This window comes from Pleurodeles waltl, chromosome 4_1 (assembly GCF_031143425.1).
Source record: "Pleurodeles waltl isolate 20211129_DDA chromosome 4_1, aPleWal1.hap1.20221129, whole genome shotgun sequence".
Lineage (NCBI taxonomy): Eukaryota > Metazoa > Chordata > Amphibia > Caudata > Salamandridae > Pleurodeles > Pleurodeles waltl.
The window spans coordinates 24,967,417-25,111,595 of NC_090442.1; positions in this window are offsets into that span (position 1 = coordinate 24,967,417).

Genomic DNA, 144,179 nt, shown 5'->3' on the forward strand with positions numbered 1-144,179 from the left:
GTCGCAGTAGTCGTCTTTGCTACTTTGTTGCAGTTTTGCAGGCTTCCAGAGCAGTCAGCGGTCGATTCCTTGGCAGAAGATGAAGAGAGAGATGCAGAGGAACTCTGATGAGCTCTTGCATTCGTTATCTGAAGAATTCGCCAAAGCAGAGACCCTAAATAGCCAGAAAAGGAGGTTTGGCTACCTAGGAGAGAGGATAGGCTAGCAACACCTGGAGGAGCCTATCAGAAGGAGTCTCTGACGTCACCTGCTGGCACTGGCCACTCAGAGCAGTCCAGTGTGCCAGCAGCACCTCTGTTTCCAAGATGGCAGAGGTCTGGAGCACACTGGAGGAGCTCTGGGCACCTCCCAGGGGAGGTGCAGGTCAGGGGAGTGGTCACTCCCCTTTCCTTTGTCCAGTTTCGCGCCAGAGCAGGGCTGGGGGATCCCTGAACAGTTGTAGACTTGCTTATGCAGAAATGGGCACCATCTGTGCCCATGAAAGCATTTCCAGAGGCTGGGGGAGGCTATTTCTCCCCAGCCCTAACACCTTTTTCCAAAGGGAGAGGGTGTAACACCCTCTCTCTGAGGAAGTCCTTTGTTCTGCCTTCCTGGGCAAAGCCTGGCTGGACCCCAGGAGGGCAGAAACCTGTCTGAGGGGTTGGCAGCAGCAGCAGCTGCAGTGAAACCCCGGGAAAGGCAGTTTGGCAGTACCCGGGTCTGTGCTAGAGACTCGGGGGATCATGGAATTGTCTCCCCAATGCCAGAATGGCATTGGGGTGATAATTCCATGATCTTAGACATGTTATATGGCCATGTTCGGAGTTACCATTGTGACGCTATACATATGTCGTGACATATGTATAGTGCACGCGTGTAATGGTGTCCCCGCACTCACAAAGTCCTGGGAATTTGCCCTGAACAATGTGAAGGCACCCTGGCTAGTGCCACACACTAAGTAACTTAGCACCCAACCTTTACCAGGTAAAGGTTAGACATATAGGTGACTTATAAGTTTCTTAAGTGCAGTGGTAAATGGCTGTGAAATAACGTGGACGTTATTTCACTCAGGCTGCAAGGGCAGGCCTGTGTAAGAATTGTCAGAGCTCCCTATGGGTGGCAAAAGAAATGCTGCAGCCCATAGGGATCTCCTGGAACCCCAATACCCTGGGTACCTCAGTACCATCTACTAGGGAATTATAAGGGTGTTCCAGTATGTCAATGTGAATTGGTGAAATTGGTCACTAGCCTGTTAGTGACAATTTGGAAAGAAATGAAAGAGCATAACCACTGAGGTTCTGGATAGCAGAGCCTCAGTGAGACAGTTAGTCATAACACAGGTAACACATACAGGGCACACTTATGAGCACTGGGGCCCTGGCTGGCATGGTCCCAGTGACACATACAACTAAAACAACATATATACAGTGAAATATGGGGATAACATGCCAGGCAAGATGGTACTTTCCTTCACCTCCTGTCTGGTGACGTTGGGTATGGGTCCTGCAGGGGTGTGAAGGCATGATTATTGCATCTGTGTGTGCCATGGTGTGCAATGGGTGGGTGACCCTGTACCCCAGTGCTTACATTCTTGTGTAGGACCTTGTGTGATAATTGTTTAGGGGTCTACGTGGGTATCTGTAGTGGACATGCATTGGTGATGGGTGTCCATGCTTTGTTGTTGCATGCAGGGCTTGGTGTTGGGATGTGTGGTTTGTGATAATGGGACATATGTGAGGAGTTGGAGTGATGGGGGGTGAGGGCGAGGGTGGGGGTATATGATAGCATGCAAGTAGGGTGGGGGATGAAGTAGTTAAAGATTTGACTTACCAAAGTCCATTCCTCCAGCTACTCCAGGATGCAGTATAGCCAAGACCTGCTCCTCCCATGTTGTTAGTTGTGGGGGAGGAGGTGGGGGTCCGCCGCCAGTCCTCTGAACCGCAATGTGGTGTCTGGAAACCACGGAACACACCTTCCCCCGTAGATCGTTCCACCACTTCCTGTTGTCATCCCTTGTTTTTCGGGGGTTGTCCCACTGCGTTGACCCTGTCCACGATTCTGCGCCATAACTCCATCTTCCTAGCTATGGAGGTGTGCTGCACCTGTGATCCGAATAGCTGTGGCTCTCCCCGGATGATTTCCTCCACCATGACCCTGAGCTCCTCCTCAGAGAACCTGGGGTGTCTTTGCAGGGCCATGGGGTGGTGTGGGTGATGTGTGAGGTGGTGTGTGTTGTGATGTGTGGGGTGATGTTTTGGGGTGTGTGGTGTTTTGTGCATGGATGTGTATGTGTGATGGTGTTGTGTGCCTCTGTATGCTGGTGTGGTCTTTGCTTTGCTGTCTCTCTGCTTCTTCCAAATTGTTTGTTGTAAGGGTTTGTGGGTAATGTGGGTGTGTGTTTTATATTGTATTGGGTGTTTCGGCGTGGTGTGTGTATGTGTATCAGGTGTGTGTATTTCGATTTGTCCAATGTGGTTGTGTTTTGTAAATGTATGTGTATTTTGAGCGAGGCGGTGTGTACCGCCAATGGAATACCATGGTTGAAAGACCGCTGCGTGGATTCGTGGGTCGTGATAGTGTGGGCGTATTCCTGTTGGCGTGACAGTGGAGGTTTTGTTATCGCCATTTTGTTACTGACCTTTGGTGTGGCGGACTTGTGTGGGTGTCTGAATTTTTGAGGATTCCGAGCTGTGGGTCGTAATAGCTGTAGCGGAATTCCGCGGCCGTGGCGGTGTGTTGGCGGTCTTCTGCACAGCGGTAAGCGGCATTTACCGCTAATGTTGTAATGAGGGCCTATGTGTCTGTAGGTGTTCCACAACTCCTTGGTGTTTTGTAAAACACCAAGGAGCTGATGACAGCCTCAATGGAAGGACTTTGAATTCAAACTGCTTGTTTAGCCATTGAACCTCAAGAAAAGGACTGATCAGGGCAAAGATTGGAATCCTCAGATAGACATCTTTTAAATCCGATTTGGCCATCCAATCCCCGGCTTGAAGGAGATCTTCCAACAAGTTTTCCAGTTTCAAATTAAAGTACCTATAGACTGTAGGACACTGGCCTGGTGTGTGGTGGACACCTATGGCGGTATCACCCTATACCAGGTCCAGGTATCCCCTATTAGTGAAGTGTAGGCAGTGCTTAGGAAGCCAGGGCTTTCTAGCAGTAGCTGTGGATGAGCAGCCAAGACATATCTAGAAGACATGCAAAGCCTATGTAATACCACGGTAGTCACACAGCACTATCACGCATGAAAGAACCACACAGTGTTACAAAATTAAAGGTGTTTTATTATAGTAACACAAATACTAGAATACTGAATAGGCTGTCCCCCAACTGGAGGTAAGTAAACACACTATTATATACACATCAGCAATCAGTAAAGAGCATAGAAAGCAATAAGCACTGGCAAAAGTAGAGTTAAACAGTAAGAGCCCTACGAGAGGGCCAAACAATATACTAAAAAAGTAGAATGTGAAAAGCAGTCCCCCCCCCAAGGAAGTGGAATCAGTAGAAGGGAGCTGGAAGAAATAGAAACCACAAGAGGTGAGTACCAGTGTGACCCCCAGCGACCAGGAGAGCAGAGGTAAGGATGTGGTTTTCCCCAAATCCAATAGGAGGACTTTCAAAAATGATTATGCAAGACCCAACCAAGACTGGAAGAAGCCAAAGGTGGATCCTGACAGAAGAGGACCTGCAAAGGAAGGAGACCGAGTCCAGTCCGTGTTGGAGTGTCCGGTGGTGGCAGGAGCCACTACCCACCCTTCTGTGGATGCAGGACCAGGTCGACGGTGGACGAAGAAGGCCAGCAGTGCAGCACCGGAGATGAAGAGGAGTCCCAGCAGTGATGCAAGTGGTGTCCCATGTCGGCGATCGAGATGCAGTCGGTTAGTGGTGCTGGAAAACCACCAGCAAGCCTTGGCAAATGCAAGAGACGCAGAAGAAGTTATGCAAGGCTGAAGAGGACTAGCAAGGCCCAGTGGACTCAACCCAAGAAGAGGAGTCTGGGGTGACTCTCAGCAGTCAGGAGAGTCACAGGAAGAGGAGGCAGCCCCCACAGGCAACCTACTGGCAGCAGGCACAGCAGTCACAGTGAGGCCCACTCAGCACACCTGCAGAGGAGTCCCACGTCGCTGGAGCAGCAGGCAGGAGACTGTGCTTTGTAAGAAGGAGTGTTGAGGAATGGGGCTACACAGAGCCTGAAGATCCCTTGGAGGAGGAACAAACAAGCCTTGGTAGCTGCAAGAGTCGCAGTGCACAGGGGTACTATCCTGCAAGGAGAATCAAGGGCTTACCGTCTCCCAAGTTGGACAGCTGGTAGATCGGACCAAGGTGACCACTCCAGACTACCCCCTGTGTTGAGCAGATCCACGCAGCAGGTCGTCGTTGCAGTTGGTGCCTGCAGATGCAGGGGAGTGACTCCTTCTCTTCAAGGGAGATTCATTTTTACTACTTGTGCAGACTCACTGCTCTCAGAGGATGCACAGCCGGGGAAATGTTGCAGGTGCTGGAAGGAGCTGGAAAAACAATGTTGCAGAGCTGAGTCGTCGCTGAAAGTTGCAGATTGTCGATTCCTGGAGGGTCCAGTTGCAGTCCCAGTGGCCAGAAGATGAAGTAAACGATGCAGAGGAGTCCTGCTGGAATCTTGCACGTCGAATCTGAGGACCCACCCAAGAGGGAGACCATAAATAGCCCAGGAAGGGGGATTGGTCACCTAGCAGGGTGACCACCTATCAGGAGGGGGCTGTGATATCATCTACCTGACCTGGCCACTCAAATGCTCCCTGGGGCCTCTGCCGACCTTGGATTCAAGATGGCAGAATCAAGTGGCCACCTGGAGGAACTCTGGCCACCAACGATAGGATGGTGATGGACAGGAGAGTGGTCACTCCCCTCTGTCCAGTTTCGCCCCAGAGCAGGGACCGTGGGTCCCTGGACTGGTGCAAACCGGTTTATGCAAGGAGGGCACCAAATGTGCCCTTCAAAGCATGCCTGTGGCTTGGGGAGGCTACCCCTCCCAAGCAATGTAACACCTATTTCCAAGCGAGAGGGTGTTACCTCCCTCTCCCACAGGAAACCCTTTGTTCTACCTTCTTTTGCCTGAGCTGCTCAAGCAGCATGAGGGCAGAAACCTGCCTTGTGGGGTGGTAGCAGCGCAGGCTGCCCAGATACCCCCAGAAGACTGGTAGTAGCAATGCTGGGAGTCCTGTAAGGATCCCCCAGAGTACATGGAATCATATAACCAATACTGGCAACGGTATTGGGGTATGGTTCCAACATGTTTGATACCAAACATGCCCAGGTTCGGAGTTACCATTATGTAGCTAGACACAGGGCAAAATGGCTTCCCCGCACTTACGAAGTCCAGTGCAGTGGAGCTGGAGTTCGTAGGGGCACCTCTGCTCATGCAGGAGTGCCCTCACATAAAGGTACCTCCACCCTGCCCTCTAGGCTAGGAGGGCCTACAATAGGAGTGCCTTACAGTGACCTGGTGCAGTGACCTGTAGTGAAAGGGTGCAGCCAATGGGGAACTACTGATGCCCCAATGCCCTGGGTATCTAAGTACTATATACTAGGGACTTATATGGGGCACCAGTATGCCAATTGTGGGGTGTGAAAAGTCCTAAGCAACCAAATTTAGAGGGAGAGAGCATAATCACTGGGGTCCTGGTTAGCAGTCAAAACAGTCAAACATACTGGCAGCAGGCAAAAAGTGGGTGTAACCATGTCAAAAACGATGTACTTTTTCTACACAACCTCCCCCTCAAACCAAGGGCAATAATACTAACCTTGCCCAGTTGAGTCTTCATTGTCTAAGTGGAAATATTTGGAGAGTCCATCTGCACTGGAGTGGGTACTCCCAGGTCTATGTTCCACTGTATACTCCAAGAGGAGGCAAGGTAACAGGACATCCCACCTCCTTCTGAGTTTCTCAGAGAGTCCCATCATCATGCCTTTGAGGGTTTTATTAAACCTCTAAACTAGTGCATTTGTTAAGGGATGTCCGAAATTTGACAGAAAAATAATCACAGACTGTAGGAAAGTACCATCTTGCCTGGCATGTTACCCCCATATTTCACTGTATATATGTTGTTTTAGTCTAGGTGTCACTGGGACCCTGCCAGGCAGGACCCCAGTGCTCATAAGTATGTGCCCTGTATGTGTTACCTGTGTGATACCTAACTGTCTCACTGAGGCTCTGCTAACCAGAACCTCAGTGGTTATGCTCTCTCTGCTTTCCAAATTTGTCACTAACAGGCTAGTGACTAAATTTAACAATTCACATTGGCATACTGGTACACCCATATAATTCCCTATTATATGGTACTGAGGTACCCAGGGAATTGGGGTTCGAGGAGATCCCTATGGGCTTCTGCATATCTTTTGCCACCCATAGGGAGCTCTGACAATTCTTACACAGGTCTGCCAGTGCAGCCTGCGTGAAATAATGTCCACGTTATTTCACAGCCATTTACCACTGCACTTAAGTAACTTATAAGTCACCTATAGGTCTAACCTTCACCTGGTGAAGGTTGGGTGCAAAGTTACTTAGGGGGTGATTCCTACCCTGGCGGTCGGTGATAAAGCGGCGGCCAACCCGCCAACAGGCAGGCGGTCCAAAAAATGGTATTCTGACCCTGGCGGGAACCGCCAACACAGCCCGCCACTTTAACACTCCGACCGCCACGGCGGGACAGACAAACAGCGCGGCGGTCACCGCCAACAGGCAGACGGCAGACAATGTACCGCCCACCCTATCACAACTCACCAATCCGCCACCTTTTCCGGGGCAGGAGCCCCGCCGATAAAAACACGGCGGAAACAGACTACGAACGGGAAAACGCTCACCTCTACACACTCCACGAGGACGGAGGACAGCATGGAACCCGAATTAAACATCCTACCAGCTATTGTCTACCTGCTCATCTACCACGAGTACGAACTCCGGCGCAGAAGACAACGGTGAGTACTGCACCTACGACACAGGGGACGGGGGAGGACAAAAGGTTACGGGCACACACATACGCCCCCCCCCCAACTGGCAACACACCAATGCAGAGCAACAACTGAGTGACTTCCCCCAAACCCCCCTGAAAAATGCAAAGACATAATAAAAATGTCAATTTAAATTTATGTATAAATTAGGTTTATTGAAGTCAAGGAAAATTATCGATATAAAAAATCAAAGCAAAAAAAATGAACAGTGCGAAAGCTATGTACATAGTCAATAAGTCCTGCTCAGTTTGTCAAAATCGACAGTCCGTGGGCCAATGTCTATCAAACACATGGGCAAAGCCCACACAGGAGACCTGAGTCCGTTGGAGAGAACACTGCTGGGGCATCAGATGACAAAACTACAGGCACCTCAGGGGGAAGGGAAGGGGGGGCACCTCAGCCACATGAGTCCACGACGCCAGAACCACGAAGGGGCCACCATGCCCACTGTGCCATCCTGGGGAGTGCAAAGCCACAGTCTCTCAAGTCTCTACAGTGGGTGGCTTGCCCACTGTGCCATCCTGGGGAGTGCAAAGCCACAGTCTCTCAAGTCTCTACAGTGGGTGGCTTGCCCACTGTGCCATCCTGGGGAGTGCAAAGCCACAGTCCATCAGGTGGATTGCAGACTCCACTGGTTCTGGAGGAGGCAGGGTGCCCAGAGTGCAGCGTGAACAGTAGCTCGACACAGAACAGGCACTGTCAATGGGCCAGCGGTGCTTGACAGGAAGGGCCCAGCGGAGCGGTGCTTGACAGGAAGGGCCCAGCGGAGCGGTGCTTGAGACGGCGGGGCCCAGCGGAGCGGTGCTTAAGATGGCGGGGCCCAGCGGAGCGGTGCTTGACAGGAAGGGCCCAGCGGAGCGGTGCTTGACAGGAAGGGCCCAGCGGAGCGGTGCTTGAGACGGCGGGGCCCGGCGGGGCCCAGCGGAGCGGTGCTTGAGACGGCGGGGCCCAGCGGAGCGGTGCTTGAGACGGCGGGGCCCAGCGGAGCGGTGCTTGACAGGAAGGGCCCAGCGGAGCGGTGCTTGAGACGGCGGGGCCCAGGGGAGCGGTGCTTGAGACTGCGGGGCCCAGCGGAGCGGTGCTTGACAGGAAGGGCCCAGCGGAGCGGTGCTTGACAGGAAGGGCCCAGCAGAGCGGTGCTTGAGACGGCGGGGCCCAGCGGAGCGGTGCTTGAGACGGCGGGGCCCAGCGGAGCGGTGCTTGACAGGAAGGGCCCAGCGGAGCGGTGCTTGACAGGAAGGGCCCAGCGGAGCGGTGCTTGAGACGGCGGGGCCCAGCGGAGCGGTGCTTGAGACGGCGGGGGCCTGTTCAGCGGTGCCTTTCTTCACGGCGGGGCCCTGTTCAGCGGTGCCTTTCTTCACGGCGGGGCCCTGTTCAGCGGTGCCTTTCTTCACAGCGGGCCCTGTTCAGCTGTGCCTTTCTTCACGGCGGGGCCCTGTTCAGCGGTGCCTTTCTTCACGGCGGGGCCCTGTTCAGCGGTGCCTTTCTGCACGGCGGGGCCCTGTTCAGCGGTGCCTTTCTGCACGGCGGGCCCTGTTCAGCGGTGCCTTTCTTGTCTATCAAGGGAGCCAGACCTGGCCAGGACTCCCCGCTTAGTCTCCCTCCGACCGTGCAGTTGCTGGACCCTCCTGTGACGGAGTCCTGGGCCCGTGGGTGTCATCGGTCACACCCGGGATGGGGCTTGTGGGGCCCTCCTGGTCCGCGCCCCTGCTGGCTGACTTCTCCGCCCTGCTGCCCTTGCCCTCCTTCGATGAGGCTCTCTGGCCCTTGCCTCCCCTTGATGTTGTGGCAGGTGACGGCCCACGACTTTGTCCCTTGGGGGCAGCCGTGTCAGCCTTCTCGCGGCGGCCCTTGGTTTTACAGGTTCTCTTTCCAGGGGGGGGTGCTGGCTGTCCCCTTGCTGCTGGCCGATGTATCTGTGCTGGGAAAGGGTGGACTCCAAAACCTGTGCACAATGGTCAGACTTGATGCAGGGCTGGTGGTGGCTGAGGTGCTCTTCGGACTCTTACCAGATGGAGGGGGAGGATCAGGTGGTGCAAAGAGGTTAACTTTGGAGAGGAAAAGTTTTTTAGGAGCAATGGGAAGGGTAGGTGCAGTGGGTATGGGAGTGGAGGAAGAGGATGTGGTTGTAGGAGGGTCAAGTGTGCTGTCTTTGGGTGCAGGTGCTTGTGACGTAGGCTGTTGTGAGGTGGTTGGCTGTTGGGTGGGTGGCTGCCTGCGTTTGTGTGGTTTGGAAGAGGGGGTGATAGACACAGTGGGAGAGGACACAGGGGACGTGTAAATGGCAGTGGGGGTGGTGACTGCACATGTGCGGACTGTACTGGAGGGTGTGCTGGTGATGGAAGTACTGGCTGATGGTGGTGTGCATGCAGGTGTGAGTGGAGACGTCACAGGGAGGGAGGAGGGAGACGGGGAGGAGGGGGACACAGAGGTGGTAGTGACTGTTGGCATGTCTGCATCTGGATGTTGCTTGGGTGAATGCTTGTGGGATCTGTGGTGCTTATGTCTGGATGAGCTGCCCTTGGGTGTTGAGGTGTGTGCAGGCTGGTCTGATGGTGTGGATGGGATAGGCTGAGGAACAGGAGACTGGGAGAGGGTGGAGACAGTTAGAAGAGGGAGGCTGGAAACAGGGACAATGGCTGCCGTCAGTGCTGAGGCCAGAGCATTGAACGATCGTTGATGGGCAGCCTGACCCGAATGAATGCCCTCCAGGTATGCATTGCTCCGATGCACCTCCCTCTCTACCCCCTGGATGGCATTCAAAAGGGTAGACTGCCCAACAATGATGGTCTGTAGGAGGTCAATGACCTCCTCACTGAGGGCAGCAGGGGTAACTGGGGCAGGGCCTGAGGTGCCTGGGGCGAAGGAGATGCCTGCCTTCTTGGGCGAGCGGGCACGGAGCGAAGGCTGAGGGGCTGGTGCGCTGGGTGGCGGCTGTACCTGTTGAGGCGGGGGGCACGGATGTTGCCGCCACCGCTAGGGAGCTCCCTTCCGAGGACGTGTCGGTGTCGCTGGTGTCACCACAGGTCCCTGTATTGGTGCTCCCCTCGCCCTCCGTATCACTGGTGGCCTCGGTGTCTGTAGCATGGCCCACCGGGGCCTTGTGAGTTGCAGCTCCCTCGTGCTCCGATGCCAATTCTCCTCCGCCTGATGATGATAATGCACACATGAAGATAGAAGAAAAAGGGTGGGGGGAGAAATAAAGACAGGTTGAGTGCATGCATTGTCAACACCGTTGTCGGAGAGGACAGACACAGTAGCCTCCAGCACTACGCCGCGCAATCGGGGGACACTACTCAGTACTTGTGACTAGGCCTACAGGTCTATGGGCAACAAAGGCACACATGGGTGATGCTGGACCATGGATTGCTGTACTTGGCACCCTACAGAGGTGGGGGGCGGGGGCACAGGGCCATGCCTAAAGGAGGGGACTACACTACAGAAAGCGCCCTGGCCTAATGTCACCGACAGCCCTCCTCCCCCACCCAGACACCTCCACTGCGCGTAGAGATAGCAGAATGTACTGGTACTCACCCCCTTGTGTCTGCTGTGCTGTCCTCACGCGCCCATCCAAATCGGGGTAGGCCACCGCCAGGATCCGGGACATCAGGGGGGTCAAGGTACGACTGGCACCCCTCCTACGTTGGGAGGCCATCCCCAGCAGTGACTCGGCGGTCTTCCTGGTCCCGCGGCGGATGTCCTCCCATCTCTTTCGGCACTGGGTGCCCCGTCTGTTGTGGACCCCCAGGGCCCGAACTTCCTTGGCGATGGCACGCCAAATGTCGACTTTCTGATGGGCGCTGACCTATTTGACATGTACAGGGTGGGAAAGGAAATATCATCATTTCTCTGCATGTTAGACGTGATTGGCCCCCCCCCCAACCTTGCCATGTGGCACATGCCCTCATCTGTCGTGCCTTGCACTCCTCATTCGCTCCCCACCCCACCATCTTACATCCACCATACACAACCCAGGCATAGCCCATTCAACGTGCACCCAGTGTACTTACCTGTTGGTCTGGAGGACCGTAGAGTAGCGCATACTGGGGCAGAACCCCATCCACAAGTTTCTCCAACTCTTCAGAAGTGAAGGCAGGGGCCCTTTCCCCAGTCGCAGCAGCTATTGTCTCTTCCAGACCGAGGTCACAGCAGCACTTGCAGTATAGGTCCTCTCCTGTGGATGATCAGGTCTCGAGTGATTAAGCAGATAGAAAATGGCGGTCACGGCCGCGGCGGTGCGTACCGCGGCGGTGCGTACCGCGACCGCCGGCGCACATCGTCATTGGCTCCTGAAACCCATAGGCTTCAATGTTAATCAATGCGGCTTCGCACCGCGGTCTTCGACCGCCTACCGCCACGGTGTGCCACGCCAGCGCGTTGACCTCACATCCCACTGTCACACTTCTCAGGTCAGGCAGCCGCCATTTCAAGGGCCCACATGGCTTAATTTCTACTGCGTCACACAGGCCTAGGCCTTGCATTGCCACTCATACAAGCCTTTCAATGCATAGCGATTCATGTACTGTGCAAGCTGTGGGAACGTACCTGTGGGTTTCTTGACTCTGTACTCCATGTTGTCCTTCCTAGGCACCGTCCGCTGGGACTTGCGAGGAGAAGGATGAATCCTCCTGTGTACCGACCGCTGGTGGACCTGTCGACAATGGAAGAACGACATATAATACTTCGATACCGACTTGACCGAGCCACTATCCATGAACTGTGTGCCCAGCTGGAGCCCGACCTGATGTCCCCCATCCGCCAACCCACAGGCATTCCCCCTCTGGTGCAGGTTCTGTCAGTACTCCATTTTTTGGCAAGTGGGTCTTTTCAGACAACAGTGGCCATGTCATCAGGGATGTCTCTGCCTATGTTTTCTAAGGTTTTGGCCAGAGTGTTGTCTGCCCTGATGAAATAAATGCGGAGCTACATAGTTTTCCCTGAGGAGGGTGAATTGGCCACTGTGAAGGGTGATTTCTATGCCCTTGGACATATCCCCAACATCATTGGTGCCATTGATGGGACCCATGTGGTTTTAGTACCCCCAAAAGACAATGAGCAGGTGTACAGAAATAGAAAAAATTACCATTCAATGAATGTCCAGGTGGTCTGTTTGGCTGACCAGTACATCTCCCATGTAAATGCCAAGTTCCCTGGGTCAGTGCATGACGCGTACATCATGCGAAATAGCAGCATCCCTTATGTGATGGAACAGCTACAGAGACACCGTGTGTGGCTAATAGGTGACTCTGGTTACCCCAACCTGCCTTGGCTATTGACCCCAGTGAGGAATCCCCGGACCAGGGCAGAGGAACGGTACAATGAGGCCCATGGACGAACTAGGAGGATTATAGAACGGACCTTCGGGCTCCTGAAGGCCAGGTTTAGGTGCCTGCATATGACAGGTGGATCCCTAATGTACTCACCAAAGAAGGTGTGCCGTATCATCGTGGCCTGCTGTATGCTTCACAATCTTGCATTGCGACGCCAGGTGCCTTTCCTGCAGGAGGATGGTCCAGATGGTGGTGTTGTGGCAGCTGTGGATCCTGTGGAGAGTGAAGAGGAGGAAGACGACGGGGACGACACAGACAACAGGGACACAGTTATACAACAGTATTTTCAGTAGCACACAGGTAAGAATCACCCACGCCATTTAACATTTACATCTGGCCTCCTGCATCTCTACTTTCAGTGTTTCCCCCCAGTTCCTTTTAACTGATTTTTGACTTTCCCTTCCCTTTTCAGAGCTGTATGACCCACTGCGTGACTTCTGCTTTGTTTGCCCATGGACTAAAGCTTATTGACATTGGTATGTTGTCATCACAATGTAAATGAACATTATTGCACCGTTATGTGTAATACATTTGTTAAGAATACAACCAGACTCCTGATTTTTGAAGTGCAATTAGTGATTTAGTCGAGTCCAGTTCTCAGTCTCACAGGTGCATTGTCCATAGGCCTGTGGAAGGATGGAGCAGGGGCAGTTTAAGGTTGGACAGGGTGGCAATGTGGGACAGTGGGATGACATCAGGGGGTATCTTGTGCTGGCGGGGGTCTTGGCATCCTACTCTGTCTTCTTGTGTGATCTCAGGTTCCGCTTGCGAGGTGGTTGTTCTTCAGCAGGAGGTGGGGTTCTGGTGGCCTGTCGTTGTGTGGGGGCCTCCTGTCCACTAGCGCCGGCGGAGGTGGTAGGCTGTTCGTGGTCCTGGCTAGTGACAGGGGCCCTTTGTGGTGCCACATGGTCCCGCAATGTGGTGACTATCTGGTTGAGGGCCAGGACGATGGTCCCCATTGCGGAAACGATGTTCCTGAGTTCGTCTCTGTACCCCATGTACCGTTCCTCCTGCTGTGCCTGGATCTCCTGGAACCTGGCCAGTACCGTCGCCATCGTCTCCTGGGAGTGGTGGTATGCTCCCATGATGGTGGTGAGGGCCTCTTGGAGAGTGGGTTCCCTGGGCCTGTCCCCCCCCTGTCGCACAGCAGCCCTCCCAGTTTCCCTGTTTCCCTGGCCCTCTGTCCCCTGGACGGTGTGCCCACTACCACTGCCCCCAGGTCCCTGTTGTTGTTGGGGTGGTGGGTCAGCCTGGGTGCCCTGTAGTGGCGGACACACCGCTGATTGACACGTCCTGGAGACAGAGGCATGGGCCCGCTGGGTGGGAGCTGTGCTGGTATTCCCAGAGGGGGTTGGGTCTACTGTGGCCTGTGTCTGTGTGTGGGGAACCGACTGTCCAGAGGTCCCCGATGGTCCGGGCTGGTCATCAGGTTCTAGGTCGACAGAGCTGCTGTCCTCACTGGGGGCCTGTTCTGGGGGTGGGATGGACAAATCTGGACCCTCCTGGCCGGTGTGTTGGTGTTCGGGCCCTGCAGGGGTAAAAGAGTATGGTTATTGCTTCTGTGTGTGCCATGGCGTGCGATTTGTGGGTGCCCTTGTCCCCCAGTGCTGGCATTCCCTTGTGGGAGGAGTTGTGAGGGTGGTTTGGGGGGGGGGATGGGTATGTGCAGTGGTCATGCTTAGGTGATGGGTGTCCATGGTTTGTGTTGGCATTCAGGGATTGGTGTTGGGTTGGGTGGGTTGTGCTGGTGAGACATTGGCAGGGAGGATGTGTGCTGGGGGGTTGGGGGTGAGGGTGGGGGTGTGGGTTGGCATGCTGGTGGTTGGGGGGGTGAAGTAGTTGAGATTAGACTTACCAGAGTCCATTCCTCCGGCTACTCCAGCGAGGCCGTCAGGATGCAGGATGTTAAAGACCTCTTGCTCCCATGCTGTGAATTCGGGTGGAGTGGGTGGGGGTCCGCCGCCAGTCTTCTGCACTGCGATGTTGTGTCTTGACACCATCGACCGCACCTTCCCCCGTAGGTCGTTCCAGCACTTTCGGATGTCTTCCCGATTTCTGGGATGCTGTCCCACAGCATTGACCCTGTCGACGATCGTTTGCCATAGCTCCGCCTTCCTGGCTATTGTGCTGTGCTGCACCTGTGTGCCGAAGAGCTGGGGCTCTACCCTAAATATTTCCTCCACCATCACCCTGAGTTCTTGGTCCGAGAACCTGGGGTGTCTTTGGGGTGCCATGGGGTGGTGTGGATGAGGTGTGGGGTGCTGTTTGTGGTGATGTGAGTGGTGGTGTGTGGTGATGTGTGCGTAGATGTGGTGTGGGTGATGTTGTAGGGTTCCTGTGTGTGTTGTGGTTTGCGTTGCCTGTGCTCTCTCTCTGTGTATTGCGCCTTCTCTCAGAATTTCTGGTTGTAGGGGTTTGTGGGTGATGTGGGTGTGTGTTTTATATGGTGATGGGTGTGTGGGAGTGTTGTGTGTATGTGTATCAGGTGTGTGTATTTTGAATTGTCCAATGTGGCTGTGTTTTGTATGGGTGTGTGTATTTTGAGCGCAGCGGTGTGTGCCGCCAATGGAATACCGCGGTTGAAAGACCGCCGCGTGGATTCGTGGGTCGTAATGGCATGGGCGTGTTTGTGTTGGCGTGACGGTGGAGGTTTGGTCATCTCCAGTTTATCGCTGACTGCTGATAAGGCGGCCTTCCGTGGATGTCGGGTTTTTGGCGGTTTGGCAGTTGTGGGTCAGAATGACCGTGGCGGTTTACCGCGGCCGCGGCAGTATAATGCCGGTCTTCTGACCGGCGGTAAGAGCCTTTTACCGCCGAGGTTGGAATGACCCCCTTAGTGTGTGGGCACCCTGGCACTAGCCAAGGTGCCCCCACATCGTTCAGGGCAAATTTCCCGGACTTTGTGAGTGCCGGGACACCATTACACGCGTGCACTGTACATAGGTCACTACCTATGTACAGTGTCACAATGGTAACTCCGAACATGGCCATGTAACATGTCTAAGATCATGGAATTGTCACCCCAATGCCATTCTGGCATTGGAGGGACAATTCCATGATCCCCTGAGACTCTAGCACAGAACCCGGGTACTGCCAAACTGCCTTTCCGAGGTCTCCACTGCAGCTGCTGCCAACCCCTCAGACAGGTTTCTGCCCTCCTGAGGTCCAGGCAGCCCTGGCCCAGGAAGGCAGAACAAAGGACTTCCTCTGAGAGAGGGTGTAACACCCTCTCCCTTTGGAAATAGGTGTGAAGGCTGGGAAGGAGTAGCCTCCCCCAGCCTCTGGAAATGCTTTGATGGACACAGATGGTGCCCATCTCTGCATAAGCCAGTCTACACAGGTTCAGGGATCCCCCAGCCCTGCTCTGGCGTGAAACTGGACAAAGGAAAGGGGAGTGACCACTCCCCTGACCTGCACCTCCCAGGGGAGGTGCCCAGAGCTCCTCCAGTGTGTCCCAGACCTCTGCCATCTTGGAAACAGAGGTGTTTGTGGCACACTGGACTGCTCTGAGTGGCCAGTGTCAGCAGGTGATGTCAGAGGCTCCTTCTGATAGGCTCTTACCTCTCTTGGTAGCCAATCCTCCCTCCTAGGTAGCCAAACCTCCTTTTCTGGCTATTTAGGGTCTCTGCTTTGGTGATCTCACCAGATAACGAATGCAAGAGCTCACCAGAGTTCCTCTGCATCTCCCTCTTCACCTTCTGCCAAAGGATCGACCGCTGACTGCTCAGGACGCCTGCAAAACCGCAACAAAGTAGCAAGACGACTACTAGCAAACTTGTATTGCTTCATCCTGCCGGCTTTCTTGACTGTTTCCAGGTGGTGCATGCTCTGGGGGTAGCCTGCCTCCTCTCAGCACCAGGAGCTCTGAAGAAATCTCCTGTGGGTCGACAGAATCTTCCACCTGCAACCGGAGGCAACAAAAGACTGCATCACCGGTCCTCTGGGTCCCCTCTCAGCATGACAAGCGTGGTCCCTGGAACTCAGCAACTCTGTCCAAGTGACTCCCACAGTCCAGTGACTCTTCAGTCCAAGTTTGGTGGAGGTAAGTCCTTGCCTCCCCATGCTAGACTGCATTGCTGGGTACGCGTGATTTGCAGCTGCTCCGGCTCCTGTGCACTGTTCCAAGGTTTCCTTTGTGCGCAGCCAAGCCTGGGTCCCCGACACTCTAACCTGCAGTGCACAACCTTCTGAGTGGTCCTCCAGCATCGTGGGACTCCCTTTTGTGACTTTGGGTGGACTCTGGTTCACTTTTCTTCTAAGTGCCTGTTCAGGTACTTCTGCGGGTGCTGTCTGCTACTGTGAGGGCTCCCTACATTGCTGCGCGCTCCCTCTGTCTCTTCACCCAAGTGGCGACATCCTGGTCCCTCCTGGGCCACAGCAGCATCCAAAAACCCTAACCACAACCCTTGCAGCTAGCAAGGCTTGTTTGTGGTCTTTCTGCGTGGGAACACTTCTGCAAGCTTCTTCACGACGTGGGACATCCATCCTGCAAAGGGGAAGTTCCTAGTCCTCTTCGTTCTTGCAGAACACCAAGCTTCTTCCAACAGGAGGCAGCTTCCTTGCACCCTCAGCTGGTATTTCTTGGGCTCCTGCCCACTCTCAACACTGTTATGACTCTTGGACTTGGTCCCCTTGTCTTACAGGTACTCAGGTCCGGAAGCCACTGTTGTTGCATTGCTGGTGTTTGTTCTTCCTGCAGAATCCCCCTATCACGCCTTCTGTGCTCTCTGGGGGTTGTAGGTGCACTTTACACCTACTTCTCAGGGTCTTGGGGTGGGCTATTTTTCTAACCCTCACTGTTTTCTTACAGTCCCAGCGACCCTCTACAAGCTCACATAGGTTTGGGGTCCATTCGTGGTTCAAATTCCACTTTTGGAGTATATGGTTTATGTTGCCCCTATACCTATGTGCTCCTATTGCAATCTACTGTAACTTTACATTGCTTGCATTACTTCCTTTTGCTATTATCTGCATAATTTTGGTTTGGGTACATATATCTTGTGTATATATCTTATCCTCATACTGAGGGTACTCACTGAGATACGTTTGGAATATTGTCATAAAAATAAAGTACCTTTATTTTTAGTATATCTGTGTATTGTATTTTCTTATGATATTGTGCATATGACACCAGTGGTATAGTAGGAGCTTTACATGTCGCCTAAGCTGCTAGAAACACCTCTTCTACACTAATAAGGGATAACTGGACCTGGCACAAGGTGTAAGTACCTCTGGTACCCACTACAAGCCAGGTCAGCCTCCTACATTGGTTGTGCAGCAGTGGGATAAGTACTTGAAACTACTTACCACTTTGTCATTGTGTACTTTTCATAAGAGAATAATATACAAAACAAGTTCAGTGTATGTACACCTAACCAAAAAGTTTTGTTTTTCTCCTCTTACACTTTCTACTAAGAGCTGAAAAGTACTCTAAAACTTCTAAACGTTTCCAAAAAGTTTGAAAAAGTTTTTTTCTTTGTTCTTTAAAAAGTTCTGAAACTTTTTCTCTCTTCTCACTGTGTCTAAACCTTCTCTTATCATGTCTGATGTAGACTCTGCTCTTAAAATGGTCAATACTACCTATGACAATTTAAATTACAAGAGCCTAAGGAGTCTCTGCTTAGATAGAGGTTTAGTGATAGGAAAGAAAACCACAAAATAATTTCTATATAACATGCTTATTGTGAATGATGAGTCCCAAGCAGGCACTTCAAATGAGAAGTTAATAGATGGCTCCCATTCTGACTCAGGGGATAACCTTGAGGGAGGTGGGGAGGGTTGTGTTCCAAATCTGCCCCTTATCAGACCACCTAGCAATGCTGGTAGTAATAGAAGCTCCCATCATAGTAGGGGTGTTTTTATTCCTGGAGGCCAGGTTGTTAGAGTCCAGTCAGTTAGGGACAGATCTCCCTCTGTTGTTTCCAATTTATCTTCTGTGTCCAAGCATTCCCAACCCACCCACCCTGAAGACAACATGTTAGAAAGGGAACTCAAAAAGTTGAGAGTGGAAGAGACCAGACTGAAGTTTAAACAGCAACATCTGGCTCTAGACAGGGAATCCCTAGACCTGGAGAAGGAGAGACAGAGATTGGGGCTAGGACCCCATGGTGGCAGCAACAGCAGTATTCCTGATAGTAATCCTGTTAGAGAGCATGATTCCAGGAATCTGCACAAGATAGTTCCCCCTTACAAGGAGGGGGATGATATCAACAAGTGGTTTGCTGCACTTGAGAGGGCCTGTATGGTACAGTGGGTCCCTCAAAGGCAGTGGGCTGCTATATTGTGGCTATCTTTCAATGGAAAGGGTAGGGATAGGCTCCTTACTGTTAGAGAAAGTGATGCTAACAATGTTGCAGTTTTGAAGGATACACTCTTGGATGGATTTGACTTAACCACTGAACAATACAGGATTAAGTTCAGAAACACCAGAAAAGAGTCCTCACAAGACTGGATAGACTTTGTTGACTGTTCAGTGAAGGCCTTGGAAGATTGGTTACATGGCAGTAAAGTTTCTGACTATGAAAGCCTGTATAATCTTATTCTGAGAGAGCATATTCTGAATAACTGTGTGTCTGACTTGTTACACCAATATCTAGTGGACTCAGATCTGACCTCTCCCCAAGAATTGGGAAAGAATGCAGAAAAATGGGTCAGAACAAGAGTGAACAGAAAAGTACATACAGGGGGTGACAAGGATGGCAAGAAGAAGGATGGTAAGTCTTCAGACAAGGGTGGGGACAAAACTAAAAATTAGTCTTCATCAGGCCCACAAATATCCTCTGGTGGGGGAGGTGGGTCCAAATCCTCTTCAAATCAAGTTAAAAAGCCTTGGTGTTATTTGTGTAAAGTCAAAGGCCGTTGGACAACTGATGCCAGTTGTCCAAAGAAAAACACCAAACCTCCCACTACCACAACCCATACTGCAAACTCTAGTGCCCCTAGTAATAGCAGTGGTGGTGGGAGAAAACCTACTAATAGCAAATCCAAGGGTGTAGCTGGGCTCACTTTTGGTAATTTAGTTGGGGTTGGTCTTGTTAGGGAGACCACAGAGGCTGTGTTAGTCTCTGAAGGTGCCATTGATTTGGCCACCTTGGTTGCTTGTCCCCTTAATATGGATAAGTACAAGCAACTTCCCCTAATAAATGGTGTTGAGGTTCAGGCCTACAGGGACACAGGTGCCAGTGTTACCATGGTAATAGAGAAACTGGTACACCCTGAACAACACCTACTTGGTCACCAGTACCAAGTGACAGACGCTCATAACAACACTCTTAGCCACCCCATGGCTGTTGTGAATCTCAACTGGGGGGGGGGGGGTACTGGTCCAAAGAAAGTTGTGGTTGCCTCAGATTTACCTGTAGACTGTCTACTAGGGAACGATTTAGAGACATCACGTTGGGCGAAGTGGAGTGGGAGGCTCATGCAGCAATGCTGGGCATATTTTTGCTTTGACAAGGGCTCAGGCCAAAAAGCAAAAAGGACAGGGTAACTTAGATCCTGGAACAATGGACCAAGTGCTCCCTAAAGCTAGGGGTAGCAAGGGTAAATCCCTACCCACTATCCCTCCCTCTACAGATGATTCTCCTTCTGAGGAAGAAGAATTTCCTCCCTGTGCAGAACCTTCACCAGATGAGCTAGCAGCAGACACTGCTGAGCTTTTGGGTGGAGGGGGGCCTGCCAGGGAAGAGCTGAGTGTGGCACAACAATCCTGTCCCACATTAGAGGGTCTCAGACAGCAAGCTGTCAAGCAGCAAAATGGGGATGTCAGTGACTCACATAGAGTTTACTGGGAGGACAACCTCTTATACACAGAGGCAAGGGACCCAAAACCTGGAGCAGCCAGGAGATTGGTCATTCCCCTGCAGTACAGAGAGTTCCTCCTCATGACATTCCTTTGGCTGGGCATTTGGGCCAAATCAAAACATGGGAAAGGCTTGTCCCCCTCTTTCACTAGCCTAGGACGTCAGAGGACATAAAAGATTTTTGTAAGTCTTGAGTGACATGCCAAGCCAGTGGCAAGACTGGTGGCGCACCAAAGGCTCCCCTTATTCCACTACCTGTGGTTGCGATCCCCTTTGAAAGGGTAGGGGTTGACATAGTTGGCCCCTTAACCCTCCTACTGCTTGAGGAAATAGGTTTATCTTGGTGGTTGTGGACCATGCCACAAGATATCCTGAAGCAATTCCTCTAAGTACCACTACAGCCCCTGCAGTGGCAAAGGCCCTCCTGGCAATCTTTTCCAGGTGGGTTTCCCAAAAGAGGTTGTATCAGACAGGGGTAGCAACTTTATGTCTGCATACTTGAAGGCTATGTGGAAGGAATGTGGTGTAACATACAAATACACCACACCTTATCATCCACAGACTAATGGACTGGTAGAGAGGTTTAATAAAACTCTCAAAGGTATGATAATGGGACTCCCTGAAAAACTCAGGAGGAGATGGGATGTCCTGTTACCTTGCCTCCTTTTTGCTTACAGGGAGGTACCCCAGAAAGGAGTGGGCATCAGCCCTTTCTTTTGAACTCCTATTTGGACACCCTGTAAGACGTCCACTAACACTTGTGAAGGAGGGTTGGGAACAACCTTTAAATGCTCCCAAACAGGACATAGTGGACTATGTACTTGGCCTAAGATCCAGAATGGCTGAGTACATGGAAAAGGCCAGTAAAAACCTTCAGGCCAGCCAAGAGCTCCAGAAGCAATGGCATGACCAGAAGGCTGTTCTGATTCAGTACCAACCAGGAGAGAAGGTGTGGGTATTGGAGTCTGTGGCACCAAGAGCACTCCAGGACAAATGGAGTGGGCCCCATCTAATTGTTGAGAAAAAGGGTGAGGTCACCTATCTGGTAGACCTGGGCACTGCCAGGAGTCCCCTTAGGGTGATTCATGTCAACCGCCTAAAACCCTACTACGACAGGGCTGATCTCACCCTGCTCATGGCAACAGATGTGGGACAGGAAGAAGAGAGTGACCCTCTCCCTGATCTCTTCTCCTCCACTGAAGAGGATGCTCTAGTGGAGGGAGTAGTTTTGGCAGACTGTCTGAGTGCAGAACAGAAAGACAACTGCATAAATCTCCTTGGACAATTTTCTGAACTCTTTTCAACTGTGCCAGGCACCACAACTTGGTGTGAACACACAATTGACATTGGAGACAGCATGCCTGTCAAAAGTAAAATCTATAGGCAGCCTGACCATGTCAGGGACTGCATAAAACAAGAAGTTCAGAAAATGCTTGATCTAGGAGTGGTTGAACCTTCTGAAAGCCCACGGGCGAGTCATGTGGTGCTTGTACCAAAGCCTCACTCAAAAGATGGAAAAAGGGAGATGAGGTTTTGTGTAGACTACAGAGGTCTAAATCAGGGAACAAAAACTGATGCACACCCTATACCCAGGGCAGATGAGCTCATAGATACACTGCCATCTGCCAAGTATCTAAGCACCTTTGATTTGACTGCAGGGTATTGGAAGATCAAATTGGCTGAGGATGCTAAACCTAAAACTGCATTTTCAACTATAGGAGGGCACTACCAATTTACAATGATGCCCTTTTGGTTGAAAAATGCACCTGCCACTTTTCAGAGGTTGGTGAACACAGTCCTGCAAGGGCTGGAGGCGTTTAGTGCAGCATATCTAGATGATATAGCTGTCTTTAGCTCCACCTGGGATGAGCACCTGGTCCACCTTGGGAACGTTTTGGAGGCCCTGCAAAAGGCAGGCCTCACTATCAAGGCCTCAAAGTGCCAGATAGGGCAGGGAAAGGTGGTTTATCTGGGACACCTGGTAGGTGGAGAACAGATTGCACCACTTCAGGGGAAAATCCAGACAATCATGGATTGGGTTCCCCCTAAAACACAGACCCATGTGAGAGCCTTCCTAGGCCTCACTGGGTATTACAGGAGATTCATTAAAAACTATGGCTCCATAGCAGCCCCACTTAATGATCTCACCAGTAAAAAGATGCCTAAAAAGGTATTTTGGACAGCTAGCTGTCAGAATGCTTTTGAGGAGCTCAAACAGACCATGTGCACTGCACCTGTCCTAAAAAGCCCATGTTACTCCAAGAAATTCATTGTTCAAACTGATGCATCTGAATTAGGGGTAGGGGCAGTCTTATCACAACTGAATTCTGAGAGCCAGGATCAACCAGTTGCTTTTATCAGCAGAAGGTTGACCCCTAGAGAAAAGCGTTGGTCTGCCATAGAGAGGGAGGCCTTTGCTGTGGCCTGGGCACTGAAGAAGTTGAGGCCATACCTGTTTGGCACTCACTTCATTGTTCAGACAGACCACAAACCTCTACTTTGGCTAAAACAAATGAAAGGTGAAAACCCTAAATTGTTGAGGTGGTCCAGATCTCTACAGGGAATGGACTATACAGTGGAACATAGACCTGGGAGTACCCACTCCAATGCAGATGGACTCTCCAGATATTTCCACTTAGACAGTGCAGACTCATCAGGTCATGGCTAGTCTTATTGTCCTTCGTTTGGGGGGGGGGGGGTTGTGTAGGAAAGTACCATCTTGCCTGGCATGTTACCCCCATATTTCACTGTATATATGTTGTCTTAGTCTATGTGTCACTGGGACCCTGCCAATCAGGGCCCCAGTGCTCATAAGTATGTGCCCTGTATGTGTTCCCTGTGTGATGCCTAACTGTCTCACTGAGGCTCTGCTAACCAGAACCTCAGTGGTTATGCTCTCTCTGCTTTCCAAATTTGTCACTAACAGGCTAGTGACAAAATTTAACAATTCACATTGGCATACTGGTACACCCATATAATTCCCTAGTATATGGTCCTGAGGTACCCAGGGTATTGGGGTTCCAGGAGATCCCTATGGGCTGCAGCATTTGTTTTGCCACCCATAGGGAGCTCTGACAATTCTTACACAGGCCTGCCAGTGCAGCCTGAGTGAAATAACGTCCACGTTATTTCACAGCCATTTACCACTGCACTTAAGTAACTTATAAGTCACCTATATGTCTAACCTTCACCTGGTGAAGGTTGGGTGCAAAGTTACTTAGTGTGAGGGCACCCTGACACTAGCCAAGGTGCCCCCACATCGTTCAGGGCAAATTCCCCGGACTTTGTGAGTGCGGGGAGACCATTACACGCGTGCACTGTACATAGGTCACTACCTATGTACAGCGTCACAATGGTAACTCCGAACATGGCCAGGTAGCATGTCTAAGATCATGGAATTGTCACCCCAATGCCATTCTGGCATTGGGGAGACAATTCCATGATCCCCCGAGTCTCTAGCTCAGAACCCGGATACTGCCAAACTGGGGTCTCCACTGCAGCTGCTGCTGCTGCCAACCCCTCAGACAGGTTTCTGCCCTCCTGGGGTCCAGGCATCCCTGGCCCAGGAAGGGAGAACAAAAGGACTTACTCTGAGAGAGGGTGTAACACCCTCTCCCTTTGGAAATAGGTGTGAAGGCTGGGGAGGAGTGGCCTCCCCCAGCCTCTGGAAATGCTTTGATGGGCACAGATGGTGCCCATCTCTGCATAAGCCAGTCTACACCGGTTCAGGGATCCCCCAGCCCTGCTCTGGCGCGAAACTGGACAAAGGAAAGGGGAGTGACCACTCCCCTGCACCTCCCAGGGGAGCTGCCCAGAGCTCCTCCAGTGTGTCCCAGACCTCTGCCATCTTGGAAACAGAGGTGTTTGGCCAGTGCCAGCAGGTGATGACAGAGGCTCCTTCTGATAGGCTTTTACCTCTCTTGGTAGCCAATCCTCTCTCCTAGGTAGCCAAACCTCCTTTTCTGGCTATTTAGGGTCTCTGCTTTGGGGATCTCACCAGATAACGAATGCAAGAGCTCATCAGAGTTCCTCTGCATCTCCCTCTTCACCTTCTGCCAAAGGATCGACCGCTGACTGCTCAGGACGCCTGCAAAACCGCAACAAAGTAGCAAGACGACTACTAGCAACCTTGTATCGCTTCATCCTGACGGCTTTCTCGACTGTTTCCAGGTGGTGCATGCTCTGGGGGTAGCCTGCCTCCTCTCTGCACCAGGAGCTCTGGAGAAATCTCCTGTGGGTTGACGGAATCTGCCCCCTGCAACCGCAGGCAACAAAAGACTGCATCACCGGTCCTCTGGGCCCCCGCTCAGCACAACGAGCGTGGTCCCTGGAACTCAGCAACTCTGTCCAAGTGACTCCCACAGTCCAGTGACTCTTCAGTCCAAGTTTGGTGGAGGTAAGTCCTTGCCTCCCCACACTAGACTACATTGCTGGATACCACGTGATTTGCAGCTGCACCGGCTCCTGTGCACTCTTCCAGGATTTCCTTCGTGCAGAGCCAAGCCTGGGTCCCCAACACTCTAACCTGCAGTGCACAACCTTCTGAGTTGTCCTCCCGCATCGTGGGACTCCCTTTTGTGACTTCAGGTGGACTCCGGTTCACTTTTCTTCTAAGTGCCTGTTCAGGTACTTCTGTGGGTGCTGTCTGCTTCTGTGAGGGCTCCCTATATTGCTGGGCGCCCCCTCTGTCTCCTCACCCAAGTGGCAACATCCTGGTCCCTCCTGGGCCACAGCAGCATCCAAAACCCCTAACCGCGACCCTTGCAGCTAGCAAGGCTTGTTTGTGGTCTTTCTGCGTGGGAACACCTTTGCAAGCTTCTTCACGACGTGGGACATCCATCCTCCAAAGGGGAAGTTGCTATTCCTCTTCGTTCTTGCAGAACACCAAGCTTCTTCCAACAGGCGGCAGCTTCCTTGCACCCTCAGCTGGCATTTCTTGGGCTCCTGCCCACTCTCGACAGTGTTGCGACTCTTGGACTTGGTCCCCTTGTCTTACAGGTACTCAGGTCTGGAAATCCACTGTTGTTGCATTGCTGGTGTTTGTTCTTCCTGCAGAATCCCCGTATCACAACTTCTGTGCTCTCTGGGGGTTGTAGGTGCACTTTACACCTACCTTTCAGGGTCTTGGGGTGGGCTATTTTTCTAACCCTCACTGTTTTCTTACAGTCCCAGCGACCCTCTACAAGCTCACATAGGTTTGGGGTCCATTCGTGGTTCAAATTCCACTTTTGGAGTATATGGTTTATGTTGCCCCTATACCTATGTGCTCCTATTGCAATCTACTGTAACTTTACATTGCTTGCATTACTTCCTTTTGCTATTATCTGCATAATTTTGGTTTGGGTACATATATCTTGTGTATATATCTTATCCTCATACTGAGGGTACTCACTGAGATACGTTTGGAATATTGTCATAAAAATAAAGTACCTTTATTTTTAGTATATCTGTGTATTGTATTTTCTTATGATATTGTGCATATGACACCAGTGGTATAGTAGGAGCTTTACATGTCGCCTAAGCTGCTAGAAACACCTCTTCTACACTAATAAGGGATAACTGGACCTGGCACAAGGTGTAAGTACCTCTGGTACCCACTACAAGCCAGGTCAGCCTCCTACATAGACCGTTTGCGAAATGGTTAATCCCAGAGACCTGACTATCACACAAAAAGACTTGGCATGGATGATGGTGACCAGATGTCTGCCAACAAAACTGGCAAAATCTTCACGATCCCCCAGGGAAGGAAGTGCAGCAGAATAATCAGTGTTACATTTCATATGGAACTGCCAAGAAGCCCAGCATATGTAGAAGACTACGGGCAAACTGATAACGAAACTGCCAGGACAAAAAACTATGACATGTGTTAATCCTGTATGGTTCAAACATGACCCAGGAAGAAAATAAGAAAATAACTTTGTTTGAGAATCATAAATTGCATAAAAGAAGCAATGTGGGTACATAGAAATATATCCATCATAGCATCAACAGCTATTTATGAAAGAATGTAAAAAAAATGCTTTTAACAACATGTATACATATATGTGTATCCACCTTCAAAGATTTGGTTCGGAATGAGCAAAACAAGCTTGGAAAACAAAAAAATTGTCTGCATGGGTTTTTTAAATTAGTGAGGTGTAAAACTCCAAGGGGGTTATTCTAACTTTGGAGGAGTGTTAATCCGTCCCAAAAGTGACGGTAAAGTGACGGATACACCACCAGCCGTATTACGAGTTCCATAGGATATAATGGACTCGTAATACGGCTTACCCGAGGTAGTGGTTCCCAAACTTCGGACAATCGGAAGGACAATCCACTCCAGACTGTAACAGGACCAGGAGAAAGCCCCAGTCGAGGGACTTCAGGAACCACCAGGACCTTCCACCAGAGTGTCCTGCTGACTTGCAAGTGACCCTCGAACCGACCTATCTCCTGCTTCCAAGGGCATCTTTACGCACAGCTCTTGGCTCACCGATTCGCTCTGCACCAGGCCATCCTGCTGTGTTATAGGGGTCCCTCACCCCTTGCGACCTCAACTCTCTTGGACTTACATTTAAACGTACCTGTGCAGTGCTCTTTCAAGTGGCACCCGCAGTGGCCTAGCACCTGCTCCAAAGACCACTTCCTGCTGCTCCCACCAAAACCGGGAGCCGCCCGAACTTCTGCAGCTGACCCTAGTGGCTATCGATGACCTCAACTTACCTGCAAAGGGAGACCTTGGTAATCGCACTGCCTGATTTCATGTGTATTTTTAATGTTTATCCACAATTGATTCCTATGGTGCGTAATTACGTACAAAAACACTAAGGGGCATATTTATACTCTGTTTGCGCCGGATTTGCGTCGTTTTGTTTTACGCAAATCCGACGCAAAACTAACTCCATATTTATACTTTGGCGTTAGACGCGTCGAGCGTCAAAGTTCATGGAGTTTGCGTCATTTTTTAGCGTGGACACCTTCCTTGCGTTAATGATATGCAAGGGAGGCGTTCCCTACTAAAAAATGACTCTGAGGCATGTGCGTCATATTTATACTCCCGGGCAAAAATGACGCCCGGGAGTGGGCGGGTCAAAAAAAATGACGTCTACCCTCGTTAGCGTCATTTTTTAACGCCTACTCAGGGCAGGCGTTAAGGGACCTGTGGGCTCGGAAGGAGCCCAGAGGTGCCCTCCCATGCCCCCAGGGACACCCCCTGCCACCCTTGCCCACCCCAGGAGGACACCCAAGGATGGAGGGACCCATTCCAGGAAACTTAAGGTAAGTTCAGGTAGGTATTTTATTTTTTTTTTTGGGTGGCATAGGGGGGCCTGATTTGTGCCCCCCTACATGCCACTATGCCCAATGACCATGCCCAGGGGACATAAGTCCCCTGGGCATGGCCATTGGGCAAGGGGGCATGACTCCTGTCTTTGCTAAGACAGGAGTCATTTCAATGGGGGTTGGGAGTGAAAAAAAATGACGGCAATCGGGTTGAGGCGAAAAATTTGCCTCAGCCTGACTTGCCCCATTTTTTCACGCCCAAACTCCATTTTCCCCTACGCCGGCGCTGCCTGGTGTGTGTAATTTTTTTTGACGCACACCACTCCGCAGCGCCGGCTAACGCAGGCTAACGTCATTGAATAAATACGGCGCCCGCATGGTGCTTCAGAATGGCGTTAGCGGCGTAAAAAATTTTGACGCACAACTGCGTTGGCGCAGTTGTGCGTCGAAAAGTATAAATATGGGCCTAGGGGGCATATTTAAGAGCCATTATAATGTCATATGAGTGTAATTTTTTATTCTAATGTGGCATTAGAAGGCCAAAAACAGCGTGTCATATTTACAAACGGGCGCAATGCATGCATTGCGCCACCTTGTAACCCATTGCCTACATTTTGCCCGTGCCAAGCATAATGTATGCAAATGGGGCGTCCCCCCGTGAAGGGGGGGGGCAAGAGTATGGTGCATAGAAAGTTAAGAGATTTCTTTGCATCATTTCTTTCGGCACGTTTAACGCCTGCTCAGGGCAGGCGTTAAAAGGAGGCTTCCATTGGTTACAATAGGCCTCTGGGTGCTTTTCAGGATTGGCATCAAAAGTTTTGACGCTAATCCTGCAAAGCGCCGGACTAGCATAAAACATTCTGATGCTAATCCCCTAACTACGGACATGGTGCGCCGTATTTTAAGTACTGGGTGCAGCGCCACTTTTCTTAAATATGCCCCTAATTTGATTAAACTTCAAAAATCCATACTTACCCGATTTTGATGATCATGGCCTTAAAATTTGCATAAAAATTTGAAGTATCTTCATAAATTGGTCTTGAGTTATTCTTTTGAGTGTGTCATGCTTTATTGATACTGTAACTACAACAAATGCTTTGCACTTCTCCAAGATTAGCCTAACTGCTCTACCAAGCTACCATAGAAAGTTGAGCATTGGGTGGTCTAGTTATTACCTATATGAAACAACGTGTGGTTGTGAGGACCCTCTACAGTGTGCCTAGCTTTGCACACTACATAGAGCGTCCTACAGGTGGTGCAAGGGGCTTGTTAATATGCCCCATTTATTACAGTAATATCCAGGCTGTACGCTTTACATTTGCAGATTACCTCCTCATGTACATTTGCATTTCATTCAGGCAGTAGCACCCTGGCAGGAAGGCTTGTTTAGCTGTCTGCCAGGCTTTGGTTTCACAGCACAGGAGACTAACTGATTGACATTAAACCTACTGGAATTAACTGTCCCGGTACGCTTGTCTTTTTACAAAAAGTAAGGGAACTGTTTTGAATGAATCAAAAAAGTATGTGCACGTTGTGCCCCTTCAATGCTGCCCACTTCAACCTCTGCTGCCACCTTCCCAAGAGTAAATATGGCAATTTCTTGTTGTTTTAAATGTCTGCAAAGGCCCAGACATTATACTAAATTGGACAAACAGAGATGGAGGACAGGCGACAGCCAGAGCCAGGGACAACAAACCAGAACCCGAGCAGGAGGAGGAGCTGGAAGAAGAAGAGGCAGAACAAGGCCCCCCACGGGCAGGCAGGAAAAGGACAAGGCAAAGGAAGGAAGATTACAAAGCCAGACGATGTAGAGGTACTTGGGGTGCCTGGAGGACCTGACCATCCAGACAGCCCTGCAGGAAATAAACCTGTAGCTGTCATGATAGCAACGACAGAAGCCCCAGAGGAAGAAGCAACGTGGACAGGTGTCCCAGAAGTCGCAACAGAGATCTTGATTGAGGATGCTGAAGAAGAAAAGAGGGATGCAAGGACCAGAATGCAGCTCAACCCAACAGTAGAGCAGCTCAGGGCCCTCACTCCCAGTAGTGGTTTTTCACCCAGACACTGACAGCTAGCACTGAGACATGGCTATATCAGTGCCCACCCTAAACGTCAGGTGTGTGAAGGATCCGGTCAGGAGGATTGGTGGCCCGGAACCGAGATATCTGCTCTCTGCAAGAATGCAGTATTCCATTTGCCCAGTCGTATAGTCAGCTGAAACTGCAGCGGACATATGGGCCATCTTTCTGATCGGGAGAAAACAACTGCAAATCATCTGGAGTCGGCATTATGATTAGGGGGAAGCATTTTAACACTGAGAGGGTTACAGAGCAGGTCAAGGGCAGAGTGCTGGTCGTGGACAGCTAGTGGCCTTGTAAGTCCCTTTGGCTCATCAATGTCTATGCCCCCCAAGAGAAGAATGACCAGCTCAAGAAGTTCAGGGTGCTCAGGATGCCGCTCATGACCTCTAAGATCACCATAGTAGAGGTGGATGGATGCACTAGGTCAGACTCCAGATGCATCCAGGCTGTTGGTGGAGATAATAGGTAAGGCATCCCTGTGGGCTGTCATCAGGAGCATTGGGCTCAACACCAGGAACTTCTCCTGGACCAGGCCAGACGGATCTGTGCATTCACTGATTGACTTCCAATTCACCTCCTCAACGGTAAATCCTGGGTGAAGCTCCACGGTCACAGAGCAGTTAGTTTCAGGGGAACTTGCAGGGAAGTTACCAACTGGGCCCAGTCGTGGAAGCAGAACTGCTCTGCTGGAAAATGAGGAGTTAGTGGCGAACCTCAGAATCGTGAGGGGAGGGACATAAGGGACCTCTTTCACTCGACTAGCGGGTGGTGGGAGTGGATGAAGGACAGGTTATGCAGTTTCTTCTAGGATGCAAACAGAGCAGCTGCACAGGAAAAGAAGAGCGAGTTCAGGAGACTGCAAAGCATACTGCAGCAACTGTGTGACCTCGACCTCAGGGGATGGGACGTGGATGACGACCTGGAGAAAACCAGAAAAGGACACGAGAAGACCAGCAACACTGTGAGACCCCGTTTAGACTCACATCTGGGAGGGTTGCGAGAACCTGTTTAGACTCACATGTGAAAAGGCTGCGAGACCCTGTTGTTTAGACTCACGTCAGGAAAGACGGCGAGACCCTGTTGTTTAGATTCACCTCCTGGGAGGATGTGAGACCCTGTTATTTAAACTTACCTCCTGGGAGGCTGCAATGCCCTGTTGTTTAGACTCACGTCTTGGAAGGCTGTGAGACTCTGTTGTTTAGAATCATCTTGGGGAAGGCTGTGAGACCCTGTTGTTTAGACTCACCTCAGGGAGGGCTGCGAGACCCTCTTGTTTAGACTCACGCCAGGAAAGACGGCGAGACCCTGTTGTTTAGATTCACCTCCTGGGAGGATGTGAGACCCTGTTATTTAAACTTACCTCCTGGGAGGCTGCAATACCATGTTGTTTAGACTCACGTCTTGGAAGGCTGTGAGACTCTGTTGTTTAGAATCATCTTGGGGAGGGCTGTGAGACCCTGTTGCTTTTACTCACCTCCCTCCGGTAGGGCTGCAAGACCCGGTTTAGACTCACCTCCCGGAAGGCTGTGAGACCCTGTTGTTTAGAGTCACCTCCAGGAAGGGGAGTCCCTGTTGTTTAGGCTTAACTCAGGGAGGGCTGTGAGCCCCTGTTGTTTAGACTCACCTCTGGGGAGGCGAGTCCCTGTTGTTTAGACTCAACCCCCTCTGGGAAGGCTGTGAGACCCTGTTGTTTAGACTCACCTCGGGGAGGGCTGCGAGACCCTGTTGTTTAGACTCACCAGGGGGAGGAGCATGGGATGAGCACAGCTCCTGCACATAGCTGTAGGTGCATGGGATGGTCACAGTGAGCACTGTTCCTGTACATGGGATGAGCACAGCTCCTGCACACAGGTATAGGTGCATGGGATGAGCATAGCTCCTGTTCAGAGCTGTTGCTGCATGGGATGACCACAGCTCCTGCACATACCTGTAGGTGCAATGGATGAGCATAGCTCCTGCACACAGCTCCTGCTGATGGGATGAGCACAGCACAGCTCCTGCTCATAGCTGTACCTGCATGGGATGAGAACAGCTCCTGCACACAGCTTTAGGTGCATGGGATGAGCACAGCTCCAGCACGTAGCTGGAGGTACATGGGATGAGCACTGGTCCTGCACACAGCTGAAGGTGCATGTGATGAGCAGAGCTCCTGCACATAGCTTTAGGTCCACGGGATGAGCACAGCTCCTGCACACAGATGTAGGTGCATAGGATGAGCACAGCTCCTGCACATAGCTGTGGGTGCATGGGATGAGCACAGCTCCTGCGCAGAGCTGTAGGCGCACGGGATGAGCACAGCTTCTGCACATAGCTGTAGCTGCATGGGATGAGCATTGCTCCTGCACACAGGTGTAGCTGTGTGGGATGAGCACAGCTCCTGCATACAGCTGTAGGTGCACGAGATGAGCACAGCTCCTGCACACAGGTGTAGCTGTGTGGGATGAGCACAGCTCCTGCATACAGCTGTAGGTGCACGAGATGAGCACAGCTCCTACGCATAGCTTTAGGTGCATGGGATTACCACAGTTCCTGCATATAGCTGTAGTTGCATAGGATGAGCACAGCTCCGGCACACAGGTGTAGATGCATGGGATGAGCACAGCTCCTGCAGATAGCTTCTGCACACAGCTGTACCAGCATAGGATGAGCATAGCTCCTGCACATAGCTGTAGGTGCATGGGATGAGCACAGCTCCTGCACATGAGATGACCATTGCTCCTGTACATGGGATGAGCACAGCTCCTGCACATAGCTGTAGGTGCATGGGATGTGCACAGCTCCTGCACATAGCTGTAGGTGCAATGGATGAGCCCAGCTCCTGCTCATAGCTGTACCTGCATGGGATGAGAAAAGCTCCTGCACACCACTTTTGGGTCATGGAATGAGCACAGCTCATGCACATAGCTGCAGGTGCATGGGATGAGCACAGCTCCTGCACATGAGATGATCATTGCTCCTGTACATGGGATGAGCACAGCTCCTGCACACAGGTGCGTGGGATGAGCACAGCTCCTGCACAGAGCTGTTGCTGCATGGGATGAGCACAGCTCCTGCACATAGCTGTAGGTGCATGTGATGAGCACAGCTCCTGCACATAGCTGTAGGTGCATGTGATGAGCACAGCTCCTGCACATAGCTGTAGGTGCAAGGGATATGAACAATTCCTGCACATAGCTGTAGATGCATGGGATGAGCACATCTCCTGCACATAGCTGTAGGTCCACAGGATGAGCACAGCTCCTGCACACAGCTATAGGTGAAAGGGATGAGCACAGCCCCTGTACACAGCTCCTGAGCATGGGGTGAGCCTAGCTCCTGCACATAGCTGTAGGTGCATGGGTTGACCACAGCTTCTCCACACAGGTGTAGATGCCTGGGATCAGCATAGCTCCTGCACACAGCTGTGGGTGCATGGGATAAATACAGCTCCTGCACACAGCTGTACCTGCATGGGATGAGGACAGCTCCTGCACACAGCCCTGGGTGCATGCGATGAGCACAGCTCCTGCTCCTGCACACAGCTCCTGCACATGGGATGGAGCACAGCTCCTGCGCATAGCAGTAGGTGCATGGGATGAGAACAGCTCCTGCACATAGCTGTAGCTGCATGGGATGAGCACAGCTCCTGCACATAGCTGTAGGTGCATGGGATGTGCACAGCTCCTGCACATAGCTGTAGGTGCATGCGATGAGCACATCTAGTGCTAATAGCTGTAGGTGCATGGGATAAATACAGCTCCTGTACACAGCTGTACCTGCATGAGATGAGGACAGCTCCTGCACACAGCCCTGGGTGCATGCGATGAGCACAGCTCCTGCTCCTGCACACAGCTCCTGCACATGGGATGGAGCCCAGCTCCGCCGCATAGCAGTACGTGCATGGGATGAGAACAGCTCCTGCACATAGCTGTAGGTGGATGGGATGAGCACAGCTCCTGCACATAGCTGTGGGTGCATGGGATGAGCACAGCTCCTGCACACAGCTGTAGGTGCATGGGATGCACATAGCTCTTGCACATAGCTGTAGCTGCATGGGATGAGCACTGCTCCTGCACACAAATGTAGGTGCACCGGATGAGCACAGGTCCTGCACACAGGTGTAGCTGTGTGGGATGAGCACAGCTCCTGGATACAGCTGTAGGTGCAAGGGATGAGCATAGCTCCTGCACACAGGTGTAGCTGTGTGGGATGAGCACAGCTCCTGCATAGAGCTGTAGGTGCACGGGATGAGCACAGCTCCTACGCACAGCTTTGGGTGCATGGGATTACCACAGTTCCTGCACATAGCTTTAGTTGCATAGGATGAGCACAGCTCCGGCACACAGGTGTAGATGCATGGGATGAGCACAGCTCCTGCAGATAGATCCTGCACACAGCTGTATCAGCATAGGATGAGCATAGCTTCTGCACATAGCTGTAGGTGCATGGGATGAGCACAGCTCCTGCACATGAGATGACCATTGCTCCTGTACATGGGATGAGCACAGCTCCTGCACACAGGTGCGTGGGTTGAGCACAGCTCCTGCACAGAGCTGTAGCTGCATGGGTTGAGCACAGCTCCTGCACATAGCTGTAGGTGCATGAGATGTGCACAGCTCCTGCACATAGCTGGAGGTGCATGCGATGAGCACAGCTCCTGCTCATAGCTGTAGGTGCATGGGATGAGCACAGCTCCTGTACACAGCTGTACCTGCATGGGATGAGGACAGCTCCTGCACACAGCCATGGGTGCATGCGATGAGCACATCTCCTTCACACAGCTCCTGCACATGGGATGTAGCACAGCTCCTGCGCATAGCAGTAGGTGCATGGGATGAGAACAGCTCCTGCACATAGCTGTAGGTGGATGGGATGAGCACAGCTCCTGCACATAGCTGTGGGTGCATGGGATGAGCACAGCTCCTGCACACAGCTGTAGGTGCACGGGATGAGCACAGCTTCTGCACACAGCTGTAGGTGCATGGGATGTGCATAGCTCTTGCACATAGCTGTAGCTGCATGGGATGAGCACTGCTCCTGCACACAAATGTAGGTGCACGGGATGAGCACAGGTCCTGCACACAGGTGTAGCGGTGTGGGATGAGCACAGCTCCTGCATACAGCTGTAGGTGCACTGGATGAGCACAGCTCCTACGCATAGCTTTAGGTGCATGGGATTACCACAGTTCCTGCACATAGCTGTAGTTGCATAGGATGAGCACAGCTCTGGCACACAAGTGTAGATGCATGGGATGAGCACAGCTCCTGCAGATAGCTCCTGCACACAGCTGTACCAGCATAGGATGAGCATTGCTTCTGCAGATAGCTGTAGGTGCATGGGATGAGCACAGCTCCTGCACATGAGATGACCATTGCTCCTGTACATGGGATGAGCACAGCTCCTGCACACAGGTGCATGGGATGAGCACAGCTCCTGCACAGAGCTGTAGCTGCATGGGATGAGGACAGCTCCTGCACACAGCCCTGGGTGCATGCGATGAGCACAGCTCCTGCACATAGCTCCTGCACATGGGATGGAGCACAGCTCCTGCGCATAGCAGTAGGTGCATGGGATGAGAACAGCTCCTGCACATAGCTGTAGCTGCATGGGATGAGCACAGCTCCTGCACATAGCTGTAGGTGCATGGGATGTGCACAGCTCCTGCACATAGCTGTAGGTGCATGCGATGAGCACATCTAGTGCTCATAGCTGTAGGTGCATGGGATAAATACAGCTCCTGTACACAGCTGTACCTGCATGAGATGAGGACAGCTCCTGCACACAGCCCTGGGTGCATGCGATGAGCACAGCTCCTGCTCCTGCACACAGCTCCTGCACATGGGATGGAGCCCAGCTCCTGCGCATAGCAGTACGTGCATGGGATGAGAACAGCTCCTGCACATAGCTGTAGGTGGATGGGATGAGCACAGCTCCTGCACATAGCTGTGGGTGCATGGGATGAGCACACCACCTGCACACAGCTGTAGGTGCATGGGATGCACATAGCTCTTGCACATAGCTGTAGCTGCATGGGATGAGCACTGCTCCTGCACACAAATGTAGGTGCACCGGATGAGCACAGGTCCTGCACACAGGTGTAGCTGTGTGGGATGAGCACAGCTCCTGGATACAGCTGTAGGTGCAAGGGATGAGCATAGCTCCTGCACACAGGTGTAGCTGTGTGGGATGAGCACAGCTCCTGCATAGAGCTGTAGGTGCACGGGATGAGCACAGCTCCTACGCACAGCTTTGGGTGCATGGGATTACCACAGTTCCTGCACATAGCTTTAGTTGCATAGGATGAGCACAGCTCCGGCACACAGGTGTAGATGCATGGGATGAGCACAGCTCCTGCAGATAGATCCTGCACACAGCTGTATCAGCATAGGATGAGCATAGCTTCTGCACATAGCTGTAGGTGCATGGGATGAGCACAGCTCCTGCACATGAGATGACCATTGCTCCTGTACATGGGATGAGCACAGCTCCTGCACACAGGTGCGTGGGTTGAGCACAGCTCCTGCACAGAGCTGTAGCTGCATGGGTTGAGCACAGCTCCTGCACATAGCTGTAGGTGCATGGGATGTGCACAGCTCCTGCACATAGCTGGAGGTGCATGCGATGAGCACAGCTCCTGCTCATAGCTGTAGGTGCATGGGATGAGCACAGCTCCTGTACACAGCTGTACCTGCATGGGATGAGGACAGCTCCTGCACACAGCCATGGGTGCATGCGATGAGCACATCTCCTTCACACAGCTCCTGCACATGGGATGTAGAACAGCTCCTGCGCATAGCAGTAGGTGCATGGGATGAGAACAGCTCCTGCACATAGCTGTAGGTGGATGGGATGAGCACAGCTCCTGCACATAGCTGTGGGTGCATGGGATGAGCACAGCTCCTGCACACAGCTGTAGGTGCACGGGATGAGCACAGCTTCTGCACACAGCTGTAGGTGCATGGGATGTGCATAGCCCTTGCACATAGCTGTAGCTGCATGGGATGAGCACTGCTCCTGCACACAAATGTAGGTGCACGGGATGAGCACAGGTCCTGCACACAGGTGTAGCTGTGTGGGATGAGCACAGCTCCTGCATACAGCTGTAGGTGCACTGGATGAGCACAGCTCCTACGCATAGCTTTAGGTGCATGGGATTACCACAGTTCCTGCACATAGCTGTAGTTGCATAGAATGAGCACAGCTCTGGCACACAAGTGTAGATGCATGGGATGAGCACAGCTCCTGCAGATAGCTCCTGCACACAGCTGTACCAGCATAGGATGAGTCTTGCTTCTGCACATAGCTGTAGGTGCATGGGATGAGCACAGCTCCTGCACATGAGATGACCATTGCTCCTGTACATGGGATGAGCACAGCTCCTGCACACAGGTGCATGGGATGAGCACAGCTCCTGCACAGAGCTGTAGCTGCATGGGATGAGGACAGCTCCTGCACACAGCCATGGGTGCATGCGATGAGCACATCTCCTTCACACAGCTCCTGCACATGGGATGTAGAACAGCTCCTGCGCATTGCAGTAGGTGCATGGGATGAGAACAGCTCCTGCACATAGCTGTAGCTGCATGGGATGAGCACAGCTCCTGCACGTAGCTGTAGGTGCATGGGATGTGCACAGCTCCTGCACATAGCTGTAGGTGCATGCAATGAGCACATCTCCTGCTCATAGCTGTAGGTGCATGGGATAAATACAGCTCCTGTACACAGCTGTACCTGCATGAGATGAGGACAGCTCCTGCACACAGCCCTGGGTGCATGCGATGAGCACAGCTCCTGCTCCTGCACACAGCTCCTGCACATGGGATGGAGCCCAGCTCCTGCGCATAGCAGTAGGTGCATGGGATGAGAACAGCTCCTGCACATAGCTGTAGGTGGATGGGATGAGCACAGCTCCTGCACATAGCTGTGGGTGCATGGGATGAGCACAGCTCCTGCTCACAGCTGTAGGTGCATGGGATGCCCATAGCTCTTGCACATAGCTGTAGCTGCATGGGATGAGCACTGCTCCTGCACACAAATGTAGGTGCACGGGATGAGCACAGGTCCTGCACACAGGTGTAGCTGTGTGGGATGAGCACAGCTCCAGCATACAGCTGTAGGTGCAAGGGATGATCATAGCTCCTGCACACAGGTGTAGCTGTGTGGGATGAGCACAGCTCCTGCATAGAGCTGTAGGTGCACGGGATGAGCACATCTCCTACGCACAGCTTTGGGTGCATGGGATTACCACAGTTCCTGCACATGGCTGTAGTTGCATAGGATGAGCACAGCTCCGGCACACAGGTGTAGATGCATGGGATGAGCACAGCTCCTGCACATGAGATGACCATTGCTCCTGTACATGGGATGAGCACAGCTCCTGCACACAGGTGTGTGGGATGAGCACAGCTCCTGCACAGAGCTGTAGGTGCATGGGTTGAGCACAGCTCCTGCACATAGCTGTAGGTGCATGGGATGTGCACAGCTCCTGCACATAGCTGTAGGTGCATGCGATGAGCACAGCTCCTGCTCATAGCTGTAGGTGCATGGGATACATACAGCTCCTGTACACAGCTGTACCTGCATGGGATGAGGACAGCTCCTGCACACAGCCCTGGGTGCATGCGATGAGCACATCTCCTTCACACAGCTCCTGCACATGGGATGTAGCACAGCTCCTGCGCATAGCAGTAGGTGCATGGGAAGAGAACAGCTCCTGCACATAGCTGTAGGTGGATGGGATGAGCACAGCTCCTGCACATAGCTGTGGATGCATGGGATGAGCACAGCTCCTGCACACAGCTGTAGGTGCACGGGATGAGCACAGCTTCTGCACACAGCTGTAGGAGCATTGGATGCGCATAGCTCTTGCACATAGCTGTAGCTGCATGGGATGAGCACTGCTCCTGCACACAAATGCAGGTGCACGGGATGAGCACAGGTCCTGCACACAGGTGTAGCTGTGTGGGATGAGCACAGCTCCTGCATACAGCTGTAGGTGCACTGGATGAGCACAGCTCCTACGCATAGCTTTAGGTGCATGGGATTACCACAGTTCCTGCACATAGCTGTAGTTGCATAGGATGAGCACAGCTCTGGCACACAAGTGTAGATGCATGGGATGAGCACAGCTCCTGCAGATAGCTCCTGCACACAGCTGTACCAGCATAGGATGAGCATAGCTTCTGCACATAGCTGTAGGTGCATGGGATGAGCACAGCTCCTGCACATGAGATGACCATTGCTCCTGTACATGGGATGAGCACAGCTCCTGCACACAGGTGCATGGGATGAGCACAGCTCCTCCACACAGCTGTAGGTGCATGAGATGAGCACACCTCCTGAACATAGCTGTAGGTGCATGGGATGAACACAGCTCCTGCACACCGCTGTAGGTGCACAGGATGAGCACAGCTCCTTCACATAGCTGTAGGTGCAAGGGATGAGTACAGCTCATGCAGCACAGCTGTGGGTGGCTGGGATTAGCAGAGTTTTATGAGTTTCTTCTGTTCAGAAGCCCTCCAAAAATTCAAAGGAGGCACACAGAGCTCTGCCAAGTGGCCACTTGATTCTGCCATCTTGAAAATAAGATGTGCAGAGTCCTCTGGGAGCATCTGACTGGTTAGGGCAGATAGATGACATCCCTGGCCCCCTCTGATAGGTAGGTCACTGCAGAGAGTGACCAACTGTAGGAGGCTGGACTGGCTTGTAGTGAGTACCAAGGGGTACTTGCACCTTGCACCAGGCCCAGTTATCCCTTATTAGTGTATAGGGTGTCTAGCAGCTTAGGCTGATAGATAATGGTAGCTTAGCAGAGCAGCTTAGGCTGAACTAGGAGACGTGTGAAGCTACTACAGTACCACTTAGTGTCATATGCACAATATCATAAGAAAACACAATACACAGTTATACTAAAAATAAAGGTACTTTATTTTTATGACAATATGCCAAAGTATCTTAGAGTGTACCCTCAGTGAGAGGATAGGAAATATACACAAGATATATATACACAATAGCAAAAATATGCACAGAAAACAGTGCAAACAATGTATAGTTACAATAGGATGCAATGGGGAAACATAGGGATAGGGGCAACACAAACCATATACTCCAAAAGTGGAATGCGAACCACGAATGGACCCCAAACCTATGTGACCTTGTAGAGGGTCGCTGGGACTATTAGAAAATAGTGAGAGTTAGAAAAATAACCCTCCCCAAGACCCTGAAAAGTGAGTGCAAAGTGCACCAAAGTTCCCCTAAGGACAAAGAAGTCGTGTTAGAGGAATAATGCAGGAAAGACACAAACCAACAATGCAACAACTGTGGATTTCCAATCTAGGGTACCTGTGGAACAAGGGGACCAAGTCCAAAAGTCACAAGCAAGTCGGAGATGGGCAAATGCCCAGGAAATGCCAGCTGCGGGTGCAAAGAAGCTTCTACTGGACAGAAGAAGCTGAGGTTTCTGCAGGAACGAAAAGGGCTAGAGACTTCCCCTTTGGTGGACGGATCCCTCTCGCCGTGGAGAGTTGTGCAGAAGTGTTTTCCCGCCGAAAGAATGCCAACAAGCCTTGCTAGCTGCAAATCGTGCGGTTAGCGTTTTTGGACGCTGCTGTGGCCCTGGAGGGACCAGGAGGTCGCAAATTGGACCAGGAGAGAGAGGGGACGTCGAGCAAGACAAGGAGCCCTCTCAGCAGCAGGTAGCTCCCGGAGAAGTGCCAGAAACAGGCACTACGAGGATGCATGAAACGGTGCTCACCCGAAGTCGCACAAAGGAGTCCCACGTCGCCGGAGACCAACTTAGAAAGTCGTGCAATGCAGGTTAGAGTGCCGTGGACCCAGGCTTGGCTGTGCACAAAGGATTTCCTCCGGAAGTGCACAGGGGCCGGAGTAGCTGCAAAAGTCGCGGTTCCCAGCAATGCAGCCCAGCGAGGTGAGGCAAGGACTTACCTCCACCAAACTTGGACTGAAGAGTCACTGGACTGTGGGGGTCACTTGGACAGAGTCGCTGGATTCGAGGGACCTCGCTCGTCGTGCTGAGAGGAGACCCAAGGGACCGGTAATGCAGCTTTTTGGTGCCTGCGGTTGCAGGGGGAAGATTCCGTCGACCCACGGGAGATTTCTTCGGAGCTTCTGGTGCAGAGAGGAGGCAGACTACCCCCACAGCATGCACAAGCAGGAAAACAGTCGAGAAGGCGGCAGGATCAGCGTTACAGAGTTGCAGTAGTCGTCTTTGCTACTATGTTGCAGGTTTGCAGGCTTCCAGCGCGGTCAGCAGTCGATTCCTTGGCAGAAGGTGAAGAGAGAGATGCAGAGGAACTCGGATGAGCTCTTGCATTCGTTATCTAAAGTTTCCCCAGAGACAGAGACCCTAAATAGCCAGAAAAGAGGGTTTGGCTACCTAGGAGAGAGGATAGGCTACTAACACCTGAAGGAGCCTATCAGAAGGAGTCTCTGACGTCACCTGGTGGCACTGGCCACTCAGAGCAGTCCAGTGTGCCAGCAGCACCTCTGTTTCCAAGATGGCAGAGGTCTGGAGCACACTGGAGGAGCTCTGGACACCTCCCAGGGGAGGTGCAGGTCAGGGGAGTGGTCACTCCCCTTTCCTTTGTCCAGTTTCGTGCCAGAGCAGGGGCTAAGGGGTCCCTGAACCGGTGTAGACTGGCTTATGCAGAATTGGGCACATCTGTGCCCAAGAAAGCATTTCCAGAGGCTGGGGGAGGCTACTCCTCCCCTGCCTTCACACCATTTTCCAAAGGGAGAGGGTGTCACACCCTCTCTCAGAGGAAGTTCTTTGTTCTGCCCTCCTGGGCCAGGCCTGGCTGGACCCCAGGAGGGCAGATGCCTGTCTGAGGGGTTGGCAGCAGCAGCAGCTGCAGTGAAACCCCAGGAAGGGCAGGTTGGCAGTACCAGGGTCTGTGCTACAGACCACTGGGATCATGGGATTGTGCCAACTATGCCAGGATGGTATAGAGGGGGCAATTCCATGATCATAGACATGTTACATGGCCATATTCGGAGTTACCATTGTGAAGCTACATATAGGTAGTGACCTATATGTAGTGCACGCGTGTAATGGTGTCCCCGCACTCACAAAGTTCAGGGAATTGGCTCTGAACAATGTGGGGGCACCTTGGCTAGTGCCAGGGTGCCCTCACACTAAGTAACTTTGCACCTAACCTTTACCAGGTAAAGGTTAGACATATAGGTGACTTATAAGTTACTTAGGTGCAGTGTAAAATGGCTGTGAAATAACGTGGACGTTATTTCACTCAGGCTGCAGTGGCAGGCCTGTGTAAGAATTGTCAGAGCTCCCTATGGGTGGCAAAAGAAATGCTGCAGCCCATAGGGATCTCCTGGAACCCCAATACCCTGGGAACCTCCGTACCATATACTAGGGAATTATAAGGGTGTTCCAGTAAGCCAATGTAAATTGGTAAAAATGGTCACTAGCCTGTTAGTGACAATTTGGAAAGAAATGAGAGAGCATAACCACTGAGGTTCTGATTAGCAGAGCCTCAGTGAGACAGTTAGTCACTACACAGGTAACACATTCAGGCACACTTATGAGCACTGGGGCCCTGGGTTACCAGGGTCCCAGTGACACATACAACTAAAACAACATATATACAGTGAAAAATGGGGGTAACATGCCAGGCAAGATGGTACTTTCCTACACAACCCCCCCCCCCAAACGAAGGACAATAAGACTAGCCATAACCTGATGAGTCTTCATTGTCTAAGTGGAAATATCTGGAGAGTCCATCTGCATTGGAGTGGCTACTCCCAGGTCTATGTTCCACTGTATAGTCCATTCCCTGTAGGGATATGGACCACCTCAACAATTTAGGATTTTCACCTTTCATTTGTTTTAGCCAAAGTAGAGGTTTGTGGTCTGTGTGAACAATGAAGTGAGTGCCAAACAGGTATGGCCTCAACTTCTTCAGTGCCCAGACCACAGCAAAGGCCTCCCTCTCAATGGCAGACCAACGCTTTTCTCTAGGGGTCAACCTCCTACTAATAAAAGCAACAGGTTGATCCTGGCCCTCAGAATTAAGTTGTGATAGGACTGCCCCTACTCCTAATTCAGATGCATCAGTTTGGACATAGAATTTTTTAGAGTAACAAGGGCTTTTCAGGACAGGTGCAGAGCACATGGCCTGCTTCAGCTCCTCAAAAGCTTTCTGACAGTTTGCTGTCCATAATACCTTTTTAGGCATTTTCTTGGATGTGAGGTCATTAAGAGGGGTTGCAATGGAGCCATAGTTCTTAATGAACCTCCTGTAATACCCAGTGAGGCCTAAGAAGGCTCTCACCTGAGTCTGAGTGGTAGGGGGAACCCAATCAATAATTGTTTGGATTTTCCCCTGTAGTGGTGCAATCTGTTCCCCACCAACAAGGTGTCCCAGATAAACCACCTTACCCTGCCCTATCTGGCACTTTGAAGCCTTGATAGTGAGGCCTGCCTTTTGCAGGGCCTCCAAAACTTTCCATAGGTGGACCAGGTGATCATCCCAGCTGGAGCTAAAGACAGCTATATCGTCCAAATATGCTGCACTGAAAGCTTCCAGCCCTTGCAGGACTGTGTTCACCAACCTCTGAAAAGTGGCAGGTGCATTTTTCAAACCAAAAGGCATTACAGTAAACTGGTAATGTCCTCCAATGGTAGAAAATGCAGTCTTAGGTTTAGCATCTTCTGACAATTTGATCTGCCAATACCCTGCAGTCAAATCAAAAGTGCTTAGATACTTGGCAGATGCCAGTGTATCTATGAGCTCATCTGCCCTGGGTATAGGGTGAGCATCAGTTTTGGTTACTAAGTTGAGACCTCTATAGTCTACACAAAACCGCATTTCCTTCTTTCCATCTTTGGAATGGGGTTTTGGTACCAGTACCACAGGAGAAGCCCATGGACTGTCAGAGTGCTCAACTACTCCTAGTTCTAACATTTTCTGGACCTCTTGCTTTATGCAGTCCCTGACATGGTCAGGCTGCCTATAGATCTTACTTTTGACAGGTAAACTGTCTCCAGTATCTATAGTGTGCTCACACCAAGAAGTGGTACCTGGCACAGTAGAGAAGAGTTCAGAGAATTGATCTAGGAGGTTTATGCAATTGTCTTTCTGCTCAGCAGTAAGACAATCAGCCAAAACTACACCTTCCACCAGAGCATCTTGTTCTGTGGAAGAGAAGAGATCAGGTAGAGGATCACTGTCTTCTTCCTGTCCCTCATCAGTTGCCATGAGCAGGGTGAGATCAGCCCTGTCATAGTAGGGTTTCAGGCGGTTGACATGGAGCACCCTAAGGGGACTCCTGGCAGTGCCTAAGTCAACTAAATAGGTGACTTCTCCCTTCTTTTCAACAATTGTGTGGGGTCCACTCCATTTATCTTGGAGTGCTCTTGGGGCCACAGGCTCCAAGACCCACACTTTCTGCCCTGGTTGGTACTGAACCAAAACAGCCTTCTGATCATGCCATTGCTTCTGGAGCTCTTGGCTGGCCTGAAGGTTTTTACTGGCCTTTTTCATGTACTCAGCCATCCTTGATCTGAGGCCAAGTACATAATCCACAATATCCTGCTTAGGAGCTTTTAAAGGTTGTTCCCAACCCTCCTTTACAAGTGTGAGTGGACCCCTAACGTGGTGTCCAAAAAGAAGTTCAAAGGGGCTGAAGCCCACTCCTTTCTGGGGTACCTCCCTGTAGGCAAAAAGGAGGCATGGTAGAAGGATATCCCATCTCCTGCGGAGTTTTTCAGGGAGACCCATAATCATGCGTTTGAGAGTTTTATTAAATCTCTCCACCAGTCCATTTGTTTGTGGATGATAGGGTGTTATGAACTTGTATGTTACACCACACTCCTTCCACATGGCCTTTAAGTATGCAGACATGAAATTGCTTCCCCTGTCTGATACTACTTCCTTTGGGAAGCCCACCCTGGAAAATATTCCCAGGAGGGGCTTTGCCACTGCAGGTGCTGTAGTGGTCCTTAAAGGAATAGCTTCAGGATATCTTGTGGCATGGTCCACTACCACCAAGATAAATCTATTGCCTGAAGCAGTAGGAGGGTCAAGGGGGCCAACTATGTCAACCCCTACCCTTTCAAAGGGAACCCCAACCACAGGCAGTGGAATAAGGGGTGCCTTTGGGGTGCCACCTGTCTTGCCACTGGCTTGACAGGTTTCACAGGACTTACAAAATTCCTTTGTGTCCTCAGACATCCTAGGCCAATGAAACAGGGGAACAAGCCTGTCCCAAGTTTTCATTTGTCCTAGATGCCCAGCTAGGGGAATGTCATGTGCCAGGGTTAGGAGGAACTTTCTGTACTCCTGAGGAATCACTAATCTCCTGGCAGCTCCAGGTTTAGGATCCCTATGCTCAGTGTACAAGAGGTTGTCCTCCCAGTAAACTCTGTGAGAGTCACTGACATCCCCATTAGCCTGTTTGACAGCTTGCTGTCTGAGACCCTCTAATGTGGGACAGGTTTGCTGTGCCACACTCAGCTCCTCTCTGGCAGGCCCCCCTTCACCCAAAAGCTCAGCAGTGTCTGCTTCCAGCTCCTCTGGTGTAGGTTTTGCACAGGGAGGGAATTCTTCTTCCTCAGAAGTAGAATCCACTGTAGAGGGAGGGATAGTAGGAAGTGGTTTGCTTCTACTAGCCCTAGCTTTAGGGAGCACTTGGTCCATTGTTCCAGGATCCAAGCTTCCCTGTCCTTTTTGCTTTTTGGCCTGAGCCCTTGTCAAAGCAAAAATATGCCCTGGGATGCCCAGCATTGCTGCATGGGCCTCCAACTCCACATCTGACCAAGCTGATGTCTCCAAATCATTCCCTAATAGACAGTCTACAGGTAAATCTGAAGCTACCACAACTTTCTTTGGACCAGTAACCCCCCCCCAGTTGAGATTTACAACAGCCATGGGGTGGCTAAGTGTGTTGTTGTGAGCATCGGTTACTTGGTACTGGTGACCAAGTAGGTGTTGTTCAGGGTGGACCAGTTTCTCTATGACCATAGTCACACTGGCACCAGTGTCCCTGTAGGCCTGAACCTCAACACCATTTATTAGGGGTAGCTGCTTGTACTTATCCATATTAAGGGGACAAGCAACTAAGGTGGCTAAATCAATAGCCCCCTCAGAGACTAACACAGCCTCTGTGGCCTCCCTAACAAGGCCAACCCCAACTAAGTTACCAATAGTGAGCCCAGCTACTCCCTTGGATTGGCTATTAGTAGGTTTGCTCCCACCACCACTGCTATTAGTAGGGACACTAGGTGTAGCAGTAGGGGTTGTAGTGGTAGGAGGCTTGGTGCCTTTCTTTGGACAACTGGGATCTGTAGTCCAATGGCCTTTTATTTTACATAAATAGCACCATGGTTTCTTTTCCTTGTTCTGATTAAAAGAGGATTTGGGCCCACCACCCCCACCAGAGTGTTTTTGTGGGCCTGATGAAGACTCATTTTTAGATTTGTCCCCACCCTTGTCAGAAGACTTACCATCCTTCTTTTTGTTGCCATCTTTGTCACCCCCTGTATGAACTTTTCTGTTCACCCTTGTTCTGACCCATTTGTCTGCCTTCTTTCCCAATTTTTGGGGAGAGGTCAGATCAGAGTCCACCAAGTACTGGTGCAACAAATCAGACACACAATTATTAAGAATATGCTCTCTCAGGATCAAGTTATACAGGCTGTCATAATCAGTAACTTTACTGCCATGTAACCACCCCTCCAAGGCCTTCACTGAATGGTCAATGAAATCAACCCAGTCTTGTGAAGACTCCTTTTTGGTCTCTCTGAACTTTATCCTGTATTGTTCAGTGGTTAAGCCATAACCATCCAGGAGTGCATTCTTAAGAACTTGGAAATTATTAGCATCATTTTCTTTCACAGTAAGGAGCCTATCCCTACCTTTTCCACTAAATGATAGCCATAGGATTGCAACCCACTACCTTTGAGGGACATCCTGTACAACACAGGCCCTCTCAAGTGCAGCAAACCACTTGTTAATGTCATCCCCCTCTTTATAAGGGGGAACTATCTTGTGCAGATTCCTGGAATCATGCTCTTTTGCAGGATGACTATGGGGAATACTGCTGCTGCCACCATGGGTTTCTAAACCCAGTTTCTGTCTCTCCTTCTCTACTTCTAAAGTCTGTCTATCCAAATCCAGCTGTTGCTTCTTGAGCTTCAGTCTGGTTTGTTCCACTCTCAATCTATTGAGATCCCTTTCTAACAATCTGTCATCAGGGTGGGTGGGAGGGACATGCCTTGAAACAGAAGTATGGTGAGAATGGACGGAAGGATACCTGTCCCTTACAGAAGCCACCCTAACAGCTTGGCTAACAGAAACATCACTACCAGTATGGTGAGAATAAATGCTTTTGCTATGATGTGAGACAACACTATTTATATGGTGTGGCTCATCATCATTACCAACTATGCTAGACTGTCTAGTAATGGGCATGCTAGGAAGTTTCTTTCCTGAATCTTTTCCTGGGGGAGTCCCTGGATCAGATTGAGAACCATTAGCTACTTTTTCAACAGATGGGGCACTTCTAGCCTTATCCTGTTCTCTAAGCATGTTAAGTAACAGTTCCAAGGAAGGATTCTTCCCTACACTCAAACCTCTCTCTACACAGAGACTCCTTGCTCCTTTCCAGCTAAGGTGGTCATATGCAAGTTTGGACAGATCAACATTTTGGCCTGTGCCAGACATTTTTAGAGAGAGTTAAAGTGATAGTAAAAGATAAAAAGTTTGTCAGAGCTTTTAGAAAGACAGAGAAAAAAAACTTTTTTAACTTTTTAGAACTTTTTAGAAAGTTAGGAGTACTTTTCAGCACTTAGAAAAGAGTGAAAAGAGGAAATGCAAAACGTTTTGGCTATGTGTATATACACTGACCTTGTTTTGTATATTTTTCTCTTATGAAAAGTACAATGACAAGAGTGGTAAGTAGTCTCAAAGCACTTATCCCACCGCTGCACAACCAATGTAGGAGGCTGGACTGGCTTGTAGTGAGTACCAAGGGGTACTTGCACCTTGCACCAGGCCCAGTTATCCCTTATTAGTGTATAGGGTGTCTAGCAGCTTAGGCTGATAGATAATGGTAGCTTAGCAGAGCAGCTTAGGCTGAACTAGGAGACGTGTGAAGCTACTACAGTACCACTTAGTGTCATATGCACAATATCATAAGAAAACACAATACACAGTTATACTAAAAATAAAGGTACTTTATTTTTATGACAATATGCCAAAGTATCTTAGAGTGTACCCTCAGTGAGAGGATAGGAAATATACACAAGATATATATACACAATAGCAAAAATATGCAGTATAGTCTTAGAAAACAGTGCAAACAATGTATAGTTACAATAGGATGCAATGGGGAAACATAGGGATAGGGGCAACACAAACCATATACTCCAAAAGTGGAATGCGAACCACGAATGGACCCCAAACCTATGTGACCTTGTAGAGGGTCGCTGGGACTATTAGAAAATAGTGAGAGTTAGAAAAATAACCCTCCCCAAGACCCTGAAAAGTGAGTGCAAAGTGCACCAAAGTTCCCCTAAGGACAAAGAAGTCGTGTTAGAGGAATAATGCAGGAAAGACACAAACCAACAATGCAACAACTGTGGATTTCCAATCTAGGGTACCTGTGGAACAAGGGGACCAAGTCCAAAAGTCACAAGCAAGTCGGAGATGGGCATATGCCCAGGAAATGCCAGCTGCGGGTGCAAAGAAGCTTCTACTGGACAGAAGAAGCTGAGGTTTCTGCAGGAACGAAAAGGGCTAGAGACTTCCCCTTTGGTGGACGGATCCCTCTCGCCGTGGAGAGTCGTGCAGAAGTGTTTTCCCGCCGAAAGAACGCCAACAAGCCTTGCTAGTTGCAAATCGTGCGGTTAGCGTTTTTGGACGCTGCTGTGGCCCTGGAGGGACCAGGAGGTCGCAAATTGGACCAGGAGAGAGAGGGGACGTCGAGAAAGACAAGGAGCCCTCTCAGCAGCAGGTAGCACCCGAAGAAGTGCCAGAAACAGGCACTACGAGGATGCATGAAACGGTGCTCACCCGAAGTCGCACAAAGGAGTCCCACGTCGCCGGAGACCAACTTAGAAAGTCGTGCAATGCAGGTTAGAGTGCCGTGGACCCAGGCTTGGCTGTGCACAAAGGATTTCCTCCGGAAGTGCACAGGGGCCGGATTAGCTGCAAAAGTCGTGGTTCCCAGCAATGCAGCCCAGCGAGGTGAGGCAAGGACTTACCTCCACCAAACTTGGACTGAAGAGTCACTGGACTGTGGGGGTCACTTGGACAGAGTCGCTGGATTCGAGGGACCTCGCTCGTCGTGCTGAGAGGAGACCCAAGGGACCGGTAATGCAGCTTTTCGGTGCCTGCGGTTGCAGGGGGAAGATTCCGTCGACCCACGGGAGATTTCTTCGGAGGTTCTGGTGCAGAGAGGAGGCAGACTACCCCCACAGCATGCACAAGCAGGAAAACAGTCGAGAAGGCGGCAGGATCAGCGTTACAGAGCTGCAGTAGTCGTCTTTGCTACTATGTTGCAGGTTTGCAGGCTTCCAGCGCGGTCAGCAGTCGATTCCTTGGCAGAAGGTGAAGAGAGAGATGCAGAGGAACTCGGATGAGCTCTTGCATTCGTTATCTAAAGTTTCCCCAGAGACAGAGACCCTAAATAGCCAGAAAAGAGGGTTTGGCTACCTAGGAGAGAGGACAGGCTACTAACACCTGAAGGAGCCTATCAGAAGGAGTCTCTGACGTCACCTGGTGGCACTGGCCACTCAGAGCAGTCCAGTGTGCCAGCAGCACCTCTGTTTCCAAGATGGCAGAGGTCTGGAGCACACTGGAGGAGCTCTGGACACCTCCCAGGGGAGGTGCAGGTCAGGGGAGTGGTCACTCCCCTTTCCTTTGTCCAGTTTCGCGCCAGAGCAGGGGCTAAGGGGTCCCTGAACCGGTGTAGACTGGCTTATGCAGAAGTGGGCACATCTGTGCCCAAGAAAGCATTTCCAGAGGCTGGGGGAGGCTACTCCTCCCCTGCCTTCACACCATTTTCCAAAGGGAGAGGGTGTCACACCCTCTCTCAGAGGAAGTTCTTTGTTCTGCCATCCTGGGCCAGGCCTGGCTGGACCCCAGGAGGGCAGATGCCTGTCTGAGGGGTTGGCAGCAGCAGCAGCTGCAGTGAAACCCCAGGAAGGGCAGTTTGGCAGTACCAGGGTCTGTGCTACAGACCACTGGGATCATGGGATTGTGCCAACTATGCCAGGATGGTATAGAGGGGGCAATTCCATGATCATAGACATGTTACATGGCCATATTCGGAGTTACCATTGTGAAGCTACATATAGGTAGTGACCTATATGTAGTGCACGCGTGTAATGGTGTCCCCGCACTCACAAAGTTCAGGGAATTGGCTCTGAACAATGTGGGGGCACCTTGGCTAGTGCCAGGGTGCCCTCACACTAAGTAACTTTGCACCTAACCTTTACCAGGTAAAGGTTAGACATATAGGTGACTTATAAGTTACTTAGGTGCAGTGTAAAATGGCTGTGAAATAACGTGGACGTTATTTCACTCAGGCTGCAGTGGCAGGCCTGTGTAAGAATTGTCAGAGCTCCCTATGGGTGGCAAAAGAAATGCTGCAGCCCATAGGGATCTCCTGGAACCCCAATACCCTGGGTACCTCAGTACCATATACTAGGGAATTATAAGGGTGTTCCAGTAAGCCAATGTAAATTGGTAAAAATGGTCACTAGCCTGTTAGTGACAATTTGGAAAGAAATGAGAGAGCATAACCACTGAGGTTCTGATTAGCAGAGCCTCAGTGAGACAGTTAGTCACTACACAGGTAACACATTCAGGCACACTTATGAGCACTGGGGCCCTGGGTTACCAGGGTCCCAGTGACACATACAACTAAAACAACATATATACAGTGAAAAATGGGGGTAACATGCCAGGCAAGATGGTACTTTCCTACACCAACCTCCTTTTAGGGTTACTCAAGGGCTCCCCCAAGGTTGGGTCCTCAGATTCGTTAAGCAAGAGTCTCCAAGGTACTCTCTGCAAGGCATCTTCTGCTCCTGGCCAATGGAACCGCTTCTGGTCTGCTTTGGAACCGAAACACGTCTGCTTCTGGTGGGAAGGCTCCCATTGCAACACCGTTTCTCCATCACATATGGCTGGGTCCAAACTGGGGTGCCATGGTGAGCAAAAGAACATTGGATTTAACCAAAATCACTGGGGGTGAGTGTTAGAAAAGTTTCAGCACTCCGTCCATCATCCTTTTGATAGACGAGTCCACCTGCAGCATACTGTAGATACTAGGCTGCAGTACCGCAGAACGTCACTAGGCGTCCCTAGTCCAGCCCGCCCGCAACACACTGTAGACACCAGGCTGCAGTACCCCAGGCCGTCACTGGGCGTCCCTAGTCAAACCCGCCTGTAGCACAGTCTGCACCTGGCTGCAGTTCCTCTGGCCATCAATAGGGATCCCTAGTCCCGTCCTGCAGCACACTTTTGTACACCAGGCTGTAGTACCACAGGCTGTCACTAGGGGTCTCTAGTCCAGTCCTGCCGCACACTCTGGCCCTCATTACAACCCTGGCGAACGGGGATAAAGTGGCGGTAATACCGCCAACAGGCTGGCGGTAACTACTGCCAAATTATGACCATGGCGGTGAGAACTCCCATAGACAGCCACTTTACCACACCGACCGCCAGGGCGGAAACAACAGGCACCACTGCGTTAGCAGCCTACAGCCATGAGGAAGTCAATGTTCCGCCCACCATATTAAGACACTTCAATCCACCACCTTTTCAGGGGCGCTAACAACGACATCAAAAGCCTGGCAGAAAGAGACCTCAGAAGGGAAAGGACTCACCTTTGGAGACACAGGGAACAACCCTGCCGCCATGGAGCCTGAACTTCAGATCTTCCCAATGATTCTCTACGTCCTGCTCCACCATGAACACCAACGACGGCACTTCCACCTAGCACACTGGGGAGGGAGGGAGGAAAAAGAGAGTGACACACACACACACGCACAACACACACCCCCACCCCCAACACACCCCCCCCCCAACACCATACACACAATCAGATGTAGAAATAAAACATATTTACCCCGTACCAATCAGGAATAATGCACGGACAACAGGAATGTGATAAAGTGAGTGTAATAATATAAACACAGTAGAAATACAAAATGCAGTCTAATGGTATATACATATGCACAGTTCAAGGGACACTGCCCAGGCCTCAATGTGCGGAGGGAACACTGCAGGGGCATCAGTTGGTAAATAGGCAGCACCTCGGACGGGAAATGAGTGGGGCACCTCAGCCGGCAGATTGAACAAAACCACTGGCCCTGGAGGAGGCAACATACCCTGTGCTTGGTCCTGGGGAGTGCAAGGCCACAGTCTCTCAAGTGGGTGACTTGCCCACATGCTATGGAGGAGGCAACATGCCCTGTGCTTGGTCCTGGGGAGGTTGGGGAGGTTGGGGTTGGTCGGTGTCATACCCACTGGTTCTGGAGGGGGCATCATGCCCTGTGCTTCTGATCCTGGGAAGGATGTGGTGAGTGAGTGTCATACCCACTGGTTCTGGAGGAGTCATCGTGCCCTGTGCTTCTGATCCTGGGGAGGATGGGGTGAGTGGATGTCATACCCACTGGTTCTGGAGGGGGCATTGTGCCCTGTGCTTCTGATCCTGGGGAGTGCAAGGTCACAGTCTCTCACCTGGGTGTCATTCCCACAGGATTTGCAGGGGCAGGCCGCACAGCAGCCCATGGAGGCAGGACTACATACCGTCCACCGGCGGTGACGGCTTCTCGGTGGTGGTGCTGCTGATGCTGCTGGTGGTGTTGGGGGGGGCTCCAGCCCATCCCCTGCAGCCTCAGACGGCTGCCCACTTCTGCTGGTGGTGGTGCTTCTGCTGCTGCTGGTAGTGGGGGAAGGCTCCAGCCCATCCCCTGCAGCCTCGGACGGCTGCCCACTACTGGTGGTGGTGCTGCTGCTGTTGGTGGTGGGGGGAGGCTCCAGCCCATCACCTGCAGCCTCGGACAGCTGCACAACCATGGTTGGTGGTGGGGGCTCCAACTGAGTTCCTGCACCCGGCCCCGTTGTGCTTCATGCATGCTGGTGCAGGCCCCTTGCACTTCCTGGCAGCAGCTGGGGACGGCTCCTTGCCCTTCCTGGCAGCACTTGGTGCAGGCTCCTTGCCCTTCCAGGCAGCACTTGGGGCAGGCTCCTTGCCCTTCTGGGAAGCACTTTGGGCAGGCTCCTTGCCCTTCCGGGCAGCACTTGGAATAGACTCCTTGACCTTCCTGGCAGCAGCTGGGGGTGGATCCTTGCCCTTCCTGGCAGCACTTGGGGCAGGCACCCTTTCCTTGAGGCTGCCTGGAGCCCTGGATCCTTTCCCACCATGAGTGGGTATGGAGACCACTGGGCTCATGGACTGGGTGGCTGTGGTACTTGCCTGGGTTTTTGCCACCCTGGCCAGACGTGAAGGACAGGCGGGAGGGGGAGGGAAGAGGTCAATGGTGGAGAGGAAAAGCTTCTTATGGAGGTTGGGGAGTAGAGGAAGAGGGAATGGTTGTGGGAGGTGTCTGCTGATTTTGGGTGCAGGTGCATGGGCTGGATGCTATTGTGAGTTGGATGGCTGTTCGGTGTCAGAGTGGTTGCGTACCTTGGGAGTGGGGACAGACACAGTGGGAGAGGACACAGGACGTGTGCATTGCTGTTGTGGTGGTGTCTGCCAGTGAGGTGTGTGTTCTGCTAGGTGTGGTGTTGATGCTGGTAGTGGATGAGGATGTAGTGCATGCAGGTGTGAGTGTAGATGCAACTGGGAGGGAGGTGGAGGAGGAGGGGGACACAGTGGAGGCAGTGGATGTTGGTATGTCTGCATCTGGGTGGTGTTTGTGTGAGTGCCTGTGGGATGATGTGTGGTGCTTCTGTTTGCCTGTGCCACTCTTGTGTGCTGTCCTGTGTGCATGTTTGTCTGCCTGTGTTCTTAGGATAGGTTGGGGTTGAGGGGAATGGGATTGGGAAGAGGAAGTAGGAGGGGGGAGGGTGGAAACAAGGACAATGGCCATCAGAGAGGAGGCCAGAGCATGGATTGATCTCTGTTTGGCCGCCAAGTCAGTGTGAATGCCCTCCATGAATGCATTTGTCTGTTGCATTTGGGTTGCCAGCCCCTGGATGGCATTCACAATGGTTGACTGCCCTACAGAGATGGATCGCAGGAGGTCAATAGCCTCCTCACTCAGGGCAGCATGGTTCACTGGGGCAGGGCCTGAGGTGCCTGGAGCGAAGGAGATGCCCACCCTCCTGGGTGAGCGGACACAGGCATCTTGCTGAGGGGCTGCTGGGAGGGTGGTGCTGGTATGGGGTGGCGGCTGTACCTGTAGCTGGGGTGGTCACAGAAGCGTCCGCCACCACCAGGGAGCTCCCATCGGAGGAGGTATCTATGTCTGAACTGTCCCCTCTAGTCTCTGCCATGGTGCTCCCCTTGCCCTTTGACCCACTGGTGCCCTCAGCGTCGGTCCATTCGGCATCCTGGGTCCTGTGGGATGCAGCTCCCTCCGTCGCCAGTGCCTCTGCTCCTCTGCCAGATGATGCTAATGCACATAAAGACAGGATGACAAAACAAAAAGGGGCGGTGAGAGACAAAGGATACACTGGGTCAATTGCTGCACCAACACCACCGTTGGCATACACAGCAGACTCACACACAGGGAACAGCCCTACACACTATGCAATGCACTACCAGTAATAATGCTAGCCACCAGGGCATGGGGAGGGGCGCATACCGCCAACTGCAGCACACCTGGGACCCACACAGCCCAGACCAGTAGTGGATGCCTACAAGCTAGGTAGCAGTATTATCACTTCAGAACCCTTGCCAACATGGGACCTACTCTGCAGTGTCAGCCCTAGCCTAGGGGCAACCACTGACACACAACCCCCACCCGAGTACACCCCTACCATGCGTAAGTTGTAATGATGGGAACTGAACTCATCCCCTTGTTGCTTCTGTGATGCCCTCAAGCGCCTATCCAGCTCTCGAAAAGGCCACTGCCAGTATGTGGGTCATCAGGGGGTCAGTGTTCGACGGGCACCCATTCCTCGTATGGGGGTCATCCCCAGCTGGGCCTCCGTTTTCTTCCGTGCCCAGCGTTTCTGACAGTGGGTGCTCCGCCTGCCGAAGACTCCCAGGGTCTGCACGTCCTTGGCAATGGAACGCCATGTACCCTTCTTTCGATAGGCACTGACCTGCAGAGAAATACAGACGGATAAAGGTATCAGTCAGACCATCCTGCCTGTTACACCATACCCCTTCACATCGCCATTTACACACATAGGGCCCAGCACACAAGCTGCACGCCTCCCAGGGGACATCTACCACCCCCACCTACACTAGGCCTTCACACACACCACTCCATGCATTCATGCCCCATGCTTTGTGCGCACAGTGTACTCACCTGTTGGTCTGGAGGCCCATACAGCAGTCCGTACTGGGGTAGGACCTCAACCACCAGTTGCTCCAACTCCACCGAGGTGAAGGCAGGGGCCCTTTCTCCAGTCACAGGAGCCATAGTAGGTTCCAGACACAGGTCACAGCAGCACATGCAGTGTAGGTCCTCTCCTGTTGAAGGTGAGGTAGCAAGTGAGGAATCAGATAGAAATTGGCAGTCACGTCCCTAGCGGTGCATACCGTCAGCGCTGGCGTACATCACCATTGGCCACTGTACCCCATAGGGCCCAATAATAACCAATGAGGAGTTGGACGGCGGTTCCTGACCACCTCCTTCAACGGCACACAGCATCAGTGGAATTACCTCCCTCCCACCTCTCCCACCTGCCATTTCAGGAGGGGGTAGGCCCTGGATAACAACTGCATCACAGTTCATAATTGGACATATAAGACAAATACCACTTATACATTAAAATTAACATCATGCATTGTACTGTTGTGGCTACAATGTTCAGTTTATGACCGGCTACTCACTATTTTGCACCATAGATTGCTACCGCTGTGGATGAATAGGAGATGGAGACATACCCCTGTGTATAGACCCCAGGTGGACTTGGCAACAATGGAGGGCAAGCACATTATCCTCACCTATAGACTTGGTAGGGCCACAGTCATGGAGCTGTGTGCCCATTTGGGCCCTGACCTAATATCTGCTATCCATCCCCCCATTGGGATCTCCCCTCTTGTGCAAGTCCTATCTGTGCTCCATTTCTTGGCAACCGGTTCTTTCCAAGTGACAGTCAGTTGCCAGCAGGAATGTCACAGCCAATGTTCTCAATAGTGCTGACCAGAGTGTTGTCTGCCCTGATTAAACACATGCGCAGCTACATTGTTTTCCCCCAGGTGGAGGATTTGGCCACTGTGAAAGCTGACTTCTATGCAATGGGACATATCCCCAACATCATTGGGGCTATTGATGGAACACATATTGCATTCCCCACCACCCCCCCCGGCGAAATAAACAGGTGTTCAGAAATTGAAAGAGTTTTCACTCCATGAATGTGCAGATGGTGTGCTTGGCGGACCAGTACATCTCCCACGTCGATGCTAAGTATCCTGGGTCGGTGCATAATGCCTGTATCCTGAGGAATAGCAGCATCCCAAATGTGATGTCCCAACTACAGAGGCACAGGGTGTGGCTAACAGGTGAGCCCTGGTTCCCACCCAGTAGATGTTGGTGTATGGGTATGGTGTGGGCCATATGGGATAGTGTGTGCCTAAATGTTGTCCCTTGATATTTACCATATTAACAAAGTGGTGTGATGCATGCATGGCGCCACTTTGTTAAGCCTTGCAGAACATGATGGCTGCACAAGTCATCATTTATGAGAGGGGCCCCTTCCCCTGTAAGGGGGACAAAAACAAATGGGGCAGGGAATAAAGTAACATATGCTAGGGCCAATATTTCCACCACTTTAAACACCTGCTCAGAGCAGGCGTTAAAAGTGGGCATACCTTTACATATGATGGACTCCTATGTACTCTACGGGAGTAGTGCTAAAAATTTGGTGCCACTCCTGCTGAGTACATATTTTGCATCTATATGTATTGATGCTATTGCCCCCTTCCCTGTGGAAGGATGCACCGTATATTACATATGGCACACATATGGTGGGAGAGAGAGGGGTGCAAACACAGTTGCAAGGCACTACATGCAGCACCACTCTCCTCCAATCAGCCCGTTTGTGTCTTTGACTAGCGGCACTTAAGAGAGCTTAGCTAGGCACCAGGTCCAGGCTACTTGCACATTCCTCTTTGTGTACATAGTGTATCACATACACCCCACAATGTAATTAAATCTGACCCACATGTGCAGATTTTGTACCACAGTCCTGCCCCGTTTTACAGACAGTACGGGGCGGCCGGCCTTGCATCCTCTGCAGCACTAGCACATTACTCAGAAGCCTGCACCAATGCAGGCATACTTGGACCACAGAGCAAGTGTGTCTGTGTTGAGGCAAGTTTATTTGTGCAGGTTGGTATCCCTTCGTGGACATAAATGGCCTACTATGGTGACAACGGTTGCCCAGGCAGTATTGGCAAGGCATCCGTAATGCTATTCAGTAATTGTGAAGGAAGGGCCAACTACGTGAACATGAGGAAAAGGCCATAGCATTTTAGCTTTCGTGTGCGTGCCTTGACATGGCACACACATATTAGTGACAAGAAACAAGGATGTATCAGTGCATTCCTTAACACTTTGCTATGCTCACTCCACCCCTGGGTAGTTGTTACATTTTTTTGCACCAATAATGACTAAGATGTATTCAACATCTGGGGAAGGGTTACAAGCAATGGGTGTTACAATGGAACGGCCACTGCAACAACCGAAGTATGCCCCTCTGATGCAGAATGCTGTGTCATGCTGCCCCATATGGACATGGAGGTGTAACGCTGATAAACAGCTGCATGACAAATCCATGTGCATATGGTGCAGTGAAATGCACCACAAGAGCGTCAGGGAAACTGATGTTTTGGTGGTGCGTGGGTCTCCATTATCTGGCCCTCCATCTCACAGGCAGATTATACATGGTTGGCAGCTGTTCTGACCTACCACTAAGTTGACTTGTTTATTCAACTTAACAAGTTGGCCCTGATGGCCAACAGTTTATAGCCGTTACCCCAGTGACATGTACATGATGCTGTAGATGGCAGGTATGAAGCTAGTACAGATTTGGAGTTTGTCCGTGTGGCGGAATGTGTGGGGGACAGCATGTGTAAATTGAGGGTGCTTTGTACATTGCATGTCTGTTCTACTTTCAACCAATGCTGTAAATAATGCCATGTTCTTCTCATGTTTCAGCAGCCAATATGACCCCAGCAGAAAAACACGCCTTTGAGAAGAGGGCTGACAGGTACCAGCACATAATGGCAGTACACACCGGGTACTAAAGGATGGAGAAGAGACATCGGAGGGAGAAATCAACTGGGGCTTGCGTGCATTTTGAAATGGGGGACCTCGCAACAGCCCACAACTGGTCAGCCACATTGGGGAAGACATCTGGGACCACAGCACCAATCCACAGCCAGGCACCCCAACAGCCACCTGCTCCAGCCACAAGCTTTACATCTGAATCAGACATGAGACGGGGCATGAAAGCCATGATGGCAAGGCTGGATAAGTTGCAGAGATACAATGCCCACAATTATAAACTTATAAAGTACTGCAAGAGAAAACTGAAGAAGATATAAAAGAATGTGTGCCACATCCTCCCAGTTCCTCCCTCTCCCTTTTATTGTTGTTAAATTATTAAGTCGGTTTTGGGTGGGTAGTGTCAGGATAGTAAAGTAGTGTAGTTTAGGTGTAGGTTAGTGTAAGTATAGTTGGGGCCATGTGTTTTAGTCCTTTTCTTTTATTTTGGGGTGTTATGTGAGGGTTATGTTGGTGTTTCTATGTTTATTAAAAAATATATATATATATATAAAAGAAATTGCAAAAACACATTAATATATGTTTAGGTAATAGTTTATGCTAGTAATGTGTAGCCTTAGTTTATGTTGTCCAACTCGTGTCTTGTCTGTTAAGAGTGGTCGGGGGACAATGTTTAGACTGTGGAGTTACATGTGTAAGATTAGTTTAGAATTATATAGATAGGTGTATGTGTAAGTTAAGATATGTTAGTGTAGGGCAGTGTATAGGATAGGATTTGATATGATGTTAATCATGTTTTAATAATAAATCCTGTTAGTATTAGACAAATATCTCTCCATGTAGATCGGGTGTCTGGGTATTCTCGTGAGCACTGACCAAGTAGGAGGAATTCCTTAGGGTATGCGTACTGTCTTGATTTCCATGGATGGCCATGTGCATCCCCTGTGACCAAGGAGCTGTCAGATTGGATGCTGAATTGCTGAATGACATCAGCTAGTCCAAACATTTGTCGTCCACTGTTCCAGCCGTTCCAGCCGTTCGCATTGTTCATGTATACAGTATCTTGGACAGGTAAGTATGGAACTTCACTGTCATTGCTGGGGTCCGGCAGTATTATTGTTGGAAAGTGTGGCACATATGACATTAGCCATATTTGGGTCTGTATCCTGCCACACTGACAGCTGCCCATCACTGATCACACATATTAGTCGTACTGGTGCTCCCATCTGGGTAAATTACCATACACTTGGTTCAGGCCCATACATGCCATATGTCATCTTCCATGGATATCTGTTCAATGCATGTATTTAAGACTCTGTAAGTTGGTTGTGGCCCACAGCACCATCATTCACCTTTCTCATGTTAGGATCCCAGTGTGTGGCTTTGTGTCTGACAGTAATGCACACGTAATTATGTCCTGTTCTCATTGACATCGCTTCACACAATGCTTACATTTAGCTGAGTAGATGGATCGCATTAAACGCTGACATGTTACATGTGAACAAGGTGATTTATTTACAGGTGCAAGTGTTTTTTCCAGGGCTATACAATGTCCAGTTCACAGACCCAATGAGACATCCTGAGCCATTTGTTGTACAATCAGAGTCCAGGGGCGAGGGATATGTCATGAGACATGGTCAGGAGAAGTGTGCATTAGTGCGGAGGTGTCCAAATTGCAAATAGGTAAGATTTACAGGCCCCAGGGTAGTTTAGTTTAGTTTAATTTTGTAGATTTATAAAGCGTGTAGTTACCGAAGGGCATCCCAGCGCTGACAATACATAACTACTCGAGAGAATAGAAAATAGTAAATTAGCTGCAGAAAAGAATGGTTTTTAACTTCTTACTGAAAAGTCGCTCTGAGGGTTCATGATGGAGCTCAGAGGGGAGAGCATTCCAGAGGCAGACGGCCTTGCTGGAAAAGGAATTGCTTCCCCAGGATCTCTTGGACCGGAGTATTTGAACATTCTGGAGAAGATGATCTCAGGCTTCTGGATGGAGTATAGATAAAGATCCGTTTTCTGAAAAAGGTTGGACCCCCACCATGTAAGGCCCTATGAACAATACAAAGTGCTTTAAAATGGATCCGCTCCTTAATAGGGAGCCAGTGAAGTGTCAAAATAGCTGGCTTCGCAGATGAGTGTTTGGGTAGCTGGATGAGAAGCCTGGCTGCTGCATTTTGCACTCTCTGCAACTTCTTTATCACATAGAGCGGGGATCTAAGAAACATAGAATTCCCATAGTCAAGGCGGGAAAGAATCAAGGTTTGAATGAGAATTCTTCTGGCTGTGAAAGGTAAAAGATTGAGGATCTTCCTGAGACCCCTTAGGAGACAAAAGCAGGTGGAGGAGACTTTATTAGCTTGGAAATCCATAGTAAGTCGAGGATCCAGCAAAAAACCAAGACTTTTAACATGTGACTTTGTAGGAGGGAGATTGTTAAACGCTTCTGAAAATGATGAAAGGGGGGGGCATTGCCTAGGACCATGACTTCAGATTTTCCGTCATTAAATTAAAGTTTGGATTGAATCATCCAATCTCCAATGTCCTTCATGCAGCAAGAAAGATTAGCAGAGGATGAATCCCCGTGGCTAGAGAGGGACACCACTAGTTGAGTGTCGTCAGCATAGGTAACCAGAGAGACGATTGTAGGGAGCGATCACTTTGGCCAGCGGGGATAAATAGACATTGAAAAGAGTCGGACTCACGGAGGAGCCCTGAGGGACTCCACAAGTCAGCAGAACAATTTCAGAGAAAAAGGCACGATCCAGAACTTGAAAAGATCTACCTTTAAGAAAGGAGGAGAGCCAAGACAAGGCTGAGCCTCTTATCCCTATTTCTAAAAGTCTGCAGCAGAGAAGATTGTGATCCACCATATCGAAGGCTGCACTAAGATCAAGTAAAATAATGGCCACATGAGCCCCTTGATCCAAAAGTAGAAGGGCCGACTTGGTACTATGTTGAGCTCTGAAGCCCATTTGGGTAGGATGTAGGAGCTCATGGCTTTCAAGATAGCAGGTTAATTGATAATTAACATGTTTCTCCAAAATCTTAGCCGAGATGGGGAGAAGAGCAATAGGTCTGTAGTTTTCTAATAATGAAGGATTTCGTTTCGGCTTTTGTAGAAGAGGCTTAATGATGGCGTATTTAAAAGATTGAGGAAGGAAGCCCGAGGATAGAGAATAATTCAAAATTTTGGTAAGCGGGGGGACAATGATATCCGATACCTGTAGGAGAATGGATGGAGGGGCAGGGTCCAAGGGGAGAACCAGATTTAATTTTAGAAAGAAAGTTAGTAGTTGTAGCATCTGTAAGAAGTGTAAAAGTGGTTAGTGAGATCCCTGCAGAGGTGGGGTCCGTGACCTGATCATCTGAGGGCTCCTTGAGAGAAGAAGAGGGGAACCCAGAATATGTCTTGGTAACTTTATCCTGAAAGTGAAATGCCAGTAGATTACTGTGATTAATGGAGGCCTCTGTCATAGAGGCAGGCATGGGGGTTGTGGTGAACTCTTTTAACATTTTAAAAATGTCTTTCTGAGGGCAAGAGGAATTCTCTATTTTGGCACCATAATAAGTGGACTGGGCAATTTTGATGTTTTGGTGATAAAGTCTAATAGATTGTCTATAGATTTCTCTAGCGTAAAGACTATAGTCCTTTCTCCATATTCTTTCTAACTTTTTACAGTTCTTCCTCAGTTCAAGAAGAAAAGGGGAAAACCAGGGTTTAGGCTTGTGAAAAGATTTTTTCACTCTTGGTTTAACAGGCAGAATAGCATTGAGGGAAGAGGAAATCCATTTATCAAATGAATCTGCAGATTCTAAGACAGGTAGATAGCTGGTCATAAGGAAGGCCCGGAGGGCTTTACGCCACTCGTCAGGGACCAACTTTGACCAAATACGTCCAGAAGTTAAAGGACTAGGATGCAAATCCTGCAAGGCATCGTAAGGAAAAGAAAAAGATAGAAGGGAATGATCTGTCCAAGTTAGCGGCAGAGGGGGTAAAACAGTGAGGTCAGCAACATTACTAAATATAAGGTCCAGGGTATGGCCCTTAAGGTGAGTGGGGCCAGTTACATTTTGAGTTAACTCAAGTGCGGATATAGAGGTTGATAACGATTTGGCTGAGGGACAATCTACGTTATCAAGACGGATATTGAAATCTCCCAGGAAAGTTAAGTTGGAGGATTTGCAAATAAGACTGGCTGCAGCCTCAGGTAGAGCATCTAGAAAGCAGGTACCATGGCCCGGAGGCCGGTAAAGCAAAATTCCAGAAAAAGTAAAAGTAGGGGGACAGATGTAAAGAGAACAGCAAGCTCTCACAGTCTGGGATATCAGAGGGCGATGTAACACACTTAATGGTGGTTTTATGAATAATGGCTATGACGCCACCTCTCATGAGGGGTCTGTCCAAATGTAGAATAGAATATGTGGAAGGCAAGGAATTACAGACATCCACTATAGAGTCATCGCCCAACCAAGTTTCAGTAAGAAATAAGGCATCGGGCAAAAGGTCTTCTAGAAGAGTATAAATATGTAGAGTGAGCTGGTAAGGAGCGGCAGTTAAGCAGCAACATTCTGCCGAGTTGAAAGGACGGGGCGTCAGAGGGTGGGGATGGCAAGGCAGTCAAGGAGCAACTTGGGCATAGAAGAGGCGCAAGGGGACCAGCAGCACTCTAAAGGGATAAACATGGCCCAGTCGTTCTGAGTGCCTGTAGCTACGAGGAAGTGTAGACTAACCTATTAGGAATAGAAAAGGCAGCACCTCTGGGCTCTTCAGGGCGCAGACTGGCGCAGACGGGTGCCAGCGGTGCGCCCACTGCGCAGCCGGCGGCCGTCCGGCATTAACTACAGCCGTGCAGGGTGACCCGGCACGACACAAAGAACTGAGCAGCTAGACCGCTCACAAAAATGGCAGTCTCGATGTCCCAGCCAGGAAGAGGAGAAAAACGGGGCGGCCGGTAGCCTCTGAACACGGACTCCGGCGCTCCCAAAATATAAAATACATTTTTTTAGGCCCAGAAACAAAGATTATACACACACACATTAACACAATAACAGCAATGAGAAAAAATTGCCAATTAAAACATTAAAAATGGTTGAGTAAAATTGCTCACAAGCAGGATACAGTTGTATATTATGTGTAGCATTGTGCATCATACATGGGGCAAGCTGACAAGGCATTATGGGGCATATTTAAGAGCCCCTAGCGCCACCGGAGCGCCACTTTTCATGACGCTCCTGTGGCGCAATGCCCTGTGCCGTATTTACAAGGTGGGGTTAAGCCAATTTTGGGGGCTTAACGCCACCTTGTAAATACAGCCCCTTCACACACAGCACTTTGCGTGGAAGGGGCGTGCAATCGGTATTACTGTGGGCGTGCCACAGCAACACCCATTGCATTTTTATGAGTTTTCGTAAACCTGAGGCAGCGCCAAAATCTAATGCCACCCATTTCTCCTTGTTTTTTTGTATTTTGTAGCACACAAAGAAACAGCAAATCGTCATTTAAGATTGTTTTTGTGCAGGAAGGTGTTCCAAAAACGATCTCCCCCTCAATGCATCCATCCTTGCACTATGGTGCAAGGGTTGCTGCGTTGGTGCATGGCAGCGAATTTAGAGCCGGCTCAGGGGGAAGCACAGGGTTGTGACGTATTCTAGTAAAATACGGCGCATCCCTGCATTTTGAAAATAATGGTGCTCAACGCTGCCACATTTGGGGAAGCGCCACGCACCATAATTTTCTATTACATCTGGCCCTTTGTACTTTGATCCCACACCACCTACTTGCTTGCAGGCTCCTTGCTCCTGCCACTGACACCAGGGTGGCATGTAATTTGTCTTCCTATTCATCATGGTGGACATTGTCGCAGTAGTCTAATGTGTGCTCTCACTCTTTTGGTGCTCTGATGCATTGGCATTTCCTTGCACACAACATATCTGCAACAAGCATATGGTGGTGTAAAGATGCTGAATGTGGATCAATGCATGCATCATTTTGAGACTTTGCTGATGTTGCACAAGGGGAATGTGCAGCTTGGATCCACATGGGTGACTATTTGTATGATGTACAGTGGCATTATGGGCGAGTGGCATTGTGCTGGTAGTGCAACTTTGATGCCACTTGTGCCAGTTCTTACGCATGTAGATGTCCCATTAGGCAGTACACCAACCATTCACACTACACACTCTATCTTGTCAAATGCTGAGATTGTAGCTACTTGTACAGCTGCACAAATGATGTTCACAGACATGCCCCATGTGTTGTGTGAGTTGACTTTTGTGGCCATTCCCAAATGGCCCAGGAAGTTGTGTGAGAGTTGTTTTTGGTCCATCCTCTTCAGTTTGCTTTCCACAGGTTGCACACTTAAGGCCTGATTTTTTTCTCAAGTGGCAGAGTGCAGCAGGAAATGGGTTGCATGATGCAGTGCCGGTTTTGAAACGCAGGGATGTGCCATGTTTACTGAAACACAGTACACCCCTGCGATTCCCCTGCGCCTGCGCAGATTTGTGCTCCCTGCACCAATGCAGGCATTGTTGCAGCATGATGAATGGGTGCCTTGAGGGGACAGATTGTTTATGTGCAGGAAGGTGTCCCTTCCTGCACATGCACAAGCTATTATGGCAAGGTGGCATTTCAATGTGTGCTGCAGGATGCAGCACACATGAGAAGGGCAATACCACAAGGAGGAAGGAAAGCATTTCGCCTTGTTACGCCATTCTGACACCACGCCTTGGGTGGTATTGACTTCAGTCCCAGTCTCTGATGTACAAGTTGTGTTGGATCTGAGGCAATGACAATATGCAATGGGTGTTGTTGTGGCACAGCCACAGGCACACTAATTGCACGTCCCTTCCAGGCAATGTGCTGCATATTTACATGGTGGTGAAAAGCCATAGTAAGTGGCTTATGTCCACATTGTGATTATGTCGGAGTGCATTGCGCATCCAGAGTGTCATTACAAGTGTGGCTTGGGTGGCGATGGGGCATTTTGATTCAGTGCCTATGTGTCCTGATGCAATCCTTTAGCATGCATTGAGTGTCCTATGTGGCTCCCACTTCTGCCATTTGGGAGATTCCAGATAGTACCTCCTGCATCGTACCCTGCATTTGCAGTAGTTCTTGGTGGTCTGCACTGTCCTGTCCTGCGATTCCAGTGACCAGCTGTAGGAAGGTAGCCTCTTTCTAGCCTTGTTACCCCCACTTTTGGCCTGTTTGTGAGTATATGTCAGGGTGTTTTTACTGTCTCACTGGGATACTGCCAGCCAGGGCCCAGTGCTCATAGTGGAAACCCTATGTTGTCAGTGTGTTTGTTATGTGTCACTGGGATCCTGCTAGCCAGGACCCCAGTGCTCATAGGTTTGTGGCCTATATGTGTTCCCTGTGTGATGCCTAACTGTCTCACTGAGGCTCTGCTAACCAGAACCTCAGTGTTTATGCTCTCTCTGCTTTTAAAATTGTCACTGCAGGCTAGTGACTATTTTCAACAACTCTGATTGGCACACTGGAACACCCTTATAATTCCCTAGTATATGGTACCTATGTACCCAAGGTATTGGGGTTCCAGGACATGCCTAAGGGCTGCAGCATTTCTATTGCCACCCATAGGGAGCTCAGACAATTCTTACACAGGACTGCCACTGCAGCCTGAGTGAAATAACGTCCACGTTATTTCACAGCCATTTTTCACTGCACATGAGTAACTTATAAGTCACCTATATGTCCAACCCTCACTTAGTGAAGGCTAGGTGCAAAGTTAATTAGTGTGAGGGCACCCTGGCACTAACCAAGGTGCCCCCACATTGTTCAGGGCAAATTCCCCGGACTTTGTGAGTGCGGGGACACCATTAAACGCGTGAACTACATATAGGTCAATACCTATGTGTAGCTTCACAATGGTAACTCAGAACATGGCCATGTAACATGTCTAGGATCATGGAATTGTCACCCCAATACCATTCTGGTATTGGGGGGACAAATCCATGATTCCCCAGGTCTCCAGTATAGAGCTCGGGTACTGCCAAACTAACTTTCCTGGGTTTTCTCTGCAGATACCGCTGCTGCCAACCCTCAGACAGGTTTCTGCCCCCTTGGGGCCTGGGCAGCCCAGTCCCAGGAAGGCAGAACAAAAGATTTCCTCTGAGAGAGGATGTTACACCCTCTCCCTTTGGAAATAGGTGTGAAGGGCCTGAGAGGAGTAGCCTCTCCTGGCCTCTTGAAATTCTTTGAAGGGCACAGATGGTGCCCTCCTTGCATAAGCCAGTATACACCGGTTCAGGGATCCCCCAGCCCTGCTCTGGCGCGAAACTGGACAAAGAAAAGGGGAGTGACCACTCCCCTGACCAGCACCTCTCAGGGGAGGTGCCCAGAGCTCCTCCAGTGTGTCCCAGACCTCTACCATCTTGGATGCAGGGATGTGAGGGCACAATGGACAGGTCTGTGGTGCCAGTGCCAGCAAGTGACATCAGAGACTCCTCCTGATAGGTGCTTACCTTTCTCTGTAGCCAATCCTCCTCTGAGGGCTATTTAGGGTCTCTCCTGTGGGCATCTCACCAGATAACGAATGCAAGACCTCACCAGAGCTCCACTGCACTTCCCTCTTTGACTTCTGCCAAGGATCGACCGCTGACTGCTCCAGGACACCTTCAAAACCGCAACAAAGTAGCAAGACGACAACCAGCAACATTGTAGCGCCTCATCCTGCCAACTATCCCAACTGTTTCCTGGTGGTGCACGCTCTGAGGGCTGTCTGCCTTCACCCTGCACTGGAAGACAAGAAGAAATCTCCCGTGGGTCGACGGAATCTTCCCCCTGCTAATGCAGTCACCAAAAGACTGCATCACCGGTCCTCTGGGTCCCCTCTCATCCTGACGAGCGTGGTCCCTGGAACACAGGAGCTGGGTCCAAGTGTCTCCCACAGTCCAGTGACCCTTCTGTCCAAATTTGGTGGAGGTAAGTCCTTGCCTCCCCACGCCAGACAGCAAACCTGTGTACTGCATGATTTGCAGCTGCTCCAGATTCTGTGCACCTCTCCAAGGATTCCTTTGTGCACAGCCTAGCCTGGGTCCCCAGCACTTCGTCCTGCAGTGCTCAACCCGCTGAGTTGGACTCCGACGTTGTGGAGCGCTCCTTTTGTGACTCTTAGTTCACAGATGCGGGTGCTGCCTGCTTCTGCGGGGGCTCTATGAGTTGCTGAGCGCCCCCTCTGTCTCCTCCTCCAAGAGGCGACATCCTGGTCCCCAGCAGCACCCAAAAACCACAACCGCGACTCTTGCAGCTAGCAAGGCTTCTTTGCAGTATTTCTGCCTGGAAACACTTCTGCAACCTCCAGCACGCCGTCTTCCATCCAAAGGAGAAGTTCCTAGCCCTTTTCGTTGTTGCAGAATCGTTGGCTTTTTCCATCCGGAGGCAGCCCTCTTGCACCTTCATCCGGGGGTTTCTGGGCTCCTGCCCCCAGGGCTTGGTCCCCTTCTTTTACAGGTCCTCAGGTCCAGGAATCCGTCTTCAGTGTTTTGCTGGTGCTTGTGGTTCTTGCAGAATCCTCTATCACAACTATTGTGTCTTTCTGGGGTAGTGGGGTAACTTTACTCCTAATTTTCAGGGTCTTGGGGTGGGGTATTATGGACACCCTTACTGTTTTCCCACAGTCCCAGCGACCCTCTACAACCTCCCAAAGGTCTGGGGTCCATTTGAGATTCGCATTCCACTTTTGGACTATATGGTTTGTGTTGCCCCTAGACCTATGTCTAACTATTGCATCCTATTGTGATTCTACATTGTTTGCACTACTTTTCTTACTGTTACTTACCTGTTTTGGGTTTGTGTACATATAACTTGTGTATATTACTTACCTCCTAAGTGAGGGTATTCTCTGAGATACTTTTGGCATATTGCCACTAAAATAAAGTACCTTTATTTTTAGTAACTCTGAGTATTGTGTTTTCTTATGATATTGTGCTATATGATATACTGTAAGTGGTATAGTAGGAGCTTTGCATGTCTCCTAGTTCAGCCTAAGCTGCTTTGCCATAGCCACCTTCTATCAGCCTAAGCTGCTAGAAACACCTCTACTCTACTAATAAGGGATAACTGGTCCTGGCCCAGGGTGTAAGTACCACAAGGTACCCACTATAATCCAGGCCAGCCTCCTACAGTAAGGGACAAGTGAAGGAGCATGAGAGCAGGGAAGGGTCACGTGAAGGAGCGTGAGAGCAGGGAAGGAACAACAGGTGGAGGGCCATGAGAGCGGAGATGGGGCACGTGAAGGTGCATGAGAGCAGTGAAGGTACACGAGAAGTAGCGTAGGAGCGGGGAAGGGACAGGTGAAGGAGCGTGGAAGGGACACATTAAGTAGCGTGAGAGCGGCGGGGAAGGGACAGGTGAAGAAGCGTGAGAACGGTAAAGGGATAGGTGAAGTAGCGTGAGAGCGGGGAAGAGACAGGTGAAGGAGCATGAGAGCGAAGATGGGACACGTGACGGGGTGTGAGAAAGTCGAAGGGACAAATGAAGGAGCGTGAGAGCAGGGAAGGGACACCTGATTGAGCGTGAGAGCAGGGAAGGGACTACAGGTGGAGGGGCATGAGAGCGGAGATGGGGCACGTGAAGTAGCATGAGAGCAGTGAAGGGACACGTGAAGTAGCATGGGAGCTGGGAAAGGACAGGTGAAGGAGTGTGAGAGCAGGAAGGGGACACGTGAAGTAGCGTGGGAGCGAAGAAGGGACAGATGAAGGAGAGTGAGAGCGGTAATGGGATAGGTGAAGTAGCGTGAGAGCGGGGAAGAGACAGGTGAAGGAGCGTGACAGCGTAGTTGGGACACGTGATGGGTGGTGAGAGAGTCGAAGGGAAACATGAAGGAGCATGAGAGCGGGAAAGGGACACCTGAAGGGGCATGAGAGCGAGGAAGGGACACCTGAAGCGGTGTGAGAGCGGGAAAGGGACATATGAAGGGGTATGAGAGCGAGGAAAGGACACCTGAAGCCGTGTGAGTGCGGGGAAGGGACACGTGAAGAGGCATGAGAGCGGGGAAGTGACTGGCAACGGGACGAGAGAGCAAGTAAGGGACAGCTGGAGGGGCGTAAGAGCTGGTAAGGAACATGTGAAGGGGCGCAAGAGCAGGGAAGGGACAGGCGGAGGGGTGGGCGTGAGAGCTGGGAAAGGACATGTGAAGAGGCAGGCCTGACAGGGACAGGGACACGTGAAGGGGTGTGAGAGTGGGGCAGGGACACGTGAAGGACTGTAACAGTGGGGAAGGGACAGGTACAGGGGCGTGACAACGGGTAAATAGATGGGCCTAAGAGTGGGGCAGGGACAGGTGGAGGGGCGTGAGAGGAGGGAGGGGACACGTGAAGGGGTGTGAGAACAATGCAGGTACACATTAAGGGGCGTGACAATGGGGAAGGGACAGGTGGGAGCGTGAGAGCAGGATAGGAACACATGAAGTGTGAGAGCAGTGAAGAGACAGGTGGAGGAGTGTGAGAGCAGGAAAGGGACACATGAAGGGGTGTGAGATTGGGGCAGGGACAAATGAAGGGGCATGACAACGGGGAAGGGACAGGTGCGGGGGCGTGACAACGGGTAAATAGATGGGTGTAAGAGTGGGGCAGGGACAGTTGGAGGGGCGTGAGAGAAAAAAAGGACAGGTGAAGGGCCAGGTGAAGGTGGAGGCCTCTTTGCACGGTAAGCTCCCACTTTTTGCCTGATGTTTATGTGTTCTAGAAGTTGGTAGTGCCCAGGGCCCCTCCTAAACAGGTTCCCTGGGCCAGAGCTCTTTCCCAAAATCTGTTGTGATGCTTGGCACAATTGGGTACACTCTTAAATACTCTTATAAGTCCCTAGTAGATGGGTACTCCAGTACCCAGGGCAAGAGATATTAAGAGTAGGCCCCTGGGGGCAGCAGCATTGATTGTGCCACCCCCAAGGGCCCTGCACCCAGATGCACCCAGCATTGCCATTGCAGGCTGAGTGTACTGGGGCAACCCTAAAAGGACAAACTCGACATGACACACCCTCTGTGTGCCCTGTCCACCATACACTGCATATGTTATGGGTAAGTCACCCCTCTAGCAGGCCTTTCAGCCCTAAGGCAGGGTGCTCCATACTATATGTGAGGACATTGCTGTATGAGCAATATGCCCCCACTGTGTCCTTGCTAAACCTAGGACATAGTGAGTGAACAGGGCAGCCATTTAAATGTACGTACTGGGCACTGGTCAACCACGATCCCCCCAACTATATAATGGCCACTCTGCACCCTGGGTTGTTTGGTATCAAACAACTCAGAATATTAAATACAAACTGATGCCAGTATTCGATTTAACCCTAAATGTTCCCAGGGGCCACCTTAGAGGTACCCCCTGCAAAAGCTAATCCTAACTGGCAGAGTCACTGCCCAGTAACTGCTGAGTGCCTCAGGGTACTGCCCAGTAACCATTGAGTGCATGAGGACTTGGACAGGACACTCCCCAGTAAACACTGAGTGCCCCAGGAACCAGGGAGGACCCTGCCCAGCAACCTCTGAGTGCACAAGGACTCAGGACACTGCCCAGTAACCACTGAGTGCCTGAGGACTCAGACAAAACCCTGCCCAATAACAACTTAGTGCCCCAGGACTCAGACAGGGCACTGCCCAGTAAACTGAGTGCCCAAGGACTCAGACAGGACGCTGCCCAGTAACCCCTGAGTGTTCTAGGACCCATACAGGTCACTGCCTAGTAACTACTGAGTGTCCTAGGACTTGGACAGGGCACTGCACAGTAACCACTGAGTGCCCGAGGACTCAGACAGGACAATGAGTGCCCGAGGACTCAGACAGGACAGTGCCCAGTAACCGCTGAATCTCCCAGCATCCGCACAGAGCACTGCCCAGTAACCACTGAGTGTTCTAGGACCCATACAGGTCACTGCCCAGTAACTACTGAGTGTGCTAGGACTTGGACAGGACACTGCACAGTAACCACTGAGTACCCAAGGACTCAGACAGGACAATGAGTGCCCGAGGACTCAGACAGGACAGTGCCCAGTAACCGTTGAGTGGCGCAGGACACCTATCTAGTAACCAATGAGTGCCCCAGGTCCCGGACAGGACACTGCCCAGTAACCACTGAGTGCCCCAGGACACTGCCCAGTAACAAATGAGTGCCACAAGATTCGGACAGGACACTGCCCAGTAACCACTGAGTACCCCAGGACACTGCCCAGTAACCACTGAGCACCCAAGAACTCAGACAGGACACTGCCCAGTAACGACTAAGTGCCCCTGGACCTCTAGTGGTCACTGCCCAGTAACCACTGACTGCCCTAGGACCTATACAGGTCACTGTACAGTAACCACTGAGTGCCCAAGGACACTGCCCAGTAACAAGGCAGTGAGTGCCCCATGACACTGCCCAGTAACCACTGAGATGGACAGGACACTGCCCAGTAACCACTGAGTGCCCCAGGACCCAGACAGGGCACTGCCCAGTAACCATGGAGTGTCTGAGGACCCAGAAAAGACACTGCCCAGTAACCACTGAGTGCCCCAGAATACTGCCCAGTAAACAAAGAGTGGCCCAGGACCTGGACATGACACTGCCTAGTAACTACTGAGTACCCGAGGACACTGCCAGAAACCACTGAGTGCCCAAGGATTCAGACAGGACACTGCCCACTAACCACTGACTGTCCAAGGACTCAGACAGGACACTGCCCAGTAACTGCTGACTGCCCCAGGACCCATACAGGTCACTGCCCAATAACTGAGTGCCCAAAGACACTGCGCAGTAACCACTGAGTGCCCAAGGACCCAGACAGGGCAATGCCCAGTAACCACTGAGTGCCCCAGGATACTGCCCAGTAGTCAAAGAGTTGCCCAGGATCCGGACAGGACACTGCCCAGTAACCACTGAGTGCCCCAGGACACTGCCAGTAACCACTGCGTGCCCAAGGATTCAGACAGGACACTGCCCAGTAACCACTGACTGTCCAAGGACTCAGACAGTACACTGCCCAGTAACCACTGAGTGCCTGAGGACTCAGACAGGACACTGCCCAGTAACCGCTGTGTGGCGAAGGACACCTGTCTAGTAACCAATGAGTGCCCCAGGACCCGGACAGGACACTGCCCAGTAACCACTGAGCGACCCAGGACACTGCCCAGTAACCACTGAGCGCCCAATAACTCAGACAGGACACTGCCTAGTGACCACTGAGTGCAACTTGATCTATAGTGGTCACTGCCCAGTAACCACTGACTGCCCTAGGACCTATACAGGTCACTATACAGTAACCACTGAGTGCCCAAGGAGACTGCCCAGTAACCAGGCAGTGAGTGCCCCAGGGCACTGCCCAGTAACCACTGAGATGGACAGGACACTGCCCAGTAACCACTGAGTGCCCCAGGACCCAGACAGGGCACTGCCCAGTAACCACGGAGTGCCTGAGGACCCAGAAAAGACACTGCCCAGTAACCACGGAGTGCCCCAGGATACTGCCCAGTAACCAAAGAGTGGCCCAGGACATGGACAGGACACTGCCCAGTAACTACTGAGTACCCCAGGACACTGCCAGTAACCAGTAACCACTGGGTGCCCAAGGATTCAGACAGGACACTGCCCAGTAACCACTGACTGTCCAAGGACTCAGACAGGACACTGCCCAGTAACCGCCGACTGCCCCAGGACCCATACAGGTCACTGCCCAATAACTGAGTGCCCAAGGACACTGCGCAGTAACCACTTAGTGCCCAAGGACTCGGACAGGAGACTGCCCAGTAACCACTGAGTGCCCAAGGACCCAGACAGGGCAATGCCCAGTAACCACTGAGTGCCCCAGGATACTGCCCAGTAGTCAAAGAGTGGCCCAGGATCCAGACAGGACACTGCCCAGTAATCACTGAGTACCCCAAGACACTGGCAGTAACCACTGAGTGCCCAAGGATTCAGACAGGACACTGCCCAGTAACCATTGACTGTCCAAGGACTCAGACCGGACACTTCCTTGTAACCACTGAGTGCCCTAGGACCCATACAGGTCACTGCCCAGTAACTACTGACTGTCCTATGACTTCGACAGGACACTGCACAGTAACCACTGAGTGGCGCAGGACACCTATCTAGTAACCAATGAGTGCCCCAGGACCCTGACAGGACACTGTCCAGTAACCACTGAGTGCCCCAGGACACTGCCCAGTAAACACTGAGCGCCCAAGAACTCAGACAGGACACTGCATAGTAACCACTGAGTGCCCCAGGACCTATAGTGGTCACTGCCCAGTAACCACTGACTTCCCCAAAACCCACATTGGTCACTGCCCAGTAACCACTGACTGCCCTGGGACCTATACAGGTCACTGTACAGTAGCCACTGAGTGCCCAAGGAGACTGCCCAGTAACCAGGCAGTGAGTGCCTTAGGGCACTGCCCAGTAACCACTGAGATGGACAGGACACTGCCCAGTAACCACTGAGTGCCCCAGGACCCAGAGAGGGCACTGCCCAGTAACCACTGAGTGCCTGAGGACCCAGAAAAGACACTGCCCAGTAACCACTGAGTGCCCCAGGATACTGCCCAGTAACCAAAGAGTGGCCCAGGACCTGGACAGGACACTGCAAGTAACCACTGCGTGCCCAAGGATTCAAACAGGACACTGCCAAGTAACCACTGACTTTCCAAGGACTCAGACAGGACACAGCCCAGTAACCACTGACTGCCCCAGGACCCATACAGGTCACTGCCTAATAACTAAGTGTCCAAGGACACTGCGCAGTAACCACTGAGTGCCCAAGGACTCGGACAGGAGGCTGCCCAGTAGCCACTGAGTGCCCCAAGACCCGGACAGGCCAATGCCCAGTAACCACTAAGTGCCCAAGGATACTGCCCAGTAACCACTGATTGGCCCCGGGAACTGGCCAGTAACCACTGAGTGCCCCAGGACCCGGACAGGACTGTGGAAAACTGGCACCTTGTTGCAGTACCACCCCCCCCCCCACACACACACACACTTTCACACACACCTTTTGCCTGGTTCCTGAGTGCAACTTGGACTGGAGTGCACTGGGATCCTGCTAACCAGGTTCCCGGTGTCAGTGTTCTTTCCCTAAAATTGCAAAGGTAATTGGATACATCCTTAGCTACCACTATAAGTCCCTAGTACATGGGTACCTATGTACCCAGGGTATGGGGTACTATGGATAGGCCACTGAGGGCAGCAGCACTGATTGTGCCACCCTGTAGGGCCATGCATCTAGATGCACCCAACACTGCCATTGCAGGCTGGGTGCTCTGTTGCAAACTTAAAATACAAACTCAACATGGCATACTGCCTGTGTGCCTTGTCCATTGTACACTGCAGACCATATAGGTAGGCCTTTCAGCTCTAAGGCAGGGTGCACTATGTTGCATGTGAAAGCACAGTTGCATGAGCAATATGCCCCCACTGTGTCCTTGCCAAACCTGGGACATAGTGAGTGAACAGAGCAGCATTTTTACATGCATGTGCTGGACACTGGCCAAAAACGAGTTCCACAGCTACACAATAGCCACTCTGCACCCTGAGTTGTTTGGTATCAAACAACTCAGGATGATAAATCCAAACTGATACCAGTATTGGATTAATCCCTAAATGTACCCACGGGTCACCTTAGATGTGCCCCCTGCAAAAACTAACCTAACTGGCATGGTTGCTGACTGGTTCCATCCAGCATGCCACTGTCACAGTTTTGGACGGGTCTGATCAGGACTCTGGTTGGGACACCCCTTGATGTCACCGAATATCCTAAAGAAGTAGTATACTGAGGAAGAAGAGCAGCTAAAGGCATACACGAAAAGGACAGCAATGAACAGGCACAGGAAAGTAAAAGCAGAGCAACCCTTGTGTGAACAAACAGGAAACAGATTACTAATGGAAAACACGCTGGGGTTGTACACAGAGTAAGGCGCAGAACCTCCCACAGTGGCAGAGAATGTCAATGCCTCTGTGAAGTTTTCTCTTACAGATAGTCACCCTGCCAACCTCATAGAAAGGAGGCAGCAGAAGTGATTCTGTCTCTGGACCCTAGAGCACATCCAAGGAAAGTACTTACATACACAAGACACGATCTTGTGGGTCCAGCTGGAAACACAGTGGCGATTCCTGAGAAAAAAGCAATAGCACACTGTCACTGTTAGGCGCAAAAGACAACGTATAACACTGGACAAGGATGGGGGCTGGAATTGCCTCCTGGAAACCAGGAGCCAACCCCAGAACAAAGGAGGACACTTATACACTGGTGAAGACTGATAGAACACTTACCAGACACAAATAACCAAGGAAAAACAGACACAGAAGGGAACAAACTAAGAGGCAGAGGCAAGAACTAGGAACAGGCTGAGGCTGAAACAAAGGCAGAACTAGGATTTGAAAACAGGGTGCAAACTTCTGGCTGGGACAAACAGAGACAGGACTGGGAAACTGAGAACAGACTCTGGCTGGAACAGGCAAGGACAGGGCTGGAATACAGGGAGTAGGAAATGAGCAGTAAACAGGACTGGGAAACAGAGAGAAGGTTCAGGCTGAAAACAGGTACAAGGCTAAGAGATAGGGAGCAGACTCTGGCTGGAACAATCAGGAGCAGGGCAGAGAAACAGGAAACAGGATCAAGCTGGAACAGAACAGGAACAAAACTGGAACACCATCCGACAAAGGGTCTGTAACACAAAGGAATCGAACTCCAATGCACGACGGGGATCTTGAGGAAATGGCTGCTTATAAGCAGTTCCAAGCTGGGCTGCATAGGAGAGGTCTCAGGTGTGTGTAATTTCAGACAGTTGCAAGTCCTGGAGGAGAGGATCCAGTGAAAAGGAGCAACTGGACTTCTCCCATAGAAAACAATGGGAAACAGAATCCAGGTTTTCCTGATTACCAGGCTGTGCATTATGGGAGTTGCAGTCCCAGGAAGCAACTGTAGTATAACACAAGTATACCATGGCCAAAAGAGAAACAAACAGGAGTCAGCAAGGGACTCTAGATAAGTGTTCAAGGTGATTCCCAAGCTTCTGACAGTCCCCTTACAGTCCCCTTACAGAGCCCCCTAGAAATGGGACGACAGAGTCGTAACAGCCACCTCTAGATGGCCAATACACAAACCCTTGGGGAGTGCCCTGTCTCTCTGGTTTGTGAGACAATGTCCTTCCTGGGTGGAGGAGCTATCACCCCCTCCCTCAGGAATGTGCCTTCCCCTGGTGGTGAGCTTCAAAAGGCTACTGGCCTTAAACCTCGAGCCCCCAGGCATGCAGCTAGCAGCAGATGGCTTCACCTTTTGTTAACCCTTACTTTTGGTGGTAGCAAAGGCGGTAAACCACACAAAGGGTAGGAGGAGGGGTCTCACTGAGCATGCACCACCCCTAGGGGCTTTGGAAGCGAAGTGGACCCCCCTTTTCATTTGCCTCCATGTTGGATGGCAGCAAAATATCCAATGAGGCGTAGTGTAGTGACCCTTCGCACAGAAAGTGGCCTCTGTAGTGGGTTTAGCCACACCAAGGTTAAGTGACCCATTGGACACTACCAGTTTCCCCCCTAAAACACCAACTAACTTCAGGCCCATATTTATAATTTTTTAGTCCGGATTTGCGTTGTTTTTTGACGCAAAATTGTCACAAACTTACAAAATACAATTGTATTTTGTAAGTTTGCGTCGATTTTGCGTCAAAAACCAACGTAAATGCGGTGCTAAAAAAATTATAAATATGGGCCTCAGTATTTAGTAGGCTCCCCTAGATCAAGAAGTTAGATTCATCTGGAAGAAAATAAGACAGCACCAAAGAACCCAACAGCATGAAAACAGAGGACCTGCTGCACCAGAAGAGGCTCCAAGACCCCTGCTGCACCAGAGTCCTGACAATCACCACTGCAGAGGAGTAGACCACTGGACCGACCTCAATAGCCTATGATCTCCCTCCTGAGTGGAGGCAGCACTCAAGAACTAAAGCAACCTGCAAATGACCAGCAAACAGGTGAGGGTCACTTCACCGACCGGCCTACAGCTCCGCAACTGGAAGTTGCAACTAGACCTGATGCCACACCAAAGACAGCCTGGATGAGACCTACAAGTGTGCCAACTCTGGTGGCACTGAGCCCTCCTGTGGCCGCGTTGTGTTGATACCCCAGGTACTGGACAGTGCACATTGAACAATAGCAAAAACAGCTCTCCCAGAGCTGCACCCGGACCAGGACGACGCCCCAGTTGAGGGACTTCAGCACCACCCTGGATTTCCCACCAGAGTGCCCCCGTTGTCCTGCAAGGCCCCCGGAAGAAGACTTACCTCCAGCTCCAAAGGGTTCCATTGCGCACAGCCTCCAATTCACCCTGCATCCGGCCGCCCGGAACCGGATATGTGCCCCTGGTCCTTACCCTCTTGCGACCTCAACGGCCCATGGCAACCCTGCAGCATCACCTTTAAACTTGCAAACCAGCTCCTTCTCCCAGTTGCCCCTCCTAGGGGCCCTGTGCCTGTGCCAAGGGACTTTCCAGCTCAGCTCCCACCGGAACAGGGAGCCGACTGAGGGTCTCCAGCTGCCACAGCGTGCCCACCAACTGCTTTGACCATCCGAAGAAGAGATTGGTAACTCAACTGTACAATTTTTAATGCATTTTTAAAAGTGACTGCCTATTGATTCCTATGGTGTGTAATTGCACACAGAGAGACTTACTTTATTAAAACTTTGAAAAGTCATATGTCAAGAAGTACTTAAAGTATTTGAACTCTCTTGGTCTTAAAAATTATATAAAAGTCTGAAGTATTTTTTATAAATTCTGGTCTCGAGTTATTCATTGAGTCTGTGTGGTGCATGATTAATTTCATGAGTACGACAAATGCTTAGCACATTTCATGGATTAGCCTAACTGCTCAACAAGCTACCTCAAAAATTGGAGCATTAGATGATCTGATTTTTACCTCTAGGAACCAACTTGTAGTTGCCTGGACCCCCTGCACAGTGTGCCGAGCTTTGTACACTACATAGAGGGCCAGTCTCCTACACTTACATACCAACGGCTCCTCGTGCAGATGTCACTTATGCACATACTGCTCCTTATGCAGGTGTCACACATCCACTGCTCCTCACATAGGTGTCACTTACGCACCCACTGCTCCTTGTACAGGTGTCACACACACACCCACTGCGCCTCGTGCAGTTGTCACACACCCATTGCCCCTCACGCAGGTATCACTTATGCACCTACTGCTCCTTGTACAGGTGTCACTTACATACCCACTACTCCTCATGCAGGTGTCACTTATGGACCACTGTTCCTTGTGCAGGTGTCACTTACACACCCACTGCTCCTCATCAATATGTTACTTACACACCCACTGCTCCTCGTACAGGTGTCACTTACACACCCACTGCTCCTCACGCAGGTGTCACTTATGCACCCACTGCTCCTCACGCAGGTGTCACTAACACACCCACTGTTCCACATGCAATTTTCACTTAGGCACCCACTGCTCCTCACGCAGGTGTCACTTACACATCCAATGTTCCTCGTGCTAGTGTCACGTACGCACCCACTGCTCCTTATCCAGGTGTCACCAACACACCTATTGTTCCTTGTGCTGGTGTCACTTACACACACACTCTGCTCCTCAAGCAGGCATCACTTACTCACCCACTGCTCCTCATGCAGGTGTCACTCACACACCCTCTGCTCCTTGTGCAGGTGTCACTCACACACCCACTGCTCCTCGTGCAGATGTCACATACACACCCAGTGCTCCACATGCAGGTGTCACTTACAAGCCTGCTGCTCCATGTGCAGGTGTCACTCGCACCCACTGCTCCTCACACATGTGTCAATTACACACCCACTGCTCCACATGTAAATGTCGCACACACCACTGCTCCCCATGTAAGTGGCACTTACACACCCACTGCTCCCCATGGGGGTGCCACTTACACACCCACTACTCCCCGTGAAGATGTCACTTACACTCCCACTGCTCCCCATGCAGATGTCACGTACTCACCCACTGCTCCCCATGTAAGTGTTACTTACACACTGCTCGATGTGCAGATGTCACTTACACACCCACTGCTCCTCACACAGGTGTCACTTACACTCCCACTGCTCCCCATGCAGACGTCACGTACTCACACACTGCTCCTCATGTAAGTGTTACTTACATACTCTGCTCCATGTGCAGATGTCACTTACACACCCACTGCTCATCACACAGGTGTCACTTACACACCAACTGCTCCCCATGTAGATGTCACTTACACACCCACTGCTCCCTGTGAAGATGTCACTTACACACCCACTGCTCCCCATGCAGACGTCACGTACTTACCCACTGCTCCCCATATAAGTGTTACTTACACACTCTGCTCCATGTGCAGATGTCACTTACACACCCACTGCTCCTCACACAGGTGTCACTTACACACCAACTGCTCCCCATGCAGATGTCACATACACACCCACTGCTCCCCATGTAGATGTCACTCACATGGAAAAACCAGTATTGGGAATAGATTTTTCGCAACAGTAGGTGACACCTGTGCACTCAAAACTGTGCGGATTGAAGTTTTAGGAATCTGCTCCTCAGAAGGGAATTGTGCTGTCCCTTCATAGCTCTGGCAAAATGTTTCTTCAGTTGTACATGTAATTCAGATTTAAGAGCATCAATGAAAATTAAATAATAAAGTTAATTCTTGGGTTTGTTGTTGAAATGCTGCAATTACCATTTAAAACCTTTGAAGACGTCAGAAACATTTTGAATCACAAAGTTAAGAGCTTCAATAACACTGTAAAAGTTCCTAACAACTCTGACGACCTGTGGGAACTGAAGCCTGGTAAAATGTCACAGCAGCTATTCTGCCAATTGTCTGGGTTAATGTGATTTTTGCTGAGAGTTGAAAGAGGTACAGCTCACCCCTTGGTACATGGGCTCCTTGAACTGGCAAATGATAACAGCTATTGATTAAGCAGGAGTCAAACTTGAGAACTAAAGAACAGGTGGGTGAGTATCTACTGCAGACGCTCAACCTACTGAGCTATCTCTAGCAGGTGCGTTCACCTCCTGAATCTTGATTTGAAGGCAGTGAAACAGTTTAAGGGTTCATCATCACATGGGTTAAAGGGAAGATAAGCTCCTGGAGAGATGGGCTTATCAGCACATTGGTTGGAGGGTTCATCAGCATTTTAAATATACCTAGAGAGGACAGCAAACCAGGGTAGAGGGAACATCACCACCTGCCAAGAAGGGGACATAAGTACCTGGGGCTTCAGGGCTCATCACAAACATGACTGGGGAGCACATCAGCCCTTGAAGTTGGAGGGCACATCTGGCCCTGGAATAGACGGCACAAAAACAATAGAATAAAGATCACCCCGTTTCTAGGTGGAGGGCACATCTGCACGTGGTGTGGAGAGTGAATAAATAAGGCCAAGGGTGTAGGGTATCCTCTGCATAAAGGGGACTAGATATAAAAACCCTTGGGATGAGGAACATCAGCCATTGGGGTGGTGGGAACATCAGGATTTGGGGTGGAGGGCACATTAGCACATGTGTGGGAGGGCACTGCACTACTTTACGTGGAGGATTCAGAGAAGCTGTACTAGGGAGAACATCACCGGTGGCATATCTGCTACTGTGGGGGAAGAATGACTGAGTGCCAGGGTTGGAGGGCCCCTCAGACCGTAGAGAAGAATGTATAACAGCAGCACGTCTGAAGCCAGGAACATCAGCATCCAGGTAGAAGGAACTTCAACACAGATGGTGGAGGGAACATCAACATTATCTCTCTTTCCTCTTTCTGCAGTCCCGGGGTCTCTGGGCAGTGATACGCCTGAGGTCACACAGTACATCATTACCTCTCTCCCCTCTCTCTGTAGTGCTGGGGGTCTCTAGGTAGTGATATGCTTGAGGTCACACAGTATGTCATTACCTCTCTCTCCTCTCAGAAGTGCTGGGGTCTCTGGACAGTGATATGCCTGAGGTCACACAGTACATCATTACCTCTTTCTCCTCTCTCTGCAGCGCTGGGGATCTCTGGGTAGTGATATGCCTGAGGCCACACAGTGCGTCATTACCTCTCTCTCCTCTCTGCAGTGCTGGGGATCTCTGGGTAGTGACATGCCTGAGGTCACACAGTGTGTCATTACCTCTCTCTTCTCTCTCTGCAGCGCTGGGGTCTCTGAGCTGGTCAGTGATATGCCTGAGGTCACACAGTGTGTCGTTACCTCCCTCTCCTCTCTCTACAGTGCTGGGGTATCTGGGCAGTGAAACGCCTGAGGTCACATAATGTGTCATTAGCTCTCTCTCCTCTCTCTGCAGTACTGGGGTCTCTGGGCTGGTCAGTGATACGCCTGAGGTCACACAATGTGTCAATAACTCTCTCTCCTCTCTGGAGTGTTGGAGACTCTGGGTTGGGCAGTGATACGCCTGAGGTCACACAGTGTGTCATTAACTGTCCTCTCTGCAGTGCTGTGGTCTCTGGACAGTGATGCACCTGAGGTCACAGAATGTATCAGTAACTCTCTCTCTACTCTCTCTGCGGTGCTAGGGTCCCTTGGCTGGGCAGTGATACGCCTGGGGTCACACAGTGTGTCAGTACCTCTCTCTCCTCTCTCTGCAGTGCTGGGGTCTTTGGGGTGGTCAGTGAGACGTCTGAGATCACACAGTGCATCATTACCTCACTCTCGTCTCTCTGCAGTGCTGGGGTCTCTGGTCAGTGATACGCCTGAGGTCACACAGTGTGTCATTACTTCTATCTGCAGCCCTGGGGTCTCTCATTGATACACCTGAGGTCACACAGTGTGTCATTACCTTACTCTCCTGTCGCTTCAGTGCTGGGATCTCTGGACTAGGCAGTGATACGCCTGAGGTCACACAGTGTGTCATTACCTCTCTCTTCTCTCTGCAGTGCTGGGGGTCTCTGGGTAGTGATATGCCTGAGGTCACACAGTGTGTTATTACCTCTCTCTCCTATCTGCAGTGCTGGGGTCTCTGGGTAGTGATATGCCTGACGTCACACAGAGCGTCATTACCTCTCTCCCCTCTATCTGTAGTGCTGGGGGTCTCTGGGTAGTGATATGCCTGAGGTCACACAGTGTGTCATTACCTTACTCTCCTGTCGCTTCAGTGCTGGGGTCTCTGGACTAGGCAGTAATACGCCTGAGGTCACACAGTGTGTCATTACCTCTCTCTCTCTCCTCTCTGCAGTGCTGGGGTCTCTGGGAAGTAATATGCTTGAGGTCACACAGTGTGTCATTACCTCTCTCTTCTCTCTGCCGTGCTGGGGGTCTCTGGGTAGTGATATGCCTGAGGTCACACAGTGTGTTATTACCTCTCTCTCCTATCTGCAGTGCTGGGGTCTCTGGGTAGTGATATGCCTGACGTCACACAGTGCGTCATTACCTCTCTCCCCTCTCTCTGTAGTGCTGGGGGTCTCTGGGTAGTGATATGCCTGAGGTCACACGGTACATCATTACCTCTCTCTCCTCGCTCTGCAGTGCTGGGGTCTCTGGGTATTGATATGCCTCAGGTCACAAAGTACATCATTACATCTCTCTCCTCTCTCTGCAGCGCTGGGGGTCTCTGGACAGTGATACACCTGAGGTCACACAGTGTGTCATTACCTTACTCTCCTGTCGCTTCAGTGCTGGGGGCTCTGGACTAGGCAGTGATATGCCTGAGGTCACACAGTGTGTCATTACCTCTCTCTCTCTCCTCTCTGCAGTGCTGGGGTCTCTGGGAAGTAATATGCTTGAGGTCACACAGTGTGTCATTACCTCTCTCTTCTCTCTGCCGTGCTGGGGGTCTCTGGGTAGTGATATGCCTGAGGTCACACAGTGTGTTATTACCTCTCTCTCCTATCTGCAGTGCTGGGGTCTCTGGGTAGTGATATGCCTGACGTCACACAGTGCGTCATTACCTCTCTCCCCTCTCTCTGTAGTGCTGGGGGTCTCTGGGTAGTGATATGCCTGAGGTCACACGGTACATCATTACCTCTCTCTCCTCGCTCTGCAGTGCTGGGGTCTCTGGGTATTGATATGCCTGAGGTCACAAAGTACATCATTACATCTCTCTCCTCTCTCTGCAGCGCTGGGGGTCTCTGGACAGTGATACACCTGAGGTCACACAGTGTGTCATTACCTTACTCTCCTGTCGCTTCAGTGCTGGGGGCTCTGGACTAGGCAGTGATATGCCTGAGGTCACACAGTGTGTCATTACCTCTCTCTCTCCTCTCTGCAGTGCTGGGGTCTCTGGGAAGTAATATGCTTGAGGTCACACAGTGTGTCATTACCTCTCTCTTCTCTCTGCAGTGCTGGGGGTCTCTGGGTAGTGATATGCCTGAGGTCACACAGTGTGTTATTACCTCTCTCTCCTATCTGCAGTGCTGGGGTCTCTGGGTAGTGATATGCCTGACGTCACACAGAGCGTCATTACCTCTCTCCCCTCTCTCTGTAGTGCTGGGGGTCTCTGGGTAGTGATATGCCTGAGGTCACACAGTGTGTCATTACCTTACTCTCCTGTCGCTTCAGTGCTGGGGTCTCTGGACTAGGCAGTAATACGCCTGAGGTCACACAGTGTGTCATTACCTCTCTCTCTCTCCTCTCTGCAGTGCTGGGGTCTCTGGGAAGTAATATGCTTGAGGTCACACAGTGTGTCATTACCTCTCTCTTCTCTCTGCAGTGCTGGGGGTCTCTGGGTAGTGATATGCCTGAGGTCACACAGTGTGTTATTACCTCTCTCTCCTATCTGCAGTGCTGGGGTCTCTGGGTAGTGATATGCCTGAGGTCACACAGTACATCATTACCTCTCTCCCCTCTCTCTGCAATGCTGGGGTCTCTGGGTAGTGATATGCCTGAGGTCACACAGTACATCATTACCTCTCTCTTCTCTCTCTGCAGCGCTGGGGTCTCTGGGTAGTGATATGCCTGACGTCACACAGAGCGTCATTACCTCTCTCCCCTCTCTCTGTAGTGCTGGGGGTCTCTGGGTAGTGATATGCCTGAGGTCACACGGTACATCATTACCTCTCTCTCCTCGCTCTGCAGCGCTGGGGGTCTCTGGGTAGTGATATGCCTGACGTCACACAGTGCGTCATTACCTCTCTCCCCTCTCTCTGCAGCACTGGGGGTCTCTGGGCAGTGATATGCCTGAGGTCACACAGTGCGTCATTACCTCTCTCTTCTCTCTCTGCAGTGCTGGGGTCTCTGGGTAGTGATATGCCTGAGGTCACACGGTACATCATTACATCTCTCTCCTCTCTCTGCAGCGCTGGGGGTCTCTGGGTAGTGATATGCCTGAGGTCACACAGTGCGTCATTAACTCACTCTCCTCTCTTTGCAGTGCTGGGTTGTCTGGGCTGGGCAGTGATACGTCTGAGGTCACACAGTGTGTCATTACCTCTCTCTTCTGTCTCTGCAGTGCTGGGGGTCTCTGGGTAGTGATATGCCTGAGTTCACAAAGTACATCATTACCTCTCTCTCCTCTCTCTGTAGTGCTGGGGGTCTCTGGGTAGTGATATGCCTGAGGTCACACAGTGCATCATTACCTCTCTCTCCTCTCTCTGTAGTGCTGGGGGTCTCTGGGTAGTGATATGCTTGAGGTCACACAGTATGTCATTACCTCTCTCTTCTCCCTGAAGTGCTGGGGTCTCTGGGCAGTGATACGTCTGAGGTCACAACGTGTGTCATTAACTTTCTCTTCTCTCTGCAGTGCAGGGGTATCTGGGATGGACATTGATACGCCTGAGGACGCCTTGTGTCATTAACTCTCCTGTCTGCAGTGCTGGGGTCTCTGGGCAGTGATATGCCTGAAGTCACACCATGTGTCATTAACTCTCTCTCCTCTCCTCTCCTCTCATCTCCTCTCTCAGCAGTACAGAGGGCTCTGGGTTGGGCAGTGATATGCCTGAAGTCACACAGTGTGTCATTAACTGTCCTCTATCTGCACTGGAGGGGTCTCTGGACAGTGATATGTCTAAGGTCACACAATCTGTCAGTAACTCTCTCTTCTCTCTCTGCAGTGCTGAGATCTCGGGGCTGGGCAGTGATAGGCCTGAGGTCACACAGTGTGTCATTACCTCTCTTTCTTCTGTCTGCAGTGCTGTGGCTTTTGGTCAGCGATATGCAAGACATCACACAGTGTGTTGTTTACTTTCTCCTCTCTCTGCATTGCAGGGGTCTCTGGGCTGGGCAGCAATACAACTGAGGCCACACAATGTGCCATTAACTGTCTGTCTGAAGTGCTGGGGTCTCTGGGCTGGGTAGTAATATGCATGAGGTCCCAGAGTGTATCATTAACTCTCACTCCTCTCTCTGCAGTGGTGGTATCTTTGGGCTGGGCAGTGATACACCTCTGATCACACAGTGTATTATTAACTCTCTCTCCTCTCTCTCTGCAGTGCTGGGGTTTCTGGGCAGCGATACTTCTGAGGTCACATAGTGTGTCATTACCTTTCTCTCCTCTCAGAAGTGCTGGGGTCTCTGGACAGTGATATGCCTGAGGTCACACAGTACATCATTACCTCTCTCTCCTCTCTCTGCAGTGCTGGGGGTCTCTGGGTAGTGATAAGCCTGAGGTCACACAGTACATCATTACCTCTCTCTCCTCTCTCTGCAGTGCTGGGGTCCCTGGGCAGTGAGACACCTGAAGTCACACAGTGTGTCATTAACTCTCTCTCCTCTATGTAGTGCTGGAGTCTCTGAGCAGTGATACGTCTGAGGTCACACAGTGTGTACCTACCTTTCTGTCCTCTCTGTAGTGCTGGGGTCTCTGGGCATTGATATGCCTGAGGTCACACAGTGCTTCGTTAACTCTCTCTCCTCTCTCTGGGTAGTGATATGCCTGATGTCACACAGTGTCATTAATTCTCTCTCCTCTCACTGCATTGCTGCGGTCTGTGGTCAGTGATATGCTTGAGGTCCCACAGGGCCGTATTTATACTCCGTTTGCGCCGAATTTGCGTCGTTTTTTTCGACGCAAATTCGACGCTAAACTAACGCCAACTAACGCCATATTTATACTATGGCGTTAGAGGCGTATAGCGCCAAAGTTCCCGGAATGTGCGTCATTTTTTAGCGTGAACCCCTTCCTTGCGTTAATGATATGCAAGGGAGGCGTTCCCGTCTAAAAAATGACTCCCAGGCCTTTACGTGGTATTTATACTCCCGGGCAAAAGAGACGCCCGGGAGTGGGCGTGGCTAAAAACGGCGCATTTGCGCCGCTTTTTAACGCCTGGGTCAGGCATGGCGTTAAGGGACAAGTGGGCTCAAAATGAGCCCAGAGTGCCCTCCCCTGCCCCCAGGGACCCCCCCTGCCACCCTTGCCCACCCCAGGAGGACACCCAAGGCTGGAGGGACCCACCCCAGGGACATTCAGGTAAGTTCAGGTAAGTATTTTATTTATTTTTTTTAATAATTTTTTTTGGCATAGGGGGGCCTGATTTGTGCCCCCCTACATGCCACTATGCCCAATGACCATGCCCAGGGGACAGAAGTCCCCTGGGCATGGCCATTGGGCAAGGGGGCATGACTCCTATCTTTACAATGATAGGAGTCATGTTGATGGGGGATGGGCGTCGTTAAAAAATGGCGCAAGTCGGGTTAAGACGATTTTTTTGCCTCAACCTGACTTGCCCCATTTTAAGACGCCCTAACGTCATTTTTGCCCAACGCCGGCGCTGCCTGGTCTACGTGGTTTTTTTCCACGCACACCAGGCAGCGCCGGTCTGCTTGCGCCGGCTAACGCCATTCCATAAATACAGCGCCCGCATGGCGCTTCAGAATGGCGTTAGACGGCGCAAAATTTTTTGACGCTAAACTGCGTTAGCGCAGTTTAGCGTCAAAAAGTATAAATATGGGCCACAGTGTGTCATTACCTCTCTCCTCCCTCTTGATTGCTGGTGTCTCTATTCAGTGATACGCCTGAGGTCACACAGTGTGGCATTAACTCTCTCTGCAGTGCTGAGGTTTCTGGGCAGTGATATGTCTGACATCATACAGTGTGTTATTAATTCTCTCTTTAGTGCTGGGGTCTCTGGGCTGGGAAGTGATACGCCTGAGATCACACAGTGTGTCAATACCTCTCTCTGCATTGCTGGGATCTGGGCTGAGCAGTGATAGGTCTGAGGTCACACCGTGTGTTATTACCTCTCTCTGCAGTGCTGGGGTCTCTGGGCTGTGCTACGCCTGAGATCAGTGAGTCATTACCTCTCTCTTGTCTGTGCATAGCTCGGGTCTCTGGGCAGTGATATGCCTGAGATCACACAGTGTGTCCTTACCTCACTCTCCTCTCTCTGCAGTGCTGGTGTCTCTGATCAGTGGTGCCCCTGAGGGCACACTGTGTGTCATTATCTCTCTCTCATCCCCGTGCAGTGCTGGGGTCTCTGGGCAGTGATACGCCTGAGATCACGCAGCGTGCCATTACCTCTCTCTCTCGTCTTTCTGCACTGCTGGGGTCTCTGGGCAGTGATACGCCTGAGATCACACAGTGTGTCATTACCTCATTCTCCTCTCTCTGCAGTGCTGGTGTCTCTGGGCAGTGATACGCCTGAGATCACAGTGTGTCACTACCTCTCTCCTCTCTCTGAAGTGCTGGGGTCTCTGGGCAGTGATATGCCTGAAGTCTCACCATGTGTCATTAACTCTCTCTCCTCTCTCTGCAGTGCTGGGATCTGCTGGGCAGTGATACGCCTGAGATCACGCAGCGTGTCATTATCTCTCTCTCTCGTCTTTCTGCACTGCTGGGGTCTCTGGGCAGTGATACGCCTGAGATCACAGTGTGTCATTACCTCACTCTTCTCTCTCTGCAGTGCTGGTGTCTCTGGGCAGTTATGCGCCTGAGGTCACACAGTATTGCATTGACTCTCTCTCCTCTATGAAGTGCGGGGGTCTCTGGGCAGTGATAAGCCTGAGGTCACACTGGGCGTAATTAACACTCTATCCTCTCTCTGTAGTGCTGGTGTCTCTGGGGAGGATATGCCTGAGGTCCCACAGTGTGTCATTACCTCACTCTCCTGTCTCTTCAGTGTTGGGGTCTCTGGGCTGGGCAGTGATACACCTGAGGTCACGCAGTGTGTCATTACCTCTCTCTCCTCTCTCCGCAGTGCTTGGGTCTCTGGCCTGGGCAGTGATATGCCTGCGATCACACAGTGCGTCATTAACTCTCTCCTACCTGCAGAGCTGGGGTCTCTAGGCAGGGATATGCATGAGGTCATACAGTGTGTCATTACCTCTCTCTCCTCTCTCTTCAGTGCTGGGGTCTTTGGGCTGGGCAGTGATACACCTGAGGTCACATAGTTTATCATTGTAGGAAAGTACCATCTTGCCTGGCATGTTACCCCCATTTTTCACTGTATATATGTTGTTTTAGTTGTATGTGTCACTGGGACCCTGGTAACCCAGGGCCCCAGTGCTCATAAGTGTGCCTGAATGTGTTACCTGTGTAGTGACTAACTGTCTCACTGAGGCTCTGCTAATCAGAACCTCAGTGGTTATGCTCTCTCATTTCTTTCCAAATTGTCACTGACAGGCTAGTGACCATTTTTACCAATTTACATTGGCTTACTGGAACACCCTTATAATTCCCTAGTATATGGTACTGAGGTACCCAGGGTATTGGGGTTCCAGGAGATCCCTATGGGCTGCAGCATTTCTTTTGCCACCCATAGGGAGCTCTGACAATTCTTACACAGGCCTGCCACTGCAGCCTGAGTGAAATAACGTCCACGTTATTTCACAGCCATTTTACACTGCACTTAAGTAACTTATAAGTCACCTATATGTCTAACCTTTACCTGGTAAAGGTTAGGTGCAAAGTTACTTAGTGTGAGGGCACCCTGGCACTAGCCAAGGTGCCCTCACATTGTTCAGAGCCAATTCACTGAACTTTGTGAGTGCGGGGACACCATTACACGCGTGCACTACATATAGGTCACTACCTATATGTAGCTTCACCATGGTAACTCCGAATATGGCCATGTAACATGTCTATGATCATGGAATTGGCCCCTCTATGCCATCCTGGCATTGTTGGTACAATTCCATGATCCCAGTGGTCTGTAGCACAGACCCTGGTACTGCCATACTGCCCTTCCTGGGGTTTCTCTGCAGCTGCTGCTGCTGCCAACCCCTCAGACAGGCAGCTGCCCTCCTGGGGTCCAGCCAGGCCTGGCCCAGGATGGCAGAACAAAGAACTTCCTCTGAGAGAGGGTGTGACACCCTCTCCCTTTGGAAAATGGTGTGAAGGCAGGGGAGGAGTAGCCTCCCCCAGCCTCTGGAAATGCTTTGTTGGGCACAGATGTGCCCAATTCTGCATAAGCCAGTCTACACCGGTTCAGGGACCCCTTAGCCCCTGCTCTGGCGCGAAACTGGACAAAGGAAAGGGGAGTGACCACTCCCCTGACCTGCACCTCCCCTGGGAGGTGTCCAGAGCTCCTCCAGTGTGCTCCAGACCTCTGCCATCTTGGAAACAGAGGTGCTGCTGGCACACTGGACTGCTCTGAGTGGCCAGTGCCACCAGGTGACGTCAGAGACTCCTTGTGATAGGCTCCTTCAGGTGTTAGTAGCCTTTCCTCTCTCCTAGGTAGCCAAACCCTCTTTTCTGGCTATTTAGGGTCTCTGTCTCTGGGGAAACTCTAGATAACGAATGCATGAGCTCAGCCGAGTTCCTCTGCATCTCCCTCTTCACCTTCTGATAAGGAATCGACCGCTGACCGCGCTGGAAGCCTGCAAACCTGCAACATAGTAGCAAAGACGACTACTGCAACTCTGTAACGCTGATCCTGCCGCCTTCTCGACTGTTTTCCTGCTTGTGCACGCTGTGGGGGTAGTCTGCCTCCTCTCTGCACCAGAAGCTCCGAAGAAATCTCCCGTGGGTCGACGGAATCTTCCCCCTGCAACCGCAGGCACCAAAAAGCTGCATTACCGGTCCCTTGGGTCTCCTCTCAGCACGACGAGCGAGGTCCCTCGAATCCAGCGACACCGTCCAAGTGACTCCCACAGTCCAGTGACTCTTCAGCCCAAGTTTGGTGGAGGTAAGTCCTTGCCTCACCTCGCTGGGCTGCATTGCTGGGAACCGCGACTTTGCAAGCTTCTCTGGCCCCTGTGCACTTCCGGCGGAAATCCTGTGTGCACAGCCAAGCCTGGGTCCACGGCACTCTAACCTGCATTGCACGACTTTCTAAGTTGGTCTCCGGCGACGTGGGACTCCTTTGTGCAACTTCGGCGAGCACCGTTTCACGCATCCTCGTAGTGCCTGTTTCTGGCACTTCTCCGGGTGCTACCTGCTTCAGTGAGGGCTCTTTGTCTTGCTCGACGTCCCCTCTCTCTGCAGGTCCAATTTGTGACCTCCTGGTCCCTCCTGGGCCCCAGCAGCGTCCAAAAACGCCAAACGCACGATTTGCGTGTAGCAAGGCTTGTTGGCGTCCATCCGGCGGGAAAACACTTCTGCACGACTCTCCAAGGCGTGGGGGATCCATCCTCCAAAGGGGAAGTCTCTAGCCCTTGTCGTTCCTGCAGTATTCACAGTTCTTCAGCCTAGTAAGAGCTTCTTTGCACCAACCGCTGGCATTTCTTGGGCATCTGCCCATCTCCGAGCTGCTTGTGACTTTTGGACTTGGTCCCCTTGTTCCACAGGTACCTTCAGACAGGAATCCATCGTTGTTGCATTGCTGATTTGTGTTTTCCTTGCATTCTCCCTCTAACACGACTATTTTGTCCTTAGGGGAACTTTGGTGCACTTTGCACTCACTTTTCAGGGTCTTGGGGAGGGTTATTTTTCTAACTCTCACTATTTTCTAATAGTCCCAGCGACCCTCTACAAGGTCACATAGGTTTGGGGTCCATTCGTGGTTCGCATTCCACTTTTGGAGTATATGGTTTGTGTTGCCCCTATCCCTATGTTTCCCCATTGCATCCTATTGTAACTATACATTGTTTGCACTGTTTTCTAAGACTATACTGCATATTTGTGCTATTGTGTATATATATCTTGTGTATATTTCCTATCCTCTCACTGAGGGTACACTCTAAGATACTTTGGCATATTGTCATAAAAATAAAGTACCTTTATTTTTAGTATAACTGTGTATTGTGTTTTCTTATGATATTGTGCATATGACACTAAGTGGTACTGTAGTAGCTTCACACGTCTCCTAGTTCAGCCTGAGCTGCTTTGCTAAGCTACCATTATCTATCAGCCTAAGCTGCTAGACACCCTATACACTAATAAGGGATACCTGGGCCTGGTGCAAGGTGTAAGTACCCCTTGGTACTCACTACAAGCCAGTCCAGCCTCCTACAATCATTCTCTCTCTCTCTCCTCTGTCTGCACTGCTGGGATCTCTGGGCTGAGCAGTGTTACGTCTGAGATCATACAGTGCGTCATTTACTCTCTCTTCTCGCTCTGCAGTCCTGCGGTCTCTGGGCAGTGATATGCCTGAGGTCACACAGTGTGTCATTAACTCACTCTCCTCTCTCTGCAGTCCTAGGGTCTCTGGAAAGCGATACATCTGAGGTCACATAGTGTGTCATTACCACTCTCTCCTCTCTTCAGTGCTGGGGGCCTCTGGGTAGTGATATGCCTCAGGTCACACAGTGTGTCATTACCTCTCTCTCATCTCTCTGCAGAGCTGGGGTCTGTGGGCTGGTCAGTGTTATGCATGAGATCACACAGTGTGTCATTACCTCTCTCTCCTCTCACACAGTATGTCATTACCTCTCTCTCCTCCTTCTGCAGCACTGGGGTCTCTGGGAAGTGATATGCCTGAAGTCACACAGTGCGTCATTAGCTCTCTCTCCTCTCTCTGCAGTGCTATGGGGGTGCCCGGACAGTGATGCGCCTGACATCACACAGTGTCATTACCTCTCTCTGCAGCCCTGTGGTCTCTGGGATGGGAAGTTGTTAGAAATGGGGTCTTTGGTGGGCAGTCAAGTTATCCTCAGTCCAAGCAAGGGCCCTCACTCTAGTCAGGGTAAGTCACACACTCCAAATTATCCTGTGCCCACCCTCTGGTAGCTTGGCACTGAGCAGTCAGGCTTAACTTAGAAGGCAATGTGTAAAGTATTTGTTGAAATATCACTGTAAAAATGATATAAAGGGGGTCATTACAACATTGGCAGTAAAAGCCGCTTACCACCGTGCAGAAGACCGCCAACACACCGCCGTGGCTGCGGAAGTCCGCCACGGTCATTATGACCCAAAGCCCAGAATCTGCCAAAATCTAGACACCCACACAAGTCCTCCACACCAATGGTCAGTGATAAACTGGCAATAATAAATCCTCCACCATCACGCCACCAGGAATACGCCCACACTATCATGACCCACGAATCCACGTGGCTGTCTTTCAACCACGGTATTCCATTGGCGGTACACACCGCCACGCTCAAAATACACACAATCTTACAAAACACCACCACATTGGACAATTTGAAATACACACACCTGATACACATACACACACCCCTCCCACGCACCCAATACAATATAAAACACACACCCACATCACCCACAAACCCTTACGACCACAATTGCGACTGAATGCCACAGAGAGACACCACCATCTACAAACCAGCATCCACAGGCACTCAACACCATCACCCACATAACATCTACGCACCTCACCCAACACACCACCAAATATCACTCCACACATCACAACACACACCATCCCACACATCACCCACACCACCCCATGGCACGGCAAAGACACCCCAGGTTCTCTGAGGAGGAGCTCAGGGTCATGGTGGAGGAAATCATCCGGGTAGAGCTACAGCTATTTGGATCACAGGTGCAGCACACCTCCATAGCCAGGAAGATGGAGCTATGGCGAAGAATCGTGGACAGGGTCAACGCAGTGGGACAGCACCCAAGAAGTAGGGATGACATCAGAAAGAGGTGGAACGACCTACAGTGGAAGGTGCGTTCTGTGGTCTCAAGACACCACATCGCAGTACAGAGGACTGGCGGCAGACCTCCACCTCCTCCCCCACAACTAACAACATGGGAGGAGCAGGTCTTGGTTATTCTGCATCCTGAGGGCCTCGCAGGAGTAGCTGGAGGAATGGACTCTGGTAAGTCAAATCTTTACTATTACATCCCCCACCCTACCTGCATGCCATCACATACCCCCACCCTCGCCCTCACCCCTATCACTCAAACTCCTCACACATGTCCCAATATCACAAACCACCCATCCCAACACCAAGCCCTGCATGTAACACCAAAGCATGGACACCCATCACCAAAGCATGGCCACTGCACATACCCATACAACCCCCTAAACCAACACCACACAAGGTCCTACACAGGAATGCAAGCACTGGGGTACACGCTCACCCACCCATTGCACACCATGGCACACACAGATGCAATAATCATGCTTTTACACCCCTGCAGGACCCTTACCCAACGTCACCAGACAGGAAGGTCCAGACATGTCCACTCCACCCACAGAAGAGGCCCACAGTGATGACAGCAGCTCTGTCCAACTGGATCTAGATGACCAGCCCGGCCCATCTAGGACCTCGGGACAGTCGCTTCCCCTCACACTGGCACAGGCCACTACAGAGCTTCCCCCTCTGGAAACACCAGCACAGCACCCACCCAGCGGGCCCATACCTCTATCCCCTGGACACGTCAAGCAGCAGTGTGTCCACCACTACAGGGAACCCAGGCTAACCCACCAACCCAACAACACCAGGGACCTGGGGGCAGTGGCAGTGGGCACACCGTTCAGGGGACAGAGGCCCAAGAACACAGGGGAACTGGGAGGGCTGCTGTCCGACAGGGGGAGGACACCCATAGGGAACCCACTCTCCATGAGACCCTCTCCAACATCATGGGAGACTACCACCATTCCCAGAAGACGATGGCAACGGTACTGGCCAAGTTTCAGGAGACCCAGTGGCTGCAGGAGGAACAGTATTCAGGCTTCAGGGAGGAACTCAAATCCATCAATTCCACCCTGGGCACCATTGTAGGGATGCTGAAGGAACTCCTCAACACCAGGAGGGACAGTGTGGCACAACAAGGGGCCCCTGACACTAGCCTGGACAATGAACTGCCCACCACCTCCGTCGGCGCTAGTGGACAGGAGGCACTGCCACAGGACCACCACACCAGCACCCCACCCCCTGCAGAGGGAGATCCACCCTGCAAGTGGTCCCTGAGATCCAGGACAAAGACCGAGAACAATGCCAAGACCCCGCCAAGAAATGAGACCACCCTGATTGTCATCCATTTGTCCCACCTTGTCACCCTGTCCATACTTAAACTGCCCCAGCTCCACTTCCTATGCCCCTTTGGACAATGCACCTGTGAGACTAATAGACTGGACTCTGCCATGGATATTCCTCCACCATCACCCCTCACCCTTTTACAACCCCCTCCAATATTGAGCACTTAAATAAACTCCCTTAAAACACAAAACAATCTGGAGTCTGTCTGTGATTTCGAAATAGTGTATTAGCAATTACAGTGCCAAAATGCTCTTTCAAATGTAATGTCAACATACCTATGTCACACAGCTCTAGTCCATGAGGAAACAAAGCAGATGTCACACAGTGGCACCAACATCTGTAAAATCGTAAGGGAAAGTGTCAACTCAGTGACCATACACTGGCTGAAAATGACAGACAGTAGAGAGGTAGTAGATTTAAATTAGATGTAGCAGGCAGGTTTGTCTTCTTACCTGTGCCTCACTGGAAGTATTGCAGGATCACCGTGTTCCTGTTGTCGATGTCCTCTTCTTCTGCTTCCTCGTCTTCACTGTCCACAGGCTCCACAGCTGCCACAACACCTCGATCTGGACCATCCTCCTGCAGAAAAGGCACCTGTCGTTGCAAAGCCAAGTTGTGAAGCATACAGCAGGCCATGATGATCTGGCACATCTCCTTTGGTGAGTAGAATAGGGAACCACCTGTCATATGGAGGCACCTGAACCTGGCCTTCAGGAGGCCGAAGGTCCGCTCTATAATCCTCAGAGTTTGCCCATGGGCCTCATTGTAGCGTTCCTCTGCCCTTGTCCTAGGATTCCTCACTGGGGTCAGTAGCTATGACAGGTTGGGGTAACCAGAGTCACATGCAAATGACGAGGGACAACTGTTAGACACACTCTAACTTATAACGACATCCACAGTCCCAGACAACTATTCCCACTGATTTGGGTCCAGGTGCTCACCTAAAAGCCACACCCGGTGCCTCTGTAGTTGCCCCATCACATAAGGGATGCTTCTATTCCGCAGGATGTAAGCGTCATGCACTGAGCCAGGGAATTTTGCATTAACATGGGAGATGTACCGGTCTGCCAAACACACCATCTGCACATTCATCAAATGGTAACTCTTCTGGTTTCTGTACACCTATTCACTCCTGCGGGGGTTACCAAGGCCACATGTGCCCCATCAATTGCACCTATGATGTTGGGGATATGTGTAAGGAAATGCCTCCTTTGCATGGTTACCCCCTGACCTTTTGCCTTTGCTGATGCCAAGTTATGATTTGAAAGTGTGCTGAGGCCTGCTAACTAGGCCCCAGCACCAGTGTTCTTTCCCTAACCTGTACTTTTGTTTCCACAATTGGCACACCCTGACATCCAGGTAAGTCCCTTGTAACTGGTACACCTGGTACCAAGGGCCCTGATGCCAGGGAAGGTCTCTAAGGGCTGCAGCATGTCTTATGCCACCCTGGAGACCCCTCACTCAGCACAGACACACTGCTTGCCAGCTTGTGTGTGCTAGTGGGGATAAAAAGACTGAGTCAACATGGCACTCCCCTCAGGGTGCCATGCCAAACTCACACTGCCTATAGGTATAGATAAGTCACCCCTCTTGCAGGCCTTATAGCCCTAAGGCAGGGTGCACTATACCATAGGTGAGGGCATAAGTGCATGAGCACTATGCCCCTACAGTCTAAGCAAAACCTTAGACATTGTAAGTGCAGGGTAGCCATAAGAGTATATGTTCTGGGAGTCTGTCATGCACAAACTCCACAGCACCATAATGGCTACACTGAAAACTGTGAAGTTTGGTATCAAACTTCTCAGCACAATAAATGCACACTGATGCCAGTGTACATTTTATTGTAACATACACCTCAGAGGGCACCTTAGAGGTGCCCCCTGAAACCTTAACCGACTACCAGTGTGGGTTTACTAGTTTTAGCAGCCTGCCACACACCAGACATGTTGCTGGCCACATGGGGAGAGTGCCTTTGTCACTCTGTGGCTAGTAACAAAGCCTGTACTGGGTGGTGGTGCTTCTCACCTCCCCCTGCAGGAACTGTAACACCTGGCGGTGAGCCTCAAAGGCTCACCCCCTTTGTTACAGCACCCCAGGGCACTCCAGCTAGTGGAGTTGCCCGCCCCCTCCGGCCACGGCTCCCCTTTTGGCAGCAAGGCCAGAGGAGATAATGAGAAAAACAAGGAGGAGTCACTGGCCAGTCAGGACAGCCCCTAAGGTGTCCTGAGCTGAAGTGACTCTGACTTTTAGAAATCCTCCATCTTGCAGCTGGAGGATTCCCCCAATAGGATTAGGGATGTACCTCCCTCCCCTCAGGGAGGAGGCACAAAGAGGGTGTAGCCACCCTCAGGGCTAGTAGCCATTGGCTACTAACTCCCCAGACTTAAAACACCCCCCTAAATTGAGTATTTAGGGGCTCCCAGAACACAGCAAGATAGATTCCTCCATCCTAAGACGAAAAAGGACTGCTGAGCTGAAAAACCTGCAGCGAAGACAGAGACACCAACTGCTTTGGCCCCAGCTCTATCGGCCTGTCTCCCCACTTCTAAAGACACTGCTCCAGCGACGCGTTCCACAGTGTCCAGCGACCTCTGAAGCCTCAGAGGACTACCCTGCATCTAGAAGGACCAAGAACTCCTGAGGACAGCAGCTCTGTTCCACAAAGACTGCAACTTTGCAACAAAGAAGCAACTTTGAAACAACACACGTTTCCCGCCGGAAGCGTGAGACTTTGCATTCTGCACCCGACCTCCCTGGCTCGACTTGTGGAGAACAAACACCACAGGGAGGACTCCCTGGCGACTACGAGACCGTGAGTAGCCAGAGTTGACCCCCCTGACCCCCCACAGCGACGCCTGCAGAGGGAAAGACCCGACGCCTGGTAAAGACACTGCACCCGCAGCCCCCAGGACAGGAAGGATCCGACCTCCAGTGCAGGAGCAACCCCCAGGTGGCCCTCTCCCTTGCCCAGGTGGTGGCTACCCCCTTGCCTGCCTGCATCGCTGAAGAGACCCCTTGGTCTCCCATTGAAACCTATTGCGAACCCGACGCCTGTTTGCACACTGCACCCAGCTGCCCCGTGCCGCTAAGGGTGTACTTTTTGTGCTGACTTGTGTCCCCCCCGGTGCCCTACAAAATCCCCCCTGGTCTGCCCTCCGAAGACGCGGGTACTTACCTGCTGGCAGACTGGAACCGGGGCACCCCCTTCTCCACTGAAGCCTATGTGTTGTGGGCACCACTTTGACCTCTGCACCTGACCGGCCCTGAGCTGCTGGTGTGGTAACCTTGGGGTTGCCCTGAACCCCCAACGGTGGGCTAGATTGGACCCAACTTTGAACCCCGTAGGAGGTTTACTTACCTGCAAAACTAACAAACACTTACCTCCCTCAGGAACTGTTGAAAATTGCACTGTGTCTAGTTTTAAAATAGCTATATGCCATTTGTGTGAAACCTGTATATGCAATTTTGCTAATTTAAAGTTCCTAAGTGAAGTACCTTTCATTTAAAGTATTATTTGTAAATCTTGAACCTGTGGTTCTTAAAATAAACTAAGAAAATATATTTTTCTATACAAAAACCTATTGGCCTGGAATTGTCTCTGAGTGTATGTTCCTCATTTATTGCCTGTGTGTGTACAAAAAATGCTTAACACTACCCTCTGATAAGCCTACTGCTCGACCACACTACCACAAAATAGAGTATTAGAATTATCTCTTTTTGCCACTATCTTACCTCTAAGGGGAACCCTTCTACTCTGTGCATACTATTCCTTACTTTGAAATAGTGCATACAGAGCCAACTTCCTACAATATGTCCCAGGGCATACAAGTCACCTTTCACTGTAGGCAATTCCTCCACCTGAGGGAAAACGATGTAGCCCCGTATGTGTTTCAGCAGGGCAGACAACACTCTAGACAACACGTTTGAAAACATAGGCTGGGACATCCCTGATGCTATGGCCACTGTTGTTTGAAAAGACCCACTTGCTAGGAAATGGAGTACTGACAGCACCTGCACTAGAGGGGGGATTCCTGTGGGATGGCGGATAGCTGACATCAGGTCTGGCTCCAACTGGGCACACAGTTCCTGGATTGTGGCACGATCAAGCCTGTAGGTGATGATCACATGTCTTTCCTCCATTGTCGATAGGTCCACCAGCGGTCTGTACACCGGAGGATGCCGCCATCTTCTCACATGCCCCAGCGGACGGTGCCTATGGAGGCGAACAGCGAGCACAGAGTCAACCAACTCTGAGGTACTTAAACCCAGCTTACTCTGAACATATTCATAAATTGAAATTTGCCTATATGAGTGGTTAGGCAAGGCCTAGGTATGTGTGACGCAGTCAAAAATAAAACCATGTGGGCCCCTGAAATGGCAGCAGCCTGACCTGTAAGGTGGGACAAGGGGATATGAGGTAACTAGGCTGGTGTTGTACACCGTCGCGGTAGGCGGTCGAAGACCGCGGCACAATTCTGCATTGGTTAACATTGGACCCTATGGGTCCCAGGAGCCAATGATGATGTACGCCGGCGGTGATGGTACGCACCGCCGCGTACGTGACCGGCATTTTCTCTCTGTTCAATCACTCGATACCTGATCTTCGACAGGAGAGGACCTACACTGCAAGTGCTGCTGTGACCTCAGTCTGGAAGAGACAATGGCTCGTGTGTCTGGGGAAAGGGCCCCTGCTTTCAGCACGGAGGAGTTGGAGAAACTCGTGGATGGGGTCCTCCCCCAGAACACGCTACTCTACGGTCCTCCAGACAAACAGGTAAGTACACTGTGAGCATGCTGTATGGGCAATGCCTGTGTGGTGTGGGGTGGATGAAAGATGGGGGGGTGAGAATGAGGCATGCATGAAACGACGGTGACTACATGTGCGTCATGGCAAGGGTAGGGATGCGGGCCAATGACTGTGATGGTGCAGTTGTTAATTACTACTCTTTTTCACCTGTACAATTCCTGTAGGTAAGCGCCCATTCAGAAGAAGGACATCTGGCGTGCCATCGCCAAGGAAGTCCGGACCCTGTCAGTCTACCACAGACGGAGCACCCACTGCCGGAAAAGATGGGAGGACATTCACCGCTGGAGCAAGAAGACGGCGGAGGCCCAGATGGAGATGGCCTCCCAATGTGGGAGGGGTGCCCGTCGCACCATGACCCCCCTAATGTTCCAGATCCTGGTGGTGGCGTACCCGGAGTTGGATGGGCGCTTGAGGGCATCACAGCAGCCACAAGGGGGTGAGTACACTCTCATTCTGCTGATTCAGCGCGCATTGTAGGTGTCTGGGTGGGGGAGGTGGGCTGTGGGTTCCCTTAGGTCAGGGCGAGTTTGGTAGTTAAGTTCCCTTCTTCAGGCAGGCCCTGTGGCACCCCGCCCCACCTGTGTACAGTGTCAACTACACCTAGTCAGGCTCCTGTGACATCCATGTCCCAAGGATTGAATAGTGGACCCCAAGTGCGTGGCACAGTGCAGGGGGCTTCTGTGTCTGTCGTGTCTGCCAACGGTAGCGGTATTGCATGCACTGAACATGTCTTTCTTCTGTCTCCCCCCCCCCTTTTTGTGGTCTCTGTGTTCTTGTGGGCATTAGCACCATCAGGTGGAGGAGCAGTGGCACCAGAGCAGGAGGGAGCTGCATCCCACATGGCCCTGGAGGGCGAGACTACGGACTCCGGAGGGCGAGGGGAGCTCCACGCCGGGGACAGGAGCTGACACCAGTGAGACAGACTTCTCCTCTGATGGGAGCTCCTTTGCGGTGGCGCCCCATCGGTGCCCCCCGCATCTACAGGTACAGCCGCCACCCCCCCACCAGCACCGCCCTCCCAGCAGCCCCTCAGCTTTTGCCCGTGCCCGCTCACCCAGGAGGGTGGGCATCACCTTCGCCCCAGGCGCCTCAGGCCCTGCCCCAGTCACCCCTGCTGCCCTCAGTGAGGAGGCCATTGATGTCCTCAGGTCCCTCACTGTTGGGCAGTCTACCATTTTGAATGCCATCCAGGGTGTAGAGAGGCAGTTGCAACAAACCACTGCATTCCTGGAGGGCATTCACTCTGGTCAGGCAGCCCTTCAGCAAGCTTTTCAGACTCTGGCCTCAGCACTGATGGCAGCCATTGTTCTTGTCTCTAGCCTTCCCCCATCCAACTTCCTCCACCCAGACCCACACCCCTGTACCTCAGCCTATCCCAATCACACCATCAGACCAGCATGTCCTCCTCCTCCTCGTCTCCCTCCTCCCTCCCTGTCTCGTCTCCACTCACACCTGCATGCACTTCATCCTCAGCCACTACGTCCAGCACCAGCACACACACCACCACACCCCGCTCACGTGCAGTCACCACCCCCACTACCATTCATACATCCCCTGTGTCCTCTCCCAGTGTGTCTGTGAGGCCACCTCCCAAGGTACACAAACGCAGCCACACACCCACCCAACAGCCATCCAGCTCACGACAGCCTCCAGGCCATGCACCTTCACCCAAAGTCACCAAACGTACACCTCCTACAACCACTACCTCTTCCTCCACTCCCAAACCCCCTCAAAGCTACCCGTCCCAGTGTTCCTAAGAAACTTTTCCTGTCCAACCTTGACCTCTTTCCCTCACCTCCCCCACCCCTTCAGTCTCCTAGGGCCTGACTCTCCAGGTCCCAAACTATCACCTCAGCCACAACATTGGCGGGACCAGTGGTGCCAGTAGTCACCAGATTATGGAGTGCACCAGGCAGCAGGGCAGCCAGTGTGGCAAGGAGCCACAGCACGGACAGTCCCCCACCTGTCAAGCATCAAAAGTTGGCCAGTGCCCGGCGGGAGAGGGGAAAGAAATCAGCCACCAAAGCCGCTCCCAGGGGTCCAGTTGGGAGTGTGGAGACAGCTGCGACACCATCCAAGGTGGGGAAGGGACACAGTAAAACCGGCAAGTCTGGCAAGTCTGTGAAGATCAGCACGGCGGACAAGACCGCCAGCAGCCCCGCTGCCACAGACAGGACCGCCAGCAGCAGCCCTGCTGCCCAGGAGAAGACCGCCAGCAGCCCCACTGCCACAGACAGGACCGCCAGCAGCAGCCCCGCTGCCCAGGAGAAGAACGCCACAAGATGAACCGCTGCCACAGACAGGACTGCCAGCAGCAGCCCCACTGCCCAGGAGAAGACCGCCAGCAGCCCCGCTGCCACAGACAGGACCGCCAGCAGCAGCCCCGCAGGCCAGACAAGACCCACCACAAGCTGCACCGCTGCCAAGGACACCGCTGCCACAAGCACCGCTGCCAAGGACACCGCCGCCACCAGCACCGCTGAACAGGACAAGACCGCCACAAGCACCGCTGGCAAGGACACTGCCGCCACCAGCACCGCTGAACAGGACAAGACCGCCACAAGCTGAACCGCTGCCAAGGACACCGCCGCCACAAGCACCGCTGCCAAGGACACCGCCGCCACCAGCTCCGGAGGCCAATGAGTGCCAAAGCTCTGACACTACTGAGACCGCCACCAGCAGGATGAAGCACTCTGGGCACAAAGCCCCCTCAAGAACCAGTGGAGATTGACATCCACTACCTCTGTCCTTGGCAGGATGAAGCACTCTGGGCACAAAGCCCCCTCCAGAACCAGTGGAGTATCACATCCACTACCTCTGTCCTTGGCAGGATGAAGCACTCTGGGCACAAAGCCCCTCCACAACCAGTGGAGAATCACATCCACTACCTGAGTCGTTGGCAGGATGAAGCACTCTGGGCATAAAGCCCCCTCCAGAACCAGTGGAGAATGTTATCCACCCACTGTAGAGACTTGAGAGACTGTGGCTTTGCACTCCCCAGGATTGAACAGTGGGCAAACCACCCACTGTAGAGATTTGAGAGACTGTGGCTTTGCACTCCCCAGGATTGAACAGTGGGCAAACCACCCACTGTAGAGACTTGTGAGACTGGGGCTTTGCACTCTCCAGGATTGCACTGTGGGCATGGAGCCCCCTCGTGGATCTGGCGTCGTGCACTCAACCGGCTGAGGTGCCCCCCCTTCCCTTCCCCCTGAGGTGCCTGTTTTATTTCCAACTGATGCCCCTGCAGTGTTCTCTCCGTCTTGTTCGGGTATCTTGTGTGGGCCTCGCCCATGCCTTTTGGGCCCAGTGATCCACGGACTGTGATGGTGGAATCCCTTGGACTTGTGTTCTTGGTGTATATAATTGTATATAGTATAAATGTATATATTTGTAAATATTTTTGATGTGTGTAATTGAATATATCACAATTATTCAACCCATTTCCTTTTGTCCTTGCATTCTTCCAGGGGGGATAGGGGGTGTAACTGTAATGTATCACGATGTATTAGTGTGTGTGTTGTAGTGGGTGACGATGGGGGTGGGGGTGTTGCATGTTGCGTGTGTGTGTCACAGTTTTTTTCCTCCCCCCTCCCCTGTGTCGTAGGTGCAGTACTCACCTTTGTCTTCGCCGCCGGCATTCGTGCTCCTGGTAGAGGAGTAGGAAGATAAAGGCTGGCAGAATTTGGATCTCCGGTTCCATGGCATCCTGGTTCTTAGTGGGGTGTGTAAAGGACTTCCCTTCGAAGTCCTGTTTCTGCTGTGTTTTTGTTCGCAGTGAATCTGCCCCGGAAAAGGTGGTGGCTTGGTGGGTTCTAGTAGTGTGGGCGGTACATTGTCCTCCACCTGTCTGTTGCCGGTTACTGCTGCGGTGTTTGTTTGTACCGCCGTGGCAGTCGGAGTGTTAAAGTGGCTGTCTATGTTGGCGGTTTCCGCCACAGTCGTAATTCCATTTTTTTTTAACGCCGGCCTATTGGCGGTTTTACCGCCGCTTTAACACCGACCGTCAGGGTTGTAATGACCACCAAAGTGTCTTTAGTCTCTTAAAAAGCAACAAGTGTCTCTTGCACGCACAAAGTACCTGGTTTGCATTCAAAATCTCTGCAAGGAACCGCGGAGGAGGAGATGCTTGGAAAACAGGGAGATGTGCGTCGATTTCTCGGGCCGCACACGGCGATGCGTCATTTATTTTCCATACAGGGAAGGCTTTGCGTCGATTTCCGGCGGGGATCCTCTTCGGTTGAGGGGTTTTCGGACGCCCCGGGGATGATGCGTTGAAATCCGGCACTTGCAGGACGAAGTCACAGGGGCTGCATCGATCTGGTGGGCGTTGTGTGGACATTTCTACCGCACAGCAGGCACTGCGTCGATTCCTCTCAGGAAATCAGGCTGCGTCGTTCCGGCTCAGCTTTGAGTCGATCTGTAGTGTAGCCATTTTTAATATAGCTTTATGCACGTTAGGTTAACATATTAGGCCTCTGTGCACTTTGCCCTAGATACATTTTATTCAGCCTCACACTGGTATTTTACAATAACCAGTTTTACGGTCTTGTTTCATTTATTTCTATCACACTGTTTAGCTTAGTTCAGCACTGTGTTCTCAAACAATGCATTCTTGCTCACCCTGTGCTTCAGTCAAGGCTACAGTCTGGTACATTGCCGGTACACGTGGTAGAAGTTTAGTCTCTAGTGTTCATCCTTACGTAGGGACATTTTCTTAGAACATCTGCGTGTTAGTTATAAAATCACTTTCTAGTCCTAGTACAGGTCAGAGGGAGATGCTGACAAGGAACCTACAACTAGATGCTGACTGCCCCATTGCAGATGCTGATGCAGCTTATAGGCCTTTGCTCAGGTATGAGGGTTGATGTCCTCCCGGGGGAACCTGAAAGGCAGGCTTAGAGCTTCACATGCTGTGCTCATAATGGGGCATATTTATACTCCGTTTGCGCCGAATTTGCGTCGTTTTTATCGACGCAAATTCGACGCAAAACTAACTCCATATTTATACTTTGGCGTTAGACGCGTCTAGCGCCAAAGTTCATGGAGTTAGCGTCATTTTTTGCCGTGAACACCTTCCTTGCGTTAATGATATGCAAGGTAGGCGTTCCCGTCTTAAAAAATGACTCCGATGCATATGCGTGGGATTTATACTCCCGGGCAAAAATCACGCCCGGGAGTGGGCGGGTCTAAAAAACCCACATTAGCGCCGGATTTTAACGCCTGGGTCAGGGCAGGCGTTAAGGGACCTGTGGGCTCAGAATGAGCCCAGAGGTCCCCCCCCATGCCCCCAGGGACACCCCCTGTCACCCATGCCCACCCCAGGAGGACACCCAAGGCAGGAGGGACCCATCCCAGGGACATTAAGGTAAGTTCAGGTAAGTATTTTTTTCCAATTTTTTTTGTGGCATAGGGGGGCCTGATTTGTGCCCCCCTTAATGCCACTATGCCCAATGACCATGCCCAGGGGACAGAAGTCCCCTGGGCATGGCCATTGGGCAAGGGGGCATGACTCCTGTCTTTGCTAAGACAGGAGTCATTTCAATGGGGGTTGGGAGTGAAAAAAAAATGGCGCAAATCAGGTTGAGGCGATTTTTTTGCCTCAGCCTGACTTGCACCATTTGTGGACACCCATACGCCATTTCCCCCCTACGCCAGCGCTGCCTGGTGTACGTGTTTTTTTTTAACGCACACCAGACAGCGCCGGCGGCTAACGCCGGCTAACGTCATTCAATAAATACGGCGCCCGCATGGCGCTTCAGAATGGCGTTAGCCGACGCTAATTTTTTTGACGCAAAACTGCGTTGGCGCAGTTTTGCGTCAAAAAGTATAAATATGGGCCAATATAACTTAGAGAGAACTTAATATAGTTGCACTATGATAGCCTTATTCTTGTGCTTCACTCTCATCGTTACTATTTTAATCCTACTGTGTTGTTTCGTTCTGGTTATTGCAGCTCACACCTTACTATATAAAATGCAGTTGTTTTATTAAACCAATCCTTAAAACTTAAACTGCCTTTGTCATTTTTATATGAGACTGTACTGTGTATGAGAGCACCGGTTGTGACCTGAGTGACCACGACTTCCCTGAGAAGTTCTAATATGTCATGCGCTCAGCTGCCCAATTGTCTCTTCTCTTCGGGAGAGATAAGGCACTGCTAGTTAGCCGGAGCATAACCCAGATTTGGGGTGACAAGGGTCCTTCACCGTGGGTCAGACTTAGTCCCCCACACTGCGAACGATCTTGCCGCCCAAAAATCCAGTAGTCTCATTAGGATAATGAGAGCCTACGTGACAGATCCAATGGGCCCTGCATCAAATTTCCGGTCACTGTACTGGTGGTGCTTCGGTCTTCTCCTTGCAAAGTCAGGATGCGTTGCTCTGGTTCGGCGTGCAATGATTTTTGCACCGTGATGCAGGCTATGCGTCAGTTCTTGCAGGTTGTGAGTCGATTTTCGTTGCATAGGAATTTCTTCTTGCAGGAATAAAGTATTTTTGGTCCAGAGACTTCAGGGAACAGGAGGCAAGCTCTATCCAAGCCCTTGGAGAGCACTTTTCAGCACAGTAAGAGAGCAGCAAGGCAGCAGGGCAACAGCAAGGCATCAGTCCTTCTCAGAAACCAGTCAAGTGAGTTCTTTGGGCAGCCAGGCAGTTCTTCTTGGCAGGTTACAGGTTCTGGTTCATGGTTTCTTCTCCAGGAAGTGTCTGTGACAAGAGTGTCTTGTCAAGAAATGTCTAAGTTGGTAGGGTCAGAGACCCTGCTCAAATACCCAGTTGTGCCTTTGAAGTTGGGGTGGAGTTGAAAGAGTGGCTTAGAAGTGCACAAGGTCCCCTTTCAGTTCCATCCTGTCTGACAGGGTCCCAGTAGGGATTGTGGCAGTCCTTTGTGTGAGGGCAGGCTACTGTCCACTGGCATGTAAGTGTCAAGCCCTCCACCCTCCCTTCCAGCCCAGAAAGACCCATTCAATATGCAGATGTGGGCAAGTGTGACCGAGCATCCTGTGTTTGGGGTTGTCTGAGTGAATGCACAAGGGAGCTGTCAACTAAACCTAGCCAGTCGTGGATTGTAAGGGACACAAGTGTAGACAAATGCTCACTTACTAAACGTAGCATTTCTAAAATAGTAATATAAAATCCAACTTCACCCTAAGCAAGATTTTGTATCACCATTCTGGTCATACTAAATATGACCTGGCCATTCCTTTCAGATCAGGATCTACCACTCAAACAGTATATTAGGGTAGCCCTAATGCTATCCTATGAAAGGAGCGGAGCAGGCCTCACAGCAGCGTAAAAACAAATTTAGGAGTTTTAAACTACCAGTACATACAGAACACACATGTTCATGTCCTGCCTTTTACCTACATAGCACCCTGCCCTATGGGCTAGGTAGCAAAGTGGCAGTGAAATTGCACACACAGGCACTGCAGAGGCAGGCCTGAGACATGGTTAGGGGCTACTTATGTGGGTGGCAAAACCAGTGCTGCAGTCCACCAGCTTAATTTATAGGCCCTGGGCACATGTAGTACACTTGACTAGGAACTTATAAGAAAATTAAACAAGTCAATTGAGTATAAGCTAATGTCACCATGTTTTAAAGAGAGAGCATATGCACTTTAGCACTGAATAGCAGTGGTAACGTGCACAGAGCCCTAAAGCCAGCAAACATTAAGTCAGAAAAAGAGAAGGAGGAAGGTAAAAAGGTTTGGGGGTGACCCTGCAGAAAGGCAATTTCCAACAGCAGTGATATGTGATAGGTCACACAGTGTGTCATTACCTCTCTCTCTCCTCTGTCTGCAGTGCTGGGGTCTCTGGGCTGGGCAGTGATACGCCTGAGATCACACAGTGTCACTATCTCTTTCTCTCCCCTCTCTGCAGTGCTGGTGTCTCTGATCAGTGATACGCCTGAGGTCACATAATGTGTCATTACCTCTCCCCCCTCTCTGGAGTTCTGGGGTCTCTGGGCAGTGATATGCCTGAGGTCACACTGTGACATTGACTCTCTCTCCTCCCTCTGCAGTGCTGGGTTTTCTGGGCTGGTCAGTGATACGCCTGAAGTCACACAGTGTGTCATTAACGTTCTCTCCTCTCTGAAGTACTGGGGTCTCTTGGCAGTGATATGCCAGAGGTCACACAGTGTGTAATTAACTCTCCCTCCTCTCTCTGCAGCGCCGGGGTATCTGGGCTTGGCAGTGATACGCCTGAAATCACACAGTGCGTCATTAACTCTATCCTCTCTCTGAAGTGCTGGGGCCTTTGGGCAGTGATATGCCTGAGGTCACACAGTGTGTCATTAACTCTCTCTCCTGTCTCTGCAGTGCTGGGGTCTTTGGGTAGCGATACATCTGAGGTCACATAGGCCCTCCTCATGACATTGGTGGTAAAAACTGATTACTGCCGTGGTGACTGCTGCCACCATACCGCCGCGGAAGCGAACATCCATCCTCCAGATTATAAGACACACACACAAAACCGACAGAAAACAGCCACAACCACAAATCCACCACACCCACTGAACGTAATAAACTGATGTAACTACTATCCATACTGTTATGCTACCAATATCAAGCCCTCCAAATTATGAACCACAAATCAACACAGCGGACATTCAAAGATGGCAAACCATTGGTGGTGAACACCGCTGCAGCGGATATGGCCCCACAAATACAAAACAACATTGGCCAGAACACAAAACCCACACCTGACACAAATACACACACCCCAAACACCCAGCAACAGCACTATAAAATACACACCCACATCACCCACAATTCTTTGCTAACACAACATGACGGCTACAATTTGTGATGACAATCCAAAGGAGAACTGCACACACATCACAACTACCAAGTCACCCGACGAGCACCACACACCACACACACCACCACAGCACACATCACCCAGGGCACAACCTACACACACCACACAACACCCATGTCCCCACAAAGGCACCCCGTTTCACTGATGGGGAACTGTGGGTCATGGTTGAGGAAATAGTCAGGGTAGAACCACAGCTGTTTGGAGCACATGTCCAGCAGATTTCCATTGCCAGGAAGATGGAGCTATGACGGAGGATCGTGGACAGGGTGAACACCGTGGGACTACACCCACGCACAAGGGATGACATAATGAAGAGTTGGAACGACTTACGGGGGAAAGTGCTGTCCATTGCAGCAAGGCACCAGCTCACCATCATGAGGACTGACGGTGGACCCCTGCCTCCTTCCCAACAGCTGACAGCATGGGAGGAGCAAGTCTTGGCAATCCTGAGGGACTCACTGGAGTTGCAGGAGGACTGGACACTGGTAAGTCAAAATTTACTACCTATCCTCCCCCTTACCTGCATGCCATCCCGACCCCTCACCCCACTCCATCCCACTCAGTGCACCACCACAAACAACAAACCCATATGCCAAGCCCTGCATGCCATACCCACTGCATGCACATCCCTTCCAGCCCTGCATGTACACCCACCACCAATGCATGCACAGCATGGAAAACTAACTATCCCACAATCCATCATCTTACACAAACAAAGGTGGCAGGGCAACAGCAATAACATTGTGGAAGCTAGTGATGCAGTACCTGTCACAGACATGTAGCATAATACACCACTTACATCCCCACAGGTGCCCCAGCCAATGTCAGCGGCAAGGAGGTGCCGCGGCTGACCAGTCCTCCACCAGTAGATTCCCCCAGTGATGACAGCAACTGTGGACTTCTGGATCTGGATGAACTCCCTGGCCCCTGTGGTAAATAATTTAGTTTACCTTATCTTATTTCATAATTTTCTAGTAATAGGTAAATGAGGAAGGAGACAGAGTCCGGGACGTGGAGTATAATCAGGGTTTATTTCAATAACTCGAGTTAAGGGAGAGCTCCTTCACCAAGCGGGTTAGGGAGTGGTCTGCCCAACATTGCGCAGCTTACAGCTTTTATACATTTCTTGCACAACACAAGCAAATGGTAGTATTCGGTAATTTTCCATCAAGCAAACTTTAAAAAGAGAAAAAACAAAACATTCTATATGCGTCAGTGGAAATATGTGAAGCTGGAACACTCCGATGTGCGTCAGTGGATATATGTGAAGCTAGCATGCAGACGGAGAAATGTCAGAAGCGTGGGGTATACAATAGAGTACAAGGGAAAACAAGCGTGACTTTCTTCCAACCACAGGTTATTCTGTCGAAGCGAGCTTTTTCTTAGAAACGGAAGAATCGGCTTAACCACAGCTATGTGGGTGGCTGACATCCTGCCTGAAGCACATCACACGTTGCAATTTATCTCCAGCTGCATTCTCCAAAATGTCAACACATTCTCAAAATGGATGCTTACTCTCAAAATGGATGTCCAGATGTCAAGGCACAGTAATTGCATGAGGGTGCGATATTTTATTTTTCCACACCCCTCAGGGATCACTGGTCAGTTGGCTACTCTATCCCACACCCAGCCCACCACAGAGCCTCCCCCTGCAGTATCCAACACCACAGCACACACCCAACGTCCCCAGACCTCAGTCCCCAGGACACGTCAATCAGCAGTGTGCCCACTTGCCCAGGGACCCCAGTCCACACCTCACAGGCAGGACAATGAGGGTCCAGGGGTCAATGGCAGTGGGCACACCGTTCAGGGGACACAGGCACGGGGGGCCAGGGATGGTCAGAGGACAGCTGTGTGCTAGGGGGAGGACAGGCCCAGGGAACACACTGCCCAGGAGGCACTCACTAATGTCCTGGGGAGGCACTCACTAATGTCCGTGGGGCCTATCAAAAATCCTAGGACAAGATGGGTCAGGTGATCAACATCATGCAGGAGAACCAGAGGTACCAGGGGGAACACCACAAGGAGATCAAACAAGAATTGCAGGCCCTGAACACCACCATAGTCTCCATTGCAGGGGTGCTGGGTGACATGGCTAACATCATGCGGGAGTACACACCACACCAGCAGGCCCCTTCCACTAGCCAGTGTACTGACCAGCCCTCCACATCTCCTGCAGCTAGTGGACAGGAGGCCCTGCTACAGGACCCACAGGCAACCAGCACCCCTCCCCCTGCTGCAGGTGAACCACCCCGCAAACGGTCCCTGCGACTCAGACAGACACCAGAGACACTTGCCAAGACAAAGACCACAGCCAGGAGATGAGACCCTTCTGAATGTTCCCTTTGTGTTTCACTGTGTCACCTTGTCCACTTTGAACTGCCATTGCTCCCCTTCCTCTGGTACTTGGACACTGGACCTGTGCTACAAACAGACTGGCCCAGTACACTGGACTATTTCTAAACATCACCCTACTCTATTGCACTTCCCATTGTGTACAAATTTCCAATAAACACCCTTGGACACAACTTGAATAATAGTCCTTTATCTACAGGTAATGTACAATGCATTGAACTATAATGAACTGCATAATCCTGTGTAAATGTCCAGTAACTTGTTGATCCATCCCACAAATGTGTCTCAGCAGTCTGTACACATCACAGAAGTACACTGTTAGAACAACACCAACATCTGCAATAAGGGAACATATAGGTGACAGTCAGGTGGGATGCTACAGTCACATAGCACAACACTAAAATGTAGAGATGTATAGTCCAACAGTCTTACCTGAGTGTCATCGAAGGTACTACAGGATCAAATGTGACCTGTTGTCCACATCCTCCTCCTCTTCCTCCTCCTCACTGTCCACATCTGCCACAGCTGCATTGTCACCCCCCTCCTCCTGCAGATAGGGCACATGGCGTCTGAGGGCCAAACTGTGCAACATGCAGCACACAACAATGATTCTGCAGACCTTCTCAGGGGCATAGTATAGGGATCCACCTGTCAAATGGAGGCATCTGAACCTAGCCTTCAGGAGACCGAAGGTCTTTTCGACAATCCTGCTGGTACGCCCATGAGCATCATTGTACCTATTCTCAGCCCCTGTTCTAGTATTCCTCATAGGGGTCAGGATCCAGGACAGGTTTGGGTAGCCGGAATAACCTGCAAGAAGTAAGAGACACACATTAGCCCTGCACAATAGCATGGGAAATGACTCCGGAAGGCATACACTCACATACATCGGGTGGGGACTCATGCTCACCTTTCAGGCACACTCTGTGCCTCTGTAGTTGTGCCATCAGCTGTGGAACATTGCTATTCCTCAGGACATAGGCATCATCCACCGACCCTAGATAATTGGTAATGGCGTGGGAGATGGACTGGTCAGCAAGGCACACCATCTGGACATTGAGTAAGTAAAAACTCTTCTGATTCCTGTACACTTGCTCATTGGCCCTGGGGGACTAAGGCAATATGGGTCCGTCAATGGCACCAATAACATGTGGTATATGTCCCACTGCATAGAATCCAGCCTTCACATCAGGTAATTCATCTACCTGGGGAAATGCGATGTAGCTGCACTTGTGTTTGAGCAAGGCATCCAGTACCCTTGCTAGCACAATAGAGAACATTGGTTGTGACATCCCTGCAGCCAAGCCCATTGTCACCTGGAAAGAGCCAGTTGCCAGGAAATGGAGCACTTAGAGTACCTGCACAAGAGGGGGGATTGTTGTGGTGCTACGGATAGCAGGTATCAGATCAGGCTCCAATTGTTCACACAGCTCTGTGATTGTGGCCCTGTCCAGACGATAGGTGAGTATGATGCGCCGGTCCTCCAGTGTAGCCAAGTCCACAAGGGGTGGAGAATGGGAACCAATGATGATCAACGCCGGCTGTGACGGTGTTCACCGCCCCTGACGTGACCGCCATTTCCTTTCTACCACTTCACTTGATTCCTGACTTTCCACAGGACGACATCTTCACTGCGTGTGCTGCTGTGACCTGTGTTTGGAATCCGCCATGGCTCATGCAACAGGGGAAAGGGCCCCAGCCTTCACGTCGGAGGAGTTGGAGAGCCTGTGGATGGGGTCCTACTCCAGTATGGGCAGTTGTATGGGCCTCCAGACCAACAGGTGAGTACACCATGGTACTTTGTACGTGACATGGCTGCATGGAGATGTGTGTCTGGTGGCAGTGTGTCAGACAGGGGGAGGGTATGGCTGCTGGCAGCACTAATATAGGTGTACGGGTCATGTGTGTCCCTGATGAGGGGATAATGCTTTTTGTGGGCCATGTGTGTAACAGGCTGGATTGTCTGGTTCATGGTGTACCACCTTCTGTGTTTCCTCTGCAGGTCAGCATCCATCAGAAGAAGGAGTTGTGGCGTGCCATCACCAAGTACGTGCAGACCCTGGGGGTCTATTGCAGGCAGAGCACCCACTGCAGGAAACAGTACACTGGGCACGTAAGACCGCGGATGCCCAGCTGGGGACGGCCTCCCAACAAGGGAGGGGTGCCCATCAGAACCTGCACACCCTGATGGCCCGCATACTGGTGGTGGCCTACCAAGAGCTAGATGGGCGCTTGAGGGCATCACAGCATCCACAAGGGGGTGAGTAAAGTGTGTTTGTCAACCAACTCTGTTGCCTGGCATGGAATTTGGATGCAGGGTACTAGTCAGTGAATGCCCCAATATGCCAGTTCAGACATTGCTGCGTGGTCCAGCTCAGGTTTATAGGGTGGAAAGCATGTACTAGATAGCTAGGTAGGTGGCTTCCCATCTCAGACAGGGCTTAGCTGGTCCCAGTTGGTGTGTAGCTTGCAGTCTTTGGCTTCTACCTCCTGTAGTTATTAGCCAATGGTATGCCATTGTGGTCCATACTGCCCATTCTCAGTCTCAGTGTGTGACAGTGATGTGTTTGCCATCTGTGCTGTTGGTGCTGAGATTGACACTGCGCTCCCTCTCTCTCTCTCTCCCCTTCTCTCTCCTTTTGTCTACCTACCCTTGTATGCATTAACATCATCTGGCAAAGAAGCGGGGGCACCAGCGAGCGAGGGAGCTCCAGCCCATGGGACTCAGTAGGACAGAGGGCGAGGGGAGCACCACGGCGGGGACAGGAGATGACACCACTGACTCTGATTCGTCCTCCGATGGGAGCTCCCTGGTGGTGGTGGACCCCTCTGGGACCACCTCAGCTACAGGTTCTACCGCCACCCCTGTACCAGCACCACCCACCCAGTAGCTCCCCACTGAGTTGCCCATGCCCACACACCCAGGAAGGTGGGCATCTCCTTCGCCCCAGGCACCTCAGGTCCTCCCCAGTCCTCAGTGAGGAGGCTATTGACCTCCTGAGATACATCACTGTAGGGTAGTCAACCATAGTGAATGCCATCCAGGGGCTAGCATCCGAGATGCAACAATGCAATGCAAAACATTCACGGGAGCTTGGCGGCACTACAGAGATCGTTTCAGGCTCTGGCCTCTTCACTGACGGCAGCCAGTGTTCCTGTTTCATCCATCCCCACTCCAAGTACCACTACCCACGCCCAGTCTCCTCACCCCCAACCCATCCCACGCACACATTCTGAGAGGCATACACCCAAAAACAACACACAAGACTCGCACAGACAAACACAGGCAGCACACGTCAGTCCACAAGCACTCACATAGCCATCACACAGATGCACACACAACATCATCCACTGCCTCCACTGTGTCCCCCTCCTCCTACTGCACAGTCACATACTCACTCACACCTGCATGCACTGCATAAACTGTCCCAGAACCTGCCACCTGCACAGCCTTGCCCACAGTCACCACAGACATGCACCCCCCACAACACATGAGCAGTCACCACCACTACCACCTAATGCAGCCCACCCACCTTACTTGCAGACACCACCACAACATCCATCCACATGTCCTGCTTGTCCTCCCCCACCCTGTCTACCTACCCTCCAGAGACACACACACACACTCGCACTCAGACCCCCAACAGCCATCCACCTCACACATGCACACTGTCCTTGCACCTGCACCCAAGTCTAGTACACCTTTTCCTCCTACAACCACTCCCTCGACCTCCACTCCCATCCGTCCTCCCACATCCCACCCCATTGGCCCTAAGAAGTTTTACCTTGCCTGCCTTGACCTCTCCCCCCCACCTGCCTGCAAGAGGAAGGTCCCACCACCCCAGCCCAGTACCTCATGCACCCAGCCTGACACAGCTCAACCCCCAAAGTCTCCAGCTGCCACTAAGGGGCACATGAGTGCGACGCCAGCTCCCGCACCAAGGACATTCCTCCCCACCAAAACGAAGGACTAAAGTGCTGCCACCTCCCAAACAGACTGTCAAGGCCATGGGGCCACCTACAAAATCTAGGGGCGAGGAGGACCCTGACCCACCAAAATCCCGGGACAAGGAGGTACAACCAAATCCCTGGCAATGGAGACCACAACCAAAATCAAGGCCAAGGAGGCCCCACCAAAATCCAAGGCCAAGGAGGCCCCAACCAAATCCAAGGCCAAGGAGGCCTCAACCAAACCCAAGGCCAAGGAGGCCACACCAGAATCTAAGGCCAAGGAGGGCCCAAACAAATCCATGCCCAAGGAGGCCCCACTCGAAACCATGGCCAAGGAGTCCTCACTCAAAACTATGCCCAAGGAGCCCCATCCAAAATCAAAGGCAATGGAGCAGCATCCCAAACCAGAGGCCATGGAGCAGCATCCCAAACCAGAGACCAAGGAGCACCATCAATAACCAGTGGGCGGGCAGCCCTCTCCAGAACCAGTGGGCAGGAAGTCCCCTCCCAATGAGTGCCTGTCCCCAACCCCACACCCCCTGAGGTGCCTGCCCATTTACAACATGATGACCCAGAACAGCGGAGTCCAGTGGTTGTCAGGAGTCAGGCTACATAACATATGCATCCCGGGTACAGCTTCGGGCACATAACTTGAGGGGCACTGCCTTACTTACATAACATATGCACCCCGGGTCCAGCTTCCTAGTATTTTCCAATTAAAGAAAGAAGGAAGGCGCTAAATGTGGTAAACACCAGGAAAGAACTGGGCTGTATATGTTTTAGTGCTTCTTGTTTAATCAGTTTCAGCGAAATAATGATAAATAATTGTTTTTATTTAGAGGCAACTGTAGGAGGCTGGACTGGCTTGTAGTGAGTACCAAGGGGTACTTGCACCTTGCACCAGGCCCAGTTATCCCTTATTAGTGTATAGGGTGTCTAGCAGCTTAGGCTGATAGATAATGGTAGCTTAGCAGAGCAGCTTAGGCTGAACTAGGAGACGTGTGAAGCTACTACAGTACCACTCAGTGTCATATGCACAATATCATAAGAAAACACAATACACAGTTATACTAAAAATAAAGGTACTTTATTTTTATGACAATATGCCAAAGTATCTTAGAGTGTACCCTCAGTGAGAGGATAGGAAATATACACAAGATATATATACACAATAGCAAAAATATGCAGTATAGTCTTAGAAAACAGTGCAAACAATGTATAGTTACAATAGGATGCAATGGGGAAACATAGGGATAGGGGCAACACAAACCATATACTCCAAAAGTGGAATGCGAACCACGAATGGACCCCAAACCTATGTGACCTTGTAGAGGGTCGCTGGGACTATTAGAAAATAGTGAGAGTTAGAAAAATAACCCTCCCCAAGACCCTGAAAAGTGAGGGCAAAGTGCACTAAAGTTCCCCTAAGGACAAAATAGTCGTGTTAGAGGGAAAATGCAAGGAAAACACAAATCAGCAATGCAACAACGATGGATTCCTGACTGAGGGTACCTGTGGAACAAGGGGACCAAGTCCAAAAGTCACAAGCAGCTCGGAGATGGGCAGATGCCCAAGAAATGCCAGCGGTTGGTGCAAAGAAGCTCTTACTAGGCTGAAGAACTGTGAATACTGCAGGAACGACAAGGGCTAGAGACTTCCCCTTTGGAGGATGGATCCCCCACGCCTTGGAGAGTCGTGCAGAAGTGTTTTCCCGCCGGATGGACGCCAACAAGCCTTGCTACACGCAAATCGTGCGTTTGGCGTTTTTGGACGCTGCTGGGGCCCAGGAGGGACCAGGAGGTCGCAAATTGGACCTGCAGAGAGAGGGGACGTCGAGCAAGACAAAGAGCCCTCACTGAAGCAGGTAGCACCCGGAGAAGTGCCAGAAACAGGCACTACGAGGATGCGTGAAACGGTGCTCGCCGAAGTTGCACAAAGGAGTCCCACGTCGCCGGAGACCAACTTAGAAAGTCGTGCAATGCAGGTTAGAGTGCCGTGGACCCAGGCTTGGTTGTGCACGAAGGATTTCCGCCGGAAGTGCACAGGGGCCGGAGTAGCTTGCAAAGTCGCGGTTCCCAGCAATGCAGCCCAGCGAGGTGAGGCAAGGACTTACCTCCACCAAACTTGGGCTGAAGAGTCACTGGACTGTGGGGGTCACTTGGACGGTGTCGCTGGATTCGAGGGACCTCGCTCGTCGTGCTGAGAGGAGACCCAAGGGACCGGTAATGCAGCTTTTTGGTGCCTGCGGTTGCAGGGGGAAGATTCCGTCGACCCACGGGAGATTTCTTCGGAGCTTCTGGTGCAGAGAGGAGGCAGACTACCCCCACAGCATGCACAAGCAGGAAAACAGTCGAGAAGGCGGCAGGATCAGCGTTACAGAGTTGCAGTAGTCGTCTTTGCTACTATGTTGCAGGTTTGCAGGCTTCCAGCGCGGTCAGCGGTCGATTCCTTATCAGAAGGTGAAGAGGGAGATGCAGAGGAACTCGGCTGAGCTCATGCATTCGTTATCTAAAGTTTCCCCAGAGACAGAGACCCTAAATAGCCAGAAAAGAGGGTTTGGCTACCTAGGAGAGAGGAAAGGCTACTAACACCTGAAGGAGCCTATCACAAGGAGTCTCTGACGTCACCTGGTGGCACTGGCCACTCAGAGCAGTCCAGTGTGCCAGCAGCACCTCTGTTTCCAAGATGGCAGAGGTCTGGAGCACACTGGAGGAGCTCTGGACACCTCCCAGGGGAGGTGCAGGTCAGGGGAGTGGTCACTCCCCTTTCCTTTGTCCAGTTTCGCGCCAGAGCAGGGGCTAAGGGGTCCCTGAACCGGTGTAGACTGGCTTATGCAGAATTGGGCACATCTGTGCCCAACAAAGCATTTCCAGAGGCTGGGGGAGGCTACTCCTCCCCTGCCTTCACACCATTTTCCAAAGGGAGAGGGTGTCACACCCTCTCTCAGAGGAAGTTCTTTGTTCTGCCATCCTGGGCCAGGCCTGGCTGGACCCCAGGAGGGCAGCTGCCTGTCTGAGGGGTTGGCAGCAGCAGCAGATGCAGAGAAACCCCAGGAAGGGCAGTCTGGCAGTACCAGGGTCTGTGCTACAGACCACTGGGATCATGGAATTGTACCAACAATGGCAGGATGGCATAGAGGGGGCAATTCCATGATCATAGACATGTTACATGGCCATATTCGGAGTTACCATGGTGAAGCTACATATAGGTAGTGACCTATATGTAGTGCACGCGTGTAATGGTGTCCCCGCACTCACAAAGTTCAGTGAATTGGCTCTGAACAATGTGGGGGCACCTTGGCTAGTGCCAGGGTGCCCTCACACTAAGTAACTTTGCACCTAACCTTTACCAGGTAAAGGTTAGACATATAGGTGACTTATAAGTTGCTTAAGTGCAGTGTAAAATGGCTGTGAAATAACGTGGATGTTATTTCACTCAGGCTGCAGTGGCAGGCCTGTGTAAGAATTGTCAGAGCTCCCTATGGGTGGCAAAAGAAATGCTGCAGCCCATAGGGATCTCCTGGAACCCCAATACCCTGGGTACCTCAGTACCATATACTAGGGAATTATAAGGGTGTTCCAGTAAGCCAATGTAAATTGGTAAAAATAGTCACTAGCCTGTCAGTGACAATTTAGAAAGAAATGAGAGAGCATAACCACTGAGGTTCTGATTAGCAGAGCCTCAGTGAGACAGTTAGTCACTACACAGGTAACACATTCAGGCACACTTATGAGCACTGGGGCCCTGGGTTACCAGGGTCCCAGTGACACATACAACTAAAACAACATATATACAGTGAAAAATGGGGGTAACATGCCAGGCAAGATGGTACTTTCCTACACAACCCCCCCCCAAACGAAGGACAATAAGACTAGCCATTACCTGATGAGTCTTCATTGTCTAAGTGGAAATATCTGGAGAGTCCATCTGCATTGGAGTGGCTACTCCCAGGTCTATGTTCCACTGTATAGTCCATTCCCTGTAGGGATATGGACCACCTCAACAATTTAGGATTTTCACCTTTCATTTGTTTTAGCCAAAGTAGAGGTTTGTGGTCTGTCTGAACAATGAAGTGAGTGCCAAACAGGTATGGCCTCAACTTCTTCAGAGCCCAGACCACAGCAAAGGCCTCCCTCTCAATGGCAGACCAACGCTTTTCTCTAGGGGTCAACCTTCTACTAATAAAAGCAACAGGTTGATCCTGGCCCTCAGAATTAAGTTGTGATAGGGCTGCCCCTACTCCTAATTCAGATGCATCAGTTTGGACATAGAATTTTTTAGAGTAACAAGGGCTTTTCAGGACAGGTGCAGAGCACATGGCCTGCTTCAGCTCCTCAAAAGCTTTCTGACAGCTTGCTGTCCATAATACCTTTTTAGGCATTTTCTTGGAAGTGAGGTCATTAAGAGGGGCTGCAATGGAGCCATAGTTCTTAATGAACCTCCTGTAATACCCAGTGAGGCCTAGGAAGGCTCTCACCTGAGTCTGAGTGGTAGGGGGAACCCAATCAATAATTGTTTGGATTTTTCCCTGAAGTGGTGCAATCTGTTCCCCACCAACAAGGTGTCCCAGATAAACCACCTTACCCTGCCCTATCTGGCACTTTGAAGCCTTGATAGTGAGGCCTGCCTTTTGCAGGGCCTCCAAAACTTTCCATAGGTGGACCAGGTGATCATCCCAGCTGGAGCTAAAGACAGCTATATCATCCAAATATGCTGCACTGAAAGCTTCCAGCCCTTGCAGGACTGTGTTCACCAACCTCTGAAAAGTGGCAGGTGCATTTTTCAAACCAAAAGGCATTACAGTAAACTGGTAATGTCCTCCAATGGTAGAAAATGCAGTCTTAGGTTTAGCATCTTCTGACAATTTGATCTGCCAATACCCTGCAGTCAAATCAAAAGTGCTTAGATACTTGGCAGATGCCAGTGTATCTATGAGCTCATCTGCCCTGGGTATAGGGTGAGCATCAGTTTTGGTTACCAAGTTGAGACCTCTATAGTCTACACAAAACCTCATTTCCTTCTTTCCATCTTTAGAATTGGGTTTTGGTACCAGTACCACAGGAGAAGCCCATGGACTGTCAGAGTGCTCAACTACTCCTAGTTCCAACATTTTCTGAACTTCTTGCTTTATGCAGTCCCTGACATGGTCAGGCTGCCTATAGATCTTACTTTTGACAGGTAAACTGTCTCCAGTATCTATAGTGTGTTCACACCAAGAAGTGGTGCCTGGCACAATGGAGAAGAGTTCTGAAAATTGTCCTAGGAGATTTATGCAATTATCTTTCTGCTCAGCAGTAAGACAATCAGCCAAAACTACACCTTCCACAAGAGCATCTTGTTCTGTGGAAGAGAAGAGATCAGGTAGAGGATCACTGTCTTCTTCCTGTCCCTCATCTGTTGCCATGAGCAGGGTGAGATCAGCCCTGTCATAGTAGGGTTTCAGGCGGTTGACATGGAGCACCCTAAGGGGACTCCTGGCAGTGCCTAAGTCAACCAAGTAGGTGACTTCACCCTTCTTTTCAACAATTGTGTGGGGTCCACTCCATTTATCTTGGAGTGCTCTTGGGGCCACAGGCTCCAAGACCCACACTTTCTGCCCTGGTTGGTACTGAACCAAAACAGCCTTCTGATCATGCCATTGCTTCTGGAGCTCTTGGCTGGCCTGAAGGTTTTTACTGGCCTTTTTCATGTACTCAGCCATCCTTGATCTGAGGCCAAGTACATAATCCACAATATCCTGCTTAGGAGCTTTTAAAGGTTGTTCCCAACCCTCCTTTACAAGTGTGAGTGGACCCCTAACAGGGTGTCCAAAAAGAAGTTCAAAGGGGCTGAAGCCCACTCCTTTCTGGGGTACCTCCCTATAGGCAAAAAGGAGGCATGGTAGAAGGATATCCCATCTCCTGCGGAGTTTTTCAGGGAGTCCCATAATCATGCCTTTGAGAGTTTTATTAAATCTCTCCACCAGTCCATTTGTTTGTGGATGATAGGGTGTTGTGAACTTGTAAGTTACACCACACTCCTTCCACATGGCCTTTAAGTATGCAGACATGAAATTGCTTCCCCTGTCTGATACTACTTCCTTTGGGAAGCCCACCCTGGAAAATATTCCCAGGAGGGCCTTTGCCACTGCAGGAGCTGTAGTGGTCCTTAAAGGAATTGCTTCAGGATATCTTGTGGCATGGTCCACTACCACTAAGATAAACCTATTGCCTGAAGCAGTAGGAGGGTCAAGGGGGCCAACTATGTCAACCCCTACCCTTTCAAAGGGAACCCCAACCACAGGCAGTGGGATAAGGGGTGCCTTTGGAGTGCCACCTGTCTTGCCACTGGCTTGACAGGTTTCACAGGACTTACAAAATTCTTTTGTGTCCTCAGACATCCTAGGCCAATGAAACAATGGTACCAATCTGTCCCAAGTTTTCATTTGACCCAGGTGCCCAGCTAAGGGAATGTCATGTGCCAGTGTTAGGAGGAACTTTCTGTACTCCTGAGGAATCACTAATCTCCTGGCAGCTCCAGGTTTAGGATCCCTATGCTCAGTGTACAAGAGGTTGTCCTCCCAGTAAACTCTGTGAGAGTCACTGACATCCCCATTAGCCTGTTTGACAGCTTGCTGTCTGAGACCCTCTAATGTGGGACAGGTTTGCTGTGCCACACTCAGCTCCTCTCTGGCAGGCCCCCCTTCACCCAAAAGCTCAGCAGTGTCTGCTTCCAGCTCCTCTGGTGTATGTTCTGCACAGGGAGGGAATTCTTCTTCCTCAGAAGTAGAATCCACTGTAGAGGGAGGGATAGTAGGAAGTGGTTTGCTTCTACTAGCCCTAGCTTTAGGGAGCACTTGGTCCATTGTTCCAGGATCCAAGCTTCCCTGTCCTTTTTGCTTTTTGGCCTGAGCCCTTGTCAAAGCAAAAATATGCCCTGGGATGCCCAGCATTGCTGCATGGGCCTCCAACTCCACATCTGACCAAGCTGATGTCTCCAAATCATTCCCTAATAGACAGTCTACAGGTAAATCTGAAGCTACCACAACTTTCTTTGGACCAGATACCCCCCCCCCAGTTGAGATTTACAACAGCCATGGGGTGGCTTTGTGTTATGTTGTGAGCATCGGTTACTTGGTACTGGTGTCCAAGTATGTGTTGTTCAGGGTGCACCAGTTTCTCAATCACCATTGTGACACTGGCACCTGTGTCCCTGTAGGCCTGGACCTCAACACCATTTATTAGGGTTAGTTGCTTGTACTTCTCCAAGTTATGGGGGCAAGCAACCAAAGTGGCTAAATCAATAGCCCCTTCAGAGACTAAAGTAGCCTCTGTGGTCTCCCTAATCAGACCAACCCCAACTAAATTACCAAAAGTGAGCCCAGCTACTCCCTTGGATTGGCTATTAGTAGGTTTGCTCCCACCACCACTGCTATTAGTAGGGACACTAGGTGTAGCAGTAGGGGTTGTAGTGGTAGGAGCTGTGGTGCCTTTCTTTGGACAACTGGGATCTGTTGTCCAATGGCCTTTTATCTTACATAAATAGCACCATGGTTTCTTTTCCTTGTTCTGATTAAAGGAGGATTTGGACCCACCACCCCCACCAGAGTGTTTTTGTGGGCCTGATGAAGACTCATTTTTAGATTTGTCCCCACCCTTGTCAGAAGACTTACCATCCTTCTTTTTGTTGCCATCTTTGTCACCCCCTGTATGAACTTTTCTGTTCACTCTTGTTCTGACCCATTTGTCTGCCTTCTTTCCCAATTCTTGGGGAGAGGTCAGATCAGAGTCCACCAAGTACTGGTGCAACAAATCAGACACACAATTATTAAGAATATGCTCTCTCAGGATCAAGTTATACAGGCTGTCATAATCAGTAACTTTACTGCCATGTAACCACCCCTCCAAGGCCTTCACTGCCTGGTCAATGAAATCAACCCAGTCTTGTGAAGACTCCTTTTTGGTATCTCTGAACTTTATCCTGTACTGTTCAGTGGTTAAGCCATAACCATCCAGGAGTGCATTCTTAAGAACTTGGAAATTGTTAGCATCATTTTCTTTTACAGTAAGGAGCCTATCCCTACCTTTTCCAGTAAATGATAGCCATAGGATAGCAGCCCACTGCTTTTGAGGGACATCCTGTACAGCACAGGCCCTCTCAAGTGCAGCAAACCACTTGTTAATGTCATCCCCCTCCTTATAAGGGGGAACTATCTTGTGCAGATTCCTGGAATCATGCTCTTTTGCAGGATGACTATGGGGAATACTGCTGCTGCCACCATGGGTTTCTAAACCCAACTTCTGTCTTTCCCTCTCTACTTCTAAAGACTGTCTATCCAAATCCAGCTGTTGCTTCTTGAGCTTCAGTCTGGTTTGTTCCACTCTCAATCTATTGAGTTCCCTTTCTAACAATCTGTCATCAGGGTGGGTGGGAGGGACATTTCTAGATACAGAGGTATGATGGGAATGAACAGAAGGAGACCTGTCCCTTACAGAGGGCACCCTAACAGCTTGGCTACCAGTATAATGTGAGAGCACACCATTAGTATGGTGTGATTCAACCTCTGTACCAACTATGCTAGACTGTCTAGTAATGGGCAGGCTGAGAAGTTTCTTTCCTGAACCTTTTCCTGGGGGAGTCCCTGGATCAGATTGAGAACCATTAGCTACTTTTTCTACAGATTGGGCACTTATGGCCTTATCCTGTACTCTAAGCATATTAATTAACAGTTCTAAAGAAGGATTCTTCCCTACACTCAAACCTCTCTCTATGCAGAGACTCCTTGCTCCTTTCCAGCTAAGGTGATCATATGCAAGTTTGGACAGTTCAACATTTTTTCCTGTGCCAGACATTTTTTAGAGAGAGTTAAAGTGATAGAAAAAGAGAAAAAGGTTTTCAGAACTTTTTGGAAAGACAGAAAAAACTTTTTAAACTTTTAAGAACTTTTTGAAAGTTTAGAAGTACTTTTCAGCACTTAGAAAAGAGTGAAAAGAGGAAATGCAAAACTTTTTGGCTATGTGTATATACACTGACCTTGTTTTGTATATTTTTCTCTTATGAAAAGTACAATGACAAGAGTGGTAAGTAGTCTCAAGCACTTATCCCACCGCTGCACAACCAATGTAGGAGGCTGGACTGGCTTGTAGTGAGTACCAAGGGGTACTTGCACCTTGCACCAGGCCCAGTTATCCCTTATTAGTGTATAGGGTGTCTAGCAGCTTAGGCTGATAGATAATGGAAGCTTAGCAGAGCAGCTTAGGCTGAACTAGGAGACGTGTGAAGCTACTACAGTACCACTCAGTGTCATATGCACAATATCATAAGAAAACACAATACACAGTTATACTAAAAATAAAGGTACTTTATTTTTATGACAATATGCCAAAGTATCTTAGAGTGTACCCTCAGTGAGAGGATAGGAAATATACACAAGATATATATACACAATAGCAAAAATATGCAGTATAGTCTTAGAAAACAGTGCAAACAATGTATAGTTACAATAGGATGCAATGGGGAAACATAGGGATAGGGGCAACACAAACCATATACTCCAAAAGTGGAATGCGAACCACGAATGGACCCCAAACCTATGTGACCTTGTAGAGGGTCGCTGGGAATATTAGAAAATAGTGAGAGTTAGAAAAATAACCCTCCCCAAGACCCTGAAAAGTGAGGGCAAAGTGCACTAAAGTTCCCCTAAGGACAAAATAGTCGTGTTAGAGGGAAAATGCAAGGAAAACACAAATCAGCAATGCAACAACGATGGATTCCTGACTGAGGGTACCTGTGGAACAAGGGGACCAAGTCCAAAAGTCACAAGCAGCTCGGAGATGGGCAGATGCCCAAGAAATGCCATTGGTTGGTGCAAAGAAGCTCTTACTAGGCTGAAGAACTGTGAATACTGCAGGAACGACAAGGGCTAGAGACTTCCCCTTTGGAGGATGGATCCCCCACGCCTTGGAGAGTCGTGCAGAAGTGTTTTCCCGCCGGATGGACGCCAACAAGCCTTGCTACACGCAAATCGTGCGTTTGGCGTTTTTGGACGCTGCTGGGGCCCAGGAGGGACCAGGAGGTCGCAAATTGGACCTGCAGAGAGAGGGGACGTCGAGCAAGACAAAGAGCCCTCACTGAAGCAGGTAGCACCCGGAGAAGTGCCAGAAACAGGCACTACGAGGATGCGTGAAACGGTGCTTGCCGAAGTTGCACAAAGGAGTCCCACGTCGCCGGAGACCAACTTAGAAAGTTGTGCAATGCAGGTTAGAGTGCCGTGGACCCAGGCTTGGCTGTGCACGAAGGATTTCCGCCGGAAGTGCACAGGGGCCGGAGTAGCTTGCAAAGTCGCGGTTCCCAGCAATGCAGCCCAGCGAGGTGAGGCAAGGACTTACCTCCACCAAACTTGGGCTGAAGAGTCACTGGACTGTGGGGGTCACTTGGACGGTGTCGCTGGATTCGAGGGACCTCGCTCGTCGTGCTGAGAGGAGACCCAAGGGACCGGTAATGCAGCTTTTTGGTGCCTGCGGTTGCAGGGGGAAGATTCCGTCGACCCACGGGAGATTTCTTCGGAGCTTCTGGTGCAGAGAGGAGGCAGACTACCCCCACAGCATGCACAAGCAGGAAAACAGTCGAGAAGGCGGCAGGATCAGCGTTACAGAGTTGCAGTAGTCGTCTTTGCTACTATGTTGCAGGTTTGCAGGCTTCCAGCGCGGTCAGCGGTCGATTCCTTATCAGAAGGTGAAGAGGGAGATGCAGAGGAACTCGGCTGAGCTCATGCATTCGTTATCTAAAGTTTCCCCAGAGACAGAGACCCTAAATAGCCAGAAAAGAGGGTTTGGCTACCTAGGAGAGAGGAAAGGCTACTAACACCTGAAGGAGCCTATCACAAGGAGTCTCTGACATCACCTGGTGGCACTGGCCACTCAGAGCAGTCCAGTGTGCCAGCAGCACCTCTGTTTCCAAGATGGCAGAGGTCTGGAGCACACTGGAGGAGCTCTGGACACCTCACAGGGGAGGTGCAGGTCAGGGGAGTGGTCACTCCCCTTTCCTTTGTCCAGTTTCGCGCCAGAGCAGGGGCTAAGGGGTCCCTGAACCGGTGTAGACTGGCTTATGCAGAATTGGGCACATCTGTGCCCAACAAAGCATTTCCAGAGGCTGGGGGAGGCTACTCCTCCCCTGCCTTCACACCATTTTCCAAAGGGAGAGGGTGTCACACCCTCTCTCAGAGGAAGTTCTTTATTCTGTCATCCTGGGCCAGGCCTGGCTGGACCCCAGGAGGGCAGCTGCCTATCTGAGGGGTTGGCAGCAGCAGCAGCTGCAGAGAAACCCCAGGAAGGGCAGTCTGGCAGTACCAGGGTCTGTGCTACAGACCACTGGGATCATGGAATTGTACCAACAATGCCAGGATGGCATAGAGGGGGCAATTCCATGATCATAGACATGTTACATGGCCATATTCGGAGTTACCATGGTGAAGCTACATATAGGTAGTAACCTATATGTAGTGCACGCGTGTAATGGTGTCCCCGCACTCACAAAGTTCAGTGAATTGGCTCTGAACAATGTGGGGGCACCTTGGCTAGTGCCAGGGTGCCCTCACACTAAGTAACTTTGCACCTAACCTTTACCAGGTAAAGGTTAGACATATAGGTGACTTATAAGTTACTTAAGTGCAGTGTAAAATGGCTGTGAAATAACGTGGATGTTATTTCACTCAGGATGCAGTGGCAGGCCTGTGTAAGAATTGTCAGAGCTCCCTATGGGTGGCAAAAGAAATGCTGCAGCCCATAGGGATCTCCTGGAACCCCAACACCCTGGGTACCTCAGTACCATATACTAGGGAATTATAAGGGTGTTCCAGTAAGCCAATGTAAATTGGTAAAAATAGTCACTAGCCTGTCAGTGACAATTTAGAAAGAAATGAGAGAGCATAACCACTGAGGTTCTGATTAGCAGAGCCTCAGTGAGACAGTTAGTCACTACACAGGTAACACATTCAGGCACACTTATGAGCACTGGGGCCCTGGGTTACCAGGGTCCCAGTGACACATACAACTAAAACAACATATATACAGTGAAAAATGGGGGTAACATGCCAGGCAAGATGGTACTTTCCTACAGCAACAAAAGACATTTCGATCTTTGCAATGTTGAGTATTGTCTCTTGACTAGACAGGCTCAGTGCTCTGTCTCTGCCATCATCGGAGACAACACACACAGCTGTGTCTTTCAAGCCTTGCAGTAAATGATCAAATTACTGCTTGCTTTGCAAACAATGCAGCGTGCCATAAGAATGACATCAGCAGGGAAGTGAGCTAATGACAGAAAATCTCTCATACGACTGATCATTGTGATCAAGCAGGTGGCAGATGGGCGTAAAAACATTTAACATCCGAGAAACACATCCAGCAGACTAGCATCAACACTACTGCCCAAGTAACATTTTTGGATGAATGAGTATTCACACTTTCATCCAAGTTTCAGTTTGGAGGAGCCATTCGGACACTTTTTGAAATGTAATTACGGAAAGGAAACCAGTGGAATAAAATACGGACCTTACAGCAAGCAGTAGGGTTAGTGTAGGAGGCTGGCCTGGTTTGTAATGGGTACCATTGGTACTTACACCTTATACCAGGTCCAGTTATCCCTTTTTATTAGAGTATAGAAGTGTTCTTGCAGCTTAGGCTGTCTAGAGGTAGCTTTAGCAGAGTAGCCAAGGCTGAACTAGGAGTCAAAGCTCATAACAAACACAATACTAAAAATAAAGGTACTTTATTTTAGTGACAATATACCAAAAATATCTCAGTGGATAAACTTCCTTGGGAGGTAAGTAACATACACAAAATATACACAAATAACAAAATCAGGTAGGTAAAACAGTCAGAAAGTAGTGCAAACACTGTAGAGCACGATAGAATGCAATGAGCCTAGGGGCAAAAACCAACCATATACTAAGTAAGTGGAATGCAAACCACAAATGCACCCCTAGGCAAGTGGAGTGTGTAGAGTGTCGCTGGTAGTGTAAGAAAACACCAAGGGTGTAGAGGAGACCCCACCCCAGGACCCAGGAAAGCAGGAGTAAAGTACTACTATTTCCCCAAAAACACACTAAAGTTGTGATAAAGCATTTTGCAAAGACCGAACCAGACTGCAAAGCACTGAAGACGAATTCCTGGACCTGAAGACCTGTAAAGGAAGGTGACCACATCCAAGAGTTGCTAAAGTGTCTGGGGGGGGTGGGGGGGGGGGGGGGGGGGAGGAGGTGCAGGAGCCCACTAAACCCTGGATGAAGGTGCAAAATGGCTGCCTCCAGTTGGAAGAAGATGCTGGTTTTGCACCAACTAGTGAGGTAGGAGGTTCAGCTTTGTGCAGAAGATGTCCCACGGCGTGCTGGTGGATACAGGGTGGTTTCCTTGGCAAAATACTGCAAACAAGCCTTGCTACACATAAGAGTTGTGGTTGAACAAAAAGGGTGCTGCCCGGGCCCAGGAAGGACCAGGATGTTGTCACTCAGGAGGGGAGAACGAGGGAGCCCTCAGCAACGTAGAGAGCCCACTGGAAGGAGGAAAGCACCCGCAGGAGTCCTTGAACACGGGTTCAAGAAGTCTGAACACCACAGTCCTCTCAACACTGCAAAGAGAGGTCCCACAACACCAGAGGTCAACTCAGGGAGCTGCAGCGGGTGCAGTGCACTGGAACACAAGTACTGGTGCTACTTACATAAGCAGCAAATGTAGTGCCCCAGGACCCAAGTACTGGTGATACTTACATGAGCAGCAGGAGCAGTGCAGCGGGACACAAGTACTGGTGATACATGAGCAGCAGGTGCAGTGGAGCGGAAAACAAGTACTGGTACTATTTACATAAGCAGCAAGTGTAGTGCACCAGGACACAAGTACTGGTGATACTTACACGAGCAGCAGATGCAGTGCACCAGGACACAAGTACTGGTAATACATGAGCAGCAGGTGCAGTGCACAGGACACAAGTACTGGAGATACACGAGCAACAGGTGCAGTGCACTGGAACAAAGTACTTGTGCTACTTACATAAGCAGCAGGTGCAGTGCACCGGAACACAAGTACTGGTGATACTTACATGAGCAGCAGGTGCAGTGTACGGGACACAAGTACTGGAGATACAAGAGCAGCAGGTGCAGTGAACCGGGACACAAATACTGGTGATACTTGCATGAGCAGCAGGTGCACTGCACCGGGACACAAGTACTGGTGATACATGAGCAGCAGGTGCAGTGCACTGGAACAAAGTACTTCTGCTACTTACATAAGCAGCAGGTGCAGTGCACCGGAACACAAGTACTGGTGATACTTACATGAGCAGCAGGTGCAGTGCACCGGGACACAAGTACTGGTGATACTTACACAAGCAGCAGTGCACCGGGACACAAGTACTGGTGATACTTACATGAGCAGCAGGTGCAGCGCACCGGGACACAGTACTGGTGATATACGAGCAGCAGGTGCAGTGCACTGGTACACAAGTACTGGTGATACTTACATGAGCATCAGGTGCGGGGACACAAGTACTGGTGATACACAAGCAGAATGTGCAGTGCACGGGTACTCAATTACTGGTGATACTTACATGAGCAGCAGGTGCAGTGCACCGGGACACAAGTACTGGTGATACACGAGCAGCAGGTGCAGTGTACCGGGACACAAGTACTGGTGATACATGAGTAGCAGGTGCAGTGCATTGGTATACAAGTACAGGTGATACACGAGCAGCAGGTACAGTGCACTGGTACATAAGTACTGGTAGTACTTACATGAGCAGCAGGTGCAGTACACCGGGACATAAGTACTGGTGATACACGAGCAGCAGGTGCAGTGCACCGGGACACAAGTACTGGTGATACAAGAGTAGCAGGTGCAGTGCATTGGTATACAAGTACAGGTGATACACGAGCAGCAGGTACAGTGCACTGGTACATAGGTAATGGTGATACATGAGCATCAGGTGTGGGGACACAAGTACTTGTGATACTTACATGAGCAGCAGGTGCAGTGCACGGGGACTCAAGTACTGGTAATACTTACATGAGCAGCAGGCGCAGTACACCGGGACATAAGTACTGGTGATACTTACACAAGTAGCAGTGCACCGGGACACAAGTACTGGTGATACTTACATGAGCAGCAGGTGCAGCGCACCGGGACACTAGAACTGGTGATATACGAGCAGCAGGTGCAGTGCACTGGTACACAAGTACTGGTGATACTTACATGAGTATCAGGTGCGGGGACACAAGTACTGGTGATACACAAGCAGAATGTGCAGTGCACGGGGACTCAATTACTGGTGTTACTTACATGAGCAGCAGGTGCAGTGCACCGGGACACAAGTACTGGTGATACACGAGTAGCAGGTGCAGTGCATTGGTATACAAGTACAGGTGACACAAGAGCAACAGGTACAGTGCACTGGTACATAAGTACTGGTGATACATGAGCAGCAGGTGCGTGGCACAAGTACTGGTGATACTTACATGAGCAGCTGATGTAGTACACTGGGACACAAGTACTGGTGATACTTGCATGAGGAGTAGGTGCAGTGCACCATGACACAAGTACTGGTGATACTTACGTGAGGAGTATCTGCAGTTCACCGGGGCACAAGTACTGCTGATACTTACATGAGCAGCAGGTGCGGTACCCCGGAACACAAGTACTGGTGATACATGAGCTACAGGTGCAGGGACACAAGTACTGGTGATACTTACATGAGCAGCAGGTACAGTGCACTGGGACACAAGTACTGGTGATACATGAGCACTAGGTGCAGTGCACCGTTACACAAGTACTGGTGATACATGAGCAGCAGGTGCGGGGCACAAGTACTGGTGATACTTACATGAGCAGCAGGTGTAGTACACTGGGACACAAGTATTGGTGATACTTACGTGAGCAGCAGGTGCAGTGCACTGGTACACAAGTACTGGTGATACTTACATGAGAAGCAGGTGCAGTGCACGGGGACGCAGGTACTGGTGATACTTACATGAGAAGCAGGTGCAGTGCACGGGGACGCACGTACTGTTGATACATGAGCAGCAGGTGCAGTGCACCGGGACACAAGTACTGGTTATACTTACATGAGCAGCAGGTGTAGTGCACCGGGACACAAGTACTGGTGATACATGAGCAGCAGGTGCAATGCACTGGGATACAAGTATTGATGATACTTACATGAGCAGCAGGTGCAGTGCACCGGGTCACAAGTACTGGTGATACTTACATGTGCAGCAGGTGCAGTGCACCCGGACACAAGTACTGGTGATACATGAGCAGCAGGTGCAGTGCACCAGGGCACAAGTACCTGTGATACTTACATGTGCAGCAGGCGCAGTGCACCGGGACACAAGTACTGGTGATACATGAGCAGCAGGTGCAGTGCACCGGGACACAAGTACTGGTGATACATGAGCAGCAGGTGCAGTGCATCGGGATAGCTCTTCGGCCCCTGATACTGAAACCAGCCAAGCTGACCTCCATGGACCCCGGGGCGGCTCTTCACTGGGCTCTGGCGGTGACCGGTGGATACAGCAGGGGAGACCAGGGAGGAGCCGGAAGACCATGAGACCCTCTGCCTGCTGAGCACCGTAGAGGGGCCTGGGCTGCTCCGGCTGCTACTACGCATGCGCAGGAGAGAAGTGTCGTTTCTGACTGCGCACGCCTGGGAGAGAAGTGACGTGTGCTACTTCGCAAGACTGAGAGAGATCTGTCGTGCCTTAGTGCGCATGAGCAGCAGGTGCAGTGCACCAGGACACAAGTACTGGTGCTACTTACATGAGCAGCAGGTGCAGTGCACCGGGACACAAGTACTGGTGATACATGAGCAGCAGGTGCGGGGCACAAGTGCTGGTGATACTTACATGAGCAGCAGGTGTAGTACACTGGGACACAAGTAATGGTGATACTTACATGAGCAGCAGGTGCAGTGCACTGGTACAAAAGTACTGGTGATACTTACGTGAGGATTAGGTGCCATGCACCAGGGCACAAGTACTGCTGATACTTACATGAGCATCAGGTGCAGTGCACCGGGACACAAATACTGGTGATACTTACATGAGGAGCAGGTGCAGTGCACTGGGACACAAGTACTGGTGATACTTACATGAGCAGCAGGTGCAGTGCACCGGGACACAAGTACTGGTGATACATGAGCAGCAGGTGCGGGGCACAAGCACTGGTGATACTTACATGAGCAGCAGGTGTAGTACACTGGGACAGAAGCACTGGTGATACACGAGCAGCAGGTGCAGTGCGCTGGTACACAAGTACTGCTGATACTTACATGAGCATCAGGTGCAGTGCACCGGGACACAAATACTGGTGATACTTACATGAGGAGCAGGTGCAGTGCACTGGGACACAAGTATTGGTGATACTTACATGAGCAGCAGGTGCAGTGCACCGGAACACAAGTACTGGTAACACATGAGCAGCAGGTGCAGTGCACCGGGACACAAGTACTGGTGATACACGAGCAGCAGGTGCAGTGCACCGGACACAAGTATTAGTGATACTTACATGAGCAGCAGGTGCAATGCACTGGGACACAAGTAATGGTGATACTTGCAGTAGAGCAGGTGCACTGCCCCGGGACACAAGTACTGGTGATACATGAGCAGCAGGTGCAGTGCACCAGGACACAAGTACTGGTGATACTTACAGCACCCCCTGAAGGTGCAACAGCACCTGCTCCAAAGAAACACGACCCCTCCTCACTCACTCTGGGGGGGGCAGAGCTCACCACAGAGCCGGAGCCCCCAGGGATGGGGCAATAGCTCTTCGGCCACTGATACTTAAGCCGAGCTGACCTCCATGGACCCTGGGGCGGCTCTTCACTGGGCTCCGGTGGTGACCGGTGGATACAGCTGGGGAGACCAGACAGGAACCGGGAGACCGCGAGACCCTCTGCCTGCTGAGCACCGTGGAGGGGCCTAGGCTGCTCCTGCGGCTACTGCGCATGTGGAGGAGCGAAGTGTCGTTTCTGACTGCTCAAGCCCGAGAGATCTGTCGTGCCTTAGTGTGCATGCCCTGGCGATAAGTATCATGTCTTCGTAGATCGAGAAGTGTAGTGTCTTACGACACATCTCCATGAGATAAGTGTTGTGTCTTTACTACGCATCCTCATGTGTCATGTCTTTGCAGCGCATGCCGGAGAGATAAGTGTACCTGCTGCTAAGATCCTGTGTGCCAGGGACTATGGTGAGATGACTCTGGGGTTAACGCATTAGCTGGAGGGAGATCTCTGTGTTTTCTCTAGTCCCATTTTTGAATGAAAGTAGCATAGAGGGTTAGCAAGTGTCCTGCAAAGCATGTTATGTAAGGAGAGATAACAGATTTGTATTTCCTGTAAATGGGTGAGTGGGTCACTGCGTTTAACACTGAGATCCTTCTGTTACTTGCAGTTCATAAATTTTAAGTCACAGTACATCCTGTACATTGATTTGCACACATGATTTATTTCACTACATAATATATATGTGTGATGTACACCCTCCATTGGAACGAGAAGCGCTGTAAAAGAAATAAAACAAAATAGTGCTATTTAAATCTTTATTTGTGTAAATACTTGGAAATTTCAGCGTCACCACAGACGCCATATTAAGAAGAACTTTGCCCCTCGTTATGAACATGGTGGTTCACACCGCCATGCCGCAGACGGCAGAAAAGACCGCCACCGGCATGGCGGTCTGAACCGCCATATAATCAATACAGGGAGGGCCACCATAGGTGGCCCTCCTCCACCGCCAGGCTGCCTCCGACAGGCAGCCTGATGGTGGAAGGAATCATCATCTGACAGGGCAGCGCTGCTGCCCCTCAGATGATGATCCCTACAGCCGCCAGCCTTTCCCTGGAGGGTTCCCCCGCCAGGGAAAGGCTGGTGGAAGGGGTGCTCTGGGTCCCCCTGGGGGCTCCTGCACTGCCCATGCACTTGGCGTGGGCAGTGCATGGGCCTCTGTGCAGTGCCCCATCACGCAGGTCACTGCCCGATTAACAGGCAGTGATCTACGCAACGGGGGAAGCTGCTCCCACCGCTCAGAAGCATTGACGGCAGCTCCATGTGGAGCCGCGGGCAATGTCCCGCCCAGGTATTCTGCTGAGCCGGCGGACAGAAACAATGTTTCCGCCCGCCGGCTCAGCAGAATTTTCTTTATGCGGCCGACCAGGAGATCCTCTCCAACTATCGCCCCATCTCCCTCCTCCCTTTCCCCGCCAAGGTTGCCGAGAAACTAGTCAACGCCTGCCTATCCCACTTCCTCGAAGGAAACAACACTCTTGACCCCTCACAATCCGGGTTCCACAAGAACCACAGCACGGAAACCGCCCTCATCTCATGCACTGATGACATCAGGACCAAAGTCGACAAAGGCGAAACAGTCGCACTCACCCTCCTAGACCTCTCCGCAGCCTTTGACACTGTCTGCCACCACACACTCCGGACACGCCTCCACAACATAGAAATTCGCCACAAAGCCTTAGACTGGCTCACCTCCTTCCTCACCGATCGGACCCAGAGAGTCCGCCTTCCACCTTTCCACTCCACAGCTACCAAGATCATCTGCGGAGTCCCCCAAGGGTCCTCCCTCAGCCCCACACTCTTCAACATTTACATGATCCCCCTAGCCAACATCCTCCGACCACACGGAATCACTATCCTCTCCTACGCAGATGACACCCAACTCATCCTCTCCCTCACCTGCAACCCCACCACCGCCAAAACCAACCTACACGCTGCTCTCCTCGACACCGCCAACTGGATGACAACTAACCACCTCAAGCTTAACTCCAACAAAACCGAGATCATCATATTTAGCCCCAACAAAACCATGTGGGACGACTCCTGGTGGCCCACCGCCCTAGGCCCCAAACCCACCCCAGCAAACCACGCATGCAACCTCGGCATCATCCTGGACCCCTCCCTCTCCATGACACAACAAATCAATGCACCAACCTCCTCCTGCTTCCACACACTCTGCACTCTAAAAAAAATCCTTCAAAGGGATTCCCCCAGTGACCAGGAAGACAGTCACCCATGCACTCATCAGCAGCAGACTTGACTACGGTAACGCCCTCTACGCGGCACCACACTCAAACTCAAACGCAAACTCCAGAGAATCCAGAACACAGCCGCACGCCGCGTCCTTGGCCTCCCCCGCCACGAACGAATCTCACCACACCTCAAATCTCTTCACTGGCTCCCCATAGACAAGAGAATCACTTTCAAGATCCTCATCCACGCACACAAATCCCTCTACAACACCGGCCCGACCTACCTCAACGAAAGAGTGAACTTCCAAACTCCCACCCGCAACCTCCGATCAGCTAACCTCGCACTAGCTACAGTCCCCTGCATCCATCAAACCACCACAGGAGGCAGGGCCTTTTCCTACCTCGCCCCCACAACCTGGAACTCCCTCCCCATCAACCTCCGCAAAACCAAAGACCTCCTACTCTTCAGAAAAAACCTCAAGACATGGCTATTCGAACAGTAACCCCCCCAGCGCCTTGAGACCCTCACGGGTGAGTAGCACACTATATACATTTTTTTGATTGATTGATTGAAAAAATCCACACTGCTCAGAGCAGGCATTAAAAGGAGGCTTCCATTGCTTACAATGGGCCTCTGGATGCTTTGCAGGATTAGTGTCCCAATTTCTGACACTAATCCTGAAAAGCGCCACACTAGCGTAAACAATTCTGACGCTAGTCCCCTGACTACCGCATGGCGCACACATTGTGGTGTTAGGGGGGAGCTAAGGGCTGCAAGAATACCAGCGCTGCACTTTTGGTCTAAATTTAGACTTTTGGTCTAAATGCACCTTTGTAAATTGGGCCCATATTTTCTAACACCTCGAAATCAGAACCGTGTCCAAGCTATCCTCCTTGAATAAAGTGGTGGAGACTACATTTTTCTGGGTATGCACTGGGTGAAAGATTTGTATGCTGAAGTTGTTGTTAGATAACCAACAGCAGTTATCAGTCATTTTAAAAGAAAGTGTTTTTCCAGTGCTCGGGGACAGCACCATTGGTGTTCCAACCTTTTCCGAAAGGATAGTTAGTTCAGTTGTGTATTATGTTGTGGACTGTGGGTATTCCAGAGCTTTGGGTCCAGTATTCACTGGTATTTGCTCCGAAGTGTTATTTATATACTCACACTTTGGCTGACTCAAGATTCCTGCTCGGAGTTATGTGGGCCTTTCTCTTCATTGCCTTCCCGGCCCTTGTTCCAGGACAATTTATTTTGGTGCGTAGTCCTATTGTGACTTCAGTTGATTGTGAACTTTGCCGGCAGATTTAGTTGGTGGTCAACTTTGCTGGCTGATTTTGTGTCCACCGTACTCTGTCAATTGCATAATTTGATTAGTCATGTAGATTACACAAGGTCTTTGCTTAGCCCTGTGTAGATCATATCTAATTTATTTTTGGGTAATCTAGTGAAGATCTTTTACGCTCTTTTGGACAGTCCTGTGTAGATCACTTGAGCTCTTTGGACAGATCACAAGTCCCTCTTTACATAGTCACAGGTAGATGATGTGAACTCTTTTGAAGGCCCCAGGTAGAGCACAGAAGCTATTTTGATACCTCATGTACATCCGTGGGGTCTGTCTGTAATCCCAAGTAGTTCACATGAGCCCTTTGGGTAGTTCCATGTAGGCCACATTGTGATATTTAGTTTTACATGCTATTCTGTTTGAAGGAGTGGTAGAACCTTGTAGAGTAAGTTAGTTGGAAGTAGTTGTAGAGTAAGTTTGAAGTTGGTTTAGTCTACAGATATATTTATTTGTGTCATGAACCAAATGACTCCTAAATTCTTCAAATTTTGAGCTGAGATTAGTACTTATGTCATGGCTGGTGCCCATCTTCTCTTGTTCACTTCATTAGTGGAAGTTCAGTTTTTGTTCCCTTGTGCAGAAGAGGCACCTCTCGTCCAGTGCTAGATGTGGGTTAAGCGTTCTGGGATGGTAGCTTTGGCTCAACTTCCTTTACAATACTAAACGGGACAAGCCCATTAAATGGATTTGTGGCTGTTTCAGATAAGGTAATGGTACATTATCTAGTTTTGGTGCCTGAATGGTGGTAAATGAACCAACCCAGTGTTAATTTCATATAAAGTGAAAACTGTGATATGGGGCATGTGGCACCTGAGGCCATCCTGAAAGTGGTTGTTAAGATTGTTTAATGTGGTTGCACCTTTAATGTTACTTGAGAGCTGGGGAAGGCTTATGTCAGTGATATGATTGTGCTTGCCAAACAAACTTGTGGATTTCACTATGGACATGTACTCATACCCAACTTAAGCGGTGATTGTAAAGGATGTAATATTCAATTGTACTTTGCACAGCATAGCCTTGTTGACTTATGTGGGGGTCACTCTCCACACACTGAAGGTTGAGGGCAGTTTAGCCTCCTGGAGTCTACAATGAAAGTTGGGGTTTAGGCTGAAGGGAGGTGCCCAGCCATAAGTAAAGTTTGATCAGTGCTCATCTCCATTTAAAACACTTCCAGATGCACAGAAATCGCTGCTGCTTGTGAAGGACTATCATATCTGTCCAGGATTGGATCACATGCCCTTTCCCACATAAGACAGTTGGAGACTGGAGCGATGTATCCTTGGATTGAACCCCCATTAGAGAATCTCAGGGAAACTACTTTGTTTTCATACATTCCTGCCCTTTTAAAAAAAATAATCGGTTGAAGAATAAATATATCTTACTGTTTTTGAAATCTCCGGTCCTCCTGACTTTCTTTTTTCAGATCACTGTCTGACCCAGTGGCTCATTTTGCAATGGAATTGTTTTCGAAAGGCTCTTCGTCATGACATTGTTTACAAAGCTATGGGGCAAAGCCACGGGAGCATCACTGGGGATTACAACTTGCGTTTCTGCCAGCCTTTGCATCGCGGTCCACTTGGCATGGGCAGTGCAGGGGCCCCCATGTGCAGCCCCGTCGCGCTTTTGACTGCCCGATTTACGAATTACAGGCAGTGAAAACTGAGACGCGTGCTTTCGCACTCAACGCACTCTAACACGGCCACCGGATCCATTACCAGCCAGCGTCAATGTTGTGGTGAGTGTCCTGCTGGGCCAGTGGGAAACTTGTAATATCTACCGCAGAGGAAAGACCGCATTGGTGGTCTTCCTGACATGGGACTTTGGCGGGCCGTTAGGCCCTTAATGCTTCATAGAAACATTTTTCTTTAATTTATATATAAACTTCCCTGTCAACCACCCACCCGCCCGCCCTTCTGAGACGTCAGCACACTGGTTTTTTCCCACCCGAGCAGCAGAGGAGCAGGTAAGCACCCTCTCTCTACTCCTGTGGGTAAAAATTGGCCAAAACGGCCTCCACAGATGCCAGGGAGGCATCGATGGAAAGGGGAGAGTCAGTGCGGCTGCGATCCATGGTCAGGAAATGCCCCTAGGCACCAGGGATCTTTTTTGGGGGAGTCGGCCCCTAGATAAATGGGCTGGCCCTTCACGTTTGGGCATAAATATAAAAATAAATACGTTGGGGTTCTTCTAGGGGGGCAATAATAAATGTTTTTTTAAAAAATGGCAGGATCGGCCCTTCCTACACCGGCCGACCCCTGGGGGTAATTTTAACGCAATAGTTTCCCCCACCCTGAGAATATTTTTAGAAAAAAAAAGAAAATGTTGTGGGTCAGCCCTTGGTCTGACCCCCTATGTGGGCATTTTGTTTTTTTATACATGTGTGCTCTGCCACGATCGGCCCCAGGGAAAGCACACATGTATAAAAAATAAAAGTGATATAGGAGAGCCAGTATTTCTTTATATATGTATCATATGATATATATATATATATATATATATATATATATACACAAAAAAATGGCAAAAGACTTTGGGCCAGATGTAGCAAGCAGTTTTGCCCATTCTGTGTCTATGGGAAAATGTGTTCGTACATATGGCCCTTTGTCACTATCTAGCTCGGCGAGGATAGCACTGTGCTGATCCAATGCTTAAAAACTTTGCTAGATAAACAGACATTTGAGGTGAGCAAATCTAGAGTGTCGCTGGTGTTGCAGGGTGCTCCTTACTAGAGCTGCTCTCCACCTAAACGTGGGAACTACCCAGAGTTCTCAATTTTGTTTTTGCATAATTTATGTGTCACTCTAACCCTGAAAGGGATTTGTTTTGACTTATGCTGGGTGCTCCCTTGTGTCTGGAAAAAGCTAAACCTCTCTGATGAGCTCTAATGAGAGAGAAACACGTGTCAGGGGTTGCTTTTACTCATTCCAGGTTGGCTTGGACTGTATTTTACCAGTCCAAAGTTGTAATACTGTGCCTGGAGTGGTAAATGGCTTTTGACATTTTATAGCTCAGCAAGGTTGACGCTGTGCCTAACCTATGCTTAAAGACTTTGCTGTACAAATGGCAAAAGACTTTGGTGGTCATTACAACCCTGGCGGTCGGTGTTAAAGCGGCGGTAAAACCGCCAACAGGCCGGCGGTAAAAAAATTTGAATTATGACCGTGGCGGAAACCGCCAACAAAGACAGACACTTTAACACGCCGACCGCCACGGCGGTACAGACAAACAGCGCGGCGGTCACCGCCAACAGACAGGCGGAGGACGATGTACCGCCCACAGTATCACAACCTACCAATCCGCCACCTTTTCCGGGGTGGATTCACCGCGGATAAAAACACGGCGGAAACAGCCATTTCAAAGGGAAAACGCTCACCTCTACACACTCCACGAGGAACGACGACACCATGGAGCCGGAACTAGATATTCTGCCAGCGATAGTCTTCCTGCTCCTATACGAGAATCATCAACGCCGGCGGCGAAGACCACGGTGAGTACTGCACCTACGACATAGGGGAGGAAGAGGGAAAAACACAGGGACACACACAACCAACATCCCAACCCCCACCCAACCCTCACCCACTACAACACACACACCAATGCATATCCAAACATTACAGTAACAACCCCCAATCTCCCCCGGAAGAATGCAAAGACAAAAGGAAATGAGTGTAACCATTGTATTGTATCAAAATACAGTAACCAAATATATAGATTTATATAAATACACATTAAACAAAATATACACCACGATTAGTAGTGCAGGTAATGCACCATTCATTGTCCGTGGACCACTGGGCCCAAAATGCATGGGCGAGGCCCACACTAGATACCTGATCAAAACGGACAGAACACTGCAGGGGCATCAGATAGAAATACAACAGGCACCTCAGGGGGAAGGGAAGTGGGGGCACCTCAGCCGGATGAGTGCACCACGCCAGATCCACGAGGGGGCTCCATGCCCATTGATGTATCCTGGGCTGTGCAAAGCCACAGTCTCTCAAGTCTCTACAGTGGGTGGTTTGCCCACTGTTCAATCCTGGGGAGTGCAAAGCCACAGTCTCTCAAGTCTCTACAGTGGGTGGGTTGCCCACTGTTCAATCCTGGGGAGTGCAAAGCCACAGTCTCTCAAGTCTCTACAGTGGGTAGGTCGCCCACTGTTCAATCCTGGGGAGTGCAAAGCCACAGTTCAAGTCTCTACAGTGGGTGGGTTGCCCACTGTTCAATCCTGGGGAGTGCAAAGCCACAGTCTCTCAAGTCTCTACAGTTGCTGGGTTGCCCACTGTTCAATCCTGGGGAATGTAAAGCCACAGTCTCTCAAGTCTCTACAGTGGGTGGGTTGCCCACTGTACCATCCTGGGGTGTGCAAAGCCATAGTCTCTCAAGTCTCTACAGTGGGTGGGTGGCCCACCGTTCAATCCTGGGGAGTGCAAAGCCACAGTCTCTCAAGTCTCTGCAGTTGGTGGTTTGCCCACCATTCAATCCTGGGGAGTGCAAAGCCACAGTCTCTCAAGTCTCTGCAGTGGGTGGGTTGCCCAACGTTGAATCCTAGGGAGTGCAAAGCCACAGTCTCTCAAGTCTCTACAGTGGGTGGTTTGCCCACCGTTCAATCCTGGGGAGTGCAAAGCCACAGTCTCTCAAGTCTCTACAGTGGGTGGTTTGCCCACCGTCCAATCCTGGGGAGTACAAAGCCACAGTCTCTCAAGTCTCTACAGTGGGTGGGTTGCCCACTGTACCATCCTGGGGAGTGCAAAGCCACAGTCTCTCAAGTGGATGCATGTCTCCACTGGTTCTGGAGGGAGACTGGTGCCCAGAGTGCTTCATCCTGTACAGGAAAGACGGAGTGGATGCATGTCTCCACTGGTTCTGGAGGGGGACTGGTGCCCAGAGTGCTTACTCCTGTGCAGGAAAGACGGAGTGGATGCATGTCTCCACTGGTTCTGGAGGGGGACTGGTGCCCAGAGTGCTTCATCCTGTGCAGGACAGGCGGAGTGGATGCATGTCTCCACTGGTTCTGGAGGGGGACTGGTGCCCAGAGTGCAGCACTCACCCCGTGACGGTCCCAGTTGTGTCACTGCCCCTGCCCCTAATGGGCTAGCGGTGCTCGCCTTGGCGGTCTTTGCCCTGTTCGGCAGTCCTTGCCCTGTACAGCGGTGCTTGCCATGGCGGTGCTTGCCCTGTTCAGCAGTGCTTGCCATGGCGGTCGTTGCCCTGTTCAGCGGTGCTTGAGTTGGCAGTTTCTGACCTGTTCAGCGGTGCTTGCCCTGTTCAGCGGTGCTTGCCATGGCGGTCTTTGCCCTGTTCAGCGGTGCTTGAGTTGGCAGTTTCTGACCTGTTCAGCTGTGCTTGCCCTGTTCAGCGGTGCATTCCATGGCGGTCTTTGCCTTGTTCAGCGGTGCTTGAGTTGGCAGTTTCTGACCTGTTCAGCGGTGCATTCCATGGCGGTCTTTGCCTTGTTCAGCGGTCCCTGGCCTGTTCAGCGGTGCTTGAGTTGGCAGTTTCTGACCTGTTCAGCGGTGCTTGCCATGGCGGTCTTTGCCCTGTTCAGCGGTGCTTGAGTTGGCAGTTTCTGACCTGTGCAGAGGTGCTTGCCCTGTTCAGGGGTGCATTCCATGGCAGTCTTTTCCTTGTTCAGCGGTCCCTGGCCTGTTCAGCGGTGCTTGCCAAGGCGGTCCTTCATTGCCCAGCAGGCCTGTAGCTGGCGGTCCTTCATGGGTCAGCTGGGCTGTGGCTTGCCGGCCCTCCTGGCCAGTGACTCTGGGGCTGGCGGTGGCCTCCTGGCCAGTGACGATGGGGCTGGCCTCCTGGGCAGTGACTCTGGCGGTGGCCTCCTGGCCAGTGGCGATTGGGCTGGCCTCCTGGGCAGTGACTCTGGTGGTGGCCTCCTGGCCAGTGACGATTGCTGGTGGTGGCCTCCTGGCCAGTGACGATTGGGCTGGCCTCCTGGGCAGTGACTCTGGCGGTGGCCTCATGGCCAGTGACGATTTGGCTGGCCTCCTGGCCAGTGACTCTGGCGGTGGCCTCCTGGCCAGTGACGATTGGGCTGGCGGTGGCCTCCTGGGCAGCGGGGATGATGGTGGTCTTATCCGCCGTGCTGCTCCTCCCAGACTTTGGAGATTTCTTCTGCCCCTTCCCCACCTTGGGAGGAGTCACAGCTGAGTCGAAACTCCCCCCGGGACCCTTGTGAGCGGCTTTGCTGGCTGGAGTCTTCCCCCTCTCCCGCCGGGCACTGTCCAACTTCTGGTGCTTCACAGGGGGGGGACTGGCTGTGCTGTTGCTCCGTGCCACACTGGCTGTCCTGGTGGCCGGTGCACTCCACATACCTGTAACAGGCACCACTGGTCCCGGAGATTTTCTGGCTGAGGTGCTAGTACGGGACCTATGAGTTGGAGGGGGGGGTGGTGGGAAAGAGGTCAAGGTTGGCCAGGAAAAGTTTCGTAGGAACACTGGGACGGGTAGCTGGAGGGGGTTTGGGAGTGGAGGAAGAGGTAGTGGTTGTAGGAGGTGTACTTTTGGTGACTTTGGGTGAAGGTGCATGGGCTGGAGGCTGTTGTGAGGTGGATGGCTGTTGGGTGGGTGTGTGCCTGTGTTTGTGTATCTTCAGAGGGAGCGTCACAGATACACTGGGAGAGGACACAGGGGACGTGTAAATGGGAGTGGGGGCGGTGAGTGCACGTGAGCAGGGTGTGGTGGTGGGTGTGCTGGTGCGGGACATAGTGGCTGTAGTGGTAGTGCATGCAGGTGAGAGTGTAGACGAGACTGGGAGGGAGGAGGGAGACAAGGAGGAGGGGGACACAGTGGAGGCAGTGGATGTTGGTGTGTCTGTATGTGTATGATGCTTGCGTGAGTGCCTGTGGGATGTGTGGTGCTTATGTTTGCCTGAGCTTCCCTTGTGTGGTGAGGTGTGTGCAGGCTGGTCTGATGTTGTGCTTGGGATAGGCTGGGGTACAGGGGATTGGGTCTGGGTGGAGGAAGTTGGAGGGGGGAGGCTAGAGACAGGGACAATAGCTGCCATCAGTGCTGAGGCCAGAGTTTGCAGGATTCGATGAAGGGCAGCCTGACCAGAATGAATGCCCTCCAGGAATGGATTTGTGTGTTGCCATTTCTCTTTATACACCCTGGATGGCATTCAAAATGGTAGACTGCCCAACAATGAGGGACCTGAGGAGGTCAATGGCCTCCTTACTGAGGGCAGCAGAGGTGACAGGGGCAGGGGCTGAGGTGCCTGGGGCGAAGGTGATGCACACCCTCCTGGGTGAGCGGGCACGGGGCAAAGGCTGAGGAGCTGCTGGGAGGGTGGTGCTGGTAGGGGGGTGGCGGCTGTACCTGTAGAAGTGGGGGGCACAGATTTTGCCACCACCACAAGGGAGCTCCCATTGGAGGACGAGACTGTGTCGCTGGTTGCAGATCCTGTGACCGCCGTGGTGCTCCCCTCGCCCTCCGTCCCACTGGTGTATTCTGAGTCCGTGGTGTGGCCCTCCATGGCCATGTGGGATGCAGCTCCCTCGTTCTCCAGTGCCACTGTACCTCCGCCTGATGATGCTGATGCACACAAGAACAGGGAGACCACAAAAAGGGGGGGGGACGACAGAAGAAAGACAGGTTGAGTGCATGGCTTACCGCTACCCTTGGCAGACAATACAGATACAGCAGCCCCCTGCACTACGTCGCGCTGTTGGGCTCTACAGATGCAATTCCTGGGATATGTCCTACATGGCTATGGTCGACATCTGCACACATAGATGACACAGGGGTATGTATACCTGTACTTGGCACTCTACAGAGGTGGGGTGGGGTGCCACATGGCCTGCATTACGGAGGGGCCTAGCCTACGGAACTCACCCTGGCCTAGGGAAACCCACAGCCCTCCTCCCCCACCCAGACACCTTCACTGCGCGCAAAGTCCGCTGAATGATGTTGTACTCACCCCCTTGTGTCTGCTGTGATGCCCTCAAGCGCCCATCCAACTCAGGGTAGGCCACCGCCAGGATCCGGAACATCAGGGGGGTCATGGTTCGACAGGCACCCCTCCAACATTGGGAGGCCATCCCCAGCTGAGCCTCCGCCATCTTCTTGCACCAGCGGCAAATGTCTTCCCATCTTTTCCGGCAGTGGGTGCTCCGTCTGTGGTGGACCCCCAGGGTCCGGACGTCCTTGGCGATGGCACGCCAAATATCCTTCTTCTGGTGGGCGCTGACCTACATGACATGTACAGGGGAAGAAGAGAAGTCATTACCAATTACACCGTCGAAGTGAGTGGCCCACATCCCTACCCTTGCCATGTGGCACATGCATTCACAGTCCTTCATGCACGCAGAACTGTGCCCCCTTCCTTCTTACAACCAGCCCTCTCCACACAGGCATAGCCCATACAACTTGCTCCCTGTGTACTTACCTGTTGGTCTGTAGGACCGTAGAGTAGCGTGTACTGGGGGAGGACCCCGTCCACAAGCTTCTCCAACTCCTCTGCAGTGAAGGCAGGGGCCCTTTCCCCAGACGCACGAGCCATTGTCTCTTCAGACCGAGGTCACAGCAGCACTTGCAGTGTAGGTCCTCTCCTGTCGAAGATCAGGTATCGAGTGATTGAACAGCTAGAAAATGGCGGTCAAGTCCGCGGCAGTGCGTACCATCACCGCCGGCGTACATCGTCATTGGCTCCTGGGACCCATAGGGTCCAATGTTAACCAATGCAGCATTGCGCCACGGTCTTTGACCGCCTACCGCAACGGTGTACAACGCCAGCGCAGTTACCTAACATCCCATTGTCCCACTTTAGAGGTCAGGCAGCCGCCATCTCAGGGGCCCACATGGCCTAATCACCAACTGCGTCACACAGACCAAGGCCTTGTCTCACAACACAAATACAGGCCACATT